Source organism: Sphaerodactylus townsendi, linkage group LG17, assembly GCF_021028975.2.
Source record: "Sphaerodactylus townsendi isolate TG3544 linkage group LG17, MPM_Stown_v2.3, whole genome shotgun sequence".
NCBI classification, from domain to species: Eukaryota; Metazoa; Chordata; class Lepidosauria; order Squamata; family Sphaerodactylidae; genus Sphaerodactylus; species Sphaerodactylus townsendi.
Genome location: NC_059441.1, coordinates 13,231,593 through 13,351,645, shown reverse-complemented (window position 1 = coordinate 13,351,645; position 120,053 = coordinate 13,231,593). Strand labels below are relative to the sequence as shown.

General features: G+C 49.0%; 4 protein-coding genes across 8 annotated transcripts in view; 2 read left to right on the top strand and 2 right to left on the bottom strand.

Annotated features, from left to right (window-relative positions):
• Positions 1-3,695: 3,695 nt before the first annotated feature.
• ARID3B (AT-rich interaction domain 3B) lies at positions 3,696-59,663 on the bottom strand. 5 transcript variants are annotated; one of them, XM_048481941.1, is made up of 9 exons: positions 59,365-59,663; positions 52,570-53,207; positions 33,973-34,044; positions 32,588-32,660; positions 16,290-16,473; positions 14,068-14,330; positions 12,979-13,233; positions 10,788-10,898; positions 3,696-9,962 (listed from the first exon to the last, which is right to left on the bottom strand). In XM_048481941.1, exons 2-9 carry the CDS (start codon positions 53,125-53,127, stop codon positions 9,805-9,807), a joined length of 1,674 nt encoding a protein of 557 aa, XP_048337898.1. In that variant the 5' UTR covers positions 53,128-53,207; positions 59,365-59,663; the 3' UTR covers positions 3,696-9,804. The 5 variants fall into 5 exon arrangements, with proteins under 5 accessions (XP_048337898.1, XP_048337901.1, XP_048337899.1 ...); XM_048481944.1 differs by having other exon boundaries at positions 10,788-10,895; XM_048481942.1 differs by having other exon boundaries at positions 59,528-59,662.
• Positions 59,664-66,886: 7,223 nt separating this feature from the next.
• On the bottom strand, positions 66,887-68,057 carry LOC125424584 (actin, clone 302-like). The gene has a single exon (XM_048481947.1). The coding sequence runs from the start codon at positions 68,055-68,057 to the stop codon at positions 66,939-66,941; it is 1,119 nt and encodes a 372-aa protein (XP_048337904.1). The 3' UTR covers positions 66,887-66,938.
• A 5,121-nt stretch (positions 68,058-73,178) lies between these two features.
• Positions 73,179-86,393, top strand: UBL7 (ubiquitin like 7). Its single transcript, XM_048481948.1, is given in 12 exon segments — positions 73,179-73,248; positions 74,031-74,288; positions 76,020-76,139; positions 76,937-76,952; positions 77,264-77,418; positions 78,340-78,397; positions 79,733-79,866; positions 82,240-82,289; positions 83,212-83,376; positions 84,669-84,815; positions 85,900-85,959; positions 85,961-86,393. Coding segments are annotated over 12 exon segments (1,317 nt in total). The 5' UTR covers positions 73,179-73,184; the 3' UTR covers positions 86,051-86,393.
• A 13,588-nt stretch (positions 86,394-99,981) lies between these two features.
• The window catches only part of SEMA7A (semaphorin 7A (John Milton Hagen blood group)), a 41,462-nt gene continuing 21,390 nt past the window's right edge, over positions 99,982-120,053 (top strand). Inside the window, exon 1 of the mRNA XM_048519735.1 lies at positions 99,982-100,116. Within this exon, the coding sequence (XP_048375692.1) occupies positions 100,005-100,116 (112 nt within the window). The 5' untranslated portion in view covers positions 99,982-100,004. The remainder of the gene's footprint in view (positions 100,117-120,053) is intronic.

The window sequence follows — 120,053 nt, the reverse complement described above, 5'->3', positions numbered from 1 at the left end:
GTTAGTCTCTTGCCTTGAAAACCCTACTGAGTTGCAATAAGTCAGCTTCGGCTTGACGGCACTTTGCACAAGGACAGAGGATAGCAAGAGAAGGCTGCCTTTGTGGGGCGGGTCTGGCATCCCTGCTTCATTACAACGTGTGAAGATTGTGAGAGCTTACGCTACAAGAGAGAGAGCTGAAAAGAGCAGCAGTGGCGTAGTGGCTAAGAGCAGGTGCATTCTGATCTGGAGGAACCGGGTTTGATTCCCAGCTCTGCTGCCTGAGCTGTGGAGGCTTATCTGGGGAATTCAGATTAGCCTGTGCACTCCCACACACGCCAGCTGGGTGACCTTGGGCTAGTCACAGTTCTTTGGAGCTCTTTCAGCCCCACCCACCTCACAGGGTGTTTGTTGTGAGGGGGGAAGGGCAAGGAGATTGTAAGCCCCTTTGAGTCTCCTACAGGAGAGAAAGGGGGGATATAAATCCAAACTCTTCTTCTTCTTAAAAACTGACCCTGCAGAAATTTAGATTTTCTTTACTAACAACCAAAGAGAGGTCTTTATATCCTGCAAGGAATAATTTCTCCTTCCGTTGTTTATTTGTTCAGACTTGAAGAAGAATATTTTAAGTGCTTCATCAATCCGGAGACGGCATCTTGGACTACACTTTTCACTTATATTTTTTGTGTAAAGCACATATGCTATAAAAAGATGATTTCTGTTATTTAAGAAAAAAATGGTTATTTATTTATTTATTTATTTATTTATTTATTTATTGTTTCGATTTATAAACCGCCCCATCCCCTGGGGGCTCTGGGCGGTTACATGATTATTAAGGATTTTAAGTTGATTCTCTTTATAGAATCACATAGTTATTGCCCTGTCAGGTAAGGTATGTCTTGGGTGTGGATTCTTATTATACTTTGTCTCCACGAAGAGGCCGGAGACTTCCCAGGTGAGAAAAATCAGTTCTCTTTGAGTAAAGGGCTGCTTTTGAGGGTGGGATTGCTTGTTATTTCCGGAAGGGGAGGTTGTGGAGTCACTGAACTGGCGTGGACATGGGTATCTTTGGACAGGTGCAGTGCTTGTGTAAAAGGGAGCTTCTACCTCATTGGGGGCCCCCAGATTACACAAAAAGGGGACGGGGCAGCACACGGTTGGCAATTTACGTGCCAAGAATGGCACGATTCCAGTACAAAGGGAATCTGGAATGGGTGGGAGGAGACAGGCATTTAAAGTTCCACTATTTTACTACACTGTTCTGAGCACCGCGATTCAAGGACGGGTCCAGAGGAGGGCGACCAAAATGGTCAAAGGATGTTTAGTTTGGTGAAGGGAAAGTTAAGAGGTGACATGATAGCCATGTTGAAATATTTGAAGGGATGTCATGTTGGGGAGGGAGCAAGCTTGTTTTCCGCTGCTCCAGAGACCAGGACCAGGAGTCATGGGTTCAAGGTGAAGAAAAAGAGATTCCACCTAAACATCAGAGGAAACTTCCTGACAGTAAGGACTGTTTTGACAGTGGAAAGCACTACCTCAGAGGGTGTTGGGAGTCTCCTTCTTGGGAGGTTTTTAAAAGAGAGGCTGGATGGCCATCTGTCAGGAGTGCTTTGATTGTGTGTTCCTGCACTGCAGGGGGTTGGACTTGATGGCCCTTGGGAGTCTCTTCCAACTCTATGATTTTAAATGCTGAATGCAAGATAATGGTGGGCCTGGATGAACGCTGAAGGAGAAGGTCAACCAAGTCTGAAAGGAGTGCCAGGCTAAAAAAAATGCTACAGGTTGAAAGGTAAATGAGGGGATGCCCGGAGCATCTCAAGGATTTATCCCGATTGGTGCTTCCCTCTAGTGCTAGGCTGTGTCAACTGCACCCCAACCAGGAATCGAAGAGATGTTCGCACCAACGGCAGAATAAAAAGGCGTTTTATTCAGCTTCGTTCTCTCTTTCTGCATTTTCTTGTCACCGCCACCCCGGGAGGGAGAGAAATATTTTACCGCGACATGCCTCCGAAGATGCCAGCTGTAGATATGGGCAAAACGTTAGGGAGAAAAAACTACCGGACCGCGGTCACACCGCCTGGAAAACACATGACAGCCAGTCGATTCTGGCCATGAAAGATCTGATGATACACCAAATGAAGAAGAAGAAGAGTTTGGATTTATATCCCCCCTTTCTCTCCTGCAGGAGACTCAAAGGGGCTGACAATCTCCTTGCCCTTCCCCCCTCACAACAAACACCCTGTGAGGTGGGTGGGGCTAAGAGAGCTCCGAGAAGCTGGGACTAGCCCAAGGTCACCCAGCTGGCGTGTGTGGGAGTGTACAGGCTAATCTGAATTCCCCAGATAAGCCTCCACAGCTCAGGCGGCAGAGCGGGGAATCAAACCCGGTTCCTCCAGATTAGATACACGAGCTCTTAACCTCCTACGCCACTGCTTAGGAGTTTTTGTTTTTATATTAATACCAGCTTGAGTATTTAAGATACAAAATCCAGATCGCACTCTGTTTTTTAGCCAACCGGTTTTTGGAACACTGACCAAACGACTGGCTGGATCACGAAGGCGTTTTACAATTTGAACATGTCTCTCGAACATAACCGTGTTTTTATGAATCTAGTGCGATCCCTTCTTGTCCTTGACAATCCCACTAGACAGGAAAATAAGAGGAAATCAGTACAAGGTCATATAAAACTCGGTGAACTTTCTCCATCCTTAGAGAGAGCAACTGATACTTTCCCATGTCCTAAGGTTACTTACGATCACAGACTTCTGGATCTCCTGTGAACTTGGATGCAAATGATAACTGGGAAGCAATCTAGCCGGACTCGTCCAACGGTAGCAACCGCCTCGCCCTCCAGGGTCTGATACGTAAACCTCGCAGTCATTGTTCCGGGTATTAAGAGCTCTTGTAAAGCAAACCCGAGCAACCGCTAATGGGATTTAGGAACCGGTTCTGGCCACACACGCAGAAGCGAGCCTTCGTTCGGCTCCAAATCAGATAAGGGCTTAGTGGAGCGGGGAAGCATCAGACCCCGGAAAATAATTCCTCCACGCTGAGCAGTGCCTGCACGTCATCGGAGACGTGCGTTCATTTCCAAACAAGCAGAAATCTCCTCCATCTTCCAGCTGGAACAGCTCTGTCCGCTCTGTTCACCGGGATGCCAAAATTGGACGAGAAGACGGAATTCCTCAAACTTTACAGAGGATTGGCTTCTAATCCTTGGGGATCCAAATGGGTGGCAGGAGGAGGAGTTTGGATTTATATCCCCCCTTTTTCTTTTGTAAGGACTCAAAGGGGCTGACAATCTCCTTTCCCTTCCTTTCCCCCCAACAAACACCCTGTGAGGTGGGTGGAAATGAGAGAGCTCCGAAGAACTGTGGCTAGCCCAAGGTCGCCCAGCTGGCATGTGTGGGAGTGCACAAGCTGATCTGGTTCCCCAGATAAGCCTCCGCAGTTCATGTGGAGGAATGGGGAGTCAAACCCGGTTCTCCAGATTAGAGTGCACCTGCTCTTAACCACTACACCACACTGGCCACCTCTGAGAACATGTAGCGGACACCAGAAATGGTGGCAGTCCTCTAGGACACCATGTTGGGGACTTCCACCCTATGAGGACACCGTGTTGGAGAATTCAAGGTAGTCAAAAGGAGGGCGAGAGAATCTCTCCCTAAGGAGGAAGCAGAGAAGAAAACAGACCAAGAACACATGCACAGCCAATATATGAAGAGGTAGAAGTTTATTGGAATATAAACATTCAGATAACATGTAAGATAGAAAAAAAATCCAACAACAACATATACAGACGACTTGCTGGAAGGACACATCTGAGGTATTTAATTCACCATCTAGGCTATCACATTTTATTTTCCTTTAAATAGTTAATGATAAAACTAGTCGCAAGGCGGCGGCGGCTGCTGATCGGGGGAGCAGCTTGTCCTCGGAACCCGCCCGGAAAGAGCTGGGGAAAGGACTTCGCGTATCCAAGCTGGTTTGTTCAGGACAGCCCTGAGCAGACTTGGGGCAGGATGGGGGGGGGCGCTTCCTCCCTCCCACCTCGATGGTCAAAGGAACAGTATCCTTAAATCTTCTGGTACAGCCAGAAAGCTTCGGGTCCCCCTTTGCCAGACTCAAAAGAGAAGCATGGTCAGTCGACACAGGCTCGCCGGCGTGCAGAAGGTCCCAGTTTCGAGTCCTCGGAATCGCCAGCTAAAAAAAGTCTCAGGTTAAGACAGGCTGGGGGGTCCTGAGATCAAGGGTCAAACACTGGGCCCAAAGACCGGCGCTTGCTTTGATCGAGGGTTTGGTTTTTGCCCCTCTCACAAGCTGGGAGTTTGGCCTGGTGCTCAAAGGAGCATAGAGAGGGAGAGACAGAGCGCCCAGGCCAAAGGAAACCCAGCTCATAGAAGGAACAGCCCTTTCTCCCGTATCAAAAGCCCTGAGTGCCTCGAAATCTTTGAAGGTCGGCAACCAAGACAGGTTGGGCAAAAGCATCCCCCCCCCCCACCGGCCCAACAAGCTACTTTTCTGCTGCCGGTTCCGAGCTCATTCCAGTCTTCCCTCGCCGCCGCCCCCCCCCAAAGCCCGGTGAAAGCAGCTAAAACGGCTTTGAAAACAAAAACAAAACAATGCAGTCAAAATTACCAGCATCAAAAAACCAGGGCGGAGGGAAAGGGGTGTGATTTTCACAGTTTAAAACAGCTGACCCCAGAAAGAAAAAGGCCCCAGAGCGTTGCTGCAGCTTATTTAAAATGAGGTATATACGGTTACAAATCCCAGAATGGTCTACCCTTTTTCCCTGAACTGGATTCAGACAATCTTCGTCGTCCCTGCCCGGTGCCCCGCTAAGCCGGGAAGCTCGGGGGCGTGGAAACTCTCGTGGCGCGGAAACTTTTCCTCTGTGATCCAAGCGGCTTTCTGTGCAAGCGTATGCGACGTTCGAGGCGAAACGGGGCCAAAGTTAGACAAACAGGCTGTAGGCATCGGTTTTAAGCTTTGGCTCTACCCCAACTGTGCACGAAGCAGGGTTGGTGGAGGTTCGGTTTTCAGGCCCACAGGGGCAGGTTGGTCAAAATACGAATTCTCCCCTCTCTGAGTCTTTCTCTTCCCCCAAGTGCTTTTGTTAAGTCAAGCCCAGAAATCCAAAGCAAGTTGAGGGGGGAAAGTGATGTCAGAAGCAAGCAGGAAGCGTGAGGAGGGTTCAGGCCCCCTACAACTAGCACATGGCCCCACGGATCTCTGCCCCCTGATTCATATGCAGCTGGGCATACGCAGTGATAAGAAAACAGGTCTGCCTTAATAGTCACGTCTGGCCAACACAACTGCAACCAACTCTTAAAATTCTGTTTTGACCTCCGAATTTGCAAAAAAAAACCCATCCCAAACCCACATTCATTCAGGAAAAGCGCCCCCCCTTCAATAAAACCCCTCCTTGAGCAGTGATTCAGAATCCTACATTTGCAAAGGAGGGCGAGAATTACAAGTTTTGAAACAGGGACCAACCAACCTAGGTAGCTAAGAAATGAAGGCAGGCACGCAACCGTCGATTCGTCTTGGAGAATATTCGCGGAATCCGTTCCGGCTGCCGAATGTTCGCTTTAAAAAAAGTTCCCCTTCCATTTTGTTCAGGCACTCGGGGAGGAAAATTGGGGCTTGCTGAATGTTGGGGCGCTGAAGCCTAACAAGGCTGGGGAGGTGTCTTCAATCCAACAAAGCTTTTTTGCATGGGAAGGGAAACTCAAGGTGCAAACAATTAAACATCCCAGAGAAACAAGGGGGACTGATCGCTGGATTACGATGCAGATTCTGCACCGAGGAGAAAGCCAAAGTCACCGCGGGATGAGGCCCTACGCTACCTGCCCAGTTTCGCTGCCCACCAAAATAAAAATTAAAAAGCTAGTATTGAGATTGGTGGGTTTAGTAAATAAAAAACCCTTCGGCCTGCTCCCATTTCTGACCTGCCATGCTGGGACTAACTTTTATTGCACAAAATTGAAGACAGCCCTTGAATCCCTGAATTCAGCTTTGGCTCTCTAAGCTAGCCTTTTCTGTCTCAATCTTTTCCCAAGGGATGGAAAGCTCTCAAGGAGTCACGGTCTGAACAGAATTGTTGACAAAGGGCGCCTGGATTCACCCCAAGGGCCTGCGGAATGACTGCTTTGCTCTTCGGATGGGGGCTGCAAACTATTTTTCTGGGCAACCCCTTTTTTCCCCAGGGTGGCTTCAGCAGGGCGATACCCATTTACGTTTGCCCTCACCTTACAGTCGGAAAGAGAAGCAGCGTGCTGCGCCTCGAGAGGCCAGCTTGCTCACAGAAGGGTCAGATCTGTATGTGCCGATGTGGGGGGGCTACCACTGTAAAGTCTCTGAAGCACTGGTCTCAGAAATCATCTTCTGGGCTGGCAGAACCCCACGACCACATTTTCTTTTCTTTTTTTTAAAAGGCCCGGCTGGTAACTGAATGGACAACACACCAAAAAAGGGCGGCTTTGCTGGTTAGGGAGTGTTCAGCTAATTACTCTTTCCCACGGGAGCTGCTTCCAAATGCCACATGCCTCAGAGAGGTCAGAAAAGAAGCCCAGCTGGGATTTTCTTCCCTGACGTGTCTACGTGGTCTTTCCCCTCAGCTCGGGGGAACGGCAACAGAGCAGCAACTGAAGCGAAGATAAAAGTGCCTATGGAATTTCCAAGATGGAAATCCTGCCTCCCCTCTGGAAAGTGACCACTGTCAACAAGGCGTCTTATATGGGGAGGGGGGATTCTATTTGGAATCGTGATGAGACCCAGCTGATTTTTTGAACCAAAGACTCTTAATCGTTCCAGTCCCGAGTTCATACCTACCATGTACGCCGGGGCTCGGAGCGTACAAACTCGGGAGTGCTGTGGACAGGCCTACCTTCCTTTCCGTCACCGCTTCTTGTGAGCAGCGCTTAGAGAATCAGGGGAAGAGAAAAGGCGATCCGGTGCATGGGGAAATCAGTACATGTCTAACCTGGGGTGTTCCAGAAACCCTGACCCCTTGACACATATACACACCTTTAATTTTTTAAATCAAGAATAAGACAAGCCGGCCTGAGAGATCCACCAGCGACCGCTGCCACTAGCAGCCCCTTTGCCTGAGATACTATAAGCCAAGTGCTTCCGTGCCAAATCGGGAGATCTCGAAAAGCTACCTGAACCTTCCCACTCAGGGGTTCCGTTTTGAGGGGGCTGGGTGTGTCTTTGGTGCTACGATATATAAAATAAAAAAAAATACAAGCAGTCAACAAGACATATAAAAAGAAGTTTTAGCATACGCAAATCCTTCCAGAACAGAGAGAGGAGGGGAAAAAAAACAACACACGCGCACACATACACACACAGCAATTAAGTACATATTTTCTGAGGTATATTTTTATCTGCTCAGGAGAGGCTGATGCATAACTGGAGGATGACCGAGATCACTGGTGTAGGGGAGGGCAAGGCTGATTTGGGGGGTTATGAATGAATGGGATGCATAAGTGGAGGATGACCGAGATCACTGGTGTAGGGGAGGGCAAGGCTGATCGGGGTGGGGGATTATGAATGAATGGGATGCATAAGTGGAGGATGACCGAGATCACTGGTGTAGGGGAGGGCAAGGCTGATCGGGGGGGGGGGGTTATGAATGAATGGGATGCGTAAGTGGAGGATGACCGAGATCACTGGTGTAGGGGAGGGCAAGGCTGATCGGGGTGGGGGATTATGAATGAATGGGATGCATAAGTGGAGGAGGACCGAGATCACTGGTGTAGGGGAGGGCAAGGCTGATCGGGGTGGGGGATTATGAATGAATGGGATGCATAAGTGGAGGATGACCGAGATCACTGGTGTAGGGGAGGGCAAGGCTGATCGGGGTGGGGGGGTTATGAATGAATGGGATGCATAAGTGGAGGATGACCGAGATCACTGGTGTAGGGGAGGGCAAGGCTGATTTGGGGGGTTATGAATGAATGGGATGCATAAGTGGAGGATGACCGAGATCACTGGTGTAGGGGAGGGCAAGGCTGATGGGGGGGTTATGAATGAATGGGATGCATAACTGGAGGATGACCGAGATCTCTGGTGTAGGGGAGGGCAAGGCTGATGGGGGGGTTATGAATGAATGGGATGCATAACTGGAGGATGACCGAGATCACTGGTGTAGGGGAGGGCAAGGCTGATGGGGGGGTATGAATGAATGGGATGCATAACTGGAGGATGACCGAGATCTCTGGTGTAGGGGAGGGGAAGGCTGATCTGGGGAGGTATGAATGAATGGGATGCATAACTGGAGGAAAAGCAAGATCCCTGGTGTAGGAGAGGGGAAGGCTGACCTGGGTGGGGTGGGTATGAATGAATGGATCGAGATGAGGGTGAGAGGGTCCTACACGGAATGACTGTTGTGCCCGGGTGCAAGAGGAGGACAATCAGGGAAGCATCTAGAAGAAATCATCAAGAGGAGAAATGGCAGATGTGGACACAACCCAGACTGCTTCCCTGATCCTTGTGATGATTTCAAAAGGAAGTACACACGAGGAGGGGCTTGGGAGGGTGACGTAGCTACACGAGGTGGGGGTGGAGCCTGCTGTGTGCAAGGAGAGGTTGCTTTCCCTTTTGCAAATGCCCCACAGAGTCAGCAGGGGTAGCAATCGGAGCACAACGGACGGACGAGGGGACGGGATGGCAGAGAGGTTCAAACCACTCTCTCACCTGACCTTGGGAGCCTATTGCTCGTTACCAGCTTGGCCTACCCTCTCAGGGGCGTTGCAGAGGAAAAGGAGAACCGCATGTTGCTCTCCCGAGCCCTCTGGACGACGAGCAGGATAAAAGGATAATAAAACTGAACACAGATCACTTGGACCTGCTGACGATTTTGGAAAGGGGGAATCCTGGCAGCAAATGCCGAGCCCCAGAGGAGGTCGGGAGCCACCACAGAATGGGAGGGGAGCTGTGTATGACATCTGCACCCCTCCTCTTGAGGAAACCTCCAACAGCCCTTACTCTGAGAAATTTGGCAGGCAAAGAGAAGAAAAGCCCCAAAGGTCTCTGTACCCGTGAATGAGAAGAGGAAGGCTCAGCTCGGCTGGGAGGCGGTCTTTCCGGGAGCTTGTGAAAGTCTTCAGCATGGAGAAGGCAGCACCGATACCCTCTCCCCTTCCCCAAGTCTCACTGCAGATGTAGCAGACACATTCTTGCACCATTAACACCCTCCGGAGGAAGGCGGCAGGCTGAACTCAAGAAAGAAGGGGCAAACGGGACAGAACGGGACAGGAAAAGAGGAGATTCATGCCATCGATGCACAGAATGGTCGAGTGAGTCAGTGAACGCACGTGCCAAGTTGCAAAGAATCTAAGAGGGAGGGCAAGAGAGAATCAGCCATGTCCCACTACCGCCTCCCAGGTAAGGATTGTCAATACACTTGCAGACATTTTTTTAAAAATAATTAAAAAGCATGCTCTTTTTGGCTTCCGATTTGTGGAATGGGTTCCTAACCCCCCCTCCAGCCTTCCGCTACCACGGCGATGCTCGGTCATCTGCAGAAACGCGCAGCCCCTCGAGAGAATCCCTGATTGAAACACGCCCTGTGTCCCTTTTCTCCACCTCCCTCCGCCGTCAAGGACACAGTTAGAACCTGAAGAAAGGTTGAGGACAGGCCGCGAGAACCGTCCCCGCAGGGAACTCAACCAGCACGGAATCTCCCGTTCTCTGTCGTCAGCCCGTCGCAAAAGCGGGTGCCCTCAAGTGAGGGTTTTTTTAAAAAAAAAAAAGAAAGAAAGAGAAAACTCAGCGGGCTCCTTTCAGGTTTGCCGGAGACCTGCCCCTCGGTTTCCCTCAGAGAGACCAGCTGGTTGAGGGCTCAGCGCTGGGGGTGCCCCTGGACGAGGTGGGGCTGGGGGAACAGTGGGAGCTGTTGCTGCTTCCGCCGCCGGTACTCTGCGTGCTGGATCCAGCGATGAGGTGAACGACCGGCTTCTGGGCAAACAGCACCCCTGCAAGGCAGACACACAGAGAGAATCACAACGGAGGATTATCTCAAGGACCGACCGACTGAGACAGCGGCTGAGAGACTTGTTAGTTAAAAAAAGAGAAAAACTTTAGGCAAATGGGACATGGTCAAGCACATTAAAGGATGACGGTGTCCCAGGAAGCAGATAGGTCCAGGAAGGGAGATGCCACCACAAAAAGGGTCCTGTTTTGGATGCCACCACAAAAAATAGGCCCTGTTCCCAGAAGCCACTGCCTTTAAAAATGGGAGCTCCCCCTCTCCACAAAAGGACCTCAGCAGATGAGCAGATCCAGAGAAGCAAAAGTCCCCTCTAGAATGTGTAATTCCAGACTTTATCCCAAAAGAATATCACCCTATAATAGAATTTAGTGTATTCCAAAAATGGCTTCTCTGATCCCATCCAGGGGAACCTTTCTAAGCTGTCCGAGTCAAGCTGGTCTCGTGTGTCCTCCCCATGCTCACCGGGAACAAAAGAGGGGAAGGGATTTGACAACAGAGCAAGTGTTTTGCATGCAGAAGGTCTCGGGTTCAAGTCCCTGGATTGTTGGATTTCGAGACAGATAAATGCCTCTGGTTGCGGAGGGGACTGATTCTCAGTGTGAGGTTTGGGTTGCTCTCAGGAGGACGAGCCATTGTGCCCAGAGGAGACTGCAGCTCCCCTTCCCCAGACAGGGAAGAGGAAGTGACAACAGAGGCTACCGTGTGGGATAGGGACGTAGGACTGAGGTCTGATGTCACAGGGGACGTTCTTGGAGGAGCCCACCTAATCCCCACCTTCCCCCATGGCCAGAAACCGCCGTTTCCTCACCAGCATAGATTGTGCCATTGATTTCCACCGACATGTTGATGCTTCCAAAGCCAGACGGGGTCCAATTCAATGCCGACGCTGCTGACGCCGCCGAATCTGACTTATCTTCTGCTGGGAACAGAAGAGGGGAAAAAGGAAGCGGTGACGTTTGGGTCGTGGTTGTCCCATTATGAAGGATTTCCCGACGCTCCCAAATCTGTCTCTTGCCAGCCTGTCCTGCCGCTTGCAGAACAGCCAGGGCACCGCGATCAAATGCTTGACCTACTCCACCTCACGGCCTCAGCTTGCTGATCAAAACCAAGGAAGGCTCGCTTTCTGGCTGCGTGAACGGTGCTGGGGAAAAACCGACTGGACGCCAAATATGTTGGCCGACACGCCAAGCAGGTTTGGCTGACTCCAGAACTGGAAGAACCGTCTGCATCTCGGAGAGTGCAGGAGAGTGCCAGAACAACCTCCAAACTCCCTTGTGCTGGGGCACAAAGAGGATCTAAAGCAGCAGTTCTCAACCTGTGGGTCACGACCCCTTTAGGGGTCGAACGACCCTTTCACAGGGGTCACCTAAGGCCATCTGAAAACACATATTTTCTATGGCCTTAGGAACCGAGACACAAATAATTTTATGGTTGGGGGTCACCACAACATGAGGAACTGTATTAAAGGGTCGCAGCATTAGGAAGGTTGAGAATCACTGATCTAAAGGTTACAGGTACCACGGTGGTTCCGGATTACCCCTTTGTTCATCTTTTCGTTGACAGCCTTCATGAAAAATTGTTTCAACAAGGGCCCAGAGGCAGCTGTTGATTGGTGAGCAGCAAAAAGGCTGCCCTTTGGTTGCAGCGAAGGGGTCCCCTCTCCCCCACCAAATTAATAGTCAAGTCAAAGCATACCTATAGTTGAGAAAGGGAAATTTCACTGCTGCTAGTGGATACGTGGGGTGATCACAGGCTGCAGTGGGGACCATGACAGTGCAAGCATTATAGATATCTTTTGGCTGATAAGGGCTAGGAGGTGAATGTCAAATCCCACACAGCTGTTGAGTGAACCTCCTAAAATCCCTATCTAGACTGCTTGTTCTTCCTGCAAAGGCCCTGCTTGTTCTTCCTGCAAAGGCTCTGCTTGTTCTTCCTGCAAAGGCTCTGCTTGTTCTTCCTGCAAAGGCCCTGCTTGTTCTTCCTGCAAAGGCTCTGCTTGTTCTTCCTGCAAAGGCTCTGCTTGTTCTTCCTGCAAAGGCCCATGATCTCGCTAAACTTTGTTTTTGCCAGGTGCATTTCTCCTTCTCCAGAAACACACTTCTGCCCCCAAATAACAGAAGTCCACTCCTTTGAACAGTCACCCTATTTCCCCACAACCCTGAGACGGCAGCCTGCAGTACTACACTTCGCCAAGAGAGGGAGTGTGTGCTTCAAATCCCAGAAGTCTCAAGGAACACACGACACTGTGCTAGAAACAGTCATGTTTTGGATATGAATTAAAAGACCCTGAACACACAAACAAGCCACGCTTTATCTTCAGACCATTCCCTCAAAGGCTTTTTACTGCGAGGGGAATCCGTGTATTATTCCCGCCCCACCTGCTTTTTTAACACAGCTGATGGTTTTATTTCCTAGACTTGGGAGAAGCAAGTCTTTGGCTTCAAGCTCACCTGGACCTACTAAAACCGTGGAAGAACCTGACTCCAAGAGAGGTCTAATTCTTAGATTCTCCTTGTCTGCCTCAAAAGGTCAATCGTGCCACTGAGCAAGGGAGCCCTCCAACCCATAAAGGGGCTATGGCTCAGGCGTTTTAATCCCTGGCTTCAAGGAGATGAGGGAGAATGTGGCTTGCACCTCTGGAGAGCCACTGCCAGTCTGAGAAGACAAGGCTGACTTGGATGGACCAATGATCCTGTTGGGCAGAAGGCAGCTCTGTGTGTTAACGGAGGAAGAATGCCAGAGGCGTACCGCCCAGGGGGACACATGGGGTCAAATGTCCCCGGGCTGCGGCCATTTAGTCACGTGGGGGGGGGGGCAGAAAATCGCCCCCACGCCCCTCCTCCTTCCCCCTGGGTCTATACACTGACTTTAAGACCTAGTGCAAAAAAAATTGTTTGATCAAGGTGGGGGAGGGCGGCGGCCCATATTGGGGTGGAGGGGAGACTCAGATTTTGAACCAGCCTATGCTTTCCCTAGATATGCCTCTGCTCTCCCCTCACCTCGGCCGTTGATTTTGATCTTCATGGGCAGCTGCCGGGCCATGCTGAACAGGTTGCGCTGGAAGGCCTGCTGCACGAACCGCTGCTCCTCCTCCGTCATCCGCGAGACCTTCTCGGGGGGTTCCCCGGACTCCAGCCGCTCCCTCAGCTGCTCCAGGGTGGCTGTCCGGGCCGCCGCCGTGGCCTGCTGGCTAGCCAAGGTCACAGGCATGGCAACACGATTTGGCGTGGACATGGTCACGGGGGTACCATCGCCTGGAAAAACCAAGAGGGGCTCTCGGGATCTCGAAGCAGAGACCTTTCGCAAGGGGGCCAGGGAACGGGCGCTGGCTTGCCACAAACCTGCTGAAGGCTTAAAGAAAATACTCAAGAGCAGCGGTTCTCAACCTATGGGTCGCCACCCCTTTGGGGGTCGAACGACCCTTTCACAGGGGTCGCCTAAGACTCTATGCATCGGTGTCCTCCATCTGTAAAATGGATAAATGTTAGGGTTGGGGGTCACCATAACATGAGGAAGTGTATTAAAGGGTCGCAGCATTAGGAAGGTTGAGAACCACTGATCAAGAGTGTCTTCCTTTCCCTGCAGACGTGGCGTTCACTTAAAACGATCTGGTTCAGGGATCCCTAACCTTTTTGAGCGTATGGGTGCCTTTGGAATTCTGACGTAGCACAGCCACAAAATGGCTGCCTCAGGAGGCGGAGCCAGCCAAAGAAATGGCTGCTACAGCTTACCTTCAGTCACATGCTCAAGATCCTCGTGTTGTGCTGGTAGCTGACAAACCAATATCTTAAAAAATCTGCACAGCTAATCAAATCTCCAGTGGCCAATCAGAACCCTTCTTGGCCAAAAGCGACACCTGTCCCCACCCACTTTCTAAAAATACACAGTGGGAGGCAGTAACTTCCCAAGCATGGAAGTAGCAAGACTGCCCTCTCCTCTACAAAATTAATTGAGGGAGGGTTGCAGTCGCTTCTTACATCCTGACCCCCAGGCTCTGAGTTCCTGGATCACGCCGATGGGCCACTCTGCCGGCCACCGGCCACCTTGCCCCTTGAAAGGTAGCAGCAATGTTGAGTTACCCAGCTCACCTTTCCTGAGAGTTGCTGCCAGAGACAGGTGAGGGCTGCTGGTTGTCCCGCTGGGGGCGAGGCTGACGACTGGGAAGCGGATCTTGGGGGGGCACAGGAGTGAAGGCGGCGCCCCTGCGGCTGCAGGAGAGTAGCCGAACAAGGAGGAGCTGTAGCTGGGCCGGCGTCCTTCCCGCCGGTTGCCGTCGATGGCGGCTTGCAGCTCCGCGGGGGAGCTTAAAGCCTTCTTCTCACATTCGTAGGCGTAGAGGTACTTCATATACCTGGAGGGAAAACAGGGAAGGGTAAGTACCTGACAAGGTGCGCCATTTTCCATGGCTCAGGAAAATGGTGTACCCTCACTCAATGGCGCACCCTCACTGAGCCCTCACTCAAACATAATACCTGGATACGTCAGACACTTACATCTAAAGTACCACTTGCAGGGATTTATAGAAGAAGAAGTGTTTGGATTTATACCCCACCTTTCTCTCCTGTAAGGAGACTCAAAGGGACTTTAAATTTCCTTTCCCTCCCTCCCTCCCCCGCCCAACAAACAAACACCCTGTGAAATGGGTGGGGGCGAGAGCGCTCCGAAGAACTGTAACTAGCCCAAGGTCACCCAGCTGGCATGCGTTGAAGTGCAACAAGTTAATCTGGTTCACCAGATAAGCTTCCACAACCCAAGTGGCAGAGCAGGGAAACAAACCCGGTTCTCCAGATTAGAGTGCACCTGCTCTTCACCACTACACCACACTGCCTGGGCATGTCTTGGGGCAGAAGCCAAAGGGCTCTTGGCCCTTACCCTGTGGCACAAAAAAGATGTATTAACTCGGTGACCCCAATTCAGGATACCTCACCTACCCTTCAGCTTTCATCTGGTTATTATTTATTTTTTTATTTATTTATTTCTTAAATTTATATACCGCCCGATCCCCGAAGGGCTCCAGGCGGTGGACAACGATATCCAAACATCAATAGGAGCAATCACGAAAATATAAATACACAGGCTCCATCATAGAATAACTTAAAATTCATAAAAACAGCGAACCCACAATACATAGTAACATGCTACCAGAATAAATTAAAAGCACAACAAGAGGTGTCCGACCCCAATTTAAAACCTACCCCCATGGGGGGGGGGGCGGTGATGCCCTCAATATGAGGGGACCCTGATGGAACCGCCCCAGGCGCAGAGCAATGAAGGGGGGGCTTTTATTAGGTTGTGCTTTATGTACAGCCACAGATACGGGCAAAACACGAGAAGCAAAAACTACCAGACCACAGCCACGCAGTCTGGAAAACCCACAACAGGCAGTGCAACAGTTTCTTAGGCCCATGGAGTCATGCCCCCTTCCAAGCCTTACTTACTGAAGCTGCAGGTGGGGCACAAAAGGCCCACGATGGCCCCCTTCTGAGAAAAATGGGAGGTACAGATACGCCCATGGTGGCGAACCTTTGGCACTCCAGATGTTATGGACTACAATTCCCATCAGCCCCCGCCAGCATGGACAATTGGCCATACTGGCAGGGGCTGATGTGAATTGTAGTCCATAACATCTGGAGTGCCAAAGGTTCGCCACCACTGCGATACACTAAAATAATGAAATTTACAGAGCTCTGCTATAAAAACAAGAGGACGTTAACGGAAAGAATGAGCGGGCTAGACCCTAGGGCCGTGGTGGTAGGGGCTGATGGGAATTGTAGTCCATAACATCTGGAGTGCCAAAGGTTCGCCACCACTGCCCTAGGAGGAGGAGGAGGAGAAGAAGAAGAAGAAGAAGAGTTTTGGATTTATATCCCCCCTTTCTCTCCTGCAGGAGACTCAAAGGGGCTGACAATCTCCTTGCCCTTCCCCCCTCACAACAAACACCCTGTGAGGTGGGTGGGGCTGAGAGAGCTCCGAGAAGCTGTGACTAGCCCAAGGTCACCCAGCTGGCGTGTGTGGGAGTGCACAGGCTAATCTGAATTCCCCAGATAAGCCTCCACAGCTCAGGCAGCAGAGCGGGGAATCAAACCCGGTTCCTCCAGATTAGATACACGAGCTCTTAACCTCCTACGCCACTGCTGCTCCCAAGTGGGGGAGCTTTCCTCCAGCCAGAGGAGCCTTCCTTCCCCCGTGACACCACAGACAGCGGCATCCCTCTGCCAGCTCCCAAACCACGCTTCCTGGTCAGCGCTCTGATTTTACCCAGCGGCGTTCGGAGAGAACGCGGCAGCTCGTGAAACGCTCCGTGGCTTACTGTGTGCGAAGCGTGAAGGCGGCACTGGTGATGGAGGTGGGGAGGTTGAGCCCTTTGGTGATCTCCCGCCAGATCTTCTTGTTGATGATTTCCACCAGCCCACCCTTCTCGGTCACCAGCTTGTAGAGCATGTAGAGGTCCAAGATCTGCTTCGCCATGATGGGGATGCGGTTGATTGGCGTTCCTGGAGACGGGTTGGGGAAAAGAGAAAAGAGGTAGGGGAGAGAATGAGCAGGTGGGGAGGAATATAAAAGGCAGGAAAACTATCTTCCCTTGAAAGCGGGGAAAAGCGGAATTCGCCACTCCCAATTGTCTAGATCAGGGGTAGGGAACCTTTAATACTCAAAGAGCCATTTGGACCCGTTTTCCATGGGAAAAGAAAACACTTGGAGCCACAAATAATTTTTGACATTTAAAATAAAGATATATATTGGGCTTTTTTATCTTTTACTCCACTCATTCTGAGAAGCGCATGGATGCACCCGCCCTGCTGCCTGTAGGGCGGGCAAGGATGGGGCCAGCGGCTCGGCCTCACCGGCCGCCAGGAAAGCAAGAGGGGAAGCCCGCGGGCAAGAGGGGAAGCCCGCGGGCAAGAGGGGAAGCCCGCGGGCAAGAGGGGAAGCCCGCGGTGCGGCCCAGCTGGCTGCGGGCAATTGGTGTGCCCGCCCTGCTGCCTGCAGGCGGGCAAGGATGAAGCCGGCGGCACGGCTCGTGGAGCCGCAGTGCAAGGGCAGAAGAGCCGCATGCGGCTCTCGAGCCGCAGGTTCCCTATCCCTGGTCTAGATCATAGGTGTCAAACTCGCAGCCCTCCAGATGCTATGGACTACAGTTCCCATCATCCCCTGCCTGGCAGGGGATGATGGGAACTGTAGTCCATATCATCTGGAGGGCTGCGAGTTTGACACCTGTGGTCTAGATGTATATAGCCTTTATTATCTGTACATGAATGCTGAGGGGGACCAGCTTGGGGAGAAGAGTAGGGGGCTGTATTAAAACCCCAGAGAACCACATTTTCCCCACTCTAAAACCATATTCTTTCCCTCAACATCCCCACAAACCATAAAAAACCTGTTCTTTTTCACTTGAAAGCAACACTGTTTTGTTCTAAAATATAAGACCATATTTTTTCATTCCAAAGTCCTAAAAAAATCCATTAACACTTCTACGGTTCGAGAACCGTTTGCATTTGTGGCAGGCAAACACCTACCCGGGGAAGGGGAGAAAAGAATAACAGAATCATAGTGTTGGAAGAGACCCCAAGGGCCATCCAGTCCAACCCCCTGCCATGCAGGAACACGCAATCAAAGCACTCCTGACATATGCTCATCCAGACTCTGGCCCCTTCCGCACATGCAAAATAATGCGTTTTCAAACCACTTTCACAACTGTTTGCAAGTGGATTTTGCTATTCCACACAACTTCAAAGAACACTGAAAGCAGTTTGAAAGTGCATTATTCTGCATGTGCGGAATGAGCCCCTGTTTGAAAACCTCCAAAGAAGGAGAGCATAGAGGCACGAAACCTCCCTTGTAGCCGAGCTTGGTAACCAACACCGGCTCCCTCCAGGAGAAATGGCACAACACACAACGGTTCGCAACATTTCCAAGGTCTAAAGCAGCCTCTGCCTCTGTGCTCTGGGCTAAAGAGAGGAGGAACTGACTGTTTTCTGAAATACCATTTTGACAGGGTAGGTGTATAGAAAGTACAGCAATAGTAACTACACCCTGGAGTACATACACTTAATATCAGAGTACAGTACAGACAATAAGTTATGCATACAGTCTCAATTTGCAATTCTACCCAACAGGTAAAACAATGAGTAATTCAGTAGAGGTTTATAAACTGAAGCCGAGGCTATAAAACCTCCGGATTAGGTTTTTATTTCAAAATCACATTCTTTCTCAAACCCGTTAAATTATGCTTTGTCAACAGTCTTAAAGAAATAATTGTGTCATATGAAGACTCTTCTTAAATTCCTTATGCTGTTCCCTTAGAACAGTGATAGCGAACCTTTTCGAGACAGAGTGCCCAAATTGCAACCCAAAACCCGCTTATTTATCGCGAAGTGCCAACACGGCAATTTAACCTGAATACTGAGGTTTTAGTTTAGAAAAAACGGTTGGCTCCGAGACGTGCGTTACTCGGGAGTAAGCTTGGTGGTAGTTGAAGCAACCGTGCAACTCTTCCAACGGGCGAATCGTGACCCTAGGAGGGTTTACTCAGAAGCAAGCCCCATTGCCAGCAACCGAGCTTACTCCCTGTTAAAGGATCACGCTTTAGTTCTTCGCCTGAAAATCAGTGGGGTTTAACAGCGCTTAACAGGGTTACCTACACTGCTTCCCCAAAACTAGGTCTTAGGATTAATGCTAATAATTGAGCCTAGTGGCCCAGGCCAGCCTAGATGAGTTTGTGTGTGTGTGGGGGGGAGGACTCTGTTTGTGCGTGCCCACAGAGAGGGCTATGAGTGCCACTTCTGGCACCCGTGCCATAGGTTCGCCACCACTGCCTTAAACAGCAGATTCTTTTCAGAGAGCCATTATTTCTTTCAGAGAACATTATTTCAGAGAACAATTATTTTTTTAAGGCTGTTGACAAAGCATAATTTAACTGGCTTGAGAAAGAATGTGATTTTGAAATAAAAACCTAATCGGGAGGTTTTATTTTCTCAGCTTATAGACCTCTACTGAATTACTCATTGCTGAATTACTCAGGAGAAGCAGTGGCGTAGTGGTTAAGAGCAGGTGCATTCTAATCTGGAGGAACCGGGTTTGATTCCCCGCTCTGCCGCCTGAGCTGCGGAGGCTTATCTGGGGAATTCAGATTAGCCTGTGCACTCCCACACATGCCAGGTGGGTGGCCTTGGGCTAGTCACAGCTTTTTGGAGCTCTCTCAGCCCCACCCACCTCACAGGGTGTTTGTTATTGGGGGGGGGGAAGGGAAAGGAGATTGTCAGCCCCTTTGAGTCTCCTACAGGAGAAAGGGGGGATATAAATCCAAACTCTTCTTCTTCTTTACCTGTTGGATAGAATTGCAAATTGAGACTGTATACATAACTTATTATCTGTACTGTACTCTAATATTAAGTGTATGTACGCCAGGGTGTCGTTACTATTGCTGTGCTTTCTGAAATGAGCAGATTGAGAAAGGGTTTTTACGGAGCGGGGCAAAAACCCTCTGCCAAACATCACCGTTGCTCCTTTGAAGTCTGCCCGTAACCTTGACCGATTTGAAGACTGTCTGGCCCGTCGGCAGCCGAAAACAACGGCTTTATCACGCTGTGACGGACAGCTGCTGGCACCCAGAGTTTCAACACTGTCAGAAGGATGGATGCTTTCAGGGCAGCGGCCTCTTTTAAAGGCTTCCCTCTTGACTCAAGCACCGTTTCCTGACAATCCGATGGGCTGACAATCCGATGGGCTCATTCATCCCCCAAGCTTTGGAAAAGAGAACAGGGAAGGGCTGTTTCGAATGTGACCCTTGTCCAGTGGTCTTTTCCAAAGCCGCGGAAACAATAGCATCTTCGCTCAAAAACAAAACTTAAGTGTGTTAAGATGCAGATCGCGGGAAATGCAGGAAAGTGTTCCGAAAAGGGGGTGAAAAAGAGGATATTTGTGTAATTTGTGTTTTGAGTGCAAGATGTGACAAAGGGAACCCCCCCCTCCCCAAATACACATCACATAGCAGGTTGTCCTGGGTTCAAAGCGTTGATTTAAAGATGTAAAGAGCTTCATGGCCTGGAAGTCTGATACACCACAAACTGCAGCTCTCAGTACATCTCAGCCTGTGTTCTTCTGCTAGACTTGCTGTCTGGGTCTTTTCCCATGTTGGGATCGGCAGTTTGACACCTAGCAGAGTGGGTGCAGACAAGCATGCAAAATGGTCTAATTTCGAAAAGCAGTTAAGTGGAAGGTAAGTGGAGCAGCAGTGGCGTAGGAGGTTAAGAGCTCGTGTATCTAATCTGGAGGAACCGGGTTTGATTCCCCGCTCTGCCGTCTGAACTGTGGAGGCTTATCTGGGGAATTCAGATTAGCCTGGGCACTCCCACCCACGCCAGCTGGGTGACCTTGGGCTAGTCACAGCTTCTCGGAGCTCTCTCAGCCCCACCCACCTCACAGGGTGTTTGTTGTGAGGGGGGAAGGGCAAGGAGATTGTAAGCCCCTTTGAGTCTCCTGCAGGAGAGAAAGGGGGGATATAAATCCAAACTCCCCCTCCTCTTCTTAATTCCTTAGAGATCAGCCTGAAGCCGGTTTGGCCCCTTTCTGCACATGCAGAATAATGCACTTTGTAGCTGTGCGGAATAGCACAATCCACTTTCAAACAATTGTGAAAGTGCTTTAAAAGGGGCTTGGACAGATTTATGGAGAAGTCGTTCTATGGCTCCCAATCTTGATCCTCCTCAATCTGAGATTGCAAATGCCTTAGCAGACCAGGTGCTCAGGAGCAGCAGCAGCAGAAGGCCCTTGCTTTCACCTCCTGCATGTGAGCTCCCAAAGGCACCTGGTGGGCCACTGCGAGTAGCAGAGTGCTGGACTAGATGGACTCTGGTCTGATCCAGCAGGCTTTCTTATGTTCTTAAAGTGCATTATTCTGCATGTGTGGAAGGGGCCTTTGTTCCTTTCAAAAATCCTGCGTGTGGTTTTTTACTTTGCTGGTTGATCGTTCTATTGGGTTTGACAAACCGGTTGCTCACCTTTGCTTTGCCAGCCGCCTCGCGTCAGAGCAGATGTAGCGGGATGTAAATATTTCAGATCAGTAAACCCGAACTGCATTTCTAAACACTCTGACCGTGTCGGAGGGCTTTTGCAATTTAATTACGATAGCAAATCCAGCTCACCGAGAAGTTACACAAACACGGACAGGAAATGCCAGGGAGTGGAGATCACGCAAATGAGCTGCTTCGGCCGGAAAGGAAAAGAAATCCTCCAACTAAACACCGTGGGACAAATTTCCTGGAAACCTAAATCACGTTCCGCGGCAGAAAACATCCAACATCCTTAACATTCCCTTGATATTCTATCCCAAGATAAGACATGTTTTGCTTGGGCAGGTTGAAAAATGATCACAGAGTCCAGGTTTGGCCCCTGATTCTGGGAGCCGGCGTGGTGTAGTGGTTAAGAGCAGGTGGATTCTAATCCGGAGAACTGGGTTTGATTCCCCACTCCTCCACCTGAGTGGCAGAGGCTTATCCAGGTGAACCAGGTGTGTTTCTGCACTCCTACATTCCTGCTGGGTGACCTTGGGCTAGTCACAGTTCTTTCTGAACTCTCTCAGCCCCACCTACCTCACAAGGTGTCTGTCGCGGGGAGAGGAAGGGAAAGGAGCCACCCTGAATCTCCTTACAGAGAGAAAGGTGGGGTATAAATCCAAACTCTTCATCCTTTTGTATTGTCGAAGGCTTTCATGGCCGGATTCAACTGGTTCCAGACCACGGCCACACAGCCTGGAAAACCCACACGAACCAGTCTACATCTTCTGTTCCTCAGCCTTATTCCCGACCTTTCATTAAGCGATGTGAATTGCCAGATTCCGTGGATCCAGAAATATATGCAGGAAGTGCTCTGCCCAATTGTATCATGCAAAACGTGTCTCTTTCCACCTCCCTGATATCCTGACCAATGAAAGGACGTCACATCTATGATTGACAAGCTGGGTGACCTCTCTCCCCATACAAAGCGCCTTTTACAGAGGAGGAAGCGGGAGGAAATTGTGTGTGTGCGTGTCAGTGATGTGGAAAATTTTCTACGTCACATGCGAAAATACAGCCCATTTATCTATAGCGGTCAGGCCTATTGTGATGTAAAATCTATCATGCTAGAAGGGCTAAAATGTGGCATACAGCACGTGAATAAATCCCAGTGTTTTTACATGGTTATACATGCCAGCTGGGTGACCTTGGGCTAGTCACAGCTTCTCGGAGCTCTCTGAGCCCCACCTACCTCACAGGGTGTTTGTTGTGAGGGGGGAAGGGCAAGGAGATTGTAAGCCCCTTTGAGTCTCCCGCAGGAGAGAAAGGGGGGATATAAATCCAAACTCTTCTTCTTCTTCGGTTCACATTATTTAACTATTTGGATTAGTTATCTATCTTTGAGCAGAAAAACTTGGCAATTCAAAGTTCCGTGGGAAAAACCCAAAATTACTAGCGTGTGCATCGGTGATGTAGGTTTTCCATGGAAATGTGAACGGCAAAATCTTCCTATTCGCAGTTAAATAAGGGATCCAACAATAACAATTTTGCTGCGCTACCTCAAAGCCAAAGCAAAACAATAAAGGACAAACAAATAAAACAGGACGACCGCAGCATCAAGTAGACTCCAGAACAATCTATCGGAAGGTTGAAATATAGAAGCCTTTAAAACAGAGGCCTTGCGGCTAAAAGAAGCAGAATTAAAATTAGTTTGCTGCTCCTATAATAACGAATGATCCAGGCTAAACCGGGGAACTCTTTGTTGACCAAACTCGCACGAGAGGATTTTGATGGAATCTTTACAGCCCAGGTCATAAACCGGCCAATTGTTCATGCCCATTTATCTCCAGTTGCGTACGTGATTCAAATATTTAAATGCAGGCACATTTCTGATTTCAAGACGCTTTTGGGCTGGAATGCTGGAGCCAGTCAGGTGCGCCAAACAGAGATTAAAGCCCCATCATGCACGGTTAGCGCATCAACCGAAGGCACTCCCGTGCTCCCCACCCCGGGGGGGATGGGGGCTTCATGCGCCTAATTCCCACCCACTCTTCCTCAATCCAATTTAAAGAATGGCATTAGCTTCTCCCTAAGCAAGCTTGATCCAGTGACCAGATGGGGAGACCGAGAGTGAAAGGGGCGGAATCTGGCAAGAGGCGCCGAGCAGCGGGGGTGGGGGAATCCAACGTTTGAGAAATCCGGCACGAGTGGACTCCCGGTCGTGTGCGCGTGTTTTGCGACGTGCCGGATTTGGATTTCGGAGCACGTTCGGCAAGCGCTTTGCGAGGAGCGCCTCTGGGGGAATGCCCAAAGGAAAACCCTGAGGCTGCTTTGCAGGGGAGGGACTTTGTGTCTGAGTGGCAGCGAATCCGCTTTGCATGGAGAAGGGCCAAGATTCAAAACCCCCCCGCACTGCAGCATTTCTAGGAGGAGGAGGAGGAAGAAGAAGAAGAAGAAGAGGAGGAGGAGGAGGAAAAGAAGTAGAAGAATATCATTATATATTTTAATGAGGTTGATATCTTAATTTTATTGTTATTCTTATATTGTTTTGTAATATTTGTTGTTCACCGCCCAGAGCCCTTAAGAGATGGGGCGGTTTATAAATGCAATAATAAATAAATAAAATAAATAAAGAAGAAGAGGAGGAGGAGGAGAAGGAGGAGGAGTTTGGACTCAATTTGGATTCATATCCCCCCTTTCTCTCCTGTAAGGAGACTCAAAGGGGCTTACAAACTCGTTTTCACCCCCCCAACAAACATCCTGTGAGGTGGGTGGGGCTGAGAGCTCCAAAGAACTGTGACTAGCCCCGGGTCACTCAGCTGGCGTGTGTTGGAGTGCACAGACTAATCTAGTTCACCAGATAAGCCTCCACAGCTCAAGCAGCAGAGCGGGGAATCCAACCAGGGCCCCCAGACTGGAATGCACCTGCTCTTAAGCACTACAAGGCACGAGGCGATCGGCAAGACCTCTGGGCCGAGACCCCGGAGACCTGCTGCCAATCAGAATAAAGTGGGGGGGAGGGGTCTCCCACAGGTAGCTCAAGAGCTTGTAGCTTGGTGGCTGCATAAGAGTAGATCGAGTGTCCCCTAGAAGATCCAGGAAAAGATCGGGAGCAAAAACCCAGAGACCCGCAGCTGTTCAGTCAACTTGACCTGCTGCGTCTCTCTGCATCAAAGGGATTACCAGCTCTGCCTTTGACTAGGGGATAGGGGCAAAGCAAATTTAATCTACCAACAGCAAAGAGAGACAGATTAGGTAAATCAGACAGAAAAGGTTGACAACATAGGTAATATAGACCCCTTCCCCCTTTGTGTCTTCACAACCACCCAGTGAAAAGTTAAGGCAGCCTTTGCAGCAAGGGTAGACCCGAACCCGGTTCTCCTCGCTCCTAATCCGGATCTCTAACCGCGACTCTTGCTGCTGTAAGGATAAAGAGGAGGGAGAGAACCGGGAACTCCCTGGGGTCAGGGTGAGATTTTCTGAACCCCTGTCTAAAAGAAGAAGAAGAAGAAGAGTTTGGATTTATATCCCCCCTTTCTCTCCTGCAGGAGACTCAAAGGGGCTGACAATCTCCTTGCCCTTCCCCCCTCACAACAAACACCCTGTGAGGTGGGTGGGGCTGAGAGAGCTCCGAGAAGCTGTGACTAGCCCAAGGTCACCCAGCTGGCGTGTGTGGGAGTGCACAGGCTAATCTGAATTCCCCAGAGAAGCCTCCACAGCTCAGGCGGCAGAGCTGGGAATCAAACCCGGTTCCTCCAGATTAGATACATGAGCTCTTAAACCTCCTAGGCCACTGCTGTTCCTTCTACGCCACTAATTCCTCTGCTCTTTCTTTGTTGAGGTTGTTTAGACCTGCAGACTCGCACTCGGCCCCAGGCGCAGTCCGTAGCCCCGAGCAGGCTCCAGCATGCAGGAAGGGAGCAACGGGGATGCTGCCTTTTAACAGGCAAGTTTCGGCACGCTTTGCGGGTACAAAGGAATGAAAGCGCACGAGAAGCTTTCCGCGCCGACACAGGGAACGCACGGGCTCCGCTCGAAAAAGCCTCTCTCCACGTGGAACAGGAAAGGTCGAAAAACTGGTATCATGGGACACCGCGGAGGTGGAGCGGATCCTTTACAGCCGGCTGCAAAGCCTTGTCAAAGCCCATGATGGATTACTGTCATCTGGCAGTGTGGGGATTAATGATCTGGGGGTCAGAGGGGAGAATTCCAGAGGGAAAGGTCAGCGGCTGGGGGGCACGTTGCAAGACTTGTTGGCTTTTGATGGCAAACTCATTTTACTGTACCTCCTTAGTGTGGGGGCTTGCCCTCACCCCGCCCCAAAGCACAGAAAGTGCCTTCTGTTGGAGCTCGGCGGAGGGGCCGGGCCCACGTCGGCACAAGGCAGGGGGCGTTTCCTCTCCTCCCGGATTCCGGGCAAGACGGCCGCTTCCCACCCCGCGAACACAACCCCTCTCTCTTCGCTCCCGCGGCCGCGCAATCCCAGGGCGCCTCACCTTTGATACCAAATAATCAAAATCAGACGGGGGGCCTTGGACACAGATTATAAACAGAGGCCTGCTTTTCAAGACTTAGGAGGGCATATCGCCTTTGCGCCCGGAGAGGACAAGTCTCGAGAACCAAGAGCGATGGATTCTTTTTGAGAGAGAAGGCGTTTGGGGGGGGGGGGCATCAGAAACTGGCAATGAATGGAGCCCACCCTATGCCAAACGGCACAGCTCAGGTCTTGCACTTCTCTGCAAGAGGGGAGATATACCTCAGAGTTCAGGGGTCTGCAACCTGCGGCTCTCCAGATGCTCATGGACTACAATTCCCATCAGCCCCTGCCACCATGGCCAATTGGTTGCAGACCCCTGCCTCAGATGATAGGAGCGGAGTTTTCCCTTGCATCACGTTCCAAGACCCCTCATATCCCGCATTTCGTCCCAGCTGAGGCAGGGCCTGGGGTCGGGGAAGAGGTGAATAACATTAATGAACTCAGTGCAAAGTATACTGTTGTGCAAAAGAAGTTCTAAACTTGAGGGGTCACTGCAGAGAAGGCTATGCATCTAGTGATCGAGGGCTTTCCTTTCACAGGCCTCCCCCACCCCCGCCCGATTTTTCCTGATCCTATTTTTTCAACCCTGGACTGAAACGTACATGCAAACTGCGCTCGTCTGCAAGAGGGTTTCAGCTCCAGGCGGACAAACTCTCTTACGGATCACCTGACAAGCTAGGTGGGATCTCAGGCAGGGCAACATGAAAGAGGAAAGATAAAAAGATTGATGGGGGAACAGAGAAAAATGGGCAGCGGGGGGGGGGGGGGAGAACAGACAATTTGGGATTATGTCCGCTCTGACACATAGGCTCGACATTCTGCATTAAGATGGCAACCATTCTGCACCGAGCCCAGACTGTGAAAATTAGGGGGGTCTGCCCGTATATTTATTCGCGGCTGCTGTTTGCTTCCAATATCCAGGATGCCAGAGATTTTTTTGGAGTCTGTGCTGAAGTTCTGGTAAGGGGCGTGGTCATCCCACAACAAACCAACGAACAGGGGGTTGCATCGCAGCTGTACGTTTTGTTGGAAGTTTTGCGCAGCCTTTACGCATGTTTCAACAACCTTTTTTTAAAAAAAATATCCATCCCTGAGATCAGGGCCAAAAAGACCCAGTTTATCTTATACTCTAGCAGGGTCTTTCTGGCCACCGTGTGTGGGGGGAACACAAGGCGAAATAGATCCCTTTGCTCTCCGCCTAAAATGCTGTAACTTTTTCCTGCTTTCCCAAAACGCTCCTGCTTCCTCCATTCAGGCCATGGCTATCTCGCCTCCATGACTGTATCTGGCGTGAGACCCCCATTCTTATTTGCCATGGGGCAACAACCCTCGCTCGCAAACACACGCGCACAAAGAAGGCCAAGAGGAAAAACTCAGTGCCCACGGTTCCAACAGCCAAAAGCACGGCAAAGCAACAGATTACTAGCTCCCGTCGCGAAGACTGACAAGAGAAACGCCGCAGGAGCCGGGGGAAGAAATCGTTTTTCTCTTCCTCCCCACCCCAGAATATTTCAGAACTTCCCTGTCCTCCGCCTCTGCCGACTTCCACAGCGGGTGGTTGCAGCTCCCGGCGCGATCGTCATTGCCTGATCCACAAACCTGCAGACCGTTGCGCGCAGGTATCAAGGCGGGCACTCAGGACATAAGAACATAAGAACAAGCCGGCTGGATCAGACCAGAGTCCATCTAGTCCAGCTCTCTGCTACTCGCAGTGGCCCACCAGGTGCCTTTGGGAACTCACAGGCAGGAGGTGAAAGCAATGGCCTTCTGCGGCTGTTGCTCCCGATCACCTGGTCTGCTAAGGCCTTTGCAATCTCAGATCAAAGAGGATCAAGATTGGGAGCCATAAATCGACTTCTCCTCTATAAATCTGTCCAAGCCCCTTTTAAAGCTATCCAGGTGAGTGGCCATCACCACCTCCTGTGGCAGCATATTCCAAACACCAATCACGCATTGCGTGAAGAAGTGTTTCCTTTGATTAGTCCTAATTCTTCCCCCCAGCATTTTCAATGGATGCCCCCTGGTTCTAGTATTGTGAGAAAGAGAGAGAAATTTCTCTCTGTCAACATTTTCTACCCCGTGCATAATTTTATAGACTTCAATCATATCCCCCCTCAGCCGCCTCCTCTCCAAACTAAAGAGTCCCAAACACTGCAGCCTCTCCTCATAGGGAAGGTGCTCCAGTCCCTCAATCATCCTCGTTGCCCTTCTCTGCACTTTTTCTATCTCCTCAATATCCTTTTTGAGATGCGGTGATCAGAACTGGACACAGTTCAGTTCAGTACTGGACACAGGATGGGAGGCGATTAATCGATATAATGTTTGACGTGAGGCCCTGTTCTTATCCGGGCCCGCGGAAATGCCACTGCTTTGCTCCCCACTCTGCCGCCAAGTAACGAGAAATTGACAGATCGCAGCTGTTTTATCGGATGAGTAGCTCAGCCAGAGGTTTATCCCCACTTTCCCGACCGCCACCATCCAATCCCTAGGCCCCAAAGGAGCCGCCCTGTCCCTACTTCCAATCCCTCACAGAGGCCGCGCTTCTTCAGGCTTAGCCTCCGCAGTCTCCAATCGCTCAACCGGCTACCGGCACAGCTGGCTTTAATATACTTCGCACTCACAACATCTTTACCAGATGCTCAACAGCTCTGCTACTGCCGGAGATCTCGGCCCTCTGACCCTTGAACTAACTCCTCTTCCCCAGTGAAATCTTAAGTTGAAACGTGGGGTGTTTTTTTTTCATCCGTGCAGGAAAAAGAAGGAAGAGTCGAAAGCTGTTCCATGTTGATATATGAGGTTGAAATGTTGACAAGGCAAGCCGGAGTGAAGGCCACCTTTTCACTGGTACCTAAGAGAACACCCCAAGCGATGTAGCACTAACTCACTGAAATGTGCCAAATGGATGTGCCATTTACCAGATTTTGGGGAATTAAATATTTTGGACCAGGGGTCCCCAAACTACGGCCCGGGGGCCAAATGTGGCCCCCTGAAGGCATTTATCCGGCCCGCCAGGCATGGCGGCAATGGCTCCATTCATGTGCAGTGGGGGCTCGAGGGAGAGGAGGAACCGGCCCCAACGGCTGTTGATTGCAGTTACATGATGGCACCCCCAAATCTCCATGAATTTTCTAACCCAGAGTTGGAAACCTTACATGTGGCAACGCCTGCTCCGCCCTTCCCTCTCAGCTACTCCATGTGTTGCTCTCAGGCTTTCTGTTCCACCTCACTCCCATTGGTATCAGCCAGGCTGGCGAATCGATCGCTGGCTGCTAGGGAGGAAGAACCCAGGAAGATACCTGATCCTGGGTTAGATGGAATGTTTCATTGGGAAAGTTCTGCTTTTTTTTACAGGGGAAGGTATTCCACAGCTTCCCCAACAATATTTGGAGCCCACCCTGTACTTGACATACTTTGGTCACTGTTCTAAAAATAGACCATGACAGAAAGGCTGCAAGGTGAAATCAAACATTTTACAATCATTTGTGCATAGGAATTTGTTCATAGTTTTTTTTAGTCCGGCCCTCCAACAGTCTGAGGGACAGTGAACTGGCCCCCTGTTTAAAAAGTTTGGGGACCCCTGTTTTGGACTGATGGACGTTCCGATAAGCAGGAGCTACACTTCAGGGGACCGGCATGAATCTATTCCCTCCCCGTGAAAATTCAGAACGACTAAACCTCTGCTGAAGACATTAGAAGTCCTTCCGCACAAAATGGCTTGGAGCGCCAACAGATGCACGGGAACCCTCCTGATTACTTCCAAACTGCCTTATTCACACAGTGGGGAGGCGATCCACAAGAGCCATCAAGTCCGACCCCCTGCCATGCAGGGACACACGATCAAAGCGCTCCCGAGATATGTTCATCCAGCTTCTGTTTAAAAACCTCCAAAGAAGGAGACTCTCTACCACTCTCCAAGGCAGTGAATCCCACTGTCCAACAGCCCTGACAGTCAGAAAGTTCTTCCTAATGTTTAGGTGGAATCTCTTTTCCTGCACCTTGAATCCATTACTCCTGGTCCAAGTCTCTGGAGCAGCAGAAAACAAGTTTGCTCCCTCACCAACATGACATCCCTTCAAATATTTAAACATAGCTATCATGTCCCCCCTTAACCTTCGCTTCTCCAGACTAGACATCCTCAGCTCCCGAAGTCTCTTTTCATAGGGCATGGATTCCAGACCTTTGACCCTTTTGGTTGCCCTCCTCTGGACCCGTTCCAGCTTGTCAATATTCTTCTTGAATGAGATGCCCAGGACAGTACTCCAGGTGAGGTCTGGCCAATGCAGAGTAGAGTGGTACAATTACTTCCCTCGATCTAGACCAGTGATGGCGAACCTTTTCGAGATTGAGTGCCCAAACTGCAACCCAAAACCCACTTATTTATCGCAAAGCGCCAACACCGCAATTTAACCTGAATACTGAGGTTTTAGTTTAGAAAAAACTGATTGGCTCCGAGGTGTGCGTTACTCGGGAGTAAGCTTGGTGGTAGTCGGTGGCTTTGCTTTGAAGCAACTGTGCAACTCTTCCAAAGGGTGAATCACGACCTTAGGAGGGCTTACTCAGAAGCAAGCCCCATTGCCAGCAACCAAGCTTACTCCCAGGCAAAGGATCTCGCTTTAGTTCTTCGAAAGAAAATCAGTGGGGTTTAACAGCGATTAACAAGGTTACCTACACTGCTTCCCCAAAACTAGATCTTAGGTTTAATGCTAATAATCGAGCCCAGCGGCCCAGGCCAGCCTAGATGTGTGTGGGGGCACTCTGTTCACGCGTGCCCACGGAGAGGGCTCTGAGTGCCACCTCTGGCACCCCTGCCATAGGTTCGCCACCACTGATCTAGACACTATACTCCTACTGATGCATCCCAGAATTGCGTTGGCTTTCTTGGCCACCACAATCTGCCGCTTGCTATAATCTGTGAGAACTCCTGGAGGACAGGAGGAAATGGTTTGAATGGAGGGAGGTGGATTAATTTCTGAAAAACAAAGGGGTTTCTTTCGTCAACCGAAATCAAAGAAAGGGCCCAAGGCACAGCGACTGGACCACGGGACAAGATTTTGAGGAAATTATCACTGTATCAAAACCCGAGCCGACGGCAGGATTTCAGATTGTGGACGTCAGAGCGAAAGGAGCCGGTCCTTCGCCACGGAATATTCCTTCCTGAGAGCGAAAAACTTAACTGGCAAGGCTGAGAAAAAGGAGGGCTTTTAGGGTATTCCCTAGACGGGCAGGGTAAATACTGCCGGAGCCCGCAGATAAAAGAGCCCAGCGCCAAATGCTTTCATCAATACCGGCGTTTGGCGGCAAGCTTTTCCACATCTGAAGACGTGCAGATAAGGCGTATGACAGCAGGAAAACATTAAAACCGCTCGCCTGGACTCACAAAGCTTCTTCTATGTATATACACATCAAACCCGGAATGGACAAGCCATCTGGGAAAATGAAGGTCACGCAGAAACCTTGAACCGTTAACAGCGTGGCACAATCAGAATTTCTTTCTTTTTTTAATGAGATTTGCTAGGAAGGAGGCACTTAAACCACCACAATGTTTTTGTTTGGCCATGATGCCGTTTACAAACTTAACAACCTTGCCGTTCCATGTTCGTTCGTTCATTCGTTCATTCGCTCTCACGGAAGAAGAAGAGTTTGGATGTATTAGCCTGCCTTTCTGTCTTGCAAGGAGTCTCAAAGGGGCTTACAGACTCCTCCCCTGCCTCTCCCCACAACAGACCCATTGTGAGACAGGTGGAGATAAGAGAGTTGTGAAGAACTGTGACTAGACCAAGGTCGCCCAGCAGGCTTCATATAGAGGAGTGGGGAAACAAATCCAATTAAACAGATAAGAGTCCCCCGTTCAGGTGGAGGAACGGGGACTCAAACCTGATTCTCCCGATGACAGTTCACCGCCCTTAACCACTAAACCACTCTACAACAACGCTTCCTTACCCACGGCAGCCCCTTCTATTTTCCAAATGTCCAAACGTATCCGGAGATAGCCCCGTCATTCAACGGAACAAGAAATCAGCTCATCTAAACAAGAATGCTGCAACTTCAAAACAAGAATAACTTTACTAGATCTGACTAACACATCTATCTAGTCCTGTGGTGTTCTGGCTTTGTTAAACCGGGTCTCTCTAGGCAAAGGAAATGACCACTGGTGGATCCATCTATAGCTTACTACATTAAAAAAAACAACATTTTCAAACAAGTTAGAAACTTCACACAGTGAAAGAAGAATCCCGCTCTCTAAATGCCTCCTTCGCAGGACGTCACAGCCAAGATCTCGAGTTTGGTGCCTTCAGGCATGTCTAACCACTTTTCTCTCCCCTTTTTTTTCCCCTCGTTTCGCCTCCCTTCTGCATTTACGTCACAGGCTGCCATGGATTCCCCTGTCAAAGGTCAGCATCGAAGAGGAAGTGTCTAACAGCGCCAGCAGCCCCAATGACTGCCGAGTAAACACCCTTCCGCAGCCTGATTTGAAATCGACTCCGCATTTACGAGCTTTCTAGGAGAGCTCTGGGGGAAACAGCTCATCCGACAGATCTCGCTGAACGTAACTTGGCATGGATGCCTCGAAAAGTTTCCAGGGCTATTTTGTGGGCATGCAAGGTAGCTTTACAGTCCGAGCCGGAGAACACCTTCTGGTGGGAGGAGGGAAATGATGCTCGACTCGTAATACGGTGGAGCATTACGAGTGCCGCAAACTGGTATTTTTGAACCCCGGTACCGCGGGTGGTTTCAATCAGTCCCCATTCCAGCTGTTGAGCACTCAGCGTGAAGCCCTCGACAGCCAAAAACCTTTGATACCTCTCGACTGATTTCCCGTACGCCAGAGAGAGAATTTCAGCAGAGTCCCTCTGGTATAGCCACCTCCCTTGATTGGTCAAAAATCACAGATTTTTTTTAATCTCACAAGGCTTCCCAAGCCAATAAGGTTTCCGCGCACGGAGGGAAGCACAGATGGGAGCGTGCCGATACAGCGAAGGGGCCTGGTTTGTTCGAGGGCGAACGGTGGGCTCGTCGTGACGTCTGAACGCCGCCACTGCCTCTTTTCAGGTTATTCCGACACGGAGCTTCACTCACCCCTTTTCTGCATGAAAACGAAGAGGTCGTCCAAGAACTTCTTCCGCTCGGGATCTCCGTCCAGTTCGTACAACTGAGGAATGAAGCAAAATTTTTAAAATCAGCTCCAGCAGGGCTAGGTGGGAACGGCCACTAGGGCTTAGGCCTTTGGAGAGACCAGCCGCTGAAATGGTGCCCCCCCCCCGCCCCCAACTGGCCTTTCATCTTGGCCATTATCAAATGTGACTCGCCGCCCTCCTCCCTTCTTTTTTGGGGAGAATTTTAAAAATGGGGTTGGTCGGACGCCTCCATTATTATTTTTACTGTTATTGCTATCGCTGTTTTAAAGATTTTATAATTTGTCTATTTATATTTCTTGTTGTACACCGCCCAGAGCCCTTCGGGGATGGGGCGGTATAGAAGCCCAAACAATAAATAAAAATAAAATAAATAAATAAAAGGATTAAAAAGGATAAAAAGAGGGCTAGGTACAGGTATGAATTTCAGGTTCTGAAACCAAAGAAGCATCTTTTGGCCATTTTGATAGACAAAGAGATACCAGGTTGGGTCCTCAGCCCTGTCTCTGTTTGCGCCCTTCCTAGTCAGTTTTAGCTATTAGTTAATTACATTTTTACCCCAGCCTTCCTCATAAGAACACAAGAACAAGTCGGCTGGATCAGACCAGAGTCCATCTAGTTCAGCACTCTGCTGCTTGCAGTGGCCCACCAGGTGCCTTTGGGAGCTCACATGCAGGAGGTGAAAGCAATGGCCTTCTGCTGCTGCTGCTCCTGAGCACCTGGTCTGCTAAGGCATTTGCAATCTCAGATCAAAGAGAATCAAGATTGGGAGCCATGGATCGACTTCTCCATCAATCTGTCCAAGCCCCCTTTAAAGCTATCCAGGTTAGTGGCCATCACCACCTCCTGTGGCAGCATATTCCAAACACCGATCACGCATTGCGTGAAGAAATGTTTCCTTTTCTTAATCCTAATTCTTCCACCCAGCATTTTCAATGCATGCCCCCTGGTTCTAGTATTGTGAGAAAGAGAGAAAAATTTCCTGTCGACATTTTCTACCCCATGCATCCTTTTATAGACTTCAATCCTATCCCCCCTCAGACGCCTCCTCTCCAAACTAAACAGTCCCAAACGCTGCGGCCTCTCCTCATAAGGCAGGGGCTCCAATCCCTCAATCTTCCTCATTGCCCTCCAAAATACTCAGAGGTTCTCCCTCCCCATTTTGTCCTCACAACAGCCCTGTGAGGTAAGTTAGGCTGAGAATACGACTTGCCCGTGATTCCCCACCCCGTGAAGTATGTGGCAGGGTAGAGTTCAGAACCCAGCCCCACCATATTCAAGTTCATCCTCCTCTCATGCTGTCTCTGACACCTGAGTCACCGCACGAACCTTGGCAAAATCTCGAGACACCTCTCTTCCTCGGCTGTTGTCCGCGTCTTCATTCCAGCTCAGGTTCCCGTTCTTTAAAAAAAGAGAGAGAGAGAGAGAGAAAGAGAGAGAGAGAGAGAAGAAATTAACAGGAGATGTCACAACAAAATACGAATGGACAAAATGGAATGGTCTTATTTTGAAGACCTCGGCAAGATAGATCACGCGGCTCGGCTGTTCCAGAGATGGCTATGGGAGCCTCTTCACAGGAGAGGAAGTGCTTAAGGAAGGACTCAGGAAGCCCTCCTACCTGACCGCACAGGTAAGGGATATGTGACTGCACAGATAAGGAATTTGCAAAGCCTAGAACTAGTGTACATTGGTCTATTCTTCTAATCATAACTCTCTCCATGTCACAACTGAACCAACATCCAAAATATTATCTTTATGATAAAGCTTATGCTGTGCTACCAAACTGCTTATGTAAACCAACTGCAATTTTTGACACTACAACTGGATATAGATGGTAACCACACCCTTTCTAAATCTTGTACTTCTGTCTGTGTCCATCTGTATTTTACCTTGTTATGCCAATAAAGGTTTGGTGTTGTAGATAAGGCATCATTAACTATGAACTGTTATTGGTTTGTTAACCTGGTGTATAATGATTAAGTCCTTACTGAATTGTTGTCTTACGCGGGGCCTGTGCAATGGATATTATTATTGCTTACTTCTGTTGTATTACCATGGGTTGTTGATGTATTATGATGTGCACCGCCCCGAGCCCTTTTGGGGAGGGCGGTATACAAATTAAATATCAAATTTTTTAAAATCATGCAGTCAGGTAACTGGAAATTAACAGGGTTAACACACCGGGAAGAAATGGGGAAGTTGCATGATACTTCGAATGACAGCGGGAATAGGAAGGCTAGATTCTGTAGCCATCCAAATGGCAAATATCTGCCGGGGAAATCAACCAGGAAGCCACTCCAAGGGAGGTCAAACATTGCCAACTGGTTTGGATCACCCACCTGCCATCTGGTAACAGAGGAGGCTCAGGAAAATACCTCAAATCAGATAAGATGGCCACCGAAATTCACCAGGGGGTTGCCAAGTAAAAACAGGGGTTTGTTTTGCTTTTTAAAATCAAAGCTACTTTCACGTCTGTGGGTCTCAGGCCCCTTCCGCACATGCAGAATAATGCACATTCAATCCACTTTCACAACTGTTTAAAAGTGGGTTTTGCTCTTCCGCACAGTAAAACCCAGCTGCAAAGTGCATTGGAAGTGGATTGAAAGTGCATTATTCTGCGTGTGCGGAACGGGGCCTTAGTGGTCGTGGAATGGACGCTGAAAGACCCTGTCGAATAGCTGCTGTCACAGCCAGGCAAACCCTTCCCCACCCCTTCTCTGGAAACAGCGACCCACCACCCTAATGCCGTCTAATTTAGTTTGAAACCGTAACTCTTGCTGGAAAGTCAGTTATCTAGCCTGAAAGACATTTAAGGGGTGACGATGCCACTTCTGTGTGTCAGCTGTTTATTTCGGGAGTGTGGTGTAATGGTTAAGAGCAATGCACATTTAATCTGGGGAACTGGGTTTGATTCCCTGCTCTGCCACTTTCTTTCTTTGGCCCCTTCCGCACACGCAAAATAATGCGTTTTCAAACCACTTTCACAACTGTTTGCAAGTGGATTTTGCCATTCCGCACAGCTTCAAAGAGCACTGAAAGCAGTTTGAAAGTGCATTATTCTGCATGTGCGGAATGAGCCTTTCTTTCTTTCTTTCTTTCTTTCTTTCTTTCTTTCTTTCTTTCTTTCTTTCTTCTCTTATTTCGACTTGATATACCACCCTACCCCCTAAGGTCTCTGGGCGGTGTACAATTTAATACCAAACACAAATCAGATGATCAACAACCCCAATCAAAACATAAATAACATCTTAGTTAAAACCGTTTAAATATCCAATAACTCCACAGCTTCAGAATCCAAATAGCGACATCAGTGTCAGTATCAGTAGCCCAGCTCAGTGGCGGTCGATCTCAAAGATAATTCCAAGGATGGAATGGGATACAAGGGATTATTATTAATAATAATGTTTAAAACAATAGTAACAGTGCAAATGTTTGCTTAAGAACTAGGTACAGTTATTTAACCAAAGTATCCACATAATTCCCTGGTTTTAGCACCACAAACAAAGGATATTTTTTGCCTTGATAATGTGTAGGCGCCAAAGAAAGGAGGTAAAGAAACAAAGGTACAATAGTGAACAGAAAAGGGATGAAAACAACTTGAGAGCTGTGGAGGCTTATCTGGGGAACTAGATTAGCTTGTGCACTCCAACACATGCCATCTGGGTAACCTTGGGCTAGTCCCAGTTCTTCTGAGCTCTCTCAGCCCCACCGACCTCGCAGGGTGTTTGTTCTGGGGGTGGGGGGAGGGAAAGGAGATTGTACCGTGTTTCCCCGAAAATAAGACAGTGTCATATATTAATTTTTGCTCCCAAAGATGCGCTAAGTCTTATTTTCAGGGGATGTCTTATTTTTCTGTGTTCTGTTCGTCGGGCATGCTTCCAAACAAAAAACTTTGCGACGTCTTACTTTCAAGGGGATGCCTTATATTTCGCACTTCAGCAAAACCTCTACTACGTCTTATTTTCAGGGGATGTCTTATATTCAGGGGAACAGGGTAAGCCCCTTTGAGTCTCCTTGCAGGAGAGAAAAGGGGGGGGGTATAAATCCAACTCTTCTTTTTCCTTCAAGAAGCGCCAAGAAGAAACTTGGCTTCCGGGAGGTCTTTTTCAGCAGAAATAAAATCTCTGTATCTTCCCTCCCCTCCGAGGGACAACAACCATCTGACCGATTCTCGAAAATTTCGGCTGATCAAAGGCGGCTTGCAGGAACAGCTCCTCCCACAAGTCACGAGAAACCAGTAATTTGGGGGGGGGGTATAACAGGCTACATCAGGGGAGAGAGAAAACAGGAATGACTTGTTTTTCTCAATATACATCAGATATATTCCACTGCCGCTTGAAAGCCAGTGGAAAGGCAAACCAAGATTCCTCTTGACCTCAGACAAGACGTAACAGCGGTTTTTGGGCCAGGAGTCAACAGCTCCAGTGCTGGGAACTTCCGAGCTCTTTAACAGAGAACCCAAAACCATAGAACTGAGGTGTCATGCTTTAGAGCAGCGGTGGCGAACCTATGGTACGGGTGCCAGAGGTGGCACTCAGAGCCCTCTCTGTGGGCACGCGTGCACAGAGTTTGTCATGTGATAATAGTGTAATTGTTTCAGGGAGATTATTAGCATTAAACCGAAGACCTAGTTTTGGGGAAGCAGTGTAGGTAACCCTGTTAAGCGCTGTTAAACCCCACTGATTTTCATGGGAAGAACGAAAGTGTGATCCTTTACCTGAGAGTAAGCTCGGTTGCTGGCAATGGGGTTTGCTTCTGAGCAAACCCTCCTAGGGTCGTGATTCACCCGTTTGAAGCGTTGCACAGTTGCTTCAAAGCAAAGCTACCGACTGCCATCAAGCTTACTCCCGAGTAATGTGTGCCTTTGAGCCAACCGTTTTTTCTATACTAAAACCTCAGTATTCAGGTTAAATTGCCGTGTTGACACTTTGTGATAAATAAGTGGGTTTTGGTTGCAGTTTGGGCACTCGGTCTCGAAAAGGTTCGCCATCACTGCTTTAGAGTATCCTGCCAGGCCTGGAGCAACGCTGAATGAAACTTTTGCTCAGCCATGAAGTTTGTTGGACAGTGATGGCGAACCTTTTCGAGACCGAGTGCCCAAAATTGCAACCCAAAACCCACTTATTTACCGCAAAGTGTCAACACGGCAATTTAACCTGAAAACTGAGACTTTAGTTTAGGAAAAAAAACGGTTGGCTCTGAGGCGCATGTTACTCGGGAGTAAGCTTGGTGAAGCAACCGTGCAACGCTTTGAATGGGTGAATCACGACCCTAGGGGGGTTTACTCAGAAGCAAGCCCCATTGCCAGCAACCGAGCTTACTCCCAGGTAAAGGATCATGCCCAGGCCAGCCTAGGGGTGTGTGTGTGTGGGGGAGTGATTTTCCGCCCCCCCCATATGATGAACTCTGTGCATGTGTGCCCACAGAAAGGGCTCTGAGAGCCACCTCTGGCACCTGTGCTGTAGGTTCGCCACCACTGTTGTAGGTTGACCCTGGGTCGGTCGTTCCCAGTTAGCCTGACCCAACCCCTCAGGGGTGTCGCGAGGACACAGCTGAGGACAGGGAAAACGGTCCTGAGCTACCCAGAGGAAGGGTAGGATAGAAAAGTAGCACATTCTAACTCTGTGCTGGGTTTTGCAGCTCTTTCGTGTTTAATGATCCCATACAGCCAAAGATAAGTCCACTCACTGCTCTGCTCGACAGGCAAATCCAAGTCGCATCGTGCAAGAGGAATGTGCGCTGCAGGCCGTGCTCATAGGTAGCACAAGAGTTTTTCATTCGCTGCAAGCCAAGATGCATTTAATTGTCACAGAACCCCAACTACCACGGCATCCTTGTCCAGGAAATGAGATGGTGAAATGGGAAGTTTGGTTTGAAGCAATCTTCCATAGACTTCGCTGGTCAAAGAAATGCCTGTGGAATTTCCTGCTCTCCCCTCCCCCCAGCTGAAAATAATTTATTTACTTTATTTATATTCCGCCTTTCTCCCCAGTGGGGATGCAAAGTTGCTTATATGGTTCTCTCTTCCTCCGTTTCATCCTCATAATAATCCTGCGAAGTAAGCCAGGCTAAGTCCGTGTGACTGGCCCAAGGTCACCTATCAAGCAGAGAAGAGATTCAAACCTGGGTCTTCAGGATCCTAGACCGGCACTCTAACCACTACCTGGTACACGACAGTCCCAGAATCACACAAATTAATTGGGTTGTCCACCCAACCTCTGCTACAAGGTGATTCAGAAACCCTCCAAGTCAGTTTCTTTTCTCTAGTCACCATGAAGAAGAAGGAGGAGGAGGAGGAGGAGGAGGAGGAGGAGGAGTTTGGACTCAAGGGGGCTTACAAGCTCCTTTCCTCTCCCCACAACAGACACCTCGTGAGGTAGGTGGGGCTGAGAGAGTTCAGAGAGAACAGTGATTAGACCAAGGTCACCCAGCAGGAACGTAGGTGTGCGGAAACATATCTGTCCACCCGATATGCCTCTGCCACTCAGGTGGAGGAGCAGGGAATCAAACCCGGTTCTCCAGATTAGAACCCACCTGCTCTTAACCACTACACCATGCCGGCTTTGGGGAAACGGAGAGGATCTCCACTCCTGTCCAGCGCTCTAAATCTTGGCCTTTGTTCGAACCCCAACCCTGTTTCTCCACACAGGCAAGCTTCCGGCATCTCAAAGGCTTTCCCGGTCACGGGACACGTGCCCCAAAACACTTCTAACTGTGAACTGGGCAAACCTTTATCTCCTTTGAAATACCACTGCTGCCAGTGGGTATAGTGTCTCATTTTATATTCCTAGTATACGCACTGCCCACGTTCGTTACTTTTCGTAATCTGGACAAACCCCGACAGAAAATCGCAACAGGTTCAGTCGAACACGACAGACAAACACAAATAGCCTCCCAGCTCCCGGCAAATACGAATTTCCAGGATGTCTGAGCATTGGGAGATAATCCTGCCCAGTGGTTTTAGCGAGGCATGCAGGAATTCCTAGGTGTTTCACTCTTTTTAAAAATCAGTTTGGGGCCCTTCCTCCCCCTGCCCCGAACTTGGGAGCAACGTTCTCCCTTCCCTCCACCCCAACACACCTCCTGAGGTTAGTTAGCTATCAAAGCACATCTCCCCGGGGCCAGTTCGCCTGACTTTACAGAAGCAATTAAACCAGCGGCTATTTTAGGATTACTCCCGAGCCACCTGGAACATCTTATTAGAGGGGACTTCAGATGTCCAAAACAATTCCAGTTTCGTTGCCGCCCCACCCCCAAAATAAAGACTGGTTAACCCTTTCCTCAAGAGTAAACGCAAGAACTCTTGACGTTAATGTGCATCCGTTGTTGCCTCTTTCTTTCTTTCTTTCTTTCTTTCTTTCTTTCTTTCTTTCTTTCTTTCTTTCTTTCTTTCTTTCTTTCTTTCTTTCTTTCTTTCTTTCTTTCTTTCTTTCTTTCTTTCTTTCTTTCTTTCTTTCTTTCCTTTATGGGATTTTTATACCACCCACCCCCCGAAGGGCTCTGGGCGGTGCACAACACAGTTTCAATACAATATATACAAACAAATCCCATTTGATTAAAATTTAAATTTAAGCATTTTAAAACACAGCGGTGAATTCAATAAAAATGGCGTCAGCAATAACCCCAATTAAACCCTCCCAAGAGGGGGAAACAGAACAGGAAGTGGGTCCCCTAGATGACAGGGGGACTCCGAAACCGGAGGAATAGAATAGAAGGGGCACCTCTTGAGGAACTGAGTCCCAAATTGTCGGCAGCAAGCAAAGATTCAAACCAGCGGCGACAGACAGGAGTTTACGCCTCCTGCCGAGCGGCTCAGGAGATCGCTAAAACATTAGCAAAGGGTTGCATTTATGACGAAAGACGCGGGTCCAGATATGCCATCACCTTTTTTTAAAAAATAAAAAGCTTTGGAGGGATCGCAGGGCAGCACCTCACACCTGGGCTGTACTGACGGGAGTCTAGTGTCTAGATCGAGGGGAGTAAATTGTACCTCTCCAGTCTGCATTGGTTAGACCTCACCTGGAATATCGTGTGCGGTTCTGGGCACCACATTTTGGGAAGGATATCGACACGCTGGAATGGGTCCAGAGGAGGGCGACCAAAATGGTAAAAGGTCTGGAATCCGTGCCCTGCGAGGAGAAACTGCGGGAACTGGGGACGTTTTGTTTGGTGAAGAGAAGGTTAAGAAGTAACATGATAGCCATGTTGAGATATTTGAAGGGGTGTCATGTTGGTGAGGGAGCAAGCTTGTTTTCTGCTGCTCCAGAGACCAGGACCAGGAGTCATGGGTTCAAGGTGACCTAAACATCAGAGGAAACTTCCTGACAGTAAGGACTGTTAGACAGTGGAATTCACTGCCTCAGAGAGTGATGGAGTCTCCTTCTTCGGAGGTTTTTAAAGAGAGGCTGGATGGCCATCTGTCAGGAGTGCTTTGATTGTGTGTTCCTGCATTGCAGGGGGTTGGACTGGATGGCCCTTCCTTGGGGCCTCCTCCCACTCTAAGATGCCATGATTCTATGATCTCAAATGTAAAAACTCCACCCTTTTCATTCTGGGAGAACGATTCAAAGGCTGCAAAAGGTGTGGCTCAGTGGTAGAGCATCTGCTTGGCACCCAAAAGGCCTCAGGTTCAATCCCCGGCATCTCCAGCTGAATGGACCAGGCCGGGGGGGGAGGGGGGGGGAGGGATGAGAGAGGAGCAGTGGTGGCGTAGGAGGTTAACAGCTCGTGTATCTAATCTGGAGGAACCGGGTTTGATTCCCAGCTCTGCCGCTTGAGTTGTGGAGGCTTATCTGGGGAATTCAGATTAGCTTGTGCACTCCCACACACGCCAGCTGGGTGACCTTGGGCTAGTTACAGTTCTTCGGAGCTCTCTCAGCCCCACCTACCTCACAGGGTGTTTGTTGTGAGGGGGGAAGGGCAAGGAGATTGTAAGCCCCTTTGAGTCTCCTACAGGAGAGAAAGGGGGGATATAAATCCTCCTCCTCCTCCTCCTCCACCTGAGACCCCGAAAGTGGCTGACAGTCTGAGTGAACAATACTGATGTTGGTAATCCCTATAAGGCAGCTTCACATGTTTGTGCAATCAGAGACGAGGCCCTGACTGTTATCGCTGCAAACTTCATAAAACGGCCGCAAATCCCAGAGCCGCTTCTGAACAGTCTCCAAGGACCGCCCCGCATATAGCGTGATGCTTTAATTTAGTCGGAAGGCCGCTGGGTCTGAACGTTCTTGCGTGGCAGGAGGATTGGACTGGGGTCTCTTCCAACTGTATGATTCTATGGTTTTATGAATCACAACCGCTACACCTGAATTTGAAAAAGGGAAACTGAAGTCTTCTCAGCTCAGGAGAATTAGAATCTGTGAAAAGTGTTTTTGTTTATCCCCTGGCCACTGTTACAAGGGTTCAGGAACAGTGGTCAATGTGGGGAAACCCCCCCCCCCCCCGCCAATAACTACGTTCTGTGAGTGGCCCACTCCTAGTTGCAAAGGTAAAGTAAGGTAGTTTCCCCTTCAGTCATATCTGACTCTGGGGTCCCACTGCAAGCAGTGATTTCATAGGCAAGCGGTTTTTGTGGGGTAGTTTGCCATTGCTTTCCCCAGCTATTCTTCACCCCCTAGCTATGAGCTAGGTCAGTGATGGCGAACCTTTTCAAGACTGAGTGCCCAAATTGCAACCCCAAACCCACTTATTTATCGCAAAGTGCCAACACAGCAATTTAACCTGAATACTGAGGTTTTAGTTTAGAAAAAATGGTTGGCTCAGAGGCATGCGTTACTCGGGAGTAAGCTTGGTGGTAGTCAGTAGCTTTGCTTTGAAGCAACCGTGCAACTCTTCCAATGGGTGAATCACAACCCTAGGAGGGTTTACTCAGAAGCAAACCCCATTGACAGCAACCGAGCTTACTCCCAGGTAAAGGATAGTGCTTTAGTTCTTCGCATGAAAATCAGTGGGGTTTAACAGTGCTTAACAGGGTTACCTACCCTGCTTCCCAAAAACTAGGTCTTAGGTTTAATGCTAATAATCAAGCCCAGAGGCCCAGGCCAGCCTAGATGTGTGTTGGGGGGGGGGCACTCTGCACGTGCCCACAGAGAGGGCTCTGAGTGCCACCTCTGGCACCCGTGCCATAGGTTCGGCACCACTGAGCTAGGTACTCATTTACCAACCAAGAAATGGATGGATGGCTGAGTTGACCATGAGCCAGCTGCCAGGATATCTGACCCACAGGGGGCTCGAACTCGTGGCCGTGTGAGTGGCAGTGCAAGCACTTCACCACTACACCATGCAGCTCAGTCCTCCCAATTGCATACGACATCTTAAATCAAGGTAGCCTATATGCAGACTTCTCTCCTCGCTTTTCCGCCTGGCAGGCCCCCAATCGCCATCTGGACTTTCCAAGTTTTCTAAAGCGATTGCTTCCCCCCCATCTCGAGAGAAGGAAACTGTGTCCAGGGAGCTGCTTGGACGCGACAGGGGAGAGAGGAAGGAGGGAAACGCCCCATCCGAGGATTATCAGAGAATCAACAGAAATTCCTTCTGTGGGTGGGGATGAGCCTTAGGAAGTCAACCAGATGCCATTTGTGAAAAAGAAAAGAAAACCTGTTGTAGTACAGAATTCCGATAAGATCAGAATTATTGCTCTGGGTTGGAAGCTCCGGAGAGGAGCGGCGATTTATCTCGGAAGACCTACAAACACACACACCTTCCGCTCCCTGCGACAGGTTGCAAGGGCGGGGAAACGAGCCTGTCCAAAGTTAGTGGCCCCAGAGCTCGGTGTCACCTCTGTGGCCTTCCAAAATGCCGGAGAGGCACCCATAGAATCTCAAGGTTAAGCAGCGCAGGAAACAGGAAACACTTTTGTGTTCTGGGAGCAAGAGCAGTGGGCCAGTAGCCTCCGTCGTTCGGGCTTTCCTTGAGAGCGTTCTTGGCTGTGCGCTTACTCCAGAATTATCTGGCTTAAGCGTTCATCGAAAGAGCGGCAGACGGGAATTAAAGCGCTGCCCGCCTCCGCCAAAGCGCCCCTTCTCACCGCAGCGACACACACAGGCTCTTCTCCCTGCGAGCTTTCGTGTTTGTATGGCTCTTCGTTGATCTGAGCTGGGCTTTTATGACTGCCAATTGCCACAATTGTTGAGACGGCTTTGCAAGCGCGTGTTTTTGCCCCCTCCCTTCGCGCCACCCCCACCCCCCATGTTTCAGATCTGAAAAGGGGAAATTCTAGAAATCTGCACAGCTTCGCTCAGCCACACAGAGTTTAGGGTCAAGGAAGAGGGGGACTTTGGTCCAGCTCTCTCTCGGTACAGAACGGAGCCGCTCTACTCTTGGGCACCTCTATGGTGAAGAAAAGATGCGCGTCTTCACCGAGCACGGAGTAGAAAACTCAGTTCAATCCTAGCTCAGAAGTGGGGGGGAACCCCGTCTTCCCCAGAACTGTGGGTGTGGCCAAGTGAAAACCTACCCAGGACATTAACATCCCAGCCTGGCTCCAAAGATTGCTCTGTGAGGCTTATATGGGTTTCCCTGCCTTGGTTTTATGCTCTCAGCAACCCTGCAAGGTAGGTTAGATTGAGAGAGAGTGTGTCCCAAGGAGCTGTGTGTCACAGAGAGAGCTTCGATCGAGGTCTCTCAGGTCTTCCTCCAACGTTCAGGGACGTTCACGCTGATGTTATTTACTAGCCAAACATCCATTGTTTTGACAGAGAGAACGTATGTTTATTAGAAAGGAGTCTCGATGCACACATACATATGTACCTGGTGCGCATACTCGGTTGTAGAGGCACAATTCTCTGCAGATGTACCCAGATAAGAGTCCTCGGCCTCCATAGGTCAGAACCTCTTCGGTTTTGGGAATAACGTCTCTCAGGCAAGAATACTGTCTGAATTTATAGTCCACCTCTCCTGCTGAGACGCTAGTGATTACACATCTAGTAGGTTGCAGTGGTGGCGAGCCTTTATACGAGTCCAGATTGTTACTCCATCAGCCCCTGCCAGCATGGCCATGCAGGCAGGGGCTGATGGGAATTGTAGTCCATAACATCTGGAGTACCAAAGGCTCGCCACCATGGCTATAGGCCAATAACGATCCCTAACGAAGCCTGTCTCGAATCTCCTTTCCCCGCTCTGCCCCAAGACCATTCTTTTCCAGAGAGGACGGCGTTTGAGCATTTCCACCGCTCGCCGCCTTTCGTAACCTGGACCGTCTTTTCTAGACCGCCTGGTCTCCGCTGCAAGACTTTCGGCATCGGTTCCGCTTCGCACCTTGCCGGGGTATTTTTAGATCCCGCCAGCTGCCCGGCGCGCCGAAAGCACGTCGCGGAAAGGCGGGATGGAAATAGCCTAAAATAAATAAATAACAACTTGCCGGGAGTTCCGTCTGTGCGGCGCTTCCCCTCCCGGGAAACCCGAGAGCAGGCCCAGCTATGCCTTAAAAATGTGGGAGGCTAGGCAAGGAATGACAGTGGGACATTCTTCCCCTCGGCTAATGGGGTTTTTTTCTCTTCCTTTCAATAATGGCAAACCCCAGAATCGCTCCCTACAGCTCCAGCCCCTGCCGATTGAGTCCAGATGGATTTGGGAACTGCTAAGGGGGGAGGGGGAGAGGGAGGGAGGGGAGATGTCTTTGGGGATTTGCCCGCCTCTTGACAAGCGGCCGACACTTCCCTCCTCGTTTTGTGCTGACAAGATCCTCACCGCCCCCATGTCAGAAGCTGAGCCAGCTCTTTTGTCCGCCAGCGTGTTTAACAATTATTATTTACCTCGAGGAGGTGTCCCGGCTGAATTCAAAGCGGTTCTGCATCGACGCCGCATTCTCGGGTCCGGTGGTTCTAAGTAAACCGAAGACGCTAGGGTATCTTTATGTCGGACTTGGCTGCCGGGAGGATGCCCGCTTTGAATTTAAGAACGCAAAAAGAAAAGCAGGGAGGGGGGGGGAAGCAGAAAGAGCACAGGTGATGGGATGGCAAGGACACCTTTTAGTCTGGAAGGCGGCAATTCTGAATGGGGACGAGAGACAGAGGAGGGCAGTTTTTACATAGAGAGCGTGAATCTGTATTGGCAGATGTGAAGTAGAGGATCTACCTCGTTATGTGTTGAATTGCCCCTTGTATGATGAGCCTAGGGCCGAGTTCCTTCTTAGCTTTATATCCACGCCCCAGGTACACTCTGATACAGATAAAATATACCTTCCTCTTTCAGATTCAGATCCTTATAAATCCTATAATGCGGGTGGCTTAACCTATGGCACGGGTGCCAGAGGTGGCACTTCAGAGCTTCTGTGGGCACGCACGACAGAGTTTGTCAGCGTGATAATAATTTGTACGTAATTATTTCAGGGAGATTATTAGCATTGAACCAAAGACCTAGTTCTTGGGGAAGCAGTGTAGGTAACCCCGTTAAGCCAAAACCGCACTGATTTCATGGTAAGAATGAAAGCATCCTTTACCTGGGGAGTAAGCTCGGTTGCTGGCAATGGGGCTTGCTTCTGAGTAAAACTCCTAGGTCGGTTTCACCCATTCAAGCGTTGCACGGTTATTTCCAAAGCAAAGCCACCAACTACCACTGCTTACTCCTGTGCAACGCCGCGACCGAGACCAACTGTTGTTTTTTCCATACTGAAACCCGCATTCATAAGTTACCGCCATGTTGGCACTTTGCGATAAATAAGGGTTTTGGATTGCAATTTGGGCACTTGGTCTCGAAAAGGTTCGCCATCACTGTCCTATAGGGTTGGCCTTTTTGCGTCGGAGGCCTCCAAGATTTGATCTAAGACTACACGGAAGGAAACAGTACGACCGAAATTTGCACAAGATATGTTAGATTCTAGCTCATATACATTGGAAGGGTGAATTGAGAGGGACTGAGGGTCCATGTATTTTATTCTTAGCTGGTCAATCTTTTATGGTATATTATGTTGATTTATATGTATTAATATTGTAATGGCCTATGGCTCTACAATAAAGAAGAAGAGTTGGATTTATATCCCCCCCTTTCTCTCCTGTAAGGAGACTCAAAGGCCACAATCTTTTTCCTCACCAATTTCCCCACAAACACCTTGTGAGGTAGAGGTGGAGCCGAGAGAGCTCAGAAGAACTGTGACTAGCCCAAGGTCACCCAGCTGATGTGTGTTGGAGTGCACAGGCTAATCTGAATTCCCCAGATAAGCCTCCACAGCTCAAGTGGCAGAGCGGGGAATAAAACCCAGTTCTTCCAGATTAGAGTACGCCTGCTCTTAACCACTACGCCACTGCTGCTGTAAAGCTTTACAGATACTGATACATCGAGAGCACGTGCTAGCAAGTGGGAAAAACTAATTTGTATTGCTTGGCCAAGCGCTAATAGCTGTCTGTCAAATAACCCAAGAAGGATCAAAAGACAGCCTACCTTGGATGGGCAAAGAGGACACAGGGCATAGAGGACAGAGCTTATACAGGGGGGAGAGTTATTAAGAGTACCTGAAAAGCAAGAAAACACCGGAAGTTCTGCCTTGCAGAACATCCTCACCCCCTAAATAACACATGAGCATCAGCTAGGGAGCAGGAGGCAGTTTAACTCACAAGACTGAGCAAGCGACCTCCAACCTCTTTTTAAAAACCCACCAACCTTACATTCTATCAAAGCTGTCTCAAAAACTCCGTGTGTGTGTGCGTGTGTGTGTATTAGCAGTGGCGAGGAGGCAAGAGCCTGCATCGTAGACATCTGGAGGAACTGGGTTTGATTCCCAGCTCTGCTGCCTGAGCTGTGGAGGCTGATCTGGGGAATTCAGATTAGCCTGCCCACGCACACACCTACCAGCTGGGTGACCTTGGGCTAGTCACAGCTTCTCGGAGCTCTCTCAGCCCCACCTGTGAGGGGGGAAGGGCAAGGAGGTTGTAAGCCCCTTTGAGTCTCCTGCAGGAGAGAAAGGGGGGATATAAATCGAAACTCTTCTTCTTCTTCTATTAAGGCAGCAGGGAATTGCTGTTCGAATAACCCAAACAGCTATTCTCACGTAAGTCATTAAAGGATCCTTAAAGGTAGTTTGGGGCACTGGCAACCTGCAAAGTCTTTGCTTGGCTACTCAAACCAACTCGCTTTAGCTCTCTTAACTGCACCAGCATTGCCAACGCGACACACACACACCCCAGTAAAAACTTGCTCTATGAAATGCGGCGAAATGGGGAGAGGTAGCTACAATCAGCAGCTACAACAGACTGACTTTCCCTCCCTTCCTCATCCACACTGCACCTCTCATTGTTAAAAAAACAAAAAATTATCGGGATCGCTTTTGCCTCAAAGACGAACAAAACGAAAGGGTTGCCAAGCCAGCTGTTTGGAAAACTTGGCAGGCATCCTGACGGTGCTTGCAAAGGTAAATACACACCGAGACAAATTCCACTCTCATGGCTGTGGAATTTAGCATTTCATTACAAAATGAACTTCCGGGGTCTGCAGGGGAAGAATGCGTTCACTTAATGCTTCCTTTTTTGAGGGGGGGAGGGAGAAATCATTGGGAGCACATGAAGCTGATGGGTAGTCGATTCAGGACGGACCACAGGAATATACTGTTTTATACAATGAGTGACTGAAACATGGAGCTCGTTGCTAGAAAATGGATTGACGGCCACAGGCACAGTTGGGTTTTAAAAGAGGATCTCGGATCGACTGGCAAGCAGAGGATAGGTCTTACTTCAGCCATGGTGATCATTAGGTAACTCTATAGATAGGTAAGTTAACCGCTGCCGCGTTCCAGACGTTAGGACTTCACAGTTCCTCTATCATCCCCCCGCCAGCACATTGCTGGCAGGGGTTGATGGGGAACTGGTAGTCCATAACATCTGAGGGCCGTGGAGCTTCTGACACCTATGTTTAGAGTTAGAACCTTTAATCACTCATCGACATGGATCCTCGTTATCGAAAGGTGTTCATTTGAGGTCGCGAATAATTTTGGATTATTTAAAATTAAAGATAACACTATTCATATATTGCTTTTAAGTTTTGTCTTTACTCCACTCATCTCTGAGAGAGTGCATTGATGCCGCTCACGCGTTCGCTGCCTGTATGGCAAGGATGGGCCAGCAGCTTGGCCTGCTGGCGTTGCCTGGAAAGCTACCGCCCTGCCTGCGGGCGAGGAGCTCGGCTGTACGCCCAGCCGCCCGCTGGTCACAGGTAGCATATTCAGCTGTGTTCTGCCTCTGCTCGTAGGCAGGCAAGGATGAAGCCGGCAGCCCGCTTGTGGGAGTCAGAGGGCGGGCAGAAGAGCCGATAAGTTTTCGGTCGCAGGTTCCCTACCCCTGCTCTAGAGCCAGTAAACATCTGAATCTCAGTGCCAGGAGGCAACATCAGGCTTTGGCCTCTAGGCCAGTGGCGGCGAACCTAGGCACTCCAGCTGTTCATGAACTACAATTCTCATCAGCCCCTGCTAGCATGGCCAATTGGCTGATGGGAATTGTGATCCATGAACATCTGGAGTGCCATAGGTTCGCCGCCACAGCTCTAGGCCCTTTGTTGGCCCTCCATAGCAACCAGCTGGCCACTGAGTGAAACAGGACGCTGGACTAGATCAGGGGTAGGGAACCTGCGGCTCGAGAGCCGCATGTGGCTCTTCTGCCCTTGCACTGCGGCTCCACGAGCTGAGCCGCTGGCCCCATCCTTGCCCACCCTGCAGGCAGCCGGGCGGGTGCACCAATTGCCTGCAGCCGGGCTACGCCAAGCGGCTTCCTCTCGCTCGCCCCGCTGGATCGGGCGGAAGCCGGGCGCCCGCAAGGCCGAGCCGCTGGTCCCATCCTTGCCCGCCCTGCAGGCAGCAGGGCGGATGCATCCAGAATGAGCGGAGTAAAAGGTAAAAAAAACCCAATATATACAGTGTTATCTTTATTTTAAATGTCAAAAATTATTTGCGGCTCCAAGTGTTTTCTTTTCCCATGGAAAACAGGTCCAAATGGCTCTTTGAGTGTTAAAGGTTCCCTACCCCTGGACTAGATGGACCACACACAATCAAAGCACTCCTGACAAGGGGCCATCCAGCCTCTCTTTAAAAACCCCCAAAGGAGATTCCACCACCCTCCAAGGTAGTGCCTTCCACTGTCAAACAGCCCTGACTGTCAGGAAGTTCTTCCTAATGTTTAGGTGGAATCTGTTTTCCTTCCCCTTGAACCCATGACTCCTGGTTCCAGCCTCTGGAGCAGCAGAAAACAAGCTTGCTTCCTCACCAACCTGACATCAACTATCTAAACATGTCTATCTGAAGGGGGTAAATATCTGAACGTCTAAACAAATCTTGTCACACCTTAACCTTCTCTTCACCAAACTAAGCATCCCCAGCTCCCTAAGTCTCTCCTCATAGGGCAGTGGTGGCGAACCTTTGGCACTCCAGATGTTATGGACTACAATTCCCATCAGCCCCTGCCAGTAGGGGCTGATGGGAATTGTAGTCCATAACATCTGGAGTGCCAAAGGTTCGCCACCACGGTCATAGGGCATGGATTCCAGACCTTTGACCATTTTGGTTGCCCTCCTCTGGACCCTTCTGGTACACTGTACTTCTCGGTTTGCACAGAGGTCTTTTGCCAGTCAAAAGCAACCCCTCTTGCGCAACGAGCGTGTGTGCAGGAAACGTAACTGGACGGCCGCCAGCCCACGAACAAGGCGGTTCATGAACTCCCCGAAGTACGGCACCCAGGCAGGCGCCCGTTTCACCATTGACTCAGCAGCTGCAGGGGCGGTGGACTTCTGCCAATTGCATCACCCTGAAAGGGTGTTTTTTTTTTAATTGCAACAACCAAGACACTTGGACTACAAGAGTCACACAGCAGAGCACACGCTGCTAGTTCTTTTGCAACGGACCAACGCTGTCAGTATTCAAAGTGAGCCGAACAGATGGATTTGGGGGGGCTGCGTGAAGGGAGGAACTCACCCCACTCTGGCTGTTGGGGCCTCATCTGACAGGTGGAAACCACATAAAGTTTCCCTCGTTTTACTGCAGCTCTTGAAGAAGAAGAAGAAGAAGAAGAAGAAGAAGAAGAAGAAGAAGAAGAAGAAGAAGAAGAAGAAGAAGAAGAAGAAGAAGAAGAAGAAGAAGAAGAAGAAGAAGAAGAAGAAGAGGAGGAGGAGGAGGAGGAGGAGGAGGAGGAGGAGTTTGGATTTATACCCCACCTTTCTCTCCTGTAGGAGACTTCTCCCCACAACAGACCCCTTGGGAGCTAGGTGGGGCTGAGAGAGTTTAGAGCAGGGGTAGGGAACCTGCGGCTCTCCAGATGTTCAGGAACTACAATTCCCATCAGCCCCTACCAGCATGGCCAATTGGCCATGCTGACAGAGGCTGATGGGAATTGTAGTTCCTGAACATCTGGAGAGCCGCAGGTTCCCTACCCCTGGTTTAGAGTGAACCGTGACTGGCCCAAGGTCACCCAGCAGGAATGCAGGAGTGCGGAAACACATCTGGTTCACGAGATAAGCCTCTGCCACTCAGGTGGAGGAGTGGGGAATCAAACCCGGTTCTCCAGATTAGAATCCACCTGCTCTTCACAGCTACACCATGCTGGCTCTCTTTAAAAGATTGCCGAGGAGTTACACTGACAACCAAGGGGGGTTTTTTTCTCTTTCGGAACGGATACCTCTCAAGGAGTCGGACTGCAGCAAGCCTTTTGATCCCTAGCCAACAGGGTGCTCCGATCTTACGGCGATTCAGCAGGCAGCAATACGACCGGAATGAAGATTCGGACTTTCCAGGCTAGTCCGATCAGTCCAGGCTAGAGCGATATTCAACTCTCAGCAGCTAAGCAGGGTCAGCCCTGGCTAGGACTTGGATGGGAGACCACCAAGGAACTCAAGGGCCACTACATAGAAGCAGGCAACAGTATAGCCCAGTGATAGCAAATCTATGGCACGGGTGCCTGAGGTGGCACTCGGAGCCCTCTCTGTGGGCACGCACACAGAGTTTGTTATGTGGGAGGCAGAAAATCACACACCCTAAACACATCTAGGCTGACCTGGGCCACTGAGCACGACATACGTGCACCATGGTGACCACGTAGGACTTGGCTGGCGGTCCTGGTGCTTGTGGTCCGGGTGGCTTCTGCCCGAGGGGGGGTGGCACAGAGGAGGCAGAGATGCTAGAGAGGCACAGAGTAGTGCGCCCAGGACTTGCTGGAGGCTAGAGCAGGCTGGCCCCTGATCGAGCTGATGGGGCTGAGGAAGAGGGAGCCAACCGGTTTTTTCTAAACTAAACCCCCAACATTCAGGTTAAATTGTCAGGTTGGCACTTTGCGATAAATAAGTGGGGTTTGGGTTGCAATTTGGGCTCTCGGTCTCAAAAAGGTTCGCCATCAGTGGTATAGCCCCTCCGTTAGCCTCCTGCCTTGAAAACCACATAAGGGGTCACTGTAAGTTGGATGCATTCCACCACCAACAGAACTCAAATGGGAAATCATGCTTCCAAGACCATCACATGCAGCAGTGGTTAAGAACAGGTGCATTCTAATCTGGAGGAACTGAGTTTGATTCCCTGCTCTGCCGCCTGAGCTGTGGAGGCTTATCTGGGAATTCAAATTAGCCTGTGCACTCCCACACACGCCAGCTGGGTGACCTTGGGCTAGTTACAGTTCTTCGGAGCTCTCTCAGCCCCACCTACCTCACAGGGTGTTTGTTGTGAGGGGGGAAGGGAAAGGAGATTGTAAGCCCCTTTGAGTCTCGTGCAGGAGAGAAAGGGGGGATATAAATCCAAACTCTTCTTCTTCTCCTCCTCCTCTCTGGCCCCTTCCGCACATGCAGAATAATGCAATCTCAGTCTGCTTTCAATGCATTTCGCAGCTGTGCGGAAGAGCCAAACCCACTTGCAAACTGCTGCGGAAGTGGACTGAAAGTGCGTTGTTCTGCAAGTGCGGAAGGGGCCTCTCTTGCTTTAGTTTTCAACAACCAAACTCTAAGGAGAAAGAAGCGGTTTTTACTGACCTGCTTCAGCTGCTGCTCGTCCAGCCTCCAAGTCTGCCTCCCGGACGTGGAGCCAGAATACAGGGGGGTTGCAGCCTCTTTACCCTGCTCTTCCTTTCCCTGGTGTCCTCGCTGCGCCCCCAGGGCTGGCAGGGGGTGCGAGGAGGAAGCCACTCTTTGGTTGTGGGGGACCGCTTTGGAAGCCTGGAAATACTTCAGCGCAGAGCACACGTCCTTGCCCCGCGAGGCGGCATCCTCCTCCAGGTCCCGGTCTTCCAAGTCCTCATCGCCTTCCTCGTCCTCCTCCTCCTCCGAGTTCACGCTGCTCTGGTCGAACGTTCGGGCAGCCCCGAACACAGGCGGGACTCGGGCCGGAGGAGGGTGGGCCGCGCCGCCGGAAGGCTTGCCGGACGCAGCCGAGAACGCCGCTTGCTGCGCCGTCAGCTGCGGGCCGTAGTGCAGCTGCGCCTCGCGCATCTGCCTCTGCTGCCTCTCCCTGGAATCCATCTGCAGGGGGGTCGTCTGCTGCTGCTGCTGCTGCTGTTTCTGCAGCTGCTCCACCACGGCCTGCAGCTTCATCCTGCCGTTGGCATGTCTGTGGCGAGAGGGGAGTTCTGCTGGCCCAGGCTCCAGCTACGGCCGCCACGGAGCAACGAAATCTGAAACACAAATATTGGCCCTGGGTAAATGACTCGCAGGCGTTCCCTCCCGCAGGAGAATTGCAAAAAGAAAAGTTGACTCGGAGCAGGAATCATGAAAAACAAGCCCCTCACATTTTCAACCAATTCTGGGTTTCGCTCCCAACTCAGTACAGCACCCATGTACACACACATCCCAAAATGGCGTCCAAAATGGCTCCGTTATCTGTGAAAGGGAGCGCCGTTCTCCCCAACCGCCAAACGGTCTAAATATGTACTATGCTTGCAATATTGCATTTCCCACCATGCGTTGTTTAAAATACTCATCCTGCCAGACGGCCCGCAAACCTCAGTGGAAATACAATTTGCAGAAAACAAACAAACAATTACAAGCTAGACAATGCAAACCGACACTAAAGCCTCTTTATTAATCACCAGGGTTTGTTTCCTGAATGAGCTGAGGAAGACCTCTTTACCTAAAAGCCGGTTTGCACGCGAAAACAAAATAAAAATCGCTCTACTCCGTTTGCTATTTCACTGAAGTAAAGGTTATCCGAGTATTGCTATAAAATCAGAGGGCTCTGATTGTATGTAGGGGGTGTCAGAACCAAGCCAACGGCTTTGCAATACAAATGTATTATCTGGCTCGTACATGCATCTTTAGCAAACCTCTGCTTTCACTCACGCTTCCCAACTACAGAAACACGTCCAACTACGGAAACAAAATGCCTGTGGAAAAATCGGGGGGGGGGGCAGGGTTCGGAATTAGTATTATCAGTCAACACTACGACACCAACAGGGTGCCGGGAAAGAGATTCCCTCTCCCACAGCAACAGCTCTTATTTTAGTACGACAGTTTGAGGCCCATGGATATAGCCCCAAACACCACAGACAACCAGAGGAGATCAGGTGGCTTTAGGGAAGCAACAACCAACTTGCAGCAGACAATGATGACACAGTCTGTTCTCAAGGGAAATCGTTCCCTAGTTTGGGATCAGGAAAAGAGTTCTGGGTTTTCAAGAAGGCGGCGGAGCTGAGGGGTTTTCCTTCCATATAAGCAACATGAACGTTCCCAGGATGAATTATCAAAACACACAAGCGTTCAGTGGCGTAGGAGGTTAAGAGCTCGTGTATCTAATCTGGAGGAACCGGGTTTGACTCCCAGCTCTGCCGCCTGAGCTGTGGAGGCTTATCTGCGGAATTCAGATTAGCCTGTGCACACCCACACACGCCAGCTGGGTGACCTTGGGCTAGTCACAGCTTCTTGGAGCTCTCTCAGCCCCACCTACCTCACAGGGTGTTTGTTGTGAGGGGGGAAGGAGATTGTAAGCCCCTTTGAGTCTCCTGTAGGAGAGAAAGGGGGGATATAAATCCAAACTCTACACTCTTCTTCTTCACTGGCAAATCAGAATTGCGTATAGCAATCGGGGGGGGGGGGAATCCCCTCGTCTTCACTGACCTTCTGATGAAAACACGAAGCTTCCTGAAAGTGTAAAAATATTTTTGCTAAAATTAAGAATTTTTTCTCAAGAGGTAATCGCCCGGCTTGAAGTCTGGCAAAGATCCCGGGCTAGGCCTGGGCCGGCCACGCTCAACCACTTTCTCTCAGCATGGCCTACCTCAAAGGGTCGCTGTAAATAAAACGTAGGAGCACAGAAACAGAAAAGCCAAACCCAACTGCTTTGGAGAAAGGATGAGATGAAGGCGTCACAAAACCGCCCCTTCCTTTTTTTCAGCAGGGACCAAACATTTCACAGAATGGCTGCAAATGAGCTAAGAAAGCGACATTTGCAAGTTGTGAAAGACGGAGAAACCACAAGAGCCGTCCACTGCAGGACTTTACTGCGGCTTTTCAGGTAGATTAGAATGTCAGAAACAATTCAATAACGCTTAAGCCAATACCAGACGCCCTGTTTGTAAATGGCAGGAGTGGTAAATTCTGGAATGTAAGGATATTAACACGAGTGTGGCTTTAGGAAGCGGCGTGAAGTTGTGGCGAAACTGCAAAATGACACATTTCGTAACACCATCGCCTTGACTCTTGCTTTTTTTAGCAGGAGGCCTCCGGCACAAAGACTCTAAAGACGATCGACAGGGGACATGCGCGGAGGAAGAATGCTATAATTCACGACTCGGTGTTTCGCTGACTTGCCGGAGAAACACCGCAGGTGCAGAGACACGCTCTCTGGATCCTGCAGGTATCGTCCAGGTCAGAAGCAGCCCTCCGACGGCAGGTTTGGGCAAGTCTGACGCATTGTCCCGAGTGTGGCAATTAAACATGAATGCCGAGCACTGATCGCCTCCGGAGCCAAAGAAAGGCTTTGGCACGAGTCCTGCCACGCCTCGAGCGTTTAAGGTGATCATCAAAAGCCGTCAAAACTTTTTAGGACTATTCCAGACTTGGGAGCGCTTTCCTCTGAATCGCTAGGCGCTTTAAGGCGTCAAAGAGAAAACGTGTCGTTCTACATGAGAGTAACTTATCAAATCTACCTACCTGCCGCCCAAAACACGCCAAATGCTTGACTGCTATCTTTTGGAGACAATTAGGTGTCATCTGGATTTCAATCTCTTAGCACAGCAGTGGCGAACCTATGGCACGGGTGCCAGAGATGGCACTCAGAGCCCTTTCTGTGGGCACGCGTGCACAGAGTCTGTCAAGTAGAGGGGTGGAAAATCACCCCCCCCACACACACACACACATCTAGACTGGCCTGGGCGTGATCATTTACCTGGGAGAAGGCTCGGTTGCTGGCAATGGGGCTTGCTTCTGAGTAAACCCTCCTAGGGTCGTGATTCACCCATTCAAAGCGTTGCACGGTTGCTTCACCATGCTTGCTCCTGAGTAACGTGTTTCTAAACTAAAACCTCAGTATTCAGATTAAATTGCCGTGTTGGCACTTTGCGAGAAATAAGTGGGTTTTGGGTTGACATTTGGGCACTCGGTCTCGAAAAGGTTCGCCATCACTGTCTTAGCAAGATCTATATCGGACCTGAAACGTGTTTACACAGGAGGAAGCTGGACCGAGTTCCATGGGACGTTTCATAGTGTATGCAGTCGGCATCGCTGCCTTAAAGTAAAAGGTTGCTGATACAATAATTGCTTCTGAGAACAGCTGTGTAAATCCAATACCCTAAGGATCCAAAACCATCACAGGGTACCAATAAGGATAGCCATCCAGCTTACACTCTCAAAAACACCCCGAGAAAACAGCCCAACGCCCTTGTTCCTCTGATCAACATTCCAAAATAATAACAACCGCCATAATCCTATAACGTACTTAAAACCAGTCTGCAACAATATGTTGCGTGTCCACCTCTGTAAGCATTTCCAAACCGCGTTTCCCCTTCGGCCTGCATCGCATTGTCCTCCCAAACTGGTCCATAGCTCTCTACCCAAACACACTCGCCCCAGCGATCCAAAACGAAAAGGCAACTAAACAAATGGGTCGGAACTACACCCAACCACTCTTGTCACACCTCTACGGAAGTCAGCGCCATAGCAAGAATCAATCTCCAAATTGCAGCTACAACCCAAATGCTTAAATTCCTCTCCGTGATCGGACTTAACGAGGACCTTCCCTTTGAAGCCATGTCGCAGGGTTTAGAACTGGATTTTTTTGACACTCTTCCGCGGCACCTGTAACTGGTTTCCTTCTAGAAGAAGAAAAGTTTGGATTTATACCCCACCTTTCTCTCCTGTAAGGAGACTCAAGGTGGCTTACAAGCTCCCTTCCTCCCCCTCCCAACCACAGACACCTTGTGAGGTAGGTGGGGCTGAGAGAGTCCTGAGAGAACTGGGACTAGCCCAAGGTCACCCAGCAGGAATGTAGGAGTGCAGAAACACATCTGGTTCACCAGATAAGCCTCCGCCACTCAGGTGGAGAAGTGGGGAATCAAACCCACTTCTCCAGATTAGAATCCACCTGCTCTTCACCACTACACCACGCTGGCTCTAGAGTCTTACACTCCCCCCTGCCCCCACCCCAACCTCATACACGTTTGCTTTACTTTAACTTTTATCCAGCCCTACCCCAGCCAGGTCCATACCTGTTTACTCAGAACCAAAGCTCGCTGTATCCAGTGAGGCTCAACCCCAGGTAAGCTCCGCACGGTTCAGTCCTAAACAGAACTACACCCGTCTAAATCCACTGAAGCCGATGGGCTTAGAAGGGAGTAACTCTGTTGAGGACGGCGCTCTTAATCTGCCGGTTATCTCATTAGAAGAAGTGTATTGCGAAAGGGTGTGAAGAAAATGACTACTGAGAAACTGCCTCTTTCAACGCACCACGACTGACGCGGCCAGGCAGCGAGATCGCCGCAAACCAGAAACAGCATTTATCTGCGCGGCGCATGATTAAGTCTAGGCGTTCGTTGACACATAGTGTGGTGACAGTGGTTAAGAATTCGGGTTTTATTTTTTTAAGGGATCGGACAAAAGGGATTATGATCCTCCACACATCCCACCTGATGAGCGTACTGGGAAAGGCGTCTGTCTGGCCATTCTAGAAGAGAAGCAATCCGAGCTACGTTTCCTCGGGAGCAACTTCCAGTGTTTCACGAGGTTATCACGCGGAGAACCGAAGCATTACACCCAAAGAGATCTCTCATATCACATACATGCATACCCTCTGAGTCTCTTCCTCTACGTACAAATAATTCAGGCTGCTCACAATCCTTGACCCTCAAACACAGTTTACAAGGGCAGCCATGTTGGTTTCCAGTAGAAGATCCAGATTCGAGCCCAACAGCAGATTGGAGACCAACAAGATTTTTGGAGTATGAGCTTTCGAGAACCTAAGCTTCCTTCGTCAGATACAACCGGGAATGGAGTCGTAGCAGATGAAGGAAGCTTTTGACTCCTAGGAGTTTATACCCTGAGAATCGTGTTGGTGCTACTAGGTGTTGATCAAGCGTATCCTGGAGAATCTCAATGCATCACACATTGCTTGGCCAGACTCATAAATACCGCCTGACACACCACTCCAAATCTACAAGCAGCCCCACAAAAAGGGGGCCGAATTCCTAAGCATCCCCATGTAGAGGTTATGTCCCCTTATACCCAGGGGGCGAAACTTATAAATCAGCAGGGACAGACGTGTGAAGCCACATGACTAGATAAAAATTTAGCTAACTCTGAGCACCCTGTAGGGTTTACTCCCAAGGACATGCGAGCGAGAAGGCTTTATACCCACCCCAGGTTTAGTCAAGCAAGAGGCCCATCAACTTTTTATGTTATTAACTAGCTTCTAATGTTTGTATTTTGTATCACTTGTATCATTTTATATTGTTATATATGTAAAGCCGCCTTGAGTCCCTTGGGAGACGGCAGGCGGTAATGTAGACTATAAATAAATAAATAAAACCCAGTCGATCTGAGGTTCCCAATAAACATGTTCTAGAACAGTGGCTCCCAACCTGCAGAACGTGTGCCCCGGGGGGGGGAGGGGGTACCCGCCAAAGCAAACAATTACATAACGGGTTTGCTAATAGGGGGGTACGGTTTTAGGGAAATGAGTGGCCAAGGGGAAGTCGAGTGAAACAAGGTTGGGAATGAGAGATCTAGATCAGGTTTTATTCCCTCCCTCCCATCAAACTCTGGAGGGAATATTTAGGGTTACCAACTACAGATTGGGAAATTCTTGGAGATTTGGGGCAGGGGCCTCCCTCCCTGATAAGGAGAAATCTACTTACACTAGAAGGGGGGCGGGGGGATGAGATGATCTTTTAGGCGTCCATTATTATTGGCCTAGTACATTATTATGCATGGTGCTGCAAAATTGCCAAATTCGAAATGCTGGATGGTTTCAAGCGACGTGCATCGTCCTGCTTTTAACTCTTGTAGGCTGTCCTGAGTGGGGGGGGGGGTGGGGGTAAATAGGAATGGTTGGGTGTAAATAAAATAAATAAGGGTATGTGACCCCCCACGCCCCCAAAAGCCCCCCTCTTCTCCAGGGGGGCCTGATCTCTGTAGCCTGGAGTTGAGCTGTCATTCCGGGAGATCTCCCGGCCTCCCCAGGAGATTGGCAACGGGTGCTTATTTCTGGAACCATCTCTCTGCTGGAAGTTCTGCCCCCTTGGACTTGGGTGCGAATCCAGAGGGTGTAACCCCTCCCCCCGCTGTCCCCCTCTATGTCCTGGGGGGGGGGGAAAGTCCCCTCAAAGCCGGTGGGGGGCTTACCTGCGAGTAAACACCGAGCCTGGAGGCGCGCAGGCGGCGCAGCTTTACTCGGGGGTCGGCCCCCGCGGCCGGGGATGGGCTTCCTCGCGAGTAAACACGACCGAGGCGGGGGAGGTCCTCTTCCCCGCCCCCTGCGCCGCACACGCGGCCCCGCTTCGCTCACCTCGGGGGGCTCCGTCGGCCCCTCCAGCCCAGCCCCGGCCTCGCCTCACGCAGCAGCAGCAGCGGCCGCCCCTGCTTGCGCCGCGCCCCCCTCCCTCGCCCAGGCCGGAAATGGGGCCGAGGGAGGGCCGAAAGGGAGGGGGACACGGGCGGGGCCTAAGTCGGAAGTGACGTCTCGCGCGCCGTTGGCTGGCCAGAGGGGCGGGGCAAAGGGGCGGGGTCAATGCCGGAGCGTCCTTCGAGGGCAAAACGGAACTTCGGAAGCCCGGTCACAGAGAGGCCAAAGGATAGAACGGCGCCAGTCGGCGGCGGGGCAAGAAAAGTGGCCGGAACGGTAACCATAGCAACCGCCGGGCGGAAAAAGAAAGGGTGGCAGGAGGGAGGAGAGCCGTTCTGACTGGGAAGGCGGGACTTCCGGGAGAGGCGGCCAATCAGAGCTAGGATCTGCGAGACCCACGTTCAAATGCCTACTTTGCCATGTAAGGTTTGCTGGACCAGTCACGTGGGTTGAGCCTAGCCTACCTCGCAGGGTTGTTGGAAGGATAAAAACAAAAGAATGATGTGAGCTACTTGAAGCCCCCCAGTTGTGGAGAGAAGCGGGATATAAGTAGAGTATATGTGTCCTATTCAAGTTAGGTCAATATTCCTATTGATTTTGATAGACATTTTGATATTCTAATTTGCTGCCTGGAGGAACTGTGATATAAAACGCTCGCATAATATTTGTGGCTCCTGTGCTCATGCACGACTTGAATTGTCAACCCATTTTTCCAGAAGCGCAGGTTCAGTTTCATTGATGTGTGATTTAGTCAACTCGCGGCCCTCCAGATGTTATGGACTACAGTTCCCATCATCCCCTGCCAGCATCATGATGGGACCTGTAGTCCATAACATCTGGAGGGCCGCAAGTTTGACACCTGTGAACTAAGGGAATGATTAAGCAAAAAGATGCTTGACAATTGTTATTGCTTTTAATGGTCCAGCTGCCCTAAATGTGTTCTTGTTTGAAGTGACGCATTTTGAACATGCAACCAGGGTAATTTCCTGCCAGGATGGGTCCATGGTAGCTTTCCTTCATTTAGGAAATGCCAGGGGTACCATATTGCGCCATATTGTCAGGGATGCGCCTGACTGATCAAGATACACGCCAGGTCTGTTGTGATGGTTACCAAATACATTGCTGAAGATTGTATCTGATCGATTGCGAGGCATTCCTTACTCAATGTAATCACTACAGGATAGTTGTAACCAGCCTGCTATATGTTACCACTGCTGTAAAGGGGACATTCTTTCCTCGATCTGCTTTTATGGCTTCACACATTAAGTAGATAACTAGGCTTCCCCTGACGCTCTTGGTTGGTCCCATGGGAAAACGGGATGTTTCCATCGCCCTGTTGGCGCAGGAGACCAAGTGGCTTTATCTCTATCTAAGCGCCTAAGCTCCAGAACACTTCTTTCATAGAATCATAGAGTTGGAAGAGACCCCCAAGGGCCATCAAGTCCAACCCTCTGCCAGGCAGGAACATATAATCAAAGCACTCCCGACCAGCCTCTCTTGAAAAACCTCCAAAGAAGGAGACTCCACCCTCCAAGGTGGTGCATTCCACTGTCGAAAAGCCCTGACAGTCAGGACGTTCTTCCTGATGTTTAGGTGGAATCTCTTTTCCTTCACCTTGAACCCATGGCCCCTTCCGCACACGCAAAATAATGCGTTTTTAAACCACTTTCACAACTGTTTGCAAGTGGATTTTGCCATTCCGCACAGCTTCAAAGAGCACTGAAAGCAGTTTGAAAGTGCATTATTCTGCATGTGCGGAATGAGACTGGTCCTAGTCTCTGGAGCAGCAGAAAACAAGCTTGCTCCTTTACCAACATAGCATTCCTTCAGATTGAAGGATTGGAGCACCTTCCTTATGAGGAGAGGCTGCAGCGTTTGGGACTCTTTAGTTTGGAGAGGAGACGTCTGAGGGGGGGATATGATTGAAGTCTATAAAATTATGCATGGGGTAGAAAATGTTGACAGAGAGACATTTTTCTCTCTTTCTCACAATACTAGAACCAGGGGGCATCCATTGAAAATGCTGGGGGGAAGAATTAGGACTAATAAAAGGAAACACTTCTTCACGCAATGTGTGATTGGTGTTTGGAATATGCTGCCACAGGAGGTGGTGATGGCCACTCACCTGGATAGCTTTAAAAAGGGCTTGGACAGATTTATGGAGGAGAAGTCGATCTCTGGCTCCCAATCTTGATCCTCCTTGATCTGAGATTGCAAATGCCTTAGCAGACCAGGTGCTCAGGAGCAGCAGCAGCAGAAGGCCGTTGCTTTCACCTCCTGCCTGTGAGCTCCCAAAGGCCCCTGGTGGGCCACTGTGAGTAGCAGAGTGCTGGACTAGATGGACTCTGGTCTGATCCAGCAGGCTAGTTCTTATGTTCTTATGTTCAGATATCTTTCCCTCATTCTTTGGGAAAGCGGGCGGAGGGATTGATTTCTGAATAAAGGGGTTAGCAAAAGCCAGGTCCAGCAGAACTGGCTGTTACAAGCTGGGTGCTTTGTTGCCTATCAATAAACACTATTTATCAACAAGACAGAGTCTGTTTATTGTTCCAAGGTTCGAGAGGTAACCTATATCAGCTGGCAAAGCAGCCACAGGATACGGCAGACAAACCTTTGAGCCCATTCTCCAAAGCAGCCATTTTCTCCAGACAACTTCACCTTGTTCTGTTGGAGGTCAGATGTAATCCTTGGTGATCTCCAGCCCCTACCTGGAGGTTGGCACCTCAATTCCTAAGAAACAGTGTTGAAGCCTGAATTTGGGCCTGGCCGAGGAACACCATACTTAGACATGAACCCAGACCAGACACATGTCAGAGAGGCTGGAAGATGTGATGCATGAAATTCCCCCAAAATAAAACACCTTTCCAAGCCTTTTCTATGCATCTGATCCCGGATAAGACATTCTTCAGCTTGTAGTTATTCGGGGAACTTGCTAGAGCAGTGGTGGTGAACCTATGGCACGGGTGCCAGAGGTGGCACTCAGAGCCCTCTCTATGGGCACGCGCAAACAGAGTGCCCCCCCCCCCCAAATCTAGGCTGGCCTGGGCCACTGGGCTCAATTATTAGCATTAAACCTAAGACCTAGTTTTGGGAAAGCCGTGTAGATAACCCTGTTAAGCGCTGTTAAACCCCACTGATTTTCATGTGAAGAACTAAAGTGCGATCCCTTAACTGGGAGTAAGCTCGGTTTCTGGCAGTGGGGCTTGCTTCTGAGTAAACCCTCCTAGGGTTGTGTTTCACCCATTAGAAGAGTTGCTCAGTTGCTTCAAAACCAAGCCACCGACTACCACCAAGCTTATGCCCGAGTAATGCACGCCTTGGAGCCAACCGTTTTTTCTAAACTAAAACCTCAGTATTCAGGTTAAATTGCTGTGTTTGCACTTTTCGATAAATAAGCGGGTTTTGGGTTGCAATTTGGGCACTCGGTCACGGAAAGGTTCGCCATCACTGTGCTAGAGGCTGATCCAACTTTCAGGTTGCATGCTGGGAACTACAGCAATCCCCAGACCCCTTGATAGCGGAGTCAGAAATGAATTATTCCATTTCTGATCTTGCTGCTCAGTAAAGGTGAAATTGTGTTTCATTTCTTTATAAGTTAGATAGGAACAAGTTGTATTAGGTAGAATGTAGGAATTACTGTTGTATTTTGTATTTGTGTCTGTATGGAACCTCCTTCGCTCAAGGCAGGAGTCCACCCCTGCTCCACCTGGGCACGACCCTTTCATTTGCTAAAACCATGAATGGACGTTTGACAAAAGGGACCCCGGAAGAAGCGCCTCCATCTGCCTTAATCCCACCAGCAGGCAGATAAGGGTGCCGTCGTCGTTAGGTTTCGTTTCCTGGCCCCAAGCACCCAAAGAGCTCTTTTGTGTTTTTCCCGCCTGTGCCTACGTCATCGCCTCACATGCTTCTGCCGCGAAATTCAAGAAGGGACTGCCCTCTGGACTCTAATTGGTTCCCATGTATTTGTGAATGAATGGTTGTAGGCTGTCCTGTATTCCCCCGGGCGGGAGAAAGTGTTTATAAGTTGTTGAACAGCTGCTAGGCAGCGCAGTTGCCGTGGGGTGGAGGTGCTGACACAGGGGCGTAACGAGGCAGCCCTGGGCAAACTGTAGCCCTGGGCAAAACCTGAGTTGGATGCCCCCCCCATGGGCGGCCACTCTACCACGACCAATTTTTTTTGCACCAGGACATTGGTGCCTGCAGGGGGTGCATTTGTAGACATATCAGCACCAAAATTTCAGCATATCATCAGGAGACTGTCCTTATGCTACTCCCCACGTTTGGTAAGGTTTGGTTCAAGGAGTCCAAAGTTATGGACTCCCAAAGGGGGTGCCCCATCCCCCATTGTTTCCAATGGGAGCTAATAGGAGATGGGGGCTACAGATTTGAGGGTCCATAAGTTTGGCCCCTGAACCAAACTGCACCAAACTCTGGGGGGTGCCATCATCTCCAGATGATACCCTGAAATTTTGGTGCCGATACATCCAAAAATGCACCCCCTACAGGAATGTAGGGGGATGTTCCTGCAGGGGGCGCATTTTTGGATGTATCGGGATAACATACCCTAATTCAGGGTATCATATGGAAACTGCTCCTTATGTTTTTCTTAAAAATTTGGTGGTACCCAGTTTGGTTTAGGGGGTCCAAAGTTATGGACCCCCAAAAGGAGTCCCCCCTCCCCCCTTCTTTGCTCAGGAGGTAGGGGCTACCCTTTGAGGGTCCATAACTTTGGACCCCCCCCCGAACCAAACTGCACTAAATTGAAGGGTGCCATCATCTCCAGATGATACCCTGAAATTTTGGTGCCGATACATCCAAAAATGCACCCCCTACAGGAACATCCTAGAAATTTGCCCAAGAATCTTCGTTCTGCATTGAGTTTTCTGCATTGCTGTCAATGGGGGTTGCAGGCTGTGGGGGGGGGGGGCACATTTCTGAAGGCACAGTCTCAAAACTTTCAGGGTCTCATCAGGAGACTGCCCTAATGATACCCCCCAAGTTTGGTGCAGTTTGGTTCAGGGGGGTCAAAGTTATGGACCCTCAAAACTGTAGCCCCCATCTCCTATTAGCTCCCATTGGAAACAATAGGGGATAGGCGCACCCCTTTTGGGAGTCCATAACTTTGGACCCCCTGACCCAAACCTCACCAAACTTGGGGGGTAGCATAAGGACAGTCTCCTGATGATACCCTGAAATATTGGTGCCGCTAGCCTAAAAACTGCGCCCCCTGCAGGCCAAAAATGGAAAACCACTAAAATACCCAAAAACGAACCCAGCATTTTGATGCCCCCCACAAGGTGATGCCCTGGGCAGCTGCCCACCTTGCCCAATGGGCATTGCGCCAGTGTGCTGACACGTAGGTCAGCATCTCAATAAACTCATTTTTATTTTCACTATTCTCGCTGTGTCAGGTCCTGTTTCTGTTCCTCTGCGCTGCTGAGAGCTGGCGGATCTGGGAGAATAAAATTTACCCAGGCAGTGCGGTAACACCCTTGTACATTTAACAGGTGTGTGAGAACGTCAGAGATCTGCCCTGGTCCAAATAGCGAGACATGTGAAGGGGCGAATATGCAAGCGGTAGGCGGGTTGCCGCACATTTAAAACAGGTCGGGAGGCTAAAGCGGATCAGCTGCACGTGTGGACTGAAAAGAGCTCACCGTGTTGTTTTTTGGCAAGGTATTTAAAAAAGAAAAGCGGAAGCAAAACTTCGCTCGGGAAGAAAAAGGAAAAGAAAACCACACCCAGACAAGTTTGTTCTGCTTTATTCTGGGCGCTGAGTTTTGCAAGTACCCCTTTTTGAACGTTTTGAAAACTTTTTCAACATTGCTTCAGGCTACTCAAGTACATGCGTGGGGGTATAAATCTCGTTAAGAAAGCAGCTTTTAAAATTGTCCCATCGTAGCATTGAAGCACAAACAAACCCACAATCTAGCTGGCCGGATGTACGTCTTGGAAGTTTGTTGCCTGATGTTGGGCTAGAGGCAATCCGACGAAGGCTGACAGAGGCAGGCTTGCAGTCGATTAGGTGCGATGTGAGTCTTAGATGGTTCCTTATTTTCCTTGCATTACAGCTAAGAACTGTCAGTTCAGTGACCTCATCCAGCTTGGCTTTATTCCAGTAATTTAAAATTAAAGATCACCTTTGCGCAACAAGATTACTGCGTGTGTTTTCCCCACAATCTTATACGGCTTGAATAACACTGAAATTTTGTTCGATTGTGGAGGGTATTAAACAAATGACTGCAGTCTGGTTACTACTGAGGAAATTGCAGAAATCACCGGTAAATTGATACATCAGTGGTCAGTCATCGATTGTTTATTATTTATTTAATGTCTTGTCGAAGACTTTCACGAGCGGACTCAACTGGTCTTTGTGGGCTTTCTGGGCTACCAGACCACGGCCACACAGCCCGGAAAGCCCACAACAACCAGTATTATTTATTTGATCATTTATACCCCACCTTTCCAAAGTGACCGACATCATCCCTGAATTTATTCCCATAACAGCGTGGCGTAGTGGTGAAGAGCAGGTGGATTCTAAACTGGAGAACCGGGTTTGATTCCCCACTCCTCCACCTGAGTGGCAGAGGCTTCTCTGGTGAACCAGATGTGTTTCCGCACTCCTGCATTCCTGCTGGGTGACCTTGGGCTAGACACAGTTCTCTCGGAACTCTCTCAGCCCCATCTACCTCACCAGGTGTCTGTTGTGGGGAGAGGAAGGGAAAGGAGTTTGTAAGCCACCTTGAGTCTCCTTACAGGAGAGAAAGGTGGGGTATAAATCCAAAGTCGTTGTCTTCTCTTCTTCATTAGACTATCCTTCGTTGGCCTATGTATGTTATAAATGTAAATAAATCTATATATATGTGCTTAATAAGTGGTGGGTTCGATAGGACATTGTAATGAGCTATGAATTGATATGATGTAATATCCATTGACAGATTACCTATAGAACACCTCACGTGCAAGGAAATGGCAAATTGGCACTGATGAAGGCACCGAAGAGCGCAATTTCGTGCGATGCGTTCCTGCCAGCAATGAATTGAAGACTGCAATATTTGTGAATGAACTTTGTGATCAACTGCAAGAACCTGGATTTTGAGTGAATGTGGAAACACCTTTGAAGGGACTGTTTATGTTTAGACTATTGAATAGAAAAAAAGAGAAAAATAATTCATGTGATGATACAACAGTGAATGATGGAATTCTGTTGATATGAGATAGATATATGATTGTGTGTGATGAGCATTGTTCCTTACTATATAAGAAATACCACACCGAAATTGGCTGCCTAGTGGGTGACGTGTTTTATGTGTTAGTGCTATTCTTTATCTCTACCGACGAAATGGTTATTTCAGTCAGTAATAGTGAAACACATTTTATGGTGGACAATGGATGGGCCGGACTCATCATATTCTTGCTTGCTGATCAGCATCTGCTGGAAGGTGGAGAGCGAGGCCAAGGTAGAGCCGCCGATCCAGGTGGAATATTTGCGTTCTGGCGGAGCAATGATCTTGGTCTTCATGGAGCTGGGGACGAAGGCCGTGAGCTCTTTTAGCATCCTGTCAGCCATGCCAGGGTACATGGTGTTCCCGCCCGCCAGCACTACGTTGGCGAACAGATCTTTTCGCAGGTCCGGATCACACTTCATGACTGAGTTGAAAACGGTCTCGGGGAAGCCGCAGGACTCCATGTTTAGGAAGGCGGGCTGGAAGAGGGACTCGGGACACCTGAAGCGCTCATTACCGAGGGTGATCACCTGGCCGTCGGGGAGCTCATAGGACTTTTCCGAGGAGGCTGCGGCCATCTCGTTCTCAAAGTCCTGGGCGACGTAGCAAAGCTTCTCTTTAATATCCCGCACGACGTCTCTCTCAGAGGTGGGGAAGCTGTAGCCTCTCTCAACCAGGAGCCTCGTGAGGTAGTCCGTCAGGTCGCTGCCAGACATGGTTACGCGCAGGATGGCGTGGGGCAGCGCGTAACCCTCACGGACGGGCACAGGGAAGGTGATGCCGTCTCCAGAGTCCATGGCAATTCCGGTGACACGGCCAGCGCCGTACAGGGACAGCACCGCCTGCATGGCCACAAACAAAGCTGGCGTGTTGAAGGTCTCAAACATGATCTGCGTCATCTTCTCCCTGTTGGCTTTGGGGTTCAGGGGTATTTCAGTTAGCAGGACTGGGCGTTCTTTCGGGTCAACCCCCAACTCATTGTAGATGTGCTGCCAGACCTTCTCCATGTCAGCCCAGTTGGTGACCATGCCATGCTCGATAGGGTACCTCAAAGCTAGCACGTCTCTCTTGCTCTGCGCTTCATCCCCCACGTAGCTGTCCTTCCGCACAAGGTCTCCTTTGTGACGGAGCCTCCCGACGACAGTGGGGAACACCATTTTGGGGACGTCGTCTCCCGCAAATCCTGCTTTGCTCATACTTGTGCCGTTGTCCATCACCACGGCGGTAGTTCCGTCGCTTGCCATTTTGAGTCGTTCCGCTGATAACACAAACAGGAACAAAGATTAACTAACATTTGTTTTGCATTTAAGGAGAATGTGGGTGATGTTTATGAGGCGGCAATTCAAGAAGGACATTGACAAGCTGGAACAGGTCCAGAGGAGGGCAAACAAAATGGTAAAAAGTCTGGGATCCATGCCCTACGAGGAAAGACTTAGGGAGCTGGGGATGTTTAGCTTGGTGAAGAGAAGGTTAAGAGGTGACATGATAGCCACGTTTGGGTATTTGAAGGGATGGCATGTTGGTAAAGGAGCAAGCTTGTCTTCTGCTGCTCCAGAGACTAGGAGAGTGATGGTGAACCTTTTTGAGGCCGAGTGCCCAAACTTTAACCCAAAACCAACTTATTTGTCTTAAAGTGCCACTGAGGTTTTCATTTAGAAAAAATGGTTGGCGTTACTCAGGAGTAAGCTTGGTGGTAGTTGGTGTTTTTAACTGTAGATTGTTATTGTTAATGTTTTGTTTTTTTGCAAAGTGACCTTTGGGATTGACGTAAGCAAACACCAGCCTGTCAAATGTTACCTGTTTTCCTTCATACTTCCAGTGATACCTCAGTGCTTCCTGATTTTCTTCATGCATTTTACCTCTACTTTCTTTCTCTATATACCTGTCTTTCAGCCATCACCTACATGCACACACTCTCACATTAGGTTTTGACCACAACGTATCTTTGCTCCGTCCATTCCTCATCCCGGCACCTGTCGCCCAACTCCATTTCCCCCCAGTTTTTCCTCCCCCTTTAAAGCCCCCTTTCCATTATACTCCCCCATTAAAGCCCCGCTTCCTCATTTGGGCGAGGGTCCTGTGGCTGAAGAAAGCGGAAGCCATTTCTCCAAGTGTCTGAGTCTTCTGCATTGCCATCTTCTTGACTGCACAAACAGCTCTTCTAGGCCCTTATATAAAGTCGTGGTGCGACCGCACTTGGAGTCCTGTGTCCAGTTCTGGTCGCCGCATCTCAAAAAGAATATTGAGGAGATAGAAAAAGTGCAGAGAAAGGCAACAAGGATGATTGAGGGACTGGAGCACCTTCCTTAGGAGGAGAGGCTGCAGCGTTTGGGACTCTTTAGTTTGGAGAGGAGACGGCTGAGGGGAGATATGATTGAAGTCTACAAAATTATGCATGGGGTAGAAAATGTTGACAGAGGGAAATTTTTCTCTCTTTCTCACAATACTAGAACCAGGGGGCATCCATTGAAAATGCTGGGGGGAAGAATTAGGACTAATAAAAGGAAACACTTCTTCACGCAACGTGTGATTGGTGTTTGGAATATGCTGCCACAGGAGGTGGTGATGGTCGCTAACCTGGATAGCTTTAAAAGGGGCTTGGACAGATTGATAGAGGAGAAGTCGATCTATGGCTACCAATCTTGATCCTCTTTGATTTGAGATTGCAAATGCCTTAACAGTCCAGGTGCTCGGGAGCAACAGCCGCAGAAGGCCATTGCTTTCACCTCCTGCATGTGAGCTCCCAAAGGCACCTGGTGGGCCACTGCGAGTAGCAGAGAGCTGGACTAGATGGACTCTGGTCTGATCCAGCTGGCTTGTTCTTATGTTCTTAGGTTTTGACTGCACAAACAGCTCTACTAGGTTTTGACTACACAAACAGCTCTTCTAGGTTTTGACTGCACAAACAGCTCTTCTAGGTTTTCACTGCACAAACAGATCTTCTAGGTTTTGGGATTTGGCCTGAATGTTGCTTTCTTTGCGATTGATTTTGGGGAAGGGCTGAAGCCTATATGAGGCTCTCTCTATATATATGCCCTTCCTCCTCCTCCTCCTCCTTTTATCCATGGTGAGAGAGAAATGACAGCAAGAAGAAGAAGAGGAAGCAAATAGTTTCCTGCTTATAAAGCCAGTTAATGATCCATAGGCTGAACTGAATCCAGTTTAATGTGAAATGAAAGCGTCCCTTTTTCTCCCATGTTCAGCTCTCATCTACGTGTCTACAGTGTTCAGAGAAACATTGACCCTGTTTTATAGACGAGGTGCAACACGAAGGACACACCTTTCTGTATAGGTAGATTATGGACAGAAAGAACAGACTCATATCAAGGACCTGGCTCTGTCAGAAGGTCACATTCACACACACTGTCACCGCAGGGAAGTCACTTTGGGTGGGGTTGGGTGGCTTCTCTGATCTTTCACATAAACTGGATGATCCCCAACCTGAGAGGGGGAATTGCCCCGCAGCTGTGCCCACCCCAATACCCTAACTTGCTTTCAAGGACCTCCAGGCGGTATTCCCGATTCTCGGTTCCCTCCCACAACCCCTCTGAGAGAGGGACTGCCTGAGCCAGCGTAGCGTATTGTTTAGAGGGCTGTTCGAGACCCAATTTTAAGTCCCCACTCTGCCCTGGATTATTGGGCTGGTCACACAGCCTAGCCTACCTCATAGGGTTGTTTTGATGATCAAAACGGAGGAGAGCAAACCTTGAGGTCCCCATTGGGGAGAAAGCCAGCATATAAATAAACTATAACGAATCACTGGCTCAGGACACACCAGTCAGCTTCATGGCAGAGCGGGGATTCAAACTCAGATCTCCCTGGCCTCTGTAACTACTACACCATACTGCCAAGGAGGTGGCAGGGGCCCCACAGCCGGCGGTCTCCCCACTTACCTTAGCAGTTGCCGTTGGAGCTCTTCCTTCAAGGGATTGCTGGAAGTGCAGTCAAACCCGGATTAGCTGCAACACCCAACCCTGTCTTGGCTCCACCCAGCGTTAGGTCTTGGACTTTAAAGCAATAAACGGACTCTGGATTGTTCATCATCAGCGCTTATTGAAAAGCAACGAAGTACCCAGAGCCAGCGTGGCGTAGTGGTTAAGAGCAGGTGCGCTCTAATCTGGGGAACCGGGTCTGATTCCCCGCTCTGCCACTTGAGCTGTGGAGGCTTATCTGGTGACCCAGATTTGCTTGTGCACGCCAACACATGCCAGCTGGGCAGAGGTGGGATCCAGCAGGTTCTCACCAGTTCCCGAGAGTGGGTTACTAATTATGTGTGTGTGCCGAGAGGGGGTTACTAATTGGGTCCGCTTTTCCGTTAGAAATTCCATTAGGTCCAAAAATCACAAAGTCCTGTTGTTTCCTATGTGGCTGGTTAGCGAAGGTCGAAAACAGGATCATTCTCCCTGTTGGGCTGTTTTAAAAACATGTTTTAGCAATACGGTAAAGTTCCTTGTTTAAGGAAAGTCTCCTTCTTTTGATTTCTAGAAACAAAATGAAGTATTTGAAAGTATTAAGTATTTGACAGGCAGTCAATTAGAGGAGAAGTAGTTGTTTCTGTTGGCAGTAGACGATAGGACTTGCTAGAATGAGTTTAAATTATGGACAGAAAGATACCAGCTGGAAATTAGGAACTTTTTTTTTACAGTAAGAGTTTTTTACAGTAACAGAGAAATTATTATTATTATTATTATTATTATTATTATTATTATTATTATTATTATTATTATCATCATTATTATTATCATTATTATTAATTGTATTTCTAAACTGCCCTCCCCCAGAGGGCTCAGGGCGGTGAACAAACAAATAGATAGAGCACAGTAAAAACAAGTTATAGATAATCATTAAATATGGCTCTATACATATACATATTAATGCCCCACCCCCGGAATGCCTGGCCACGCCCCTGTCGTGCCCCGCCCAGCCCCATTGGCGCTATGCCACTGTTTGAATCCCACCACCATGGGAACTGGTTACTAAAATTTTTGGATCCCACCACTGCAGCTGGGTGACCTTGGGCTAGTCACAATTCTTCGGAGCTCTCTCAGCCCCACCCGCCTCACAGGGTGTTTGCTGGGGGGAGGGGGAAGGGAAAGGAGATTGTAAGCCCCTTTGAGTCTCCTTACAGGAGAGAAAGGGGGGATATAAATCCAAACTCTGGTGAACGTGGCTTTCGGCCACCCCTTTATCCAGTAAGAATCCCCCCTCCCAGTTTCCTGAGGAAAGTGTCAGGGTAAAGCCCAGTTATCTAAAAAGCATGTGGAACAGTTCAAAGGAAGAATGCTCCGTTACAACAGCGATCACATAGACCAGCTGGGTACATATATCTTTCAGCGGTTACATGGCAGTAGGAATGCATCTCACTCAATTAGATACAATCTCTAACAATATATAGTCTCCGGTACAGGGTATTAGAAATGCATCTCAGCCATTCAGGTGTCAGCCCCGACACCCAGCCAGCCTCTTGCACATTTCTTGATCCAGTCTTGGACCGTAATCGTTTCTAATTTTCTCCTCCCTGAACAAATAAAAACTGCAACTTTTTCAAGGAGTGCAGCAACAAGACAAGCCCCCTGGGCGTGTGTTTTATTTTATTCCGACCTCTTGACGCCTGTCGGTCCAGAATAACCTCCCAAATGAAGAGGGTTTTTATCCGTCTAAGGGGGAGAATGCATACACACACACTATTAATAAGGGTGCGACAACTTGTTTCAGGCTGTAAATGGAAGAACTTGTGCTATAATTGTGTATAAATTGTTATAATGAGGCTGCACGGTGGGGTAAGGTTCCCAACTTCGGGTGAGGTCATTTCTGGAGATTTAGAGCTGGAGGGGAGAGTGGCATTTATTATTATAATTATTACTATTATTATTGACAAAAACAACAAACACATTGTATCACAACCGCCAGATCACTGTTGTTGTTGTTGTTGTTATGATGATGATGATGATGAAGAGGAGGAGGAGGAGGAAGCAGGCTGTTTCATTGCATGCAGGTATACATAGTAAATACACCAAAGGGATGTCATCTTTTTACCCCAGCTTAATACATGAAGAAATAAACTAGGCGAGTACTTTGATGTCACAGAAGCCGGCTCTTCACCTTTCCACAACTCGCGGCCCTCCAGATGTCATGGACTACAGTTCCCATCATCCGCTGCCAGCACCACGCTGGCAGGGGATGATGGGAACTGTAGTCCATGACATCTGGAGGGCTGCGATTTCGACATCTGCGACTTAGGTGCACAAGAGCAAAAGCCACGCCCCTCGAACTAAAATTCCCAGGTTGCTTTGCGGCATGCTCGGAAATGACTTAAAGCCACCTGGTGGGCAGAGCGGTCAATCTCTCTTGCCGGGACTACAAGCCCCAGCATGCCTCTCTCCGGAACAGCAAAGCGCTTCCGGCTGGAGGAGAGTGTGTGTTGTAAACATCCAGGTATGATCATTACTAGGGGTTTATTGGGGAGACTTCTTTTATCCCCCCCTCTTTTGTCTCTATGGGGACCTGGCAACCCTCCTCCCTTTCCATTGTGTATAATGCCTGTGACTTAGGGACAGCGTGGGATAGTGGTTAGAGTATCGGACTAGATTCCAGTTTCCAAATTTGCCATGGAAGTTTGTTGGGTGACCTTGGGCTAATCACACCCTCTCAGCCTAGCCTACCTTGCCGGGTTGTTGTGAGGCTAGAAACAGGAGAGGCGAATGATTTTTTAGGTGCTACTGTGAGTCTCCACTTTTAGTCTCCGAAGTCCTGGTTTTAATGTAGTTATATAATGTACGAATAGTCAGCCTTTCTTGCTTAGGCTCAAAGGGACACAAAAGGATAAAGCGAGAGCGAGAGTCAAACATCCTGAAAGCAACGCAGCACTTGGGGTTAGAAATATTCAGTACAGAGCATGGAAGAACATTTGCATGTTCAATGTATTGTCGAAGGCTTTCACGGCCGGATTCAACTGGTTCTGGTGGGTTTTCCGGGCTGTTCCACCGTGGTCTGGTGGATCTTGTTCCTAAGTGTGTAACAGACTTCCCTCTGTGATGCACCTCTGTCTGAAGATGCCAGCCACAGATGCAGGCGAAACCTTAGGAACAAGATCCACCAGACCACGGCCACACGGCCCGGAAAACCCACCAGAACCATTTGCATGTTCATTTCGTGGGAAGGAGGTTTGTCCCATCTCCCAGGAATCAGTATCCAACCACCCGTGTGTCCGTCTTCAGTTCCCTTCACAGATTCCACTCAGAGCTCAGACTGCGTCCTCATTGAATCCAGCCCTCCCAGCGAAACTGACGCCATGTCCGCTTCGGAGTGCTACATTGCAGTGAAATTAGCAGACCAGCCTCTGGCTCCTAAATCTATCCTGCGGCTGCCGGAAACAGAACTGGGCGAATGCCCCTTGGGCTGCTGCAGCATTTCCTACCTGAAACAGCTCATCACCGGAAAGCTTCAGGAGTCCGTCCCCGACCCAGAACTTATCGGTGAGGTGAAGTGCGTTAATGCTTAATTCCAGAATTCGAAGCGAAAATATTAGGATGTCTATACTGGGCCAGCTGGGCGGGGAAAGAGAACAAATGGAAAATGCGCTATTTGCTTTTGGGGAAAGGACCGATGGTTCTCTGGATCCATAGCACAATTTTGCCTTTTGATCCACAAATCTAGAGGGTAGGAGGATAGTGGATCTTTTGTCTTATTTAGTGCTATGGTGCTGACTCCTTTATTTGAGCGTTTTAAAAGTGGATGGAATGTTCCTCTCTTACATTCTTCTGTTGAGGTTTTATGTTGATTGTGTACTGTAAAAAAATTATCTATTTATGCTGAAAGGTTGCTAAAATGCAGTTAATAATATGATTTTGGACAAACAAATTTTAATTTTTTTTTTAAATAATTATGTTATACATCTTTAGTATAAATAGAAGGGACAGTTAATTTACATGTTTTGTTTTGGCATACATTAAATAGGATTTTAAACTGTTTACATAACCTAAAACGCAACTTTATAGCCCATCCTATTATGCTATATTGCTGATGGACAACGTTTGGTTTTATTGTTGTAACTTTTACTGGTCTTTGACCGTAATAAAGTCTGACTGACTGAGTATGTTGTCGTTTGTCAGATCTTGAGGATCTGGGATCATTCATTCTCATGGAGGCTGGTAACTGGGTACGATTGGAGGGGAAGAAATAGAAACTAAAGAAAACATTGCACACTAATGCTTCTATTGGCAATTTTATGAATGAAATAAACACTTATTCATTTATATAACCAAAACCTATGTATAACAACAGGAGTAGTAACCTCAACCAATATAAAGTGCTCCAAAATATATAATATCCAAAGTGCTCCAATATATATCATACAATATCTCAATTCTCTCCGTTAAATAAACCCAATGGCATAATCAGTGAATGTCTCTCCATGGTACCAGCAATAAGAACCACAGCTGAATGGAATTAGCTGCCGTGTGGGTTCTCAGTGGGAGACTTTCATGTTTCCGGTGTTTCAAGAAAATCTTCCGTTGGGTATATAGATACTCCTGGCAGTAAAGCCCAATGGGCAAAGATGATCTTGGATTATAGATGGCTGGGTATGATTGCCAGCAGAGGTTTCTTAAGATCAGACTGAACCCCCGTGGTGCTTGCTGGGGCAGGACACTTAAACCCGAAAGTTTGACAGTTTAGATGACTGCTGAGTACTTTGGCCAAGTCACTTTGGAAAAGAGAACAAGGGAGAAAACCCATTCGGGGGCCCGCCTCAGGGCAATTTCCTTCTGTAGAACACCTCTGGCATGTGCCACCCAAGGGGTCTTTGCCCTCATCTCCCAGACTGTCCAAATCAGGGATGCAATAAGGCTAAAAATACAAAATGTAAGTTATAATGTAAACCACCAACCTGCCCAAGTTGCAGCAATTGTGGCGTATGCAGCGACAGGAAAAGTGTCTTCTTCTTCCTTTAGGGGGGCCCTTCCTTCCTCCACAGTGGCTAAACGGGCAGAGGTCTTGGTGACCGGGGGCGGTTCCACAGTTTGGACTCTTTCAATATTGGCAAGGAAGGCTTTTTGCTCACAGCTGTGCAGAGGGAAATAAGCGACGAGCAAATCTGGGATTGTGGTTTTGCGGCGTGGTGTGGCTCAAAAGAACTGAGTGGGGTCCTAGCCCCCTAGATTTCCTGGTCCGTCACCCAGAACCACAAGTCCGACCTGTCTTTTCAGATCTGATCTATTGTGGCCGAAAGCTACGGGATGACCAGACCCTCGAATTTTATGGGATCCAGTCAGGATCCACGGTCCACGTCCTTCGCAAGTCTTGGCCGGAACCGGATCAGAAACCAGGTATAGGGCGCGAGGCGAGGCATGCTGTGAATCTCCGTGCCTTCGGTATCATGGATGCTTTGTGATGGGGCTGGGCTGTTGTCTCTTTGCTCCTTTCTCCGCAAAACAAAACCACTCTTTACCTCTCAGGGCTTCTTCCTCAAATACAACCCCACATTTGAGAGATCTGCCCCCCCCCCATTTCCAGTCTGTCCAGTAGTAGAAGAGGAGGAGTTTGGATTTATACCCCACCTTTCTTTCCTGTAAGGAGACTCAAGGTGGCTTACAAGCTCCTTTTCCCTTCCTCTCCCCACAACAAACAGCTGTTGAGGCAGGTGGGGCTCAGAGAATTCTGAGAGAGCTGTGACTAGTCCAAAGTCACCCAGCAGGAATGCAGGAGTGCGGAAACGCTCCTGGTTCGCTAGATAAAGCCCTCTCCTTCACTCCGGTGGGGAGTGGGGAATCAAACCCGGTTCTCCAGATTAGAATCCGCCTGCTCTTCACCACTACACCACGCTGGCTCTTTGCTGCTTTCTTTGCAAAGAAAGCTACAGTACTCAAACTGAAATTTCCTTGCATTTCACAGTCATTTCTCTCACGTTTTTGAGCCTCTCTTTGCAACCATAGAAACCGAAAATGGGCTTTTGTTATTTACATGTAACCCGACCCCTTTCAGAACACTGCACTTCATGTACACTTGCGAAGACCTGCATAATTCACACCTCAGGACCTTCATGCTGACCTATTTATGCCCTGTGATTAACTTCCGTGCTGCAGGCGTATGACGTACTCAATTTTTGTTTTTTCCCTTCCTGCAGAGCCAGTGGATACCGGGTGGCGCTCATCCGAGAGTTCGGGTTCCTGCGACAGCCTTCAACACAGTAGCCCGGGTCTCTCCGAGGGATTCCGATTGAGTACAACTGAACCCGCCTTCTTGAGTGGGTTCTGAAATGGGGATGGAAAAGCCGGTTCTGAAGCGGGGATGGAAAAGATCTGGGCATTTACTGTCTGATGGCTGTGATAGTTTTCAACTCCTTCCCATTTAGTTTCAGATATCAATTTTAGAGAAGGAGTTTTAAAGCACCTATGGCGAGGTACGTTGTTTTACCTCGAGGTTGCAAGTCGCCCTGATCCTTCTAGGGAAGGCTGATGAAGAGATGGAATAAATAAATAAAAACAAAGGATGCTTATTATTGTTTTGCATATTCCCTGCAGGTCTTCAAGATGCTGGGGAACAAGGAGTCCTTGGATCAGATAATCGTCGCTACTCCTGGTCTGAGCAGCGACTCGATTGCTTTGGGTGAGTTGAGGGGGGAGGTTCATGGACATGGTCTGTTACATTTTGGGGCAGCTGAAGGGTTAAAAATTCTTGTATGGTTAACCAGGAGAATAGACTGCAGTGCCTGGTATTTGACTTACCCAGTCCCAGTGCTGGAGTGGGGTTCCCTCCGTGTCTCATCTTCTCCTCCTCCTCCCTCCCTTCCACCACTCCCACGCTTCTTCGGCATCGCCACAAGCCGCTGTCAAGCCTCCCTCGCTCGCCTTTCCACCCACCCTCCCACTCCCTCTTCCTCCCTCGCCCTCCCTCCCTGCGCTCCTACTTCCTTTCCACCCCTCCCTTCCACCCACCCACCCTTTCCTTCCCTTCTTCCACCCTCCCTCCCTCCGGCTCCTTCCTCCCTCAAGTTCCCTTCCTGCCTCGTTCCCTCACTCCCCCCTTCCTCCTTCCTTCCGGCTCCTCAAGCCCTTGCCTCAAGCTCCCCTGCCTCGCTCCCCTGCCTGCAAGTCCCCCCTGCCTCAAGCCCTTCCTTCCTTCCTTCCCTTCCTTCCTTCCTTCCTTCCTTCCTTCCTTCCTTCCTCTTCCTTCCTTCTTCCTTCCTTCCTTCCTTCCTTCCTTCCTTCCTTCCTTCTTCCTTCCTTCCTTCCTTCCTTCCTTCCTTCCTTCCTTCCTTCCTTCCTTCCTCTTCCTTCCTTGCATCCCTCCCTCCCTCCCTCCTCCCTCCTCCCTGCAGCCTCCCTTCCTTCCACTCCACCCACCTCCCTCCCTCCCTCCCTCCCTCCCCACAAAAGACCCCTTGTGAGGCAGGTGGGGCTGAGAGAGTTTGAGGAGAACTGCGACTAGCCCAAGGTCCCCCAGCAGGAATGGTAATTAACCAGACTTCATCATTCAATCCTAGTTAGCATTTCATTGCTTTTCTTTCTTTCCTTCCATTTTCCCCAGGGGTGTTGCAAGATAAGGATCTTTTTTCTGTCTTCGCTGATCCTGCCATGCTGGACACGTAAGTTTGAGGTTACTGCCATGAGTCACAACCCAAGACCCATAGTGCAAAATATAGTAAAAATACATTTTATTACTCAGAATTCCAGTCTTCTTTTCAGGGGAATCCATAATATATGCAATTTGCAGTACTACATAATCTGCATAAGTAGACAAAACATTATTTATTTATTTATTTATTTATTGTTTTACTGATTTATAGCGCCCCATCCCCTGGAAGTCTGGAAGTGAATTAACGATCACATATACAATTAATTAAATCGATAACAACAATATATAATACTAAAACCATTAAAAGCTACTTAGAAACGGCGGGTATTAGCATCATAATAGGTGCCCTATTATGGCCAATTCAATTAAGATCACCCCAATAAAAAGAAAAGGGAGGGGTCAGGTTCCTCTCTGGGAGGATAATAGGTGGTAAAGTGCAACAGATGGTATGTGCAAGAAGATGCAGGGGGGAAGGAGAGGGGGAGGAAGAAGGGGGCGCCACTCAGCGACTGGACACTCCAAAAGGCGTCTCGTGGAACAACTTTCGGTCTTACAGGCCCTGCTTGAATTCATCAAAGGTCCCAAGCGGGGTCCCGGACAGCTGGAGGAAGAGTGTTCCACCAGGCTGGGGCCAGGGCCGTAAAGGTCCTGGCCCGTGTGGAGGCCAGCCGCATCATCGAGGGGCCAGGAACCGCCAGCAAATGTCGCCATGGATGACACTAGGTCCACAGCAGCTGCGGACCTAGTGTCGCCATGGATGACACTAGGTCCGCAGGGTCCTATATTACATTCAAAGCCAGAGGGGTGAGGAGACAAATCCAGTTCACCAGATCAGAGTTCACCGCTGCTGTGGAGGAGTGGGGAATCGAACCCGGTTCTCCAGATTAGAGTCCACCTACTCTTAACCACTACATTGCTGGCTCTCTAGGCTGATCCTGCATTGAACAGGGGGTTGGACTAGATGGCCTAGTACAGTGGTGACAAACCTTTGGCACTCCAGATGTTATGGACTACAATTCCCATCAGCCCCTGCCAATTGGCCATGATGGCAGGGGCTGATGGGAATTGTAGTCCATAACATCTGGAGTGCCAAAGGTTCGCCACCACGGGCCTAGTATAGCCCCTGTCCCCTTTACGATTCTTTGAACTCACATCCTCTTCTTTAAGAAAAGTGATCCGTAAATGTTTCAGTGTGGGTCAATCAACTTCTTGCCCCTCTTAACCGATAGAAACCGGTCGGCTTTTGACCAAACGTTTCCCCACCCAGTCTGTCTTTGCAAGTTATGAGGACTAGAAACTTGTTTCCAGAATTCCCCATCATGACTCAGTTGTTCTGCCGTGCCAGGCTCATCCCGACCCACCCTGCTTTGGTCAACGCCATCGTCCTGGTTCTGCATTCTGTGGCGGGCAGCACGCCATTGCCCACCCCGGAGACCTCCTCGCGAAGCATGCCGTCCAGCTCCTACCGAGACATGCCAGGTGAGCGGTGCAGGTTTGCACAGGGACGCTGGAGAGGTTGGGCCCTTGCTTCTCCGAACGGGTCCAGAGGAGGGCGACCAAAATGGTAAAAAGTCTCGATTCCATGCCCTATGACAATGGTGGCGAACCTTTGGCACTCCAGATGTTATGGACTACAATTCCCATCAGCCCCTGCCAGCATGGCCAATTGGCCATGCTGGCAGGGGCTGATGGGAACTCTCATTCATGGAGATACTGGAGTGCCATTGTTCGGCCACAACACCATTCTAAGGTGGCGGCTTAGCTTAGGGCTGGGTGTGTTTACCGCATTATTTACCGAAAACAGACAGAAGGGTCCTATATATTAATTTTTGCGCAAAAGATGCATTAGGGCTTATTTTTTAGGTAGGGGGGTTATTTTAAGGGGAAATCACCCGGTACCTTCACAGATTGTTACATTAAAGAGGCGGGCTCGGCTTCCCCATCACGTGTGATGCTAGCTGCACCCTCATTGGCAGAGAGCACCCTGCCGGATCACGCCATCCTGACCTGTAATTACAGGTAGGGCTTATTTTTGGAGCAGGGCTTATATTTTAAGCCTCTTCCAAAAAATCCTGAAAAAATCATGATAGGGTTTATTTTCGGGGCAGGTCTGATTTTCGGGGAAACACGGTAGTCTGGAGAAGAGAAGGCTAACGGGTGGCATGATAGCCATGTTTCAATAATATTTGAAGGGATGTCCATACGTCGGGTGAGGAGTAAACATTTTCTGCTGCTCCAGAGACTGGAAGGACGCAGTGGTGGTAGCGAACCTGGCTGGCTGCTCCAGGAATGTTATGGACTACAATTCCCATCAGCCCTTGCCAGCATGACCAATTGGCCATGCTGGCAGGGGCTGATGGGAATTGTACTCCATAACATCTGGAGTGCCACAGGTTCACCACCATGGGACTAGGACAAGGAGTAATGGATTCAAAATATCCGGAATAAAGAATTTCCACCTAAACATTAGGGAAGAACTTCCTGACAGCCAGGGCTGTTAGGACAGTGGAGATCACGCTGCCTCCCAGCTGCCTGTGGTGGAGTCTCCTCCTTTGGAGGTTTTTTAACAGAGGTGGGTGACCATTTGCCGGAAGTGCTTTGGTTGTGTGTTCCTGCATAGCGGGGGGTTGGACTTGATGGCTCTTGTGGTCTCTTCCATCTCTACGATTCCATGTTAACATGCTCAGCATACACGGAGCTCCAAAAGAACTGGTTGGATCCAACCAACTCTGAACAGTTCACGGAAAGGGTCTTGCGCCCCTCTTGGAAAATTGCTTTTTAGAGGGGGGAGAGGGAGAAACTGGAAGCAATGTTTCCCCTTCCCTCCCCTCCTTTGCATGCCACCCCTCACTCCCTCCCCTCCCTTGCATGCCACCCCTCCCTCCCCTCCCCTCTGCTAGAGGGTGGGTGGGGCAGCTCCAGATGTCGGGTCCTTCTCTCCTCCTCCTTTGCATGCCACCCCCTCACTCCTCCCCTCCCTTGCATGCCACCCCTCCCCTCCCTCTGCTACTTGCGTTGGGTGGGCCAGCACTCAGATGCCGGGGTCCCCTTCTCTCCCTCCTTTGCATGCCACCCCTCACTCCTCCCCTCCTTGCATGCCCTCCCTCCCCTCCCCCCCTCTGCTGGGGTGGGTGGGCCAGCTCCCAGATGCCACCTGGGTCCCCTTCTCTCCCCTCCTTTGCATGCCACCCCTCACTCCCTCCCCTCCCACTTGCATGCCACCCCTCCCTCCCCCTCCCCTCTGCTAGGGTGGGTGGGCCAGCTCCAGATCAGGGTCCCCTTCTCTCCCCTCCTTTGCGTACTTACCCCTCACTCCCTCCCTCCCCTTGCATTGCCACCTCCACTCACTCCCCTCCCCTGCTTCTGGGGTGGGTGGAGGACCAGCTCCAGATGCCGGGTCCCCTTCCCTCCCCTCCTTTGCATGCCACCCCTCACTCCCTCCCCCCCCTTGCATGCCACCCTCCTCCCTCCCTCCCCCTGTAAGCATAGGGTGGGTGGGCCAGCTCCAGATGCCGGGTCCCCTTCTCTCCCCTCCTTTGCATGCCACCCCTCACTCCCTCCCCTCCCTTGCATGCCACCCCTCCCTCCCCTCCCCCTCCCTCCGCTAGGGTGGGTGGGCCAGGTGCAGCAGATTCTGCAGTGCACCAATCCCATTCTCCTACAGAGGACACCGCAGCATTAGCAGAAACCCCTTCAGCACAAGTTCTTACTTTCCTTCTTGGACTTCCCTTATGAGACACTGAGAATTCTAAAATCTAGGGTTTAGGGCTCTGTTGCTTGGTGAGGTCGGTGCCTAACAGAACTTGAATTTGGAAGTCTGGGCTTCACGGCAGTCCTGTCTCCTTTCTGCAGGTGGTTTTCTGTTTGAAGGTCTCTCGGACGACGAAGATGACTTCCACCAGGTAACGCCAGGGGTCGAGGGGCAGAGGAGCGTTGCTTGAATTTCTTTGGCTGCTCCAGCCTGTTTTTGGCTTGTGTTCTTTTCAGTTCTGTAATCCTGGGGCCTGCTACCGGGCTCTGGGGCGGCTCGAAGCGTAGTTCGATTCCTTCTCCTTTCTTTGTCATTTCCTGATCAAATGCGCCTGCCTGCTGGCGGCTGGGCTAAACTCCGTCCTTTGGCTTGTTTGATATGGAAACACCTGTTTACATCTTTTTATTGTGCACGCATCAATGGTATATAATGCTATTCCACACAGTGAAATCCAGCCTCAAAAGTGCACTGAAAGTGGATTGAAAATGCATTATCCTGCCTGTGTGGAAGGGGCCTTAGAGAAGCAGGAAGGAGCTGGCATCATGGGAGGAGGGGGGAAGTTGTGGACAGCAGTGCGAGGGAGTAGGAAGCGTGGAGCTGGGTAGGCTGGCCGTGGGCAGAGGGAAGATGTCCGAGGCAAAGCCATGCTCACTGGCATATCAGCGCACTCTGGCAGCAAAGCAAAGTACAACTTGTGCTAGAAGTGGTGTCAATTGCCACGGAGAGAATGGTAAGTGATAGTAGGGCTTGAGGAAATACATCCGAACAAGAAATCTTACTGTGACAAACATTCTCCCCCATCACACCTTGTGCGTAAATGGCCCCAGGTGCTGATTTGAGGGCATTTTAGCCAAGGATGCATGACCATGAGGGGTTAAGGGGTTTTTTGTGGGGGCAGGGGAGCAGTCTATTCATTTTATTTTTATCCCTTTCCTTCAGTGGGCTGAGGGAAGTGTTTACCATTTAGTTTGGATGGTATGTTTTTAGCTGCCTGAGGCTGTTTGGAGGAAAGGCAAGGCACGCTTGTGTTCATTTGCTTTAAACAAAAATGGCAGGATTTCTTTTCCCCACAGGGCACAAGGACAACTACTTCCAGCAGCACATCCGGCTCCCGCCCCGCCTCCCTCGGCTACACTGGGGCAGCAGGACCCCGGCCCATCACCCAGAGTGAATTGGCAACAGCACTGGCGCTGGCCAGTACCCCAGAGAGCAGCTCACATACTCCAACTCGGAGTTAGGTAAGAAAGGAAATTATTTTCTTTCACGCATAGCGATGGCTTGATTGGTGTTTGGCATATGCTGCCACAGGAGGTGGTGATGGCCACTAACCCTGAATATAGATTTAAAAGGGGCTTGGACAGATTGATGGAGGAGAAGTTGATCTATGGCTCCCCAATCTTGACCCTCCTTGATCTGAGATTGCAAATGCCTTAGCAGACCAGGTGCTCAGGAGCAGCAGCAGCAGAAGGAGCCATTGCTTTCACATCCTGCGTGTGAGCTCCCAAAGGTAGATAGATAGATAGTGTAGATATTTATTAAAGCCTTTAGCCAGCCAATAATGGATTTAAGAACCAAGAATACATGTGAATACATTACAGCATTCCATTTATACAAAAAATATAATATAAATTGTAAATCCATTATAAAATCTATTGATAAATAACATTAGCTTCAGGCATTATTACAGTCCTCATCACACAGTACAGGCTCCTTTGTCTTAATAAGGGCTTCACGGCATTGTTGTGTACCAGTATAGCACAAAATTTAGCTACCTTCTGTACAGCTGAAATGGGCGGAAACCACGATCTTCTAATAACATTCTCACGAGAATTCATTATCCTGAGTGCTATCTATGAGATGGATATACATAGCCCGAGTTAACAATGGATTTGGATCAACAGCTCCCTTTCACCTTCCGTGTAACTTACTGTAATGCAGTAAGGTATGCTTGGCACTGAGTCTGCTTCCCTATGGAAAGACGCATTAACACAGGTTCTCCTGTGCGCTTTGAATATTTTGGAATCGTCCCCATCAGATTAGCTGACGGAAGGCATCAAACGGTAGCTCCCTAGAAAAGCGTAAATAGCTTCTTGCTGGTTGACAGATTATATATGTCCCGGATAGATAAGGGGCAGCTGAAATACCTATCCGTGATTTTAGTGGTTTATATAGAGCAGGTAGCCGGGGAAAATCTCTGTTTGCCATCTCGAAATGTCAAAGTAAAGGCAGAGCTCCCAAAAGGCACCATTGGTGACACTGGCGGGGACTGCAGAGAGCTTGGACTAGAATGGACTCCTGGTCCCTTACTGACCCAGCAGGCTCTTTCTTATGTTCTTATGTTCTTAAAGGGGGATTATGGGCAGCAAACATGAACCTCTTACCTGGTCTGTTCCTTGCTTAAGAGCTTCAAGGTCTTCTTATAGTGGACAGCCCTCCATTAGAGTTCCTCTATCTCTGGATTTCTTGCATGGAACGGGGGTGTTTGGACTGTACAACCTCTAAGTTCGGATCCAGGACTTTTAATGAACAGCCATTTTTTTTCCAGGGCCATTCTTCAGGCACGTCGCCCATGTCCTCCAGCGTCCCAGCTCGAAGGCACGCCTTCATCACCAACCACCTTCTTCCAGCCCAGGCTCTGCAGCATGCCCTACAGGCTTCCGGGCAGCCGAATCTGCAGGTCAGTTGCCCAGACTGCACTCGAGACGGCCTCATCCGAGTCCCATCTGTTGTGTGACCAACCACCAACGTGTGGTGTAATGGTTAAAAGCAGGTGTATTCTAATCTGGAGAGCCGGGTTTGATTCCCCACTCCGCCACCTGAGTGGCAGAGGCTTATCTGGTGAACCAGATGTGTTTACGCACTCCTGCATTCCTGCTGGGTGACCTTGGGCTAGACACAGTTCTTGGGAACCGTCTCAGCCTCACTCTACTGCCATAAAGGTGTTCTGTTGTCGCGATGGAGAGGAAGGGAAAGGAGCTTGTTCACCAGAATATGCTGCCACAGGAGGTGGTGATGGCCACTAACCTGGATAGCTTTAAAAAGGGCTTGGACAGATTTATGGAGGAGAAGTCGATCTATATGGCTACTCAGTCTTGATCCTCCTTTGATCACTGAGATTGCAAATGCCTGAGAGCAGACCAGGTGCTTGGGAGCAGCAGCAGCAGCAGCAGGCCATTGCTTTCACATCCTGCACGTGGGCTCCCAAAGGCATCTGGTGGGCCACTGCAAGTAGCAGAGTGCTGGACTAGATGGACTCTGGTCTGATCCAGCAGGCTAGTTCTTATGTTCTTATGTAAGCCACTTTAAGTCTCCTTACAGGAGAGAAAGGTGAGGTATAAATCCAAACTCCTCCTCCTCTTCTTCCTCTTCCTCTTCCTCCACCTCTTCCTCCTCTTCTTCCTCTTCCTCCTCCTCCTCCTCCTCCTCCTCTGTGGGTTAGGGTAGAGCAGACAGCAACTCATCCAGGGGTGCCCCGTAACCTTTTGCAGCAGGTCTGTTTCCTTCCCATATGGGCAGACAGCAATGCAACAATGTTCCCCATCGCCTTTTGCTGAAAGTCCCCATCTCCCTCTCCCATGGGCTAAGATACAGCGGGCAGTGACTCATCCAGAGGTGCGCCGCAAGCTTTGCCTCTGCGCAGGGATTTGAGCCAGGCTCTCCCAACCCCCAACCCCACCCTGTCACTCATCTCCCCTCAGTGCTTCTCTCTTTGGCATGCCCAGGGGTGGTGCTGGCCTTATGTTTACTTTCTTACCCTAGAGCACAGGTGGCAGCTGCGCAGGCAGCAGGTGCTGAGAGACATGGGCATCCACGATTTCGGCAGCCGGTCCCAGCCTCCGAGCCCTGCAGGCCACGGGGGGGGGAGACATCCAGGCCGCGCTGGAACTCATCTTTGCGGGAGGAGCCCCCTGAATACCTCCCCTTTCGGCAGAGGCCCTGGAAGCCGGGAGGCGGTCTTATTCCGTGTTGTCTGATCTCTGCAACACCAACTGGACGTCTTACTGCTTTGTCACTGGACCGTTGCCTCCCTGCATGATGCCCGTCCGCCTTTTTTCTGGTCTGAACAGAGCCTGCAGCAGAGTGAGGGGGGAAAAAACACGTATCGAGCGCCGATTCCAGAATGACTTTTCATTTTGCATGCGAGGACTTTTCTCAGCAGCCGGGGGGGCGGGGGGGGGGGAGAAAGATAACGCGGGCTAGCGTCTTGCTTGCGTAGCTGTACGGGATTTCATTAAAGCTCTCCTTCTCCAGTCGTCCCCGAGCTTTTTCTTAAGAATTTGAGACGGTGATGCTCTGCTATAGCTAAACAGGTGGTTTCTAGATGCTGCAGGGTATTGAGTAATTTTTTAAACTCTTTTTTTCTGTCTGTGATTAAAATGTTAAAAATGGTTTTAAGAATCAATCAGGGCGGAGCAGCTGTGTATGATTACCTTGTTCTTCTTGGAAGAAGAATGAGATAAAAATGGATTTGTTACTCCGGGGCCAGCTTTAAAGCTCTCCTGAGAGCCAGCGTGGGGTAACGGTTAAGAGCAGGTGCGCTCTAATCTGGAGAACCAGGTTTGATTCCCTGCTTGGCCACTTGAGCTGTGGAGGCTTATCTGGGGGAACTAGGGATTAGCCTGTGCACTCCAACACATGCCAGCTGGGTGACCTTGGGCTAGTCACAGTTCACGTCGAAAGCTCTCTCAGCCCCACCTACCTCACAGGATGTTTACTGGTGGTTGGGGGGCGGGGGGAGGAGATTGTAAGCCCCTTTGAGTCTCCTAACAGGAGAGAAAGGGGGGATATAAATCCAATTCTTCTTCTTTTCTTCTTCCTTGCAAAGTTGTTGTTAGAGAGAAAATGGAAAGTACTGAATCACACATGTTATTTATTATTATTATTATTAGTAGCATTAATTAATTAATTAATTAATTAAATATACCGCCCCATCCCTGAAGGGCTCTGGGCGGTGTTCAACATAAAACCACATATGAAATCATCGTAATCAAATTTCCATAATTATAATAAAAACAGCAGTTGTGTCCTAAGATGGCATCCTACCTAAACCTAATCCTCCTAGAAGGAGGGAGAGGTAGTGGGTCCTGATGGTATTAAGGACCCATAAGTCCCAATAATGGATCCCGATGATATTGGGGACCCATAAACTGGGGGGGGGGGGGGCACACTCAGCGGCTGCTGGTTTCTCCAAGCCCAGTGGAGACAATCCTCACGGTACTGCCACAAGCCCTCTTGGGAATCCCCTCTCCAAGGTCCACTTGGGGTGTTGGGACAACTGGAGGGAGAGTGTTCCACCCAGGCAGGGGCCAGAGCTGTAAAGGCCCTGGCCGAGAGTGGAGGCTCCAACCGCATCATTAGAGACCCAGGGATCTCCAGTAGGTTGGCTTCTGCCGAACGCATTGGTCGAGCTGGGACATATGGGGTAATGTTGCCCTGCACTTGGTGGAGGAAAGGCAAGGGAAAATGGTCATACCGTGTTTCCCCGAATATAAGACAGTGTCTTATATTAATTTTTGCTCCCAAAGATGTGCTATGTCTTGTTTTCAGGGGTTGTCTTATTTTTCCTGTGTTCTATGTTAAGTGGGCATGCTCCCAAACAAAGCAGCTCGTCTTACTTTGGAGGATACCTTCTATTTGGCTTCTGGCAAAAACCTCTACTACGTCTTATTTTTGGGGGGGATGTCTTATATTAGGGGAAACAGGGTAGATAACAGCTATGGGAAATGTTGATGCCCGCTGCAAAAGATTTTTTCAACCACCAGAGAGTGCACTTGCAACAGTGTTGAATTTCAGCCCGAGCAGAATTCGAGACAGCGAAGAGGACCTCCTTTGATAAGTACCTGTTAAAAGCATTTGCGTATTTCTTCCGAGAAAGACCCTTCCGGCTTCTGAGTCGTCAACATGCGTAATTTATACACATGCAGGGTTTTTTTTTTGAAAGATAGAAAGCAACATTCAAAAGGGGGTGGGGGCTGTCACACAGAAATTGTATTTACTTTGGAACCTTTGCAGGGATGGCGTCCAAATATTACTTCACGGACATTTCTCATCGCGATGTCGTGAGCGCTTGTTAAAAGGAAAAGAAAAAAAAGTTAGCCCTGATACTTATTTGTGTTTTTTTTTTAAATAGAAATTTTATTAAGTTTGTTAAAAAAAAAAAAGAATAACAACGTAACAATAATAAAATTAACAACATAACAAAGATATTTAACACTGATATCTTCTGTCCGATAATATACATTTCGTTGACATATGTATCAATTTGAGATCTAGTTCATAAAATACAACATTAATGTTACTTCCGTTATTTCCGACCTTAAGAACTCCTTAAGGTATCTATTGGAAACTGTCTATTTCTATGGTAGACTCTTCTACCTCAATAGTTGGCTCCGTATATATAATATTTCAGTTCCAGGTCTATTCCATTTATTTTTTTCCTGTTACTCTGCCATGTACATCTTTGCTGGAAAATAACAACAGTTTAATACTGAACTTATCTCTATATTACATTTTATGAATAGCTTTTCCCCCCCATCCTATATATCAATTACTTATCTATTAAACTTCTTTACTATCTAGCAAGTCATGCTATTCAATAAATCATTTAAGTGTAATAATATCATATTAATCCAGCCCTGGATTAATAAGCCCTGATACTTATTTGTAATTAAAAGGAGTTAGTTCACCATGCGCAGGAACACGCAGGGCATTGCGTCATATAAACGGATGCATTTTGGTTGAGGGTGCCATATTAACACCCAACTGTGCATTTACCAATTTTCTGTCATTTTCTGTAATCTGCTAACCAAAACAGGCGTGCTTATGAAAACATCAGTAATAAACAGCGAGGTTAGATGCTTCCCACCCTATGGAAAGGATTACCAGTCACTGGCTCATTATGCAATCCTAAACAGAGCTATGGCTCTCTAAAGAAAGTTGATTCATTTGGAATATGATGTTGGAGGAGAGTTTGATGGGTACTGTGGACCACCCAAAAGATAAATCAGGATTCTGGAATCCATGCCCTACGAGGAGACTTAGGGAGCTGGGGATGTTTAGTTTGGTGAAGAGACGGTTAAGAGGTGACATGGTAGCCATGTTTAGATATTTGAAGGGATGTCATCATGTTAATGAGGGAGCAAGCTTGTTTTCTGCAGCTCCAGAGACTAGGACCGGGAGTCATGGGTTCAAGGTGAAGGAAAAGAGATTCCACCTAAACATCAGGAAAAACTTCCTAAGGGCTGTTCAACAGAGGCACTACCTCAGAGTGTGGTGGAGTCTCCTTCTTTGGAGGTTTTGAAACAGAGGATGGATGGCCATCTGTCAGGAGTGCTTTGATTGTGTGTTCCTGCATTGCAGGGGGTTGGACTTGATGGCCCTTGGGGTCTCTTCCAACTCTATGATTCTAGAACAAATCGAGCGTAATTTTGACCTAGAAGCTAAAATGACTAAAATGATGCTATTGTACTTTGGTCTCATGAGAAGACAAGACTCTCTGGAAAAAGCAATAATGCTAAGAAAAGTTGAAGGCGCCAGGAAAAGACTAGCATTAATGGATGGATGAAGAAAATGACGTCCTGCGGTTTGCTAGATCTAGAGCGAGGCTGTTAACGATAGGATGTCTTGGGTTTGCAAAGGACTCATCAAGTTGTGGCCAACATGGTGCCCCCTGTAGGGTGTTTAAGGCAAGAGACACATTCAGAGGTGGTTTGCCATTTCTTGGCTCTGTAAGAACCCTGGACTTCCTTGGTGATCTCCGATCGAAATACTAACCAAGGCTGACCCTTCTTAGCTTTAGCGCCCATTTGGTTAACCCCCAGCAACAGTGCCATTAGATCATTCCATTCTAAATTTCTGCATAAATTATTTGGCGTGCCAAACTGCGTCCCATATGCAGTTCTATGTCTAGAATCTGGCCAATACTCTATAGAGGCCACTATCTGGTTAAACATCATAAAATTTTGGCTGCATATTCACTATCAAAGCTCCGACAACTCACTGACGCAACTCACCTTGAGAGAACTCCATCACTCTAAATGGTGCACAACAGTTACAACTAAGATTGGGGAATTGGGCTATGATAGTGACTCTCTGAACATGCTAACCCTTACTGAAGGACATTTGCCCTCATCAAAGAAGGCTACTAACGAGGGATTATCAGCAGCTGCAGAGCTTGGCCCCAACAAATCCTGCTGCGCCAATGAGCGTGCTTGATTCCATTTTATTGCAGAAGCCAGCCTACTATGTGCAGCGGCTTACCAACCCTATATATAGGAGAATTACCTACCATGCTGGCTAGATTTAACATTTATGCCATCCAGCTCCATAGAGGGAAGACTCAAAGGGGTCTAAGCAAGCTAAGAGCTTTGCCCCTGCCGTCAGAACCAGGGGCTAGTTCCATTGTAGCGCATTCTCCTCCTGCCCACTGCTACTGCAGAATCCCAAGATCCAGCTTATTGTTACAAATCATTGACTCTATGAAGAAACCGGTACAGAAGCTTGATAAAGTAAAGTATATCTCTTAAACTGTAATGACCTTGACTGTTGTCTTGCAGTGGCACGAAGTTCGTGTAGCTGAGATTTCGCGAGAACTGAACTTATGATCCAGTGTGAAGTTTTATCTAGTAATTTTAACTGTATTTATATTGTATGTTCTGTATGCCAATAAAGGCTTATTGAAAAGAAAAAAAACAACCTTCTTAGCTTCCAGGATCTGATGAGAAGAATATTTTGGAAGCAGCTAATTCACAGGGTCACCCTACTTAAGAAGTGACTTGATGGCCGCACAGTAACACTACCAGATCCACTGAGGTCAGAAGGGCTGGCACAAGGAAGGCTGTAACTCCGCTTCCGACTCTGCTGTTGGTGGGGTACCCTAGAAACAGGAAATCAAACAGAGCAGTAATTCGGTCATGCAGTGTTTGAAATCCGGGGGAACTCGCAAACGTTCTTACAGTCGCGTACGGCATGACCTGATTCATAAACCCATAAAAAGCACTTTAAAATGTTTTAGGAAAATGAGAAACAACTTAGCTGAGCAATTTGCGGTTCTTCTAGCGAAGAAACCAAACACCAGTCTGGCATGTTGAGGTGGGAGTGTTAAATTTGGTAACTGGTTATGCTAAAGTCCGTTGAGGGTAGTACTGTTAGTTGTTCTTGAACTCCTGCCTAGAAAAGCCATCTCTGAGTACGTTCAGAATGTATTTAGCTTGTGAGTCTCCTTCCCATGTCTGGCATTAGGAAGAATTTTCATGTCAGAGAGTATAACCTTTTAAGCAGGTTTTAGCCTTTTTTTAAAACAGTAAACTACTGGGAAAGAGAAAAGGAATGTTTATAAACTTGTAGATCAGGTTTGAAAGGCCAGTGCTAACAGACTTGTGTTTGTGTGTGTTTGTGTGTGTGTTTATTACCGGAAACCGATGGCTTGCAACCTCCATCTGTAGACTGGAAAAAGAATTTTGCGCAATCTAACTTCTAACTTTCCATTCTGGAAGTTACTGCCAGCAATGTCTAAAATAGCATCCATGCTTTTTGGACTTCTGTGTTTATTCCAGAATTAGGCAGAATAGAAGGAGGAGGAGGAGTAGTTTGGATTTATACCCCACCTTTCTTTCCCGTAAGGAGAGTCAAGGTGGCTTACAAGCTCCTTTCCCTTCCTCTCCCCACAGCAGACACCTTGTGAGGCAGGTGGGGCTGAGACAATTCCAAAAAACTGTGACTAGCCCAAGGTCACCCAGCAGGAATGCAGGAGTGCGGAAACACACCTGGTTCACTGGATAAGCCTCTGCCACTCAGGTGGAGGAGTGGGGAATCAAACCCAGTTCTCCAGATTAGAACCCACCTTCTCTCAACCACTACACGACGCTGGCTCTCACAGGGCTGCAGTTCAATGAACACCCTCCTGGGAGTAAGCCCGATTGAATGAAATATTCATACTGGAATAAAATGGGACTTACTCCTGAGTAGGCCTGCTTTGGCTGGTTCCCCGTTCGTAATAAACCTGGAGACAGACTTCTCCAGCCTTCTTCTCCACAAACAAACAAGCTGTAGCATAAACTTCCGGGCCTGTGACATACGTTGTTTTCACTAGAAGTGACATGGGTAGAATATACAGTGATGGAGAAAAAGGCAATAGAAGGTATTCCAGATTTTAGACCCCACTTCCTGTATGCAAGAAGCTGTTGAGAGAACAGTTTCCAGTACGTCCTCGGTATTGACCTTGAGGGCAGAATGGGAGAATAGAAAATAATTGGTAAAGAAGAAAAACGCCATTGAAAGGTTTAACCCTGTGGTGTTTTATTGGAAGGGTGAGAACTTCCGCAAGCAATGTTTCTACCGCCGAAGTCTGAAACATCTGGCAAACCAGCTACGCCAGATATTTCTGTGAATTTGTGAAGTCTGGAAAGAGGCAAGTGCCGTCTTTTTAAGAAGAAACTCACGAATAACAACCAGCCCAACTTGTGTAATTAATGGAAAAAGTAACGTTACGGGTTGTTGGCAATAGACGAAACTTTGGGGCGGAACGCCAGACGCCGCCACCCAAAGCAAGCTATTAAGTCCACATGTGAAGTATTTATTTAAATAGTCCCTGCAAGAAAGTCACAGTCTAAAATCATATACAGCGGAACCTCGGTTTTTGTTGGTAATCCATCTGAAAAGAATCGATGAAGTCTTTGGAAACAGGTTACCTCAATTTTATTTTGTATCTGGTCTGGAAATGTACTATGTGGGTTTTATATTCTATATTTGATATTTTCTGGTCTTTGACCGAAATAAAATATTGATTGATTGATTGAATCGATTAAAACCAAAACCGATTAAAACCGAGGCAAACTTTTCCATAGGAATCAATGTAAATCCAATTAACCCGTTCTAGGCACTCCAAAAAACATACCAAAAACACATTTTTGGGTGAATAAACATAGTGTTTAATGCTGAAAACAGTAACAAACAATAACACTAGGACCAGCTTCAGAGCCAGTGGACCAATGTCGCACCAGAAAGAGGTCCAAAGAGGTCTGTTTCTGACGCCTCTTTAAGATTGGTCTGAAATGGGGCAAGACGTTGTCATTAAACAAGTTGCAGACACAGCCTGCAACAGCTTTGCCCGGGTGATTTTTCTCCACAAACCCCTGCACCTCACTGCAAATCGATGAAAACCGAGGCAAATCGATGAAAACCGAGACAAATTTTTCACTGAAAAAATCAATGAAAACCGAAGAAAACTGAAGGCAATGAAAATCGAGGTTCCGCTGTAACTGCACTGTTCCTTGCTGAAACAGAAACTTTTTTGTAAAGATGAGAACTCCCCTCTTGGAACCCACTGAAGAGAGCTCTAAGGAGCATTGAGTTTGAGGAAGAGCGTTTCTACCAGTGGACGTCTCCTTGGGACCACTGATTCCACCATGACTGGAGTATAATCACTGGCTCGGTTCAGGCACGCAAAAGCACAGTTTATCGAAAGCCATTAGGGTGAATGCAGGCTGCCCTGCTAACTATGGTTAGCTAGGGTCTATCGAACCAAGGTTTGAAGCCTGAAAATGGTTGGGTCATCATCTTAACTATGAACGCAGGCTGGGAATCCTGTTTACGATCCATATTTCCCTTTTCCCTGGCACACCCATGCCATTTCAGAATGATGGGTGTCAGGAAAGACCCTGGTTTAACGGTGGAGTTTAATGCTTTGTATTCAGACTGGGCCATTTGAAAAATCTAAAAAGAAGAGTTGGATTTATATCCCCCCTTTCTCTCTTGCAAGGAGACTCAAAGGGGCTGACAAACTCCTTTCCCTTCCCCCCACACAACAAACACCCTGTGAGGTAGGTGGGGCTGAGAGAGCTTCAAAGAACGGTGACTAGCCCAAGGTCACCCAGCTAGCGTGTGTTGGAGTGCACAGGCTAATCTGAATTCCCCAGATAAGCCTCCACAGCTCACGTGGAGGAGTGGGGAATCAAACCCGGTTCCTCCAGATTAGAGTACACCTGCTCTTGGCCTATACACCTGCTCTAACTATGGGCGATTCCGCACACGAGTAAAATAGGTTCAACCCAGTTCCCTGAGAAGGGTACTGACCTAGGTCGAAGCCATTGTTGTTCCCCACTGCAACCAGTTTGATCCCAGCTCGGAGGGCGGAATCATCCTGTGCCTCTTCGCCGCTCCGTTCCGATTGGCTACTGTTCTACGGCCATGTTCTGTCTATCCCCACACACGTTATTAAAAAAAACTGCCACAGGAATGGAGAGGGGCCGAAGGTAGAAGCGTTTTTTTAGGATTGGCCAGCTGTACGCATGCCCGAAACACTCAGCTGTGATTGGCTGAATGGGGGACTCCTGGCACCAGAGATTCCGCACTTTACTGGGATCGAGCTGAGTTCGAGCGTGGTTCCCTGAAAAAGTAGTCATTCCCAACTGGAGTCGGAACTTTGACCGTTACACGGGGCGAAGCTGGTACAAAACCACGTCGATCCCAGTGGTTGTGCGGAGCACTTAGGTCGAACGCAGCTCGAACTTAGGTCGATAACGCAAGTGCGGAATCGACCTATGGGGCATTTTGCTCAGAATATCTAAATCAGCTCTGCCCCTTGTGACAGCTGTCTGACTCCAGTAGGAAATATTTTATTTCCCACATCCATCCTTCCTGGCACCTGCGAGGGCAAAGGGTTCGGTCCATCCTTCCTAGCACCTGTGTGGGTGAAGGGTTCGGTCAGCCAAATGTTCTTGGGAGTTAACTTGAACCCTTCGTAGGAACCTTGGGTGTGGATCCTAGGAGTCACTGCCTGTTCCTGACCTTTTCCATCTGGCCTCCCACACCGTGACTGGATTTTTGCTCAGAAAAATGATGTTTATGGAGCTATTTTCCTGAGGGACGTGCCATTCACTGCCAGAATCAACCATACTGGACAGAAATGCACTGAGATCACCGTTTCCACAAATACAGCAAGGGGCAGGGTTGAGAGCCAGCGTGGTGTTGTGGTTGAGAGCAGTGGATTCTAATCTGGAGGACCGTGTTTGATTCCCAACTCCTGCACAGGAGGCGGTGGACTCATATCTTGTAAACTGGGTTTGTTTCCCCACTCCTACACACAAAATCTTCCGGGTGTCCTAACCTTGGGCTAGTCACCGTTCTTTGGAACTCAAGGTGTCTGTTGTGGGAAGAGGACGGGAAAGGAGTTTGTAACCCCTTTCTAATCCTACTTGTTGGAGCCCCCCCTTGTGAAGCGGTTCTGCTCTATCCCCCCACAACATAAAACATAAGAATCTCACAGTCTTTTGCCGCTGAAGAAGTTCCCCGTTTTATTTTTCACTTTGAGTATTTGCTGTAAAGCTTTGCCCAGTTACTTTGGGAATTGGCCATTTTCTCCGAACAAAAGTCCAGTGGTTAGTTGAAAGGTTTTGTGTGTCGGAACTCACATCTTCAGGCAAACAGAAAATTATTTTGGGAATTCTCATCAGGGAATTTTCAGAAGAGGGGGGAAGAATTGCAGCAGAGAGGATATGGTGTTAACCCCCTTGTAAATCTTAAGTAGGAGGTTAAGAGCTCGTGTATCTAATCTGGAGGAACCGGGTTTGATTCCCAGCTCTGCCGCCTGAGCTGTGGAGGCTTCTCTGGGGGATTCAGATTAGCCTGTGCACTCCCACACACGCCAGCTGGGTGACCTTGGGCTAGTCACAGCTTTTCGGAGCTCTCTCAGCCCCACCCACCTCACAGGGTGTTTGTTGTGAGGGGGGGAAAGGCAAGGAGATTGTCAGCCCCTTTGAGTCTCCTGCAGGAGAGAAAGGGGGGATATAAATCCAAACTCCTCCTCCTCCTCCTCCTCCTCCTCCTCCTCCTCCTCCTTCTTCTTCTTCTTCTTCTTCTTCTAATTCTCTATGAAAGATACAAGAAATCGAATTCTTCCTTGCATATAATAAAGCAGGATAAATAACTGATCTGGAAGAAACTGTCTGGAGTTAAGGAATATCATATTTAAGAACATTACACCTGTAAAACGTTTTAGCATCATAAAACATAACAGGAAAAGCCAATTAAAGTTCTAAGTAGCTTCTGTAGAGCTGTTAGGTACTGGAGGTGTAAGGAAACCAGATCTTCTTGCTTAATTCTCTCACAGTTCTTCCTACATGACAGGGGTGTTGTGAGGGAAAAAAATGAAGGAAGAGATTAACCATGTACCTAAACTCCAAGGAGGAATAGTGCAGGCAGTTTGCTTCCTAGCTATGGGAGAATGCATACGGCTGGGACAAAAATCTTTGCTTTACAAGTGCGAAAACACACATGAAGACTCCGGCATAAGCGTTGCGCATTTGCTGAATGAAAACCAGGAAAGGAGTAGTAGGTTTGGTATCCCAGTATCACATTTTTGTTTATTAGGCTTACTGTTAAAATTGGCAAGAACAATTATTTGCCCGACCTCACAACTCCAGATCCTTGAATGCAGTGTGACTGTGAGTGAAAGCTGTGGACGCAAAGACTGCTGAGCCCATGACTTATGGAGAGTAACTGAGAATGCTGGATTCTTAGATACTCAGTTGGAGCCTGGTGCAATTGAGACGCATGGTTAATTCTCCACTCGAGATCAGGAAATTTAAAGTGGAGGAAGAAGAGGAGGAGAAGAATTTGGGTTTATACTCCCTCCTCTCCTGTAAGGAGACTCAAAGGGGCTTTCAAATTTTGAGCCCCACAGGGATGGGGCGGGATATAAATTTGATAAAATAAAAAAGTAAATAAATACATTCCTTTAATTGGCACCCTGTGAGGTAAGTGGGGCTGAGGGGGTTCTGAAGAACTGTGACCAGCCCAAGGTCACCCCATCAGGCTTCATGTGTAGGAGCAGGAAATCAAACCTGGTTCTCCAAACTAGAGTCCACCTGCTCTTAACCACTATCCCCACACCGGCTCTTGCAATGTGGAAGTTCTCTAGTGAGTTTCCCCCTTCCCTTAGTCATCAAGTTTACTGGTAGGTTTCCCCAAAGTCGTTTCATTTTCCCATTCCTTCTTAACACAGGAATCCGTTCAACAAGGATATCCTTTACCTTACGGTACAAAAACACAAATAAGAATGAAGCAAGGTGTATTGGCGTCCGTAATCTCCTCCCCAATCTCTCCACCACTGCCCACAGTCAGAACTTCCTGACGCTAGGGAGTGCTGGACCTGTTAACCTTCACGGTCCATTAATTTATTTTTTTTCTCTTGCCAACCCTTCATTCCTCTGCCCACTGAAGTTTCCAAAGAATTTTAATAGCTCAGCCGTTCTCTTGTCAGAAGACTTCTCCGTTTGATGTTGAAATTCCTATAAATCACCATCCTACTATCAGTATCAAAGAGCGGGAATATGTCAGATTAACGTTTTACTGGGAGAGGAGGAGTAGAGTTTGGATTTATATCCCCCTTTTCTCTCCTGTAAGGAGACACAAGGTGGCTGACAAGCTCCTTTCCCTAACCTCTCCCCACAACAGACACCTTGTGACAGGGGCGTACCGCCCGGGGGGGGGCATATGGGGTCTAATGTCCCTGGGTTGTGGCCATTTAGTCACGGGGGGGGGGGGCAGAAAATCACCCCCACACCCCTTCTCCCCCCCCCCCGGATCCTGGTGCAAAAAACATTGTTTGGTCATGGTGGGGGAGGGCGGCCGTCCATACGGGTGTGTGTGTGTGTGTGTGTGTGTCGAAAAGTCAGATTTTGCAACGGGCTACATTTTCCCTAGGTACACCTCTGCCTTGTGAGGTAGGTGAAGCTGAGAAAGTTCCGAGAGAATTGTGACTAGCAAAAGGTCACCCCGCAGGAATGTAGGAATGCGGAAATACATCTGGTTCACCCGATAAGCCTCCGCCACTCAGGTGGAGGAGTGGGGAGTCAAACCCTGTTCTCCAGATTAGAATCCACCTGCTCTTAACCACGACACCACGCCGGCCCTCTCTTCCCTGACAGGCGTTCTGGATTCCGTCCTGACAGAGACAGGGTGGGATTGCAAAATCTAGCCGCAAAATATGGGTTTCTTAATTACCAGTTCCATTCCTCTGTCCAACCTCCTACACCTCTGACACCTACGTAACACCTAAGAAACTAGCCGCTTTTCCCAGCAGAAGATGTCAGGTGGAAGATAAACTCCATTAGCTTAATTAATGCCTAAAAATAGTACAGAATCCCAGTCAAGGAAGGCCGTAATCAGAATGAGATTCTCGGAGATCGCTGGCCCAGTTAGAGGACCTGTTCTCCCTGTCTAGGCATTTTTATTTGTCTATTTTAAATCAGGTTTTTGTTTCATCGATCCAGAGTATGAAAGCTTGGCCTTTATAAAACAAGCAGAGTAATTTTTGTTTAAAAAAAAATAAAACCAGGAGAAAACTCTTCTGGTGTGAAGTGGTAATGCAACGAACTAGAAAAGTCCAGGCCAAAGCAACCGTTATGAGTTCTTTATTGAGCTGGCATTCTTAGTCGGAAACAAGCAATGCGAGAACTGAAACCCAGATCTCGATCAACAGTTTTTACAGGGTAATGGACAGGCTTCCGCCCAAAGAGTATAAACAAGGCAGGATTTCACACAGGGTTTCACACAGACAAGCAAGCAAGCGAAAGATAACCAAAACAGCGAAATTCCCCCTCCCAGGCGTTGAGCCAAAACCTCCAGCGGAAACCTTTTCAAGGTCGGAACGAACACACACACACACACACACACACACACACACACACACACACACACACACACACACACACACACAACACCTTACAGGTAATGGTGCAAAATCCAGCAAGGTGTCGTGGTTAAAAGCAGCTCAGTCTAATCTGGAGAACCGGGTTTGATTCTCCGCTCCTCCCCATGAGCGGCAGACTCTTATCTGGTGAACGGGGTTTGTTTCCCCGCTCCTCCACGTGAAGCCTGTTGGCTGATCTTGGGTCAGCCACAGTTCATCCAAAACTCTCTCAGCCCCACCTACCCCACCAGGTGTTTGAAGAGGCCAGCCACAGATGCAGGCGAAACGTCAGGCGAAAACGCTACTGGGACGCGGCCACGCAGCCCGGAAACCCCGCAACCGTTCAGAACTGATCCCTGTTGCCTAAATTTTATTTATTTATTTATTTATTTATTTATTCGATTTGGTAAACCGCCCTACCCCCCCAAAGGGCTCATGATTGATTGAATATCGGCCGGACATCATCTACTTATTTTAATTATAGAAGATTGTTGTTGCTAATGTCGTAATGTTTTAATTTATTTATTGTTTTAATTGAAATCATATGTTGTATTGTGTTCGATTGTTTCGTGGACCGCCCTGAGCCCTTCAGGGGTAGGGCGGTGTATTAAATTGAATTATTATTATTATTATTATTATTATTATTATTATTATTATTATTATTATTATTCCTGGAGATCTCCAGGCGCCCCCTGGAATTTGGCACCTGCGGGCTTTTCTCCCGGCCCTCTTTACCATTTCCAGCATGACTGCAACTTGATGCCACGTCGCTTCCTGCTTATAAAATGCTGAAATAGTGGTGGGCGCAATGATGCCAATAGAGTCCCCCCCCCTCCTCCAAAGCATCCCTTTCTCCAGGGGGGGACAGTGGAGAGGAGCTGTCATTCCAAGGGACCCCCCCCCCCACCTCAGTCCCGCCTGCAGGCTAACCCCCCCCCCCCAGGCTCAAGCTAATCCGACCAGACTTGGGGGGCTCGTTTTTGCTACCTGTGCGCAAAGGTGGCAGGTGCGCAGCGGGAGGGGCAGCGGGATTTCTCTCGGGGGGGGGGGTGTGTGTCTGAGTCATGCGCTCTGGTTGGCTGGCCCGCCCTCCTCTCCGCCTCTCCGTTTTAAGATGCTGCGCGTCCGCCCCAGCGACGCCAAGGATCGCCCCGGCCGGCAGCAGGGAGGCAGCCGATGGGGTGGGAGCGCCTCGCCGCCGCCCTCCTCGCCCTATGGGCCAGCCAGCTGCCGCTTCTGCTCGCCACCCCTCACAGGACCGACCCCCGGATCCGCACGGCGCCGGCAGGTGAGCGCGCAGGGCAAGCGGGGGCTCGGCTCACTCGCCACCGGGACCGCCTCCTGGTCCCAGCATCGCTGCTAGGGACCTGCAAGGCTCCAGCCACGCGCGTGCCCCCCAGCGCGGACCTATAAGGCGTTAAGCCGCTGTCCAGCTCATTGATTTCAATAGGGTTTGCACTGGCGTTGATCCTAATCTGTTCCCCCCCCCCCCCCCGACCCCCTTCAATTCCATCTGTTGCCGTCCCTAATAATCCGAATTCTGGTTTTTAAGTCTGAGGTCAATTTTGAATGTTGATGGTCTTTTATTTGTCTTGGGTTTCATTTTAATAATTAATAGCTGTATTGTCGAAGGCTTCAGATCCTCTCCAGAGGATCAGAGGATCCTCTTCAGATCTCCAGAGGATCTTCAGATCCTCTGAAGATGCCAGCCACAGATTATTATTATTATTATTATTATTAATTCGGCTTTTATACCGCCCGATCCCCGAAGGGCTCCGGGCGGTGATGCAGATGCAGGCGAAACGTCTGGAGAGAATGCTGCTAGAACACGGCCATACAGCCCGGAAACCACACAGCACCCAAATTAATAGCTGCTTTGAATGGTTTATTCCATCGAGGTTTGTTATGTTGTGTTCTGTTATCGAGCCCTTTCGGGGAGGGCGGCGTATAAATCGACATAAGCATATAGATAAATAAATTCTGCACAGGATTGCGGGGCGCAATACGTTGCCCGCGGATGCTGTTTTCCGGCAGGCTTCCGCAAGGGGAAAGAAACCCAGTCGAGAGGCTCCATTCGGCTTTTGGAACGGTTTTCTGGGGTGTCTTTTCTTCTTTGAGTAAGGGTTTGTTTCGAGAAGCATCCTTGGCTCGTTCCGCACACGCAGAATAATGCACTTTCAAACTGCTTTCAGTGCTCTTTGAAGCTGTGTGGAATAGCAAAATCCACTTGCAAACCGTTGTGAAAGTGGTTTGAAAACGCATTATTTTGCGTGTGCGGAAGGGGCCCTTCTCACTGGAAAATGGCGCGTCTCTTAGGATGGAAGCCGCTGTCTCGGAACTGGAGTGGCCTAGTGGTTAGAGTGAGAGAGAGGCCCAAGTTCGAATCTCCGTTCTGCCAGGAAAGCTGGCCGTGCGACCTTGTGCCAGGCATACGGTCCCAGCAACCTACCTTATAGGGTTGTTGTGAGGCTAAAATGTATTCGGCTTTGAGTTCCCATTGTAGAGAAAACTGAACCAATGAAGCAAATGACAACATGAAGATTATATTCAGAGAAATGGGATGGGCTTTTAAAAAATGGGATAACTATGAACCTCTTGAATGTAGGAAATAATGTATTCGGCTCTTGAGTCTGACTGACTGTAAAATGGGTGCAATTCAAGGCATCCATTGAATGCCATTAAAAATTATCACTTGTCCGTCTTGCCTCTCTGCAGGCAGAAGAAGTTGCCGTCGGGATAATTTCTCTCAACAAGTTTCTTGGTGTCCCTTCTGGTCTGACCTGTGATCCTTTGCTAAAAGCGAACAATTCCCACACATCCTTCTAATAAGGTTGCAGATGAAACAGAGCATTCCTTGTATAATATCTGGACAGGCTGGATAAATAAACCTCACGCAGGTGAGAATCTATGCAGGTAATACCCTGCCAGGAAGACAGATAATCCCACAGGTTAAGTTTGATCGTAATAACTTTGGGGAGATCCTATCGGATAAAAATATCTTGAAAAGGAGCTGCGTGGCGTAGTGGTTAAGTGCTTGCACTGCTACTCGCAGGGTCAGGAGTTCGAGCCCCCTGTGGGTCAGATATCCTGGCAGCTGGCTCATGGTCAACTCAGCCATCCAACCATTTCTTGGTCAGTAAATGAGTGCCTAGCTCAGGGGTCTGCAACCTGCGGCTCTCCAGATGTTCATGGCCTGCAATTCCCATCAGCCTCTGCCAGCATGGCCAATTGGGATTTGTAGTCCGTGAACATCTGGAGAGCCGCAGGTTGCTGACCCCTGACCTAGCTCATAGCTAGGGGCTAAAGAAAGCAGTGGCAAACTACCCCACAAAAGTGGCTTGCCTATAAAATCACTGCTCGCAGTGGTACCCCAGGGTCGGACACGACTGAAGGAGAAACTTTATTTTTTTTTCTGAATTGCTGCTGAAGTTGTTGATATTTTGTAATTGCTGATAATCAGTACTAGGGGAAGGGGCCGTGGCAAGGGTCTAGGATCGATTTCCGTCATCTCCAGCCGGGACCAAGTTGCAGACAGACCCCGAGACCCCAGTCAGTAAGAGTAAGCAATACTGACTTTGACAGGCCAATTGTCTGATTTGGCATAAACCAGCTCATATGTGTGTTGAAAAGTATTTCAACTTTCTCCTAAAACTTCTCTGGGATTTTTTGAGCAACTAAACTGGAACTGCCATTGGTTGGGGTGGGTTTTCCGGGCTGTGTGGCCGTGGTCTGGTGGATTTTGTTCCTAACGTTTTGCCTGCATCTGTGGCTGGCATCTTCAGGGGTGTATCACAGAGGGAAGTCTGTTTCACACAGTCTAGTAGTGAGAAGGGAACGTTTAGTGGGGTATATATTGTCCATGTCCCAGGGTGGGGAACCAATCGGTAAGTGTTTGGGTGGAACTTGCTATGCAAAGATTGAATGCGTTGTATTGTTTGGTGGGGAAGTAGTTTATTCTGTTTAGATGGAGAGGGGAAAATTAGCCAGAATCCCATTTGTGGTTATAAAGCAAGGACTTTCCAGCTGTTTAAATTACTCGAACTATTTTAGGAGTCCTACCATCAGTGGTGGGCTTCAAATAATTTAACAACTGGTTGTTTACAAGCACCATTTTAACAGCCGGTTCTGCCGAAGTGGTGCGAACCGGCTGAATCCCACCACTGCCTACCATGTTTATATTGTGGCAGCAGAGACGAACATAAAGCATCAGGGAGGAGAGAGGAAGACGGTTGGAAAGAAACGTATGTCTCAAACCAATTTCCCATGCTTTGAAATGGCTACATTTGGAGCAGCAGTGGTTGGTGGGGCTGAGGGGGTTCTGAAGAACTGTGACCAGCCCAAGGTCACCCCATCAGGCTTCATGTGTAGGAGCAGGAAATCAAACCTGGTTCTCCAAACTAGAGTCCACCTAATCTTAATCACTACCCTCACACTGGCTCTTGAAACGTGGAAGTTCTCTAGTGAGTTTCCCCCTCAGCAGTGGTGTAGGAGCGGCAGTGACGTAGGAGGTTAAGAGCTCGTGTATCTAATCTGGAGGAACCGGGTTTGATTCCCAGCTCTGCCGCCTGAGCTGTGGAGGCTTATGTGGGGAATTCAGATTAGCCTGTACACTCCCACACACGCCAGCTGGGTGACCTTGGGCTAGTCACAGCTTCTTGGAGCTCTCTCAGCCCCACCTACCTCACAGGGTGTTTGTTGTGGGGGGGAGGGGCAAGGAGATTGTCAGCCCCTTTGAGTCTCCTGCAGGAGAGAAAGGGGGGATATAAATCCAAACTCTTCTTCTTCTTCTTCTTCTTCTTCTTCTTCTTCTTCTTCTTCTTCTTCTTCTTCTTCTTCTTCTTCTTCTTCTTCTTCTTCTTCTTCTTCTTCTTCTTCTTCTTCTTCTTCTTCTTCTTCTTCTTCTTCTTCCTCCTCCTCCTTTGACACGAAAGTCGGTTTTGCTTGCAATGACTGGGCGGATAAGTGCCAACTTAAGGAGACTGTGTAAGCTTTTCAGGACGGGAGATGTTCAGAGGTTGTATACTACTGTCTGACTTTGCACGGCCTTGGTGGTCGCCCGAGTACGAACGAGGGCCCGCTCGGCTTAGATTCTGAGATTGGGTAAGATAGGATTATCTTGGGCCATTCAGGTCAAGAGATGAACAGAGGTGATTGGTGATTGTCTGCCTCTGCGTAGCAACTCTAGACTTCCTTGGCGGTCTCCCATCCAAGTGGCAACCGGGGCTGACCCTGTTTAGCTTCCAAGATCAGATAAGGTCAGGCTACCCTGAATCATCCAGACCAGAGCTTGCATTGCTCAAAGACTTCTGCATTTGGTTCTCTTCCCATTCCTCTGCAGAAGAAGAAGAGTTTGTATTTATACCCCACTTTTCTCTCCTTGGGGAGACTCAAGGTGGCTTACAGGCTCCTTTCCCTTCCTCTCCCCACAACAGACACCTTGTGAGGTAGGTGGGGCTCAGAGAACTGTGACTAGCCCAAGGTCACCCAGCAGGAGTGCAGGAGTGTGGAAACACAATCTGGTTCACCAGATAAGCCTCCGCCACTCACTCCAGTGGGGGAATGGGGAATCAAACCTGGTTCTCCAGATTAGAATCCACCTGCTCTTAACCACTACGCCACACTGGCTCCTGATGTAGCCCAATGCAAGACAGTATGCATGGGGTAGAAAATGTTGACAGAGAGACATTTTTTCTCTCTTTCTCACAATACTAGAACCAGGGGGCATCCATTGAAAATGCTGGGGGGAAGAATTAGGACTAATAAAAGGAAACATTTCTTCACGCAACGTGTGATTGGTGTTTGGAAGATGCTGCCACAGGAGGTGGTGATGGCCACTAACCTGGATAGCTTTAAAAGGGGCTTGGACAGATTTATGGAGGAGAAGTCGATCTATGGCTCCCAATCTTGATCCTCTTTGATCTGAGATTGCAAATGCCTGAGCAGACCAGGTGCTCGGGAGCAGCAGCAGCAGCAGAAGGCCATTGTTTCACCTCCTGCACGTGAGCTCCCAAAGGCACCTGGTGGGCCACTGCGAGTAGCAGAGTGCTGGACTAGATGGACTCTGGTGTGATCCAGCAGGCTCTTTCTTATGTTCTCATGTACAGGCTCTTAGGCTGAACAAGATGCTAGTTGTACGAAAAGGGTAGGAAGAAAAGCTTTGGGTGGGGAATGATGGTAAGAACAGGTTGCTCCTTGGAACTGGACCCGGTTTTCTAACGCCGGCCATCTCCACCGCCACCTCCGCAGAAGAGCGTGTTCCCAGAAGATCGTCTTGGAACAGTTTGCTGGAACTCAGAGGACTGATCTGGACCACCCCCAGGGCTCTGATGTGCTGATTTATCCTCTCCCCCTGGCATCTACACGCTGCTTATGGTAACCCCCCCACCCCCAAATTAATTTGCATAGAACCAGCATGGCGTAATAGATGGAATTGTACTGGGATCCTCGGTTTGAATCTCTGCATCTTCTTTGAAGAAGAAGAGTTGGATTTATATCCCCCCTTTCTTTCCTGCGAGGAGACTCGAACTCCTTTCTCTTCCCCCCCTTACAACAAACACCCTGTGAGGTGGGTGGGCCTGAGAGAGCTCAGCAGAACTGTGTCTAGCCCAAGGTCACCCAGCTGGCATGTGTGGGAGTGCACAAGCTAATCTGGTTCCCCAGATAAGCCTCCACAGCTCAGGCGGCAGAGCGGGGAATCAAACCCGGTTCCTCCAGATTAGAATGCACCTGCTCTTAACCACGACGCCACTGCTTTGGATGCTCGCTGGGTGACCTTGAGTCTGTCCCATACCTGGAGCCAGACCTACCTCACAGGGCTGTTGTGAAAAGACAGAGGACGAAGCGAGAGATGTTCTAAGCTGATAGTAAATGGAGAAATGGGGGGAGGGATGACAGCAGTGTCTTGCCTGAGATAGATCTCTCTTTACAAATGCACTGTTTCATAAACGCTGCCTCTTCCCTGGGGCTTCCGTGGAGCAAACACACACCTGACTTGCCATTCTTTATTAGGACGCTAAAAAATAAAACGTACTACAGTTTCTGAGGATGCTATTGGTCATAAAAGCCCAGGATGGGAGGAGAGAGGGTTTTTTTAAAAAAAATAAAAAACCCTTTCCCTTCATAACTTTGTTTCCTACTGAAAATTGTCTCTCCCTCCTCCCCCCTCCCCCCCCCAACTTGGTTTTTATTCCTGCTTGAGAAAAGATAACCTTTAGCAGTGTTTCCCCAAAAGGGTCAAAGCGGCTCAGCCAAAAGATAAGCTCTGGAGGTTTACTAAGGAACTTATTTCCTTGTCGGTCTTCTGTTTTCAGACTTTGCTGGTAATCTGTAGTTCCGCTTCTTTGCAATTGGGGCTGGGAAAGATCCCAGTTTGGCATTTAAAAAGCTTTGGCCAGGCCCTATAACAAGCTATTGTGATATGTAAATGATAATTGACAACCCAGGGACGGGGGGAGAAGATTCCTTTCCCTTATGTGTGTACGTAAAGCGTGCAGGGGCGTACCACCCAGGGGAACATATGGGATCAAATGTCCTCGGGCTGCTGCCATTTAGTCACGTGGGGGGCGGAAAATCACCCCCCACACCCCTCTTCTTTCCCCCTCCCTAGGTTCATACACTGACTTCGAGACTTGGTGCAAAAAAAGTTGTTTGGTCGCCACTCTAATCTGGAGAACCAGGTTTGATTCCCAGCTCTGCCACTTGAGCTGTGGAGGCTGATCTGGTGAACCAGATTAGCTTGTTCACTCCCAACACACGCCAGCTGGGTGACCTTGGGCTAGGCACAGTTCTTCGGAGCTCTCTCAGCCTCACCTACCTGACAGGGTGCTTGTTGTGAGGGCGGGAAGGGCAAGGAGATTGTAAGCCCCCTTTGAGTCTCCTTACGGGAGAGAAGTGGGGATATAAATCCAAACTCTTCTTCTTCTTCTAAAGTCCACTCTCTGAAAGATCAGTTTTCTCTGGGCAACTCATCTCGATCGTCCAGAGATCAATTCTGATTGCAGGAGATCTCCAGGGGCTGTCAGGAGGTTGGCAACCGGACCGAATAAAACCGCCCCTCCAAAGCATGCTAAAAATGGCAGGCAAAAAAACACCGAATTATTTCAGCTTGTGTTTTGCCAGTGACCTGTGTAGGAGACGGAAAATGCGGGGCTCGGTTTGATGCTGGTATTTGAATTACGTGTTTTCGTTCTGTGCGCTCCCACTGCCTATGTTGACCTTGGAGCCTTCTGTCTGAGAAAGACACACTAAAAACGCCACAAATAAGTTATCACAGGAGAAAGTCGGAGGGGACCAGGGCTGGACTGAGATTCCAGGAAGACGAAACAGGGGAAGGTTTGAGCAGAAAGTCCCCGTGGGTCAGTGTGAGATTCTCTCGTTGTTGCACGGGCTTCTCCAAAGTTGTCCTCGCTTTACAAACTTCCTCTAAGAAGCATTAGTGTCTCTCCCCCGCTTCCCCACCCGTGTTATTCTTATCCCATAAATATCCTTTGCTTCTCCTTCTAGGCCGACAGACTTCTTTTTTGCCGAATATAGAGAATTGTCACTTCCCCAAACACAGCTGGGTGTATTTCTGTCCTCCTAAGGTCTTGTCCTAAAAGGTCTTATGGCCACCATGGTCACTATGGCCACTAACCTGGATAGCTTTAAAAGGGGCTTGGACAGATTTATGGAGGAGAAGTCGATGTATGGCTACCAATCTTGATCCTCCTTGATCTGAGATTGCAAAGGCCTTAGCAGACCAGGTGCTCGGGGGGAGCAGCAGCAGCAGAAGGCCATTGCTTTCACATCCTGCAGGTGAGCTCCCAAAGGCACCTGGTGGGCATCCATTGAAAATGCTTGGGGGAAGAATTAGGACTAATAAAAGGAAACACTTCTTCATGCAACGTGTTATTGGTGTTTGGAATATGCTTCCACAGGAGGTGGTGTCGGCCGCTAACCTGGATAGCGTTAAAAGGGGCTTGGACAGATTTATGGAGGAGAAGTCGCTCTATGGCTACCAGTCTTGATCCTCCTTGATCTGAGATTGCAAATGCCTGAGCAGACCAGGTGCTCGGGAGCAGCAGCAGCAGCAGAAGGCCATTGCTTTCACATCCTGCAGGTGAGCTCCCCAAGGCACCTGGTGGGCCACTGCGAGTAGCAGCAGAGTGCTGGACTAGATGTACTCTGGTCTGATCCAGCAGGCTCTTTCTTATGTTCTCATGTACAGGCTCTTAGGCTGAGCAAGATGCTAGTTGTACGAAAAGGGTAGGAAGAAAAGCTTTGGGTGGGGACTGATGGTGAGAACAGGTTGCTCCGTGGAACTGGACCCGGTTTTCTAATGCCGGCCATCTCCACCGCCACCTCCGCAGAAGAGCGCGTTCCCGGAAGATGTTCGTCTTGGAACAGTTTGCTGGAACTCAGAGGACTGATCTGGACCACCCCCAGGGCTCTGATGTGCTGATTTATCCTCTCCCCCTGGCATCTACACGCTGCTTATGGTAACCCCCCCACCCCCAAATTAATTTACATAGAACCAGCATGGCGTAATAGATGGAATTGGACTGGGATCCTCGGTTTGAATCTCTGCATCTTCTTTGAAGAAGAAGACTAGATGGACTCTGGTCTGATCCAGCAAGGCTCTTTCTTATGTTCTTATGTCTTTAGCAAGATTCCACCAGCGTTATGATGTGGTCCTGGTCCTCTCCGTCATAGGAATGCAAGCAAAGGTGCTTCATACTGAATTAGAGCGTTAGTCCCAGAGGTGGGATCCAACCAGTTCTCACCACTTCTCTGGAAGTGGTTACTTATTTTTTTCTGAGTGCCAAGAAGGGGTTACTAAAGCCACCTCCCTGCCCAATAGGGACTGGAGGTGTGTGTGGGCGCCGCCACCACTGTTTGAATCCCACCACCATCGGAACCTGTTGTTAAAATTTTTGGATCCCACCACTGATTGGTCCATCACCTGGTTTTCAAGCGAAGGCCTTTCGCTTCCTCTACTGCAGGGATCTTCAAACTATGGCCCTCCAGATGTTCAAGAACTACAATTCCCACCAGCCCTGCCACTTGGCCATGCTGGCAGGGGCTGATGGGAATTGTAGTCCATGAACATCTGGAGGGCCATAGTTTGAAGACCCCCTGCTCTACTGTCTGGTCCTTTCAGTTTAGAGATGACCGCCACCAGGCGATTACAGAGATCAGTCCCCCTTGTAAACATGGACACCTTGGAAGATGGATGCTAGGGCTTGGTACCCCGTCCTCCCAAGGATCCATCCTCAAACCTCCGGGCAGGTGTTTCTCCACCTGGATCTGGCAACACTTCCTACACTTTGCTCAATAACGTGGGTGGTGATTCAGACAGGAGGTGATGCAAGGTAACTCCTTGACATTTACCAACCTAAACTGAGCCTGACACCTGTAAATTGGCAGATGAAGACTATGCGAAGCATGTCTATGCGTCACGGAACTCGTCCCGTTGACCCAGATGCCAACTGGATGAGAGTTGAATGGGAGAGATCCCCAAGTTGTTAATCTTGCCATAGGACTGTTGGAAGTCATCGGATAGGCATTGACTGCCAAGGAAAGGAAGAAGAAGAAGAGTTTGGATTTATATCCCCCCTTTCTCTCCTGCAGGAGACTCAAAGGGGCTGACAATCTCCTTGCCCTTCCCCCCTCACAACAAATACCCTGTGAGGTGGGTGGGGCTGAGAGAGCTCTGAGAAGCTGTGACTAGCCCAAGGTCACCCAGCGGGCATTTGTGGGAGTGCACAGGGTAATCTGAATTCCCCAGATAAGCCTCCACAGCTCAGGCGGCAGAGCTGGGACTCAAACCCAGTTCCTCCAGATTAAATATCCGAGCTCTTAACCTCCTACGCCACCGCTGCTCCTTAACCTCCTATGCGACTGCTTTGAGGAGCTCTTAAACTCCTACAGGACTGCTTTGAGGAAGCAATACATTTGTACTGTGAGCTTACCTTGTTTATCCTCTGTCTTGATACTTGGAACTTCAAAGGGACAATATCCAACAATATAAAAACAATATAAAAACGAAGTAATATTAGATATTGTTCTTAGGGATAGAAGATTGTATCTCAAGCGCGTGTTTTGGTCTGTACTGTGTGTTGTTCTTCTATGGGGAACCAGATTAGCCTGTGCACTCGCCAACACACGCCAGCTGGGTGACCTTGGGCTAGTCACAGTTCTGCGGAGCTCTCTCAGCCCCACCCATCACACAAGGTGTTTGTTGTAAGGGGGGGGAGGGCAAGAAGATTGTAAGCCCCTTTTAGTCTCCTTATATGAGAGAAGGGGGGATATAAATCCAAACTCCTCCTCCTCCTCCTCCTCCTCTCCTACGCAGCTGTGGCATAGGAGGTTAAGAGCTCATGTATCTAATCTGGAGGAACTGGGTTTGATTCCCTGCTCTGCCGCCTGAGCTGTGGAGGCTTATCGGGGAATTCAGATTAGCCTGTGCACTCCCACACATGCCAGCTGGGTGACCTTGGGCTAGTCACAGCTTCTCGGAGCTCTCTCAGCCCCACCTACCTCACAGGGTGTTTGTTGTGAGGGGGGGAAGGGCAAGGAGATTGTAAGCCCCTTTGAGTCTCCTGCAGGAGAGAAAGTGGGGATATAAATCCAAACTCATCCTCCTCTTCCTCCTCCTCCTCCTCCTCCTCCTCCTCTTCTTCTTCTTCTTCTTCTTCTTCTTCTTCTTCTTCTTCTTCTTCTTCTTCTTCTTCTTCTTCTTCTTCTTCTTCTTCTTCTTCTTCTTCTTCTTCTTCTTCTTCTTCTTCTTCTTCTTCTTCTTCCGCCTCCTCCTCCTCCTCCTTCTTGTGTTGATGCTTCAGTTTGCACTTTCCTACATTAAAATCACCTGTGTTGTTTACTTAATTGTTTTGGATTTGGGCCAGTGGGCATAGCGTAATAGTCATTTTCTAGTAACACTACCCCTGCTCCACCTCAGGTTTCATCCCCAAATGTCCAGGAATTTCCAGCCCAGTGTTGGCAACCCTATTTAAAATGTGGACACAGCTGAACTATATGCATTTTGAGCACAACGTTTTTTAAAAACTGCTGAGCTATTCAGTTTGTGGCATCTATGTCTGAGGAGGACAGCAGAGTTGAAGTTCTGTGGAGGAAATGCTGATTCTTGAAATAACCAGGCCCTGATGCTGAATCATGTGTGATATTTTTGGACGTCTTCTAGAAGAAAGACGAATTTCTCGATTTCCCATGAGCCTCTCTTCCTTTCCCCCTTGGAGTAGCCTTTGCTGGGCTTAGCAGCAGTGGCGTAGGAGGTTAAGAGCTCGTGTATCTAATCTGGAGGAACCGGGTTTGATTCCCAGCTCTGCCACTTGAGCTGTGGAGGCTTATCTGGGGAATTCAGATTAGCCTGTGCACTCCCACACACACCAGCTGGGTGACCTTGGGCTAGTCACAGCTACCGAGACTCTCTCCAGCCCCCACCTGTGAGGAAGAGACAAGGTGTAAAGCCCACTGAGTCTCCTACAGAAGGAGAGGGATATAAATCCAAACTCTTCTTCTTCTTCTTCTTCTTCTTAGTCCCCAGTCTTAAGTTGCCATATTTAGAGAATCTGTCAATTTATATTTTCAGAATGGCATTTACTAACCTGAGATTCCAGGCTATATCAACGGCAACGTATAGCACACAATGTAGTAATGTGCCTGTATCTAACCATAGATGCATTTGTGGCCGTGTGAGGCCGATGAGGACATTATGTTTTGGAGTGTCCTCTTTATGTTGACATAAGGACCATATATATGAAAGGACTTCCCCCAATTGTAGGGGATATTGACAACACTGGGACATGGATTTGTCTGTTGGTTCTGGTGGGTTTTTCCGGGCTGTGTGGCCGTGGTCTGGTGGATCTTGTTCCTAACGTTTCGCCTGCATCTGTGGCTGGCATCTTCAGAGATGTATCACAGAGGGAAGTCTGTTACTCCAGAGCACGGCCACACAGCCCGGAAAACTCACCAGAACCAGTTGAATCCGACCGTGAAAGCCTTCGATGATTTGCCTATTGTCTGATGGAGATCCATACATTTCCAATCGAGTAGCACTTTTTGCTCAAGCTGCAAGAAGAATTAGGTACTTAGAAGCAGCAGTGGCGTAGGAGGTTAAGAGCTCGTGTATCTAATCTGGAGGAACCGGGTTTGATTCCCCGCTCTGCCACTTGAGTTGAGGGGCTTATCTGGGGAATTCAGATTAGCCTGTACACTCCCACACACGCCAGCTGGGTGACCTTGGGCTAGTCCCAGTTCTTCGGAGCTCTCTCAGCCCCACCCACCTCACAGGGTGTTTGTTGTGAGGGGAAGGGGCAAAAGTTAATCAGCCTTGTAAGGTATCCTGCAGGAGGAGAGAAAGGGGGGATATAAATCCAAACTCTTCTTCTTCTTCTTATGGTATAATGATGATATTTTTTATTATTTCACAGGGATAAATTTATGAATACTTGTTAAGTTCTTTTTAGCTATACTAGCGGGCCCGGCCATGCTTCGCTGTGGCTTCAGAGGGGTGTGTGTTTGGGACAGAGGAGGAAGGGGAGAGCCGTACCAGGTTTTCCCCGCGGCTTGGCTGGGGACGCTCCTCCGTGGTCTCCCTGGGTCTGCCAGCAGGGGGTTTGTTGGTAGAATCACGCCCGCCCTTGGCAAGGTGGGCAAGCCAGCCCAGGCAGCCCGGGCCCTCGGTAGCCCAGCGGAGGTCTGGGGAAATGGGCAGTTTATGGGGGCTCAGGTGTGACCTGAGACCCCGGCGAAAGCATTACCTGCTTCGCCACAGGAAAGGGGCGTCGTGATGAAAATTTAGAGGCCGATCCGTCCAGCGTTTCCGTTAAAGCCGCGTCACCCACAAACGGACGGTTAGCTTTATATATGACCAAGACAGTAAACTTACTACCACTAGTCCCCAGTCAGGCCTCCATACAGCAGAGGTAGTAATTATCATAATTAATGGTTTCTGGACAGCTTCAAAGTAGACCTCTGTCTGCATAACTTTGTGAGACACACACGGGCTTCCATAACCTGTACTTGTCTCAGAATTCTACGCTCCAAGGGGGATTTGTCGAAGATAAAAAGTATGTGGAGCAATGATGTGGTTCGGCTTTCTTTTCTTCCACCCGCCCATTATCTCCGTCCCTTCCCCCATTTTTATTATAAACGTGTTCTTAGGTAACGGCAAGCTACATCCAGGATTACGAGCTGAATTTAAGCAGCGAGAAACAGAACGGAAGGTGGAAGGTAGAGAATAAAATAGTTGAGAGAGGACATTAATAGTAAAGTTGTCATCCTCTAGATCACAGGTGTCAAACTCGTGGCCCTCCAGATATGGACTACAGTTCCCATCATCCCCTGCCAGCATGGCATGGTGCTGGCAGGGGATGATGGGAACTATAAATCCCTCGCCTCTCAGAGTGAATTTGACACCCTAGAAAAGAAGAGTTTGGTTTATGCCCCTTCCTCGTGGCAGGAGACTCCAAGGGGCTGACAGATCTCCTTGCCCTTCCCCCCTCACAACAAACACCCTGTGAGGTGGGTGGGGCTGAGAGAGCTCTGAGAAGCTGTGACTAGCCCAAGGTCACCCAGCTGGCGTGTGTGGGAGTGCACAGGCTAATCTGAATTCCCCAGATAAGCCTCCACAACTCAAGCAGCAGAGCTGGGAATCAAACCCGGTTCCTCCAGATCAGAGTGCACCTGCTCTTAGCCACTGCTCTTAGCCACTATGCCACTGCTGCTCCTATGCTAGATCTCCTGCTATTATCTCCAGATGAACAAGATCAGTTCCTGTGGAGAAAATAACTGCTTTGGAGGTTGGGACTATGACATTATATGCTAACATCCTTCTCCAAAGCCCCCCTCCCCAAGATCTAACCCCCCCCCAAATCTCCAGGTATGTCCCAACCCAGAGCTGGTAACCTGAACATTATGCACCTTTCCACGGAGGTCCCTTCCGCACATGCAGAACAATGCACTTTCAATCCCCTTTCACAACTGTTTGCAAGTGGATTTTGCAATTCCGCACAGCTGCAAAGTGCATCGAAAGTGCATTATTCTGCATGTGCGGAAGGCGCCGGAGAGGAGCCAGAGAGAATCCAGACCGCGGCCCCTTTTCAGCTACCGAAGGCAACTGTCCAACAGCCTGATGAGCATTCCACCTGCCGGGTGGAATTTACGCCTGTTTTTTCTTTTCAAGCGTTTTACTCCTTTTTTTGCACAAAACGCCAGAAAGGCAGGCACCACGATGAACCGAATTTCACATTGCAAAACGGGGGCTGCGGGACCTGCAGGAAGTCAGATAGCGTTTTGTGCAGGAGAACAGCATTTTCATTGTGTTAAGAGAACAGGGTTTTGAATATGGAGGAGCAAACCTCCAAGGCCAAAAGGCTAAAGGCAGCTGCGAAACAAAGCGCTCGGTTGTCTTTGTGGGAACGAGGCGCAGAATTGGCGTCTTGTCCTTGTTTCAGTTTCTTTCGGCCCTGTGCGGGGTAGAGTTGAGTTCTGTAGCTGGCCATTTACCAGGCCTTCCAAGGTCACATCCAACGGACCGTTCCGTTCCACACTCAAAAGCCTCTCAGTGATCGTAGCCCTCAATTTACCCTTTCGCCTTTTTTACTCCGCTATCCTCTAAATCGTTTTAAATTCCGGATTCTAGTACTAAAGGTCTCGAAGGTGAAAGTTGATCCAGCTGCCATTCAAACAGACAACTCTCATCACGTAAATAAAGGTTCAGACTTGATGCAGCCACAATTTGCCTGGGGGCTGTGCAGGAAGAGGGTGTTTAACCCTTCAAACTCCACGTGCGTTTGCTATCCAGAATGGGTCTCCCTTCTTTGTTAGCACTTTTAAAAGGGAAGGAACATGTCTTTTAAAGCCAGAGAGCCAGCGTGGTGTGGTGGTACAGAGCAGGTGGATTCTAATCTGGAGAACCGGGTTTGATTCCCCACTCCTCCACCTGAGTGGTGGAGGCTTATCGGCAATCCTAATCCTTCCCCTGTACAAAAATTTTGGCAAGGGCACAACTTCATAATAGAAGAAGAAGAAGAAGCAGAGGAGGAGGAGGAGGAGGAGGAGGAGGAGGAGGAGAGGAGGGTTTGGTTTACGCATACCCCCTGCTCCTGCAGGAGACTCGAAGGGGCTTCATAATCTCCTTGCACTTCCCTCACAAATGTAAACACCCTGTGAGGTAGGTGGGGCTGAGAGAGCTCCGAGAAGCTGTGACTAGCCCAAGGTCACCCAGCTGGCGTGTGTGGGAGTGTACAGGCTAATCTGAATTCCCCCGATAAGCCTCCACAGCTCAGGCGACAGAGCTGGGAATCAAACCCGGTTCCTCCAGATTAGATACACGAGCTCTTAACCTCCTACGCCACTGCTGCCACTAACCTCCTACGCCACTACGCCACTGACCATCCTAAATGGAAACATCCCCTTCTAACAGCTCCATCCAAAGGGTGTGTGTGTGAATTTGCCACTGGAAACAGTGGGGCGGCCATGCTTACAGATTTGCCCTCTACGGGGCATTTACCCTGGTGGAGGGGCAAAAACAGCACTGAGCAGCTGCTGCCGCCCTCCCACAGAGGTGGGTTGTGGTGTGACCTGTTGAGGCCGACAGGAGGCCTCTTGGGGTGGGGGGTGACTGGGTGCAGTTGTGTCCGGACGCCCGGTGCACGGAGGGGGCTGCCCATCTTTCAGACAGATTCTTGGCTGCTACAGAACCTACCCGGACAGTTTGTCTCCTCTTCAGATAACAGTATCTTGCGTTCCGTACGCCAACAAAGTACAGAGTGATCAAATCATTCAGTCCTTGGCTTTGAGGCCGCCACGGGATTTGCGCAGAGGGCGTTCAGCGGACCCTACGGAGGCTGTTCTGACCAAAGGTGAACCCTGTGATCTCCGATTTATATGCAAGAGTGAAACAAAACCAAGAATGTTCTGAGCTCAGTAGCATTTGAAACATGCCCTCGTCTCTGCTTGAAAGCCAATAGCTTATCCTCCAGCGGTGTGTGTTTACCAAGGGCAATCCATAGGTTCTGATAACCATTTCTCTCTTTTTTTAAATATAATTTTGTATTGTATCATTTGAATATTACATTTTATATTAATGCTTTTCTTCATTCGTTTTCAAACAATACTTTTCCCCCTCCTCCCTATATTTTTTCATAGTTTTATCAAACAAACAGCGGTAAGTTCATTCTTTGTAATCTCTTCTCCCGTATCTCCTCGTTGACTCCAGCTTCTTTCATCCAGTCCGCATATATGGTCCATATCTTCGAGATTTCGCTCTGTTTATCTTGCCACAGTTTATTCTTTGTTATCATTTCAAAAATGTCCAGTGTCCCTTGTTCCCAGATATATTCCAACCATTTCTGGATTGTCCATTTTTTCTTTTCTTTCCAGCCTAAAGCTATTGTTGCGTGTGCTGCCTTGATCATTATTTTATACATTTAGCTATATTTTTATCTACCCTTCTATCCTCCATTACACCTATGAACATTAAATCATTATTTATCCCAACATTAATCTTCACCAGTTTCTCGATATATAACATTACGGTTGTCCAAATTTTTTTCACTTCTATGCATTCCGTCCACATATGACTATAATATGCCTCTGGATCACCGCCGTGCCAGCATTTAGGACTGAATCCTTTAATCATATGTGCTAGTTGTTTTGGTGTTCTATACCATTTCAATATCACTTTTCTTTCCCTGATAACCATTTCTCGGGAATCAGCTTTTCTGTTTTGTTTTTTCCTATTAGGTGAGATTCTTGGAGATGCTTTTTTGCAAATATTTGAGGTTATCTTTTTTGCAATGATTGTTGGCCCATGCAAAGCCCTCTTAGCGGCATTCAAAATATTCCTTTGCATTCCTGTGTTTTGTTTGTTCTTTGTACCGGCGTTTTTTAATTTTCAGTAGCCGTGACTCTCCAAGGTCTTCGGCGTGTGTCCTTCCCAGCTTGCAATCTACAATGTTTTTACTGGAAATATTAGAGATTGAAGCTGGGCCTTTGACACAGAAATCATGTGACCTGCTGAGCTATGACTTCTCCAAAACATTGTGTTAACCCTGTAATGATCAGTGTACTGAAATGCTAACTCTTCAGGAGAGGATACTTAAAGCTTGCCAACTTTGGGTAAGGAAATTCCTGGATATTTTTGGTATGGAGCCTAGGGAGGTAAGATTTGGAGACAGGAAGGTCTCCAGGTAAGGTTTGGAAATCTGGAAAGAGATCTGGAGGGTTATCCAAAAGAAAAATGGCTGTTTTATGAGGTGGGACTCTGGCATTAAACTCTACTGCCACCATTTTATCCAGGGAAACTAATCTCTGTCATCTGAAGATCAATTGTACTTTCAGGAGATCTCCAGGGCTTACCTGGAGGTTGGGAACCCTCCTGCAGAATAAATTAGAATGTTCAGATGGCGATAATTAGAGCAACAACAGGGATTCTGCACACACACAAATGCCCTTAGTTTCACCTGTGCAATGGTGTAGGTAGGATATATGACCTAATAGCTTCAAAATCTATTTGACATTTAGATCAATGCGTAAGTAACAGGTCCTCCAAATGTTATTTTTGCTGAGCTCAGAACCCAAAGGAATTTACAATTGGGCAGGGCGGCCTTGCATCGTTTACATTAGAAACAAAACTGCGTACCAAGCTGGTGTGTATTTGTGGACCAAAGAAAACATGTCCAGCCAGGAGACTGTTTTCCTTGTGTGCGTGTACAAACATCTGTCGAAACAATCCCTTCCTTGTATAGAAAAGTATGTGCGTGTAGTTGTGGGTAGCAAGTCAGAGGCTAATTTTAGAAACAAAAGGACATTGCAAAGAAATGTTCTTGGATGAAAGAAAAGGTAGCATTAAACACTTCAACTCATACCGAAGAAGATTCCGTCAGTCAAACTCGCGGCCCTCCAGATGTGATGGACTACAGTTGTCATCATGCTGGCAGGGGATGATGGGAACTGTAGTCCATCACATCTGGAGGGCCGCGAGTTTGACACCTGTGCTAGGGTACGATGTGTAAGGTTTTTGATGCTAACACCTAGATTCCAAAACAATCTTTGCAATCAATATTTTTTGGTGTATTGCCGAAGGCTTTCATACCCGGAATCGACTGGCTGTTGTAGGTTTCCAGGCTATGTGGTCCGGTAATTTTAGCTCCCAGCATTTCGTCTGCATCTGTGGCTGGCATCTTCAATATCTCAGCCTTGGGCAACGGAGCCTTCCACTCTCTGCATCGTCATCAAACGAAGACAATCTTGCTGAAACACGAGGTTTGTTAATCACACCGAAGATTCTGTTTCTATACATTCTCTCCAGCGTAAGGAGACATCTGTTCCAGGTGACTCCGGGGTGATTTGCCCTGTTGTCTGGAAATTTCTTTTGACCACAAGACTTTGTGAGAACTCTTCTCCACCATCCCATGAGCCGCCTCGAGTTGGCAGTCTGATTTGAAAGCGTAGTTTTTTTCATGAAGCACGCGTGTATTTTGTAGAAAACGTTTTTCCTTGTTTTGCGAAACGAACAGAGGACAGGGCTTTGAGTTTCTGGTTTGTTGCATGGTCAGGTTACCACCTGCATAAACGTTATGGGTGGAGAGCAGCAGTGGCGTAGGAGGTTAAGAGCTTGTGTATCTAATCTGGAGGAACCGGGTTTGATTCCCAGCTCTGCCGCCTGAGCTGTGGAGGCTTATCTGGGGAATTCAGATTAGCTTGTACACTCCCACACATGCCAGCTGGGTGACCTTGGGCTAGTCACAGCTTCTCGGAGCTCTCTCAGCCCCACCCACCTCACAGGGTGTTTGTTGTGAGGGGGGAAGGACAAGGGGATTGTAAACCCCTTTGAGTCTCCACCAGGAGAGAAAGGGGGGATATAAATCCAAACTCCTCCTCCTCCTCCTCCTCCTCCTCCTCCTCCTCCTCTTCTTCTTCTTCTTCTTCTTCTTCTTCTTCTTCTTCTTCTTCTTCTTCTTCTTCTTCTTCTTCTTCTTCTTCTTCTTCTTCTTCTTCCTAGCATTGTCCCACTAATTTAGGGTCCGCTGCTCGGATTTTTAAACGCCACTTCTCTCGATCACGCGCGATGTCTGGTTGCAGGCATGCAGAGGCGTAGCTCCAAGGGACAGGGGGGTGCATGATGCACTGGGCATACGCCCACGTGGGGGTGTGGCGAGGGCGTTCCGGGGGCGTTCCGGGGTGGGGACAGAGGACGCACCAATGCACCATGCTTTCCCCCTTGCTACGCCTCTGCAGGCATGTAACTTTCAGGTCCGCACTGATGGTATCTTGCCATCGTTGCTTTGGCTGTCCGAGTGGCCACCGACCAGTAATCTCAGTGTGACGGGCAATGCTGGTGACAGTGTCCGAGGCTGCTCATCGGACATGGCCGAATCAGCGCAGGCGCCGCTCTCTCCTTTCTACCTTGATGGGCGCGATGGCAAATTGTCAAACCAATGATGGGATCCAAAAATTTTAGTAACAGGTTCCCATGGTGGTGGAATTCAAACAGTGGCGTAGCGCCAATGGGGCTGGGCGGGGCACGACGGGGGCGTGGCCGGGCATTCCAGGGGCGGGGCATTGCTGGGCGGGGCTGTGGCAAGGATGCAGCCGCTGCACCGGTCCTTGGGCGGGAAACGAATGCACGCAGGCGCAGGCTGCCACGCACGCCATTGCACCTCCTGCTAGACTGCTTCAAGTTCTGCGCGCTACTGCTGAGGAGCGGAGGAGGGGCGTAACTAAGGCAAAAATCACCAATTAGTAACCCCTTCTCGACGCACACAAATAATTAGTAACCTACTCTCGGGAACCTGTGAGAACCTGCTGGATCCCACCTCTGGGCCTGGCAGGCTGACCCAGGTGGGCTTTGTTGTTCTGGGGCTCAGTCCGGGGTGTGGCTCATCGCCTGCCCCAGATACGGTGCAAAACAGTTTTTGGGGTGGGCAGCCGCCCACACTCAGATTTTGCCCTGGGCTACATTTCCCCTAGATACGCCTCTGCCCCGTGACCTATGTAAATCCAGTAAGCCCCAGGTATTCAAGCACATGCATTCCAGCAAACCACTGTCCTAACGCACAAAGCATCAAAACAACTTAATGCATGGTTTCCTGTGAGACAGTGGCAGTCAGCTGGCCTGTTTCAACACAAGGGCCGAGTCATAACCTTTCCAGCCCAAGGCTGGCGCGGTTTTGAGCCTGCCCACGTTGACTTAACCACACTGCCGTGGGTTGCTGAACTAAT

Coding starts and splice junctions, on each gene's coding strand:
- LOC125424584 (XM_048481947.1), bottom strand. CDS start 68,057: ATGGCAAGCGACGGAACTACCGCCGTGGTGATGGACAACGGCACAAGT.
- ARID3B (XM_048481941.1), bottom strand. CDS start 53,127: ATGAAGCTGCAGGCCGTGGTGGAGCAGCTGCAGAAACAGCAGCAGCAG. Junction 34,045..52,569: donor ACGAGCAGCAGCTGAAGCAG/GTCAGTAAAAAC, acceptor CTTTTTTTAAAG/AACGGGAACCTGAGCTGGAA. Junction 9,963..10,787: donor CAATGGCACAATCTATGCTG/GTGAGGAAACGG, acceptor TCTGCCTTGCAG/GGGTGCTGTTTGCCCAGAAG.